Here is a 144,179-nt window from a genome sequence, read left to right on the forward strand (position 1 = left end):
CCACCTTTGGTCTGTTACTGAAGACGGTAATAAACCGAAGAAAGTAAAAGAAAGATGTGAATAGAAGGAAAATATAGTTAAAAAGTTAAAGAGCAAAGTAATGAAAGAGAAATAATTAGCAAAACAAAAACAGAACCAAAAAGAAAAGGGGGGGAAATGGAGTTGAAGTAACACAAAGGCAAGAGCGATGATTGATTGAGAGAGCGAAAGAGAGGGAGACAGGTGTTCGATTCAATGCTTGTATGGATTTCCCCACACTACCAGACTACCTCATCATGCATTGCCTGTCTGAGGGCTAAAATCTAGTAGGTCTTTCATTTATCATCAGGTGTAGAATGGCAATCAATATTTCCTAATTAAAAAAGTTTGTGCTTAAGTGCAAAAAGAGCACTTAACAGGAATTTAGTTTTTCAAATGTACAGTTTTAAAATGAGTCACCTCCACTTAAATACACACAGCTCAAAAATTATGTAGCGAGTGATTTTTTATTTATTAATTCAATAAGTTTATTTATTTGCGTTCAGTTCACAACACAAGCCATCTCAATGCACTTTACAAATAAATAATGTGATTTAAAAAAAAAGAATTTCTAATTGTTCAATGTGTGTATTAACATATTTTTATGTATGAATGGATTGAATTTGTTATGATTTGTGGTTTTAGGTGGCGAGGTAGACACAGTTGGACCCAGGCAAAGATGTAAATAATGGCTTCATGAAGAAATAACAGAAATCCAGGCAGCACAGGTGAACTAAGAGGCAAGGAAGTCAACTCTGGTAGAACTGGCAAAGAGGCAAAGAAAATGACATAACTATGACACGATTAGGACCTGACAAGGTGCAGGGAACACAGGTGGGATTAAATACACAAAGAAGGTAATCAGGGGAAATGAGAGACAGCTGGGGACAATCAAGGGTTAGACGGGACAACAGAGACTCAACTGAACACAGAAACCTAAATTAATACACAGAAAAACAAATCCTCACAGAATCAAGCTTCAATTTGTATGATATTTACAAAATACAGTGCATCTCATTTTGTTGTTTATTTTGGGGCATTCTTGTATTTTTGTTTATTCTGGTTGCTTTGGTGCTTTTTTGTTTCCCTTATGTTTTGTACACTTATTAAAATATTTTTTGCTCGGTTTTAACTATGGTTTTCTGTTATTGTGTTATCTATCATAGTCATTCTGTCATTTCTAGGCATTCTCCCTCAGTACCTCAGTCCTTGCTCAACCCCAGCTGCTTCATAATCAGTCAATTAGTCTCACTTGCTCCTTGTACCAGTAATCACTCTCTCCATGTGTACAGATTTTTTTGTAATTGTTGAATCTTCTTGTTGCCTTGTCAAGTTGTATTCCTATCATGGCTGGTTTTCTGTTTTAATCTAGTTCAGTCACTGATTTATAAATTGTTCTTATTGAAATTCCTCTAGGTGTAATCTTACTTGCCTTGTGTAAGAGGTTTGGTCCTACAGAATGGGTTTATTTATAACAAAAATGTTGTTTTAAACATAATGTTGGCTCAAAAGCAACAATGTTTCTATACTCAATGTAAAGTAGCAAAGGTGGTTCTTGAAACAGCCAATTAGAGCTAAAATAAATGTCAACTGGGATGTTAACCAAGGCTAGACCCCATCTGAACTGAATCCCTCTGACTATTGTAATAAGCATTCAGAATAAGATAATGAAAGAAATTGCCTCTCTTCATATGTCCCTAAGATGTAGTTTTATTCCCTTCACACACAACAGTAATTTTTTATTTTGGTAATGGACTGTTTACATGCACCAACACGATGGACTGAGCTTTGTTCGAAGGTCAAAATAAGTGGGCAAGGCATAGGATTTCTATCAAGCTTATGAGCAAAAAAAAACTGCTACTGTAGCAATACAATGTGTAAAAAATGTCAGATTCAAGATGTGGCTCTTTCAGAATCCTAAATTAAACTACTGAGACTTGGAGTAATCCTGTGCACACAGGAAATATGTAATATCTCTTCTGTCATTTGAATAACCTGGTTTTACAGTGAACAGTGCAAATATTTGAGGAAAAAATATCACCTATTATCAGAAAATTACAGCGACAGTCTGTAAATGCTTTTCAACCTAAGAGGCGTAAAATAAATCTCGCTGGCCATTTGACTGGCAGCTGGAATGAATAAGCACCTAAAATTACTGGCACAGAGTCCAAGTGGCTGTGACAAATGTACAATCTGTAAAACAAGAGGAAAGGAAGTTTTTACAGTAGGTGTTTGAAGAGGCAGGGAGGAAACAGGATTGTGTTGTTGCCAGCAGGGACTTGATGTTCCACAAAGCCAGATGGCTTCTGCTGGTGTTGTCTTGATTTGTCTATCTGAGGCAGCTGAGACAGATAATTACATACCTTTGTGCCAGAGGCTTGTACCTCATATTTTTTTCAAGTGGGTGGTGACTGCTACATGCCAGTAAATAAATGAGTGAATGAATGAATGAAAACAGTAAACACGTATGCTGAGTTGTGGATATTTTAAATGTAAACATTTTCCAAAAAGTAATGCCTCTTATTCAAAAACAGTTTGTGTGACCTACAACATCAATTTGGCCATTCACACAAAACATTTAACTAAAGACGTAGTAATCAGAATTTCCAGTTTTTGTAAAGCTTTTAATATGTTGGTACTAATTTTACTGCTAATTAGTAAAATTAATTAATAGTATTAATTAAACTGTTAGATTAAATATTACAGTAGATGTTCATCTAATATTTTCCTCTCTCAACTAAATTAACATTCTTTTGTCAAAACGTTTTCTCTTTAAATATCTTCTCATATCCAGACATCTCCCTAATAACAGAACTGACTGCATCTGTTCAAGACTGCTGTCAGTAAAATGTAATGTTTCTTTTCAATCAGTCAACTGTCAAGGCTGGACAAGCACCAATAATTCAGTGCAGCTCTAACTAACTTTTTTTCCTTAAGTCTCACTTATAATATTCAATTAAAAATAGAAAAGTATAGTCAGTAAAGTCAATAGAAATTAATTGATACTAAGTAGCATGCATAAAACCAATCTATTATGATTACAAGTCAGATGTAAACATAGCATGCTGTAACCTTCACAACTATTGTCACCCATGATGGTACTGCTAGAAGTTTCTGGAAAATAAACACGGGTGAAGGCTTTATGTAATTTGATCTTATTTTTTTCAGGAAGAAAATGTCTTTGGTTTCTGTTTAATATATCAAAGATCAGACAACAAGACAATTAAGTGAGGCAGAAATTCACAGGTCAGGAAATGACCTGCTCTTGTCCAAACATGTCCTCATCCATAGTCAGAAGAAGGAACAACTGAACTCAAGAAAAACAAGCCTAGATGAGGCTAAAACATCTCCAGCACTTTATGTGACATCGGGAGGACACAAAGTGTCATTTTGGGACCACCAAGGTTTTACAATAACATTTTCCTTTGAGCATTTCCAACACACCCTTTCTTAGAGTGCTAATAATAATGGAAGGTGCTGGATACGGCCCCCTGCTGAAAGCCAGCTGTGAACACAAATGAATGTTCCAAGACAGACAATATTTCAAGTGAATGATTAAAGGTTCAAATTAAAAATGGCTCATTGCTTTTGGGAGAAAAAAAGCACACACTATGCAACTGTGGCAACTCTTCTAAAAAAACTGAAGGGTCTTTGGAGAATAGATTTCTACAACTGAAGTCTTAGGCCACTTTCACAATATAAATAACCATGCAAGAGCAAAAGCTGAACTTTTCCAAAATATTTTGTATAATAGAATATGCAATGCTGCACCAGGCTACAGTTTATAGAGATTTTTGCCTAAACCTTCAATACACTGTCTAATAAATGCCCACTGACCTTTGGCCTAAAACTCTGCTTGGCTGTATGGGGTGATGGCCTTTCTTAAGGAAATGCTTGATGCATCTTTTGTCCTGTGAGAGATTGCTCAGACTTTATTAAATTGCATTTTTACTAAACATTAGAGGATTTGAGTAAACAAACAGAACATGGATTTAAAAAAAAAATCACCCCAGGGAATTTATCACAATAAAATTGCAAAGGTCAGGCGTTTTTCAAATTAATTAAAAACAATTAGCATAAAAAGTAAAGGAAAAAATGAAAGGCATCAATTTTACTGATTTCCTGATGCTGGATTAAAAACATGCTGATTAGTAAAAAAATAAATAAATCAATGCATGTCAAGGGCCAAAAGATAAAAAATATTAACAGTTTGCAGAAATTAGTTTCAGCCAATTAATTTTAAGCAATGCAGAGAAAACTTTACTAAAATAAGCTTCAGGCAGACCACAGCAGCGCTCGGCTCAACAGTACAGGAAGTTCAGGGTTATTTTTCTCTCTTAGTGAAAACAGCTTCTGACAAATCACTAGTGGACCCACCGCTCTGTGTCAGCTATCAATTTGTCACAGAGTTGAAGTCACCAGAGGGGCATCAAAGGCTGCCAGAAACTCCTCATCCGCACATCTGTCTAACCAGGTGCGACTCCTAATGCTTTTTAATTTGGAGCCTGAAGCAAAATTACACAGTTAATTGATGTTATTGAGCTTACGCACCTCCCTAAATCTCACTGAGAATTTTATGTGACTTTAAGTGCATCTTAGGCATCAGAAGAAGAATAAAAAGCACACTTAACCACAGAACAAGGCAACAAACTAACGTTTCAAAAATTCCTTCAAACCATCTATCTATTGTAATCTGCCTGCCAAGATAGAATCTCAAAAGTATTACCTCTAGAAAGGAAACCCAGATATACCTGTCTTCAGCTATAACCTCAAGCACATTTTTGAAAGACCCAAGGCATTCTCAGGCCAAAACGGCCATATAGTTCCTACTCCTGGTCATATTGTCTCTCTGATTAAGAAGAGGCTTCTTGATCAGATGTCCAGACCACCTCAACCGGTTTCTTATGATGTGAAAAAGCAGTGGTCCTTTGCTTAATAATCAGATTATTGAATTTTAACATTGAGTAAATGTTACTAGGAAAACCGAGATGTCATATCGCTCAATACGTAGAATACATACAGTGGTCCCATTTCTTGAAAGCTGGAGCCACCATGTTCTCCAAGCATCCTTGAAGAAATATGTTTGTTAACCACAATGACCCACAAATTTATTTTGATTTTAGCATCTGAGGACAAATATTGTCCTGTCTTTGTGGCCTGCACCCAGGAACATGTTTAACTGCTGAAACAACCTCTAGAGGGATTACCTTCTCCTGAGTCGTATCTCTCTCTGGGATATGGTAAATGCTTAGAGGAGATCCTCAAGGTGCCTTTCCTCCTGTGAATACCCTTTTTCTGGGACAAAACAGAATGTCATTAAGCAAAGTAATTGCACCATAGAAGTCATTTATTTTTTGCTTTAATTCTGTCCAACAAGTATTCTTTTCTCCTGTGTTTTAAAAAAATATAAAAAATAAATAAATAAACATCAAATAGTTAACAGAACGTAGGACACTGTTATTTTATGATTTTTTTTCTTTTTTTGAAAAAATACAAAAGCATTGTTTTGCTTTTTCCATCACTGGCATTGCTTTAATAATATATTAATCATTTTATTTTCTGCTGCTGATAGATCGTTATACAATTGCTCCCATTACAGCTGACAGCCACCGAGCGTCAATATTGACTCCCTCATGACAGAATATATTTTTTACCAAAATGAAGTGAGAGGAATGCTGCAACCTGCTTCTCTTTTCCAAAACTTATCGTTGACATTTCTAATTCATGTACTCCGCTGCAGTTGTCCCTGTGGACATCTCTCTTCCTCTCTTTTATTGATATTTATTGTGTGGCGTTGACTGGATATGAGCGTTGTGACAGCTTTCTCTCTAAAGCAGCACTCGGATTGTTTGCTGCTGCATGGAAAATAATAATGTATTTGTCACCTGCTGCCAACAGCTATACACTCCGCCGTTCATCTTTTCGTGTTGCATTTTTAAACAATAAAACCAAAATATGCAATGCTTCCCAACAGCAGGTACAAAAAGTATTGGGATCTAAAATCATAAATGTGTGTAAAAAGTGCAGCTCATTAGCTCAGGGCAAGCTGGATTGTTGTTTTCTATCATGTGCCTCAACGTATACCACAGCAAAAGAATACTTTTGTTGTTTGTGCCCACAAGTGCACCTCAATAATTAAAAAACAGATATTTTGTACTAATTAATTTTGAGAAGAGTTTGACTTCATGCAATGTAATGCCATAAAAGAATAAACAAACTTATGAACAAAGAAAATGCATTTAAAATAAAAGCAAATATTAAAATAAGTGTTCCTAGCTGTAGCACTATAACAGAAAACATGAAATATAATACTGGAACCAAATCTTTTGTGCTTCTTCCTCAAGCTAACCTGTATTAGTTAGATCATTCAAATATGAAACAAACATTTAAAGAAATACATCAACCTACAGCTGCACAGTGGCTGAGCTGGTGGCTCTGCTGCCTTACAGAAAAAGGTTTCCTGGATTTGAATCCTGCCAAATGTGTTTTTGCATAGAGTTTGCATGTTCTCCCGTTGAATGCTTGTCAAAAAAAAAACACACACAAAAAAACAGGACTGCGAGGTTAACTGGTCTCTCTAAGTTGTCCCTATGTATGATTGTACACCCTTACGTGAACATTGGAGAAATGCACCAACTGCCCCTAAAACCCTGCAAGTAAAAGCGGTTATAGAACTAATACAGACAATGGATGGATAGATTTAAGATTTAACTTAGAATTTACAAAGCTGTTGTTCTTTGGTAATACATAAAAATGCCTTTAATTTTGTCCCAAAAACATTGTATTGTATGTTTTGCCCAGAGACCATTTACATAATTTTGAAAAAGAAATACTGCTTTTACACTCTACAGCAGTGTTACAGCTACTAACATCCTCAAACCTCTGAATAAGTACAATATTTCTTATATTAGTTCATCACATATGGCTTTGATTTGAATTCAGGTCTTCTAATCCTTTCATTTGCTATTTTTCTTAATTATCAAGCAGCTGTTGTCAAAACGTTCCACACCTCCAATTCTGCACCTTTCATAGCTGTTCCCACAACTGATGTGATGAAAGGAACTTTTTTAAGTGGAGTTTTTTTATAGATTAGGCCAGGACTACAGAATTCTGCATTAGTGGGAGCTATTCTGTTCGACATGGTGCTGTGCTCTTTCACAGTAGAAGAAAATTATTTGTTGGGGAATAAAGATTGTGAGTTTTTCTATGATGACTCCAAATGGGAACTGCAACCACGGTATCAAAGCAAAAGTAACTCATGCATTCAGAGACCATGGGGTCCATCCTTGTTAGAGTTTGTGCGCTTTAAAAATGAGGTCAAGTTAACAAATGCTTTTCCTGTTTGTTATTGTCTCTTTATGGTACAGACCTAATAACTGAACATTAAACATGATTGCCTAATTTTATTTTTTTATTATTTGTGGGTGAGTCCAACCTCTCGCTCCAGACTGAGCCAATTTAATTGGAGGGATGAAAGTAAAAGCTCTGCTGCAGTATCCTAACAGTTGAGGGCTTTTTGTCGGATTTGTCACCCACTGAATGCAATAAAGCTTCACATGTTGAACACGCCTGAGGTTTTACTGTAATTTTTTTTTTTTCTTCTACCATCACACTGAGAGCAGGATAACGACACACTAGAATAAGTCTAATTGGTGCATCTGAAGGTTTACTTGAGGGAACTGTAGCAGACTGTTCCTATCAACATTCACATCTAAACACATTTACTTCCCAAAGAAAAAACACATCTCACCAAAATCACAATTTGGAATAATAATAACAATTAATTTAAATAATGTCTTTTGCTGTTCTGTTTCCTCAAGAGACACTGAAATTTTACAGAGGGAGAATATTGTAGAAAATATATCTTTTTCTATTATCTCTTTCCATTTGTTGCATGTTTTCCTGAATAAAAGGAGTAACATTTTCTAGATATAGAGACAATTCCTTATTTTTGTTGCAAAATCATAAAAATTAGACCACTGAATAATAAAAGAAAAATGTTTTATTTGTCATTTTCTTTTATCTTTCCAAGCACATAAAAGAGTGGCCATAAAATGAGAGGTGGAAGTTGACCCAGATTTCCACATTCAGTGTTTGGTTCTCAATGTTTTCTGAGGCTTGCAAAACAGAAGAAAAAAGTAGATGCCTGGCTGAAATATTTAGTGAGGCTGAATGTTATTGGAATAAAACATAGTAGTTAACTGGCTGCAAGGCAGCAATATGAGGAAACAAATTTGTGTTTATTTGAGTCAAAAAGGAGCTGTATCCACTTTGTTTAACAGTGCAGGAACTAAAAATAAGAAATACGACATAAGTCTTTCTAGTGATAAATATTAAAAAGACGATACCTCACTACTAAACAATTCAATGAAAGATTTTAAAGGTAGGGTGCCTTCAAAAAGTGTTCATGTGTCTTCTGTTCTTTGATTTTTACATTATGACATGCTACAACCTCAAACGTTAATAGATTCTACCAAGAGTTCATGCCTCAGACCAAGACCTAGTACATATCTGTAACATAGATGCAAAAGAAAATGTTATTGTCCCTAATTAGAGCAAAACCAAGAAGTAGAAAAGTAAAGGACACCTTCTTTAGAAAATATATCATTTATATATCATGTTCCTGTTTGGCAAAACATACATATTTTTATTTGTCATTATTTAGTAAAAATCCATTTTATCTTTGATATTAAAGGATTTATTTTTATTGTCAAAAAAGCTCAGCTTTGTTGATCATGATTGATTAATAAAACAGTAAAATATCTAAAGGGGTGAATGCTATATATAGGCACCACAAATTGCTAATGAAGCCCAAGCTGGAAGAGAGAAAATGTAGAAAACTTTAAGGGGTGTGAATACTTTTGCGATGCATTGTAAAATTTCCAACATCATTTTCTTTTCTGCCTTGAAATACTTTCATTAAAATCAATATGAACAATAAAGTGCTGTGCAAAAAATGTGTAAAGATCTGAGCTGACATTATTTTAGATTTTATTTCACTGTAGTACAGGGAAGGGAACTGACTTGACTAATGAGCTCCATGCATGAAAAAGTATCTAATTTGTCTCCTTGCACCTGTCTGCCCTCAGCTGCTGACTCTGGTTTGATGCATATGGAGTCGAGTGCCTCGTATTCTCCACAGCATTCACCTTGCCAGCCTAACATAGGCCCCTTCAGACTGTCCTCTGAGCCAAACTCAGCCTTCATGTTCCATAAACTATAATAACTCAGCTGCCATATTGGCTAGCACCATTGTTCTCCACAATTAAAATCACTGGTGGCCTTTTTGGCAGCGGTTATCAGGCATCCACATAAAGACTAGCCCCTTTCCAGACTCTCTTCAATGCTTTTTTGGTTGCCTGCTGGCTTTTACGTTTCACACTTCATAATTGTAGCTCAAACCTAAATATAATGTTGTTGTCATTCTGCCCAGAAGAGAGAAAAATTGGCTATTTTAGAGGCTTTTGACACATTTTGCATCCTCCTATGGGAGCTACACAGTGTGAATGCAAAATTACTTCAGGTGGTAAATCACGTTTTATGATGGTATCTATTTTTATATAATTGACATCTTACAATCAAAACTGAAAAGATGCAGACATACTTTAGACATTTGTCAATGCACCTACAATATATTAATCATAACTGCAGTATGACTTGTTCATTCAAGTTATGGTGGCAGCTTCAAGGATCTAATAAGTCTTTTTAAGAGCTGATGTGGGTCCGTATTTTTGGCGGAATGTAGAAGCGGTTTTGTGATACAATTTTCATTTCCAGATGATGAGTTAAACATAAGATGATCAAAGTTTTGGATAAAATTGTTATACCTGAACCTGTTTTGAACTTTCTTATTTTACATTATATTATATTATATTATGTTGTAGTGATGAAGTATTCATTCCAAGCTTATGAAATATGTCTGATTATTCTCCCATGGGGCTTTATAATTAACACATTATATATTACAAGATGCTGCAATAATAATGATGTTTCATACACAGACTAAGAGACTTACCAATTAACCCCAAGGACTCATTCCATTCTATGCTTGATTTTCAGTAAGCATTGCATCTGTTTGGATTTACATACTTCTTTTTTAGATATTAGAAACATATTAGAAGCTTGAATTGTACTTGCAGAAAATTGCTAAAAGTGCTGCATAAGTAGTGGCAGTTTCTTTTTTTACATGTCTTTTTTTAACTCAGCCTTGGCACCTATGAAATTTGGCATTTTGTCTTGGGACTGAACAACAGAGCTTTCCGGAACAAATTTTGTGGAATATAATTTCAGTCCACTATCCAACACCTTCAAACATCACTGATGACATGTTTTCCTGATTGAGCTGCCATGAGCTGATTGGCTTCCTTGTTCTGGGATCAGCTGCAAAGATACACAAGCTGTCGACAGCACAGGCGTCCACATAATGTGAGTCAACATATCTAAAAATATTATCAGGGCAACAGAGAGATGAAAATAGGAGTCAGTTCAGATTGAGGGAATTTGGAGTATATATAATCCAGCAAGCATTTCTTTCTTTCATTTTTATGTAAGAACTGATTGATGTTTGCACTTTCAGAAGAAAGCACTATTTGATTAAATTAAAATTTACTGCATTGTTACTTGATAAAAAAAACTACAAAATTTATTTTTAAATCAAAGAATTAGAGGCACGCAGTGTTTTAGAAAAACATTTTTTAGATGTGCCACAGGTACAAATCACTGGAATGAAATGGTTTAATGACCTCCTCCTTGTGTCGATCAGTTCTCCAGAACCTTAATGACCTAATTATTCTATTCAGGTGTGGTGCAGCAGAGGCACATCTAAAAGTTGCAGGACTGCAGCCCTCGAGGACTGGAGTTTGAGAACCCTGTTTTAGAGACACCAATTAACCAGCTGTCATTGTTTTTGGACTGTGGGTGAAATCCAGAGTACCCAAAGAGAACCCACGCATGCACAGGGACAACATGCAAACTCCATGTAGAATAATTGCTGGGGCAGGAATCAAACCCTGGACTTCCTTGCTGCAAGGCAACAGCTCTACCAACTGCGCCACCGTGCAGCCCTGATGTTGTAAGCCATTCTACGTTATGTGGGGAATATTTAAGAAAGGATCAGTTTCAAAGCATTGAGCATATATGTGTTCTCTGTGCTTGCTTTATGTTTTAAGACTTTGTTATAATTTTAATTATCATTTACAATTGCAGACACATAGTTGTGCAAACCAACTGCCTGGAGAAGCTGCCACTGTGGTGGTATTTAGAGAATGCTCTGTAGCTCTGTGATTTAAGCTTACAGATCAAGCAAAACATGATTCTTGCTTAATTATTGTCCATAACTTCTCATTAGATGAATAATAAAATGGAATAATATAACATGAAAAGAAAAACTTCCAGAAAACTGTCCTTTCTATTTGTTTGTTCAAAGGGTAAGAGGTAGATAACAATGATAACAATGTTTATGCCTGCAGGTCTGCTCACATCATATTTATCTTTGTAATATAGATTTGTGGTGCATCTCTGACCTAAACCATAATTAACACTGGAAGCAGAGGGTGCTGTCTTAGCATAAGAACAGTGGATGTGATACATGTTGTTAAGTTCATAAGTACTTAAATCCTCCTTTATTTTTTGTACAAAACTCAGCAATTTAAAAACATCTGGTTATGACTGGAATACTGTGTTTTTATTTAGTTAAGGTATTATTTAACACTTTAATTAAAACGGGTATTTGATGAACATGAAACTCAAATTTTATTGCCTTATTTATTGTTTTAAAAATCTGCTTTTGTGAGTCATTCAGTTCCCTAATTTTTATGCTTTTTGAAGAAAGGGTAGCTTTCCAGCTGGAAAATGTCTAGATAGTGACGCAATCACCGATCAGTAGGGTAGCTCTGCAGGGCTCGATTTGGCATCCTGTCATATACTGTGTTGCTTATATGCTCCATCAAAGAATTATTGCCTTAAGAGACTAATTTTTCATCTCCATGGTCTATATGCATTAAAATTGTACAAATCTAAATTGTTTGGAGCATGTATCACTGGAGCTGTGTGTGTGCGTGTGTGTGTGTGTGTGTGTGTGTAACACATACTACATTGTGGGGACTAACTGCTCTTTATGGGGCTCAAAGCCCCGGCCTTTTAAAAAGAGGTTTTCGGGTCATGGTATAAGTGTAAAAGGAGTTTAGGTTAGGTTTAGGGTTAGGTGTGTTCCAGATAATAGTTAGGTGTAGGTTAAGGGTGAGGTAGACTCTAGAAATAAATGACAATGAATGGAAGTCAATTCAAAGTCTTTCTGAAGTCAGAAATTCAGAACGACTGAATGCGTGTTTGCAAAATTTGCATCAATTCCAAAGCTGAAAGAGGACATAATATTACCTCCCTCTGGATTTGTAAACAAATTTGAATTAACTTCTTACATTTACCTAATAAAGAAACTTATCAAAATTCTGTAAGAAATATTTGAAACATTGCCCAATAACAGTTTTTTTTCTGCCTTAAATATCAAGTTACCGACCCTTCACAAGGATAAATAAAATGCACACAATAGTTTCAAACCAAAACAATTTTGAAAATCCAAAACAGATGGAACATTAGGATCCAAGGAAATCTGGCCTTGCATGGGGAGGTCATGCTTCCCCTCACAAAAGGTCACTGCCAAGATTTGTTACTAGCAACATCTCCATGCAGTTCTCAAAAGCAATTTTTACAGCCGAACATAAAGATGTAGGTCAACATGAGGTATTTTTATATTTTTTCAGGAAAGTCTGTTTTACTGACTCGACACGACTACAATGCATAGACAAAAATTGTGAATATATAAATTACTGCTGTTATTGTGGAATGCCACAATGGCAGAATTCTATAAATAAATGAAATGTTACATGATTATTAATATGTATTAAAAACACTGAAAATGCACTGAGATATTTAATGGTGCTCTTTAGGAGTGCAACATAAATGAAATGTCTCTTGTCCTTTTCAAAGAGACCCTAATATCTGAATGATTAACCTGCACTACTAGTTTAGTTTGGATCATTCATGTTAGCTTGAATAATATTTGTTCCAACTACAAACCTAGATTAGTAAGGTCAATAGAATAATTAATAATTTACCTCTGCATGGGAATATGAACTAATTGAATGGAAAAGTAACATTATATTTAACAAGTCATGTATCTATGTATTTCAAATTTTAGATAAGAATATTTATGTACTATCCTTAGCACGTTTAGCTCTCGATAGATTTTAGCCCATTATTAATATCCCTGTTCAACTAAGTTCACAAGCAGTTGTGAGTTTTAATGCAAAGCAAGACCTCAAGTAATCTTTGGCTCATTTCAATTCACTGAGAAAAGGAGATAAGGGATTTAATGTGCTTTTACTAATCTTGTCACTGTGATTATGACTCCAGGACGCAGCTGAAGCTGGATCAGCCATTTATGCACAAAGCTTTGTACCATTGTTTGCTCCACAATGCCTGGCAGTGCGTCTATCTTTCAGCAGTGTTGCTGAGAAAAATCTGCCTGAGTTGTGGTAACAACGGCAATACTCAGCTGATCTGATTGTAGTGCAGGAGCGCACACTTTCATCTGTAATGTGGGAAAAAAATTATGTAACTGGAGTTGTTATCCTGGAGATGGTTCCTGACAGCCAACATAAGCTCTGCATGCTTTCGAACACACCTTGCTCTCGCTGCTGTTGTTGTTCCTTTGGCTCTTTGTTTTTCCTTTTTCCTCCTACAACTGTCTTGATACCCCACACTTCATTCCTGCAGTCTTTTTTGTTTTATATTTTCCTTCTCTTTTCCGTAAATCCTTCCACCAGCCTTCTTGTCATCCTTTCAAACCACTTATCTCCCACTCCTTCCTCACTTCACTTTGGCTTCATTTTCTCTCCTTCCTCACCTTTCATCCTAATTCAATACCTTTCACTCTTTTCACACCCTTTATCGCCATCTTCCTTACACTTTTATCCCCTCGTCCATCTTTTTCTTACATTATCAGTTTCTTCATCCAGCCAGCTTTGAGAGCCACATGCACTCCCTCATTCCCTGATCTTGAGAAGATAGCTGATCCCACTGATGCTATTTTAAGCCTGTCATGCATACTCATCCTCCTCTTCCCTAGCATGGAAAGCTGGCAGCCACAAAGAGAGACATGAAACGCACATTCTTCCGTCACAACCAGCTCCTCTCCTCCCGATTGAGACTTTGAAATCTGTATAATTAACCATATTGTCTAGGGATAAGCTAGCCTGGCAGCAGATTGCTCTCCATATGCTGATACTAAATAGATAATTTAATGGCCTTGAAGATTTGGTCTGAGGGCTTGGAAAAGGTAAAAGGCCTGCAATTATTAAGATTCTATCTCATGTCATTCATTGTTTGGAAAAGGTCAACCTAATTCCTGATCTATTCTCATTTTCAGATTATTGTTTCAAATCCCAGTAGGCAATGTTTGAAAAAAATTAAAATAAGTGCAGATGTAAGGCATCATCTGCATTAACAATGGGTAATTTGTTGTTGATTTTATATGACAATTTTGGCAGGGTGACATTTTGAAATACCTGAAGTTGTTCAAGGCCAGTTTTCAAGATAGTTTGGAGAAAATCTGATTATTGATGATAGGAGCAGCAAGTTAGAAATTTTATCTGTGGTCTTCCAGTTATCTGAGTTTGGGTCAAGGCTTAGTTAGCTTTTCTAGGGGGGGACCCAGACTCATTCTGGAGAACTCCAAGGTACTCTCAAGACAGAAGGTGTATATAATCATAAGCAAGTTCTGAGTGTGTCCTGAGATCTCTTTCCATTGTCACAAACCCAGGAAACCCCCCAAGGGAGATGCTTCTTGATCAGGTGGTGCAACTCCTTCAGCTTATTTCTTTTAATAAGGAGGGGCAACATATCTATTCCAAGTTTTCACCATTTGTCGAAGCAGCTCACTCTATTTCTAGGACTCAGTCCACTTGTAGATAAGGTCCCAGTCTGCCTATCCAGCTGCCCCTTCATCCAACCATCACTCACAAAGAAGACACCAACTTACCTAAATTCCTCTGCTTCAAGCAGAATTTGACCTCTGATCTTGAAAAAGCAGTTAATCTCTTGTAAAATTGAAAATCATGAAATGTTCAATCCTGTAAAAAAATGAAACATTTCCTCTTTTCACAGCACTGAAATTTAATCTACAAAGTGAAACTGGGCCTTCTGCTGATTAGTTGCTACGTTTACTTAACGCTAAGTGACAGACAGTACAATAAAACATGAGACGCAGCTTTGTGGGTTGGAAAGAAAAATACAGTAAATACCATTGAGAAACTTCTGCTGTTATTATAAATACTATTAAAGTATATTGATTACCATAGTTTAACAGTAAACATATTTAAGCATAATAGAAGTGCACATGTTTTCACTCTATGTTGTACATATAGACATAATTACATGTATTCTCTAGGAGAGGGGATTTATACATAGTCTAACCTTCAGTGATGATGTAATAACATAGTCTTTTTAGTGTCTTGTGGCTTTCTGTCTTAGCAAAAACATCATTGTGTTTTTTGTTTTGCATGATAAATCATAATATTTCCTCTCTTGACTGTTGTGGGCATGCCTAATCTTTTTTGGCAAAATCATGGTGCTTCATTATAGTGATGATGGCACATCTGTGAATTGAGCAGCACATAAAGGGCAATTTCTGTTAGCAGCAGTTGTAGGTTATCCATGACATCAGATCATATGAACCTCTGCAGCTTTATCAGAAGCATCTAGTTTGTTATGAAGACATTGTGACTTTCAGGATACCCCTCCTTACTGCACCTTTCTATAGCTGGCGTCACACTGTATAAATATCGGTCATCAAAACACAAATTTTGTCATGAAAGAAAATTTCTGGCCGTAAAATTTAATTGGTGCATGTTCATTCAGTTTGATAGAAAAATTTATCTCAACCAAGGATGGCATGACAAATATCACATTCTGTCCAAAACTTTCTCAGAAAATTGTGCAGTGTAATATTAGTCTCATTTTTGACTTATTTCACCCGACAATGAGGACATCTATCTCTGTATTTTGTTTCGCCTCTCCATTTTTTCAACATGTGATCTTAAAAATAAACACATTAGTTCTGGTAAATTGTTATCTGTTTGTTGTTGGACTAATGAGTCTGTTGTACCTTTCTGACTTGACAGTGTAGCAGCAGTTAATCATGCAGTCTGACAGGAGTTATTGTCATATTGAACTTGCTCATTGTGATTTGTTCAAGCTATGTAATTTTTTTTTCTTACATGGCAGAGTATGTTTCAGGCTTATTTGTGGGTTTTCTTACATCCTGTACCATCCTGTATTGTCTGCATGTTGGTAAGATGTTTTTTTTGTTTTGTTTTTTTTTCAAAATACTTTTTTGTGGCTTTTAATTAACAGTAATCTGACAGGAAGCATGCAGAGAGAGAAGGGGAAAAAGACGTATGGAGCATGGGAGTTGAACTGGGGATGACGGGGTTCGCTGCACGCTGGGCATCGGCTCTGATCTCTGCACCACCTGACGCTCCAGCAAGATGGTTTTCATCCAGCTTTTTTGTCCCAGTTATAGTTATAGTAGGTTTTTTTTATTGTTCTGATTACAGATATAAGGAGGTTGGACAAGTCCTTGTTTTCTTGTTGCCAATTTCTGAGGATCAGAGTACATGTGACACTTTTGAATGAAATATCCCTCCCTTTCCTCCCCACTTTTAAGACTGGCCAAGAGAAATGAGAAACTGTGTTACTCTGTTAATATTGTAAGGAGACAGGATGTCCTGGTTTATTATAATTGTTACCTAAAAGTATTTAAATGTAAAACAATCCTTGAATTGAACATCTTAACTTGAAATGTTAGTGTTAATAAACATTACAGCATTAGTAACTTTGCTAAAAAAAACTGTTTCCAAATAAACTCTGATTAATTTTCCTAAAATGTTCTTTACATGATTGCTCCACTACAATAAACAGGGTTTTAATCAGTACATATATATTCATGATAAAAAAACAAGCTTTACTTATTAGTAGCTGTATAGTTCATCTTGTTTATTGGTTGTACTCATACATTTTCAAAATGACAGCTTTTTATCTAAAGACTTTCAAATGAATTGCACTGTCTATAAAGGCAGACATAGAAACAGAACATAACACCTTAAATACAGAGCAACTCTCAGCACAGATGTCAGACTCTTTGAAATTCAGTTTTACTGTGGTGAATTACTTTTATCCACAGTTTAAAGGAAAAAATAAAGATTTTTAAAGACAGGGTAATGGAATGCTACAGTTAGCAAATAATGTTTAAAAGTTCTATGATGATTTGTAGTGTAACAAGTTTCTATTAACATCAAGCTTGCCATGAGAGTTGCTTTGTTTTGCAGGAGTTTAGTCATGTTGCAGAGTTGTTTTATTAACTTTATACACCAGTGGAGGAACAGCAACAATCAACACATTTGTGCTTATCTTTTCTAAAATGTTCTCTTTTCTGTCAAATATTCGTTTGTCACATACTCATTTCACAAGAACAGACTAATTTAAATCTGTCATAAGTTTATACCAACATGCTCACAATGTTTTGTTGCTTTTTTTCTTTTTGTAATGTGTGTCACATCAACATACATCAAAACACGCCCTTTTGCTTCAAACACACGACTCCAGGTCTGCCATTGTGATGTTGGAATATTATGACCTCCCTTTGTGCCTGGCAGGGTCGTCAAAGGCAGCATAAACAAAGCAAGGGCTTCAGTCATGTGCTTGGGTTTCATTTAAAGGCCATGGCCATAACTTTAGGGGAGGAAATCAGTTTGAGACATAAAAAAGTACTGCAAAATAACATAAACTGGCAAACTTTACATTGGTTCAGGCTCTCCTCATTTTTCAAACATCACATTTGTCCTAAAACATAAATTGCACAAGTGATTTACTAATTTACATTAATCAGTATAATTTCAAGCAGAAAGAACCTCAAATCAACTCATGCACTCAAAATGTTTGAAGATAGATATGAGTTGGGTCTGTGCTGATGTGCTGGACATAGATGCAACTCTTTACTTTCAAATACTTCCCTGTTTGTGTGTTGTAGATTATTCTTTACATTGTGCAAAAACAGCTGTAGACAACTCTAGAAGGCCACCAGGTGTCAAACGTTCATTTAAATTTTCAATCATTCGTATGTTTACAAGTGACTTTTACTTTCAGCTGCATGAATGACCTTCTTTCTAGAATGTATCAAAGCAAAACAAAAAAAGAAGAAGCAGCAGGCAGAGTAAACCAAACACAGATCCTGGTAGCAGCTTGTTTCTTCTGTTAAACATGGACTGAAAATGAACTGTGCAAGAAAGCTAAATGCAACATTGCAGTTTTATAGAGCCTTGCAAAGCTATAAATACACCTTGATGTTTTTCCACATTCCATCAGGAGACAACTGCAAAAGTTAATACATTTTTATGTAGACAAGTAGTGTTTAACTTTGAATGGGAAGTAAAATAGTACATGGCTTTCAAAAAAAAAAAAATAAAATAAAATAAAAACTCTGAATAGTGTGATGTGCACCTGATTTCTGCCAACTCCTTCCTTATTAAACACTTGTCATAATCAGCTTTAAACATTTAGAAACTGAAATAATTATCTGTTTTCTTGACAGTATAACTAAAGCTTAGTCACATTGGATGGAGAGTGTTTGTGAGCATTACTTTTAAAGTTTTAATTTATCCCCAAATTACACCACCAATTATGTTAAGCATGGTGTGTTCAGAGAATTTTTTTCCACCACACATAGTGTTTCTGCATCATCTGGGTTGTGAGTGCCTGCTCCTTACTATGAGCCTCTGAGTTTAAATGGATGGCTATGCCTTGATGGGTTGGCAGATTTGTTATGCTCTCCATTTGGTGACGTTAGTTTCAACTTGACTCCAGGTTGAAAGACTGGATTATAATTTTATAACCTGGCTAACTTTACATTTAAAATTTTCTATAGCTTATCCCTGACCTATCTGATGTGTCAATTGTTTGTGCACTAAGGTTCTGCAAAAAAACCTTTGAGGCCTTCAAAAAAGAAAACCAGCTCCATTTATACTGAGATGAAATAACATATCAGACTGTAATCTCTCATTAAATAACTTATGAAGGAGTTTTATCCAGGCATATCAGAGCAGGGTACTGAATACATATTCACATCACACTTTTCAGATTTTTATTTGTCATAGTGTATTATTTTACAATGATACACTATTCTTTACAAGCAAACATAAATAAATAAGTACATATAAGTTTGTGTTTGTTATGTGAAATCTAAAAAAAATTAATAAGGTGTATTAATATTTTCTAAAACTCCATATGAGCTAAAAGCTAAGAAACCTTTATGCTTGTCAGAGATGTGAATTCAAGCATTAAACAAAATTGATTGAAGTTCAGGTAACAGAAGATTGAACTAAAATTAAGTGTTTTTTTAATCCAGTGATCAAATAATTGATCCTGAATAATGTTTCAGTTGTGCTTCAGAACAAACTAACTAATATGTATTTTCACCCTTTGACTTACTGAAAACCCATGTTTAATGTCAGCTGGCATGTGACATAAAATGACTCATATTGATCACATGTTTTATCTCTCTGTAACTCTCTGAGCTTACAAAGAGTTTCAAAGGTATTGACAGGAACTATGTCAAAAAAACTGTTTCTTGACACTGTATTCAATATTGCTGACCATTCTGGGACTTAGGAGAAGAAATTTGATCCTTTTTCCTTCCCTTCTGTCTTGTATATTGATAAAAAAAAGTTAAGATGTTTTTCAAAAGGCCCTAGATAATATGTACTCTACTGTGGAAAAACATGTGGATGCTAACAACATGAAAAAGGCTCAATCTATTGAGTTTTAGCTTTATGTTACCGTTTCATTTCATGCAGAAAGTAGAAAAGCAAACATGACTATTGAATGTATTGAGTAGTCACAAGAACTCAACAAAATTACTCATTTTATTCTGGTTGGTTTTGAGTACACTTGGTTGTTGTTGTTATTCTTTTGTGCAGATGGTTTTTCACTGTTATGTTTTCCTGACAATGCACTTTTATTGCATTCCAACTTTACTGAAAATGTTTTTTCCATGCAGTTATGGCTGCGTAATCCATGGCTGATGCTTTGGACTAAAATATAGACCTACTGATAAATCACTGTAAAACACCATCAGCACCATACAGCTTCTTGATCCATTCCTGTGCATTTACTTTCACGTTTCAAATTTAAACTTACTTAAGTACTACCTTTGAGCCAATTATCCTTTTTGAACAACTCAGCTTACAGAAAATATGATTGTTGAAATATCTTAGTGATATTTCACTTTTCTGCAGCATTCGGAGACAAAAATGCTGACTGTTCCCTTTAATACTGTTGTCCTAAATGAAATCACAGAAAATTTGTTGTAATATACAGACATGTAATTCATTTTCTTTCACCTGTGATGGCCAAGCATTACATGCCAAAACAAAGAGCGTCATACACATTTTAAGCGGACTACTGGATCACTGAGGTAACAGAGCAGCAGCGCCTTGAGTCGCGGATCTAGATGTTTTATATACAAAGTATATTACATTGTTCTACTTGAATATGATTTTTTGTGCTTATTTACATTTCATATGTAGCCCAGATTAACAGAATTGGTCTTTAAACAAAAATGATAAAATACATTAAAGTACAACTGAAATATTCTGGAAACAGACAAATAAGCCTTATTAAACCTCACATTTAACATGAGGAGAGTGGCTGTTTCTCATTTGGAACCTACTGCAACACGTTTCCTGAGCCCTACTATAAATTACTATAAATCTGAGCTGATAAATGGCCATCTGTGAATAATAGCTCCCTGTAAACTCTCACATTAAATTCATTTTGTGGCCAGCATGAGAACATTTCAGTAATTATATTGAAATAAAAGTCCTTTGAATATAAAAATAACTATACTAATAAAGCATTTGTAGGGCCATTTTTAAATAAACCTATATCTAGATAAGTATTTAGTAAGTTTGTTATATTTGTTCTAATATTGTTCTTTGAAATAATAAAAGAATAACAAACATTTTTAATCATTTCAAAACCCAAATAGTTTCAACTTTCTGAATATTAAAGTTCAAAAGCAATAAAATAATTTATGTCAGATTTCTATTAGTTCTTTTCCAAATATATTGCTGTTCTTTGAAGATTTGTTTTTTACTTACACACAAGACAGATCCCTTAAGGACACCCAAAATATCTTCCAACAGACACTACATTTATTCCATTTATATGTCATTATATTCTCTAAGTACACAGTTAGCTGGGGACCAACAGTATTTTCTTTCATTGTTGTTCTCACTGTTTAATATTAAGTGTATTGCTTTTGTCTAGGGATTTCTTGATTGACTTTTTTTGGTCACAGATTTTGAATCTATTTATTTAACGTTACGTATTTGTGGATTTCTGCATTTTCCATAAAGCATAAATTTCCACACTTACTCTCAGTGTAGGAATGCTTAATGTTAATGTCTTCTCATTGACCAATTCCTCTGGAGTCCTAGAGCTGTCTGAGTCTTTTAAAGGACCAACTATCCTCCTCTCAGTAGCTTCTGTTACTATGTTATGCTGTGCAAGATGTTTCTAAATATCATTAAGAGTGGAATGTAACTTAAGTTCATGTGTGTGAAAGGGGACGAGAAAATACTTTTGAGAATATCAAGAGTTAACTGCAGCCATTAATGTGACCATTCAAAAATCTCAACATTGGGGCATACTATTTATTTATTTATTTTTTTGGATGAAATGTCTCTTCAGATGACCCAGCAAGTGAAATGTGCTCTGGCAAAAAGAAAATAATTAGTTTGACAAAGACCTTTTTTAATAAATACAAAAACTTTTACCAACTGATTGTCATCAATTTTAAACCATATAATTTAAAGTGGACTTTAGTGTTTTCCCTTATAATTGCAATAAAAAGGTTAAATAGCTTCATTTATCTAGTATGGTAGCAGGTTTTTTTATTTTTTTATTAAAGATCACTGCTATCCTAATTTATGTAGCTGCTCTGCAATACATTCCCTTGCTTCTACTAACTTAAATATAAGAGTAATGGCTAATCTTTAATGAATCACGAGTTGCATCTTTTTGTTAGAAACCCAAAGACTTCATTAGTAACTGTGAACAAGAACTACATATATCAGCTCTTTCATCAGACCGATCATCAATAACTATTGATTAGCTTGTCAACAGTAAATGTGGAAAGCCTCGAACCGTGTTGGCAGAGTCAGAAAACACCACTAGTCCAGCCTTTACTGTCTGTATGGCGCTGTCAAACAAAGTGAGGCTTTAATTATACCATGATTTATTGTTCAGTATGAGTAAGGTGGAATTTATTTATTTTATTTTTATTTGTTTATGTGAATATGATGACTGTGATCTAAGTGTTGGAGTTTTACTCAGTTCTACCAAACCTTTGCTTTTTCTCTTTCCCTTATCCCTCACTGTTGGGCTACATCCAGGCAGCTTTGTTAAAATTAGAGCAATGTGCTGCTGCTTGGCGCTCTTGGGGCACATTTGCAACATAACCTGCCTCTGAGAAGGGGAATTAATTTATATGCTGATGAAATTGTGCCTCCTTCTGGCTCAAGAGTCTCAAAATGTTACCTAAAAGTAAAGTAATCAGCCCAGCTGTTTGTGCCACTGTGGCAGCAGAGATCTCAGGGAGTATTTATGGTGAGAGCTCTTTTGAAACTGCATGAATTATTGATGAGTCCCGATGCAGATTTATCTTTGACCTCCAGGCCACCTGGGCACAAACACACACGTACACACCACCGCACTCATACAATCACGCAGTAAATCAGTGTTTGTCTTTGTTGGATCAGAAATGTTGCTTTGTAATTTTTTCAGTCAAAAGGACGACTGATTACAGTCCTGCAATCCATTAGCCATCAGTAACACCAGGTGCAACCAGTAATGATTTCAGTTGTTTGATCAGTTAGCTCTGTTGTTTTGGTCCAATGCTGATGCAGTCTGCAAGTTACTGCACATACATAGAGTATTTACCTGGTCTAAACTACATATAAACACATACTGTACATACTACATTTACCAAGAGCCTTTTTGCAACTGCCTTTTTTTATGATTATTTCATTCTTTTGACTTTCAACATCCTTTAATGAAGTGTCCTCCTCAAAGTTGATTTCGTTCGAAAAAATCCATGATGGAAAAACACATGAACTGATCCTTGGCCGTGTGCTTGTTTGCTCCCTCCATGCTTCCCTCCACAATTCAGGCTCAAAGGCGGTACTTTCTCAGCAGGTCGGTCTGCCACACGTACTGCCTTCCAGGAAACCTCTCAGGGATCTTGATCTTGTGGAAGTCTTGAATGCATTTTTGCAGCTCCTCCTGAACCGTTGGCTTTTCTTTTACAGGCCGCTTCTTGCAGCCACTGGTGTCTCGCGAGCTGGCTGTAAGAGTGCGCAGCAAGTCACTCTTTCGTCGCTGGTCAGACTGCTGAATCATGCTAACGGGGCCTTTCTTAGGTGGCCTGTCGAGGGTCTGGACCTTGGCATGAGGGTGCGACTGACGGCTGACTGGACCTCTGATGACTGTTCCCTGGGGAGAGCTGGTCTCCGACTGGCTCTCCGAGCTGGAGGTTGAAAGCTCGTTGAACGAAGTGCCACTCTCGCCTTCGCCATCACCCTTGTGGTTCTTGCAGCAGCAGTCACATGGAGGAGAAGACCAGCGTGATGGACCACCTGTGGAGACAAGACAAGCACAACAGGAGCTAATATTAGATTCCATGGGGAGCTTCTTTTTTCTCCCCACTTTTTCCTTTCTTTGTAGATCAATCTGCTTGAAGCAAAAACAACAAAGGAAGACACAAATTATTCAGAATGGAAAAGAAAGACAAAGTAAGAAGCCATTGGGAAGACAAAGATGAGCAGTCAGCCAGTGCCAAATAGTTATCACCTAGAACAAAGTGACATGGCATCAGGAATAACTGGCTTTCCACCGCTCTAATCCTAAAAGTGAAGAGGGCAAATGTGTGACATTCCTGCATTGTTAATCCTGCTTTGCACGACCCACTTATATCAACAAAGAAACCTTTTTTAAAATTGAAAGCAGAAGTTCAAAATTGATATATGTACATGCAGAGTACTGTGAAAAATGTTCTGCTCCCTTAAATATTTCTTCTGTTTTTGCTTGCTTGTTTCACATAGATGTTTAAGATAATCTCATCAATTTACTGTGAGACACATATAACCAGAATAAATGCAAAAATTTGTTTTCAAATAGATAATGTTACTTTGACCAGCCGTGGATCAGCAAAGTGCAGTCAAGGTGGATTTATTCAGAGATGCATTTTGCATTTGGACCGACACCCAAAACACAGTGAGACAAAGAATCTGGCTTTTATACCTTGGGCAATTTCACCACTCATACCAAGTAAAAGGGTTGTCAAAAACAAAACAAGAAAACACTATTTACACAAACCTAACACAAAACAATAAATTATACCATAAATATTTACATGCATGCAAATCATTCAAACTAAACTAATCTAAGGTCAAACAAAGAATAAATTGAACTTAATATAACTCCTCAGAGTATTACTCCTCTTCATTGACATGGTCATGATCCAGGAGCTCTTCAGCAGCACCTGAAGCATTTGTCTCCCTTTGCCCCTCCACTCTGCTGAGGAGACACACCAGGAAAGGTAAACACTCAATTACCAAACTCAAATTAAGCCCATAGATATGATCAGAAACAAACTGACATTTTCCCCCACATTCTCCCTGAACAGGAAAGATGGCAAGTCTCCCTGCCTGAAAGAACGTTCAACCAAATGTCACAATGCAACTGAAATAAAGAACTGAAACAGGAAACATTTAGTCTGTAAATAAACTAAACACAACATAATATCAATAATCATTTAATAGTGATGTCATTTCATAGGATTTGTACACAGATTACCATCTTGTGACCAACACAGGTCTTTAGTAAAGGTATAAGATCACATGAGGGATCTTATACCCTCATACCCTCAGTTAGAGGAATTTACACTGGAATAATGTGAAGTTAATAAGATGGGGTCCTCATAGCCCTTGCTGGGTCATCCACATATTTCTGATCTTTTTAGAGACTTAAAGCACCCAATGACCCCAGAAAACATCCTAACAGCAAGAAATGTTTTCTTGCCAAGCAAGAAAACATTTGAGTTCCTCTGTCTTGATGAGATCAGTGCATCTGTCCAGCAGCTGTGATCTCAGTCAGTAATGAAATAAAAGCCCACATCCACATTTCACCAAGAGGAAACCATCGCCTTTACCAAAAACAGTTGTAAACACACTGGTCTGCCTGAAACATTCAGGCATCAGTGCAGCACCACACCTCTCACTACAGGAAGCAGCCATTCATTTTTCATGCTAACCTCCTGAATAATTGAGAGTGTATCTGTTGCTGATGGACTCTTCGTTGTTTAGTGAGGGTAGATCAAAACCCTGGAGGCAGACACCCTCCATGCCCCACCCAATGATTGTAGGAGCTGCTTTACTTCATATTTATTTCCACACATTTATGGTCTGACAGATTCTGGCTGCCATGCATCTTCTACTCATTGGGTTCAAAATTGGCTCATTTTTGTTTTTCCTGTATTTGCTAAGCATTTAAATAACTTTATGTAAAATAAAACTCTGCCTGCTTTTAATTTTCTTTATTCTCTGAAGCATATTTGGATTGTTAATAGCTGTGGCGCCTGCATAATAGACAAATATTTGCTCCTCAGAGTCTTACTCATAAACAGCCACTATAACAACAATTATGAGTATGAATAGGTGGATTTTGTGGACAGCTTAACACTGGGTCTAGAGCACATATGCACACACACCCATTCACACTGTGCCTTCTGTGTTCAAAGTAAACCTCACCCATCAAAGCTCCTGACAGAAATAGAACACAACCCCCTTTTTCAACCATACCAGCTCTGGATCTCCTTAATTACCGTTGGCATTTACACTTCTCAGCTCCTGCAGACACAAACACACATTAGTGCTCACCCATTCATACAGACAGAGTGGTGCTCACCCATTCATACAGAGTGCTGCTTCCCAGTCTGGGGTCCATGCCCTCCCCTTAGGGGGGCATGGATGATCACAGGGGGTGCATGAAGCTTTGATAGTCCTGAGGTTAAAACGTCACAGTGAAATTTATATATTATAATTAAAACCTCTTATAAAATATTTGGTGATTTGATAGAAGTTTTTATGATAAAAAGCCTTCAAAGGCTAATTTTAGCAAAGCAGAGACTGATAATGACTACCCAATAAACTTACAAGTATTACAATTTTAAAGCTAAAATTCTAAATATATTTTGAAACCACACCAATAAGAACACAAGTTACAAACGCTTTGTCACAGACTCTTCCCTGCAAATACAAGTGGGACTGAGAGAAAATTAAGTTAGAAAAAAACCACATACTGTTAAATGTAGTCTGGAAAGACTTTAGAAATTTGTATAATTGCTAAATTCAAGTCATGATTAACAACTTTCACTCTTGCTGTGTGATTTACAAGCTTCTTTCTCACCACCTCAATTTTCTAAGATAAATCTTGTTCCAAATAAAAAAATCTTTTCCAGAGATATTTAGCTTAAGTTTGACCCATTTAAATTTTGATATAAGCAAAAGCAGAAGTTATCCAATTCAAGCGTTTCTGTAATTATTCATAAAATGCCTAAAAATTTTAAAGACAACAGAACCAGCCATCACCTTCTGATCACACTCTTTAAACAGTCTAAACAGAAGTTGATACATAAAACCAACTTCACAAATAGACTGTGCAAAACATAACTCAAAACTACTTCTCAGTTTTGAGCAGCTACTTAATCTCAGCAAATAATGATTTTGTAAATATATTTGATCAATGTGAATCTCTTATCATTTGGTATCTTGTCTTTTGTGTGGTTACTTTTTGCACCAAAGCCATTCAAACTTTATTCATTTAAAGCCTGAAGGAACATTTTAAGTCTTCTGTACTTCAATGGCAAACTATGAAGCAAATAAAAACCTCAGGTTCTACTGGTAAAACACAACAGTGTGAATAGTTGCCTGCAACTATGTGTTAGAACTGTAGAATGTAAGGAGAGTTATAATGACTGTTAGAAACTCAAAAACAACTTAAACCCTCATAATGAGGGATTTTTGACAAACAGCAATTACACAGTGACACATATAAAAGTATTTGTACAGCAGTTGTCAAATTGACAATACTTTAACCAGTAAAAATCGTTGCACAAACTGGCTTTTGTAGTGGTCCTACTCTCATTTTCCTGGGATTACTTTTCCATATGTTTGCATATGTTCAGTATTATTTAAATATATGTTTAATTATGTATTACACTTACCACTGTTAAAGACAATCTCACTTCTGCAATACTTTATTTATCAAGACCAAACATTTCTTAACAACATAGAGTTTGATGCAAAAGGTCTTTGGTGTGAATATGTTAGAAGTATTATGTGAGTGACTGAAATGAATGCAAGTATTAACACTAATACTACAACTATGATGACTGCTACTGCTACTGCTAAGTTCCTGTTTCTGCGCAATTATCTTGGTTCCTCTGTGCAACCTTGGTGCAATAATTTAATCTCCCAATCATATTTTTTAACTATTTTCAAGACATTTTTACAAAAGTGCAGTAATACTGTTTTGTGCACAACAATTTCAATACCTTAATATTGGTCAAAGAAAAAACAAATATCACAAGTATTTTATGGAACTGCAAGTAAATAACTATCATAACTAATCAAAGTAGCGCGGTATAGAACAGCTAAATAGCAGCTCAAGACAAAAACTGCCTTCCCAGCAAACATTCACCCTTTATCATGAGACCAACAAGTGGATACAAGGGGATTTAGAGCGCTGGAAGCCACTGAGATCAATAATGCAATCGGTTGGTGTAAAATTTGCAGCCCGCGCTATTCTAAAAATGCATGACCTGTATGAAACAACGCAATCATCCAGGTCCAAGAAACAGAATTATGGCAATGGGAATCTCCTTCAGGGCCGCGTTTAGGAACACAAGTTAATTCATGTTGCTCTGAGGGGACAGTGAGTCCGCTGATCGATGAGATGCAGGCACATAACCAGTGGTTTGAAAAATGGGCCCGGTCTCCGGAGAGTCAGTTTCAAGACAATCAGCTTGTCCACATAAAATGAACCTTGTGGCAAACACTGTTATAACAAATGTCTCAAAGAGTCTTGTTCGGAGCATGAGCCTGTGGAGCCTTATGTCTGTACAGTTGATCTATGATTTTGTGATTACACTCTGGCATTTGGTAATTATATCTACCTCCTTCTAGTTTTTCATTTGCAAATCCACTTTAATTCACAGGTTTCCAGTGTTAAAGACTGCTAGCAAGGAGTTAGAGTTGTAATTTTGACCACTTTTTTTCCCTATGAAATTCTAAACTCCTTGACTAACTTACATGTAAAAAAAAAGAGAGAGAGAGAGAGGAGGGGGAAAAAAAATATTTTACAGCAAATAGAGAAGCTAATCACTGATAATTGAGATCTGTGAAATAAGTGAGAGGTGTCTGTGTAATTTCACAGTAATACCCTAATTACGTTCACAAAAAAGGAGCGTTACATATGCGGTGTTGATGACTGAGTCAAAGCAAAGCACACCAAGTAATGGCAGTGGTGATTGCCTTTTTTTTTTGCTAAATGAAGTGAAGAATAAAACTGTAAATGTGCAGATGAACATTTTCTCATTGGGATTAAGACTGAATGGATTTGTGGTCATGCTAATGGAAAGGGAGGATGAATCTATAAAGTTTGTTCCTGTTGCTTTCTTTATTGTTTCTGTTATTAAAGACAATATCATTATCTTACATAACTTAGTTAAATGACTATCTATGTAAATTAGGTACAAACAAAACAGACTCATGCGAAATGATACTGGAATCATATGTGAAGCAAAAAAAAATAACAGATAGTACTAATATGACTTTAAAGTAAACATTTTCAGTAGGTATTATCTTCACCATCACCTTAAGATTTGAAAACTCACACATCCTCAGTCTAGAATTTTGAAATACAAACACCTTTTGAAAGTGTCAACATTTACCTTGTTAGAGGTTCCTTCTTCAAAGGTCAATGTTTCATATTTTAAAGTGCAACATAAACTGTTCAAATTTAATTATCCCAGATAAAACTAGTGCATTTCTCATCCAAGTTGGAGGTAATTGTATAAATTGTCACTTGTTTTGCTAAACTTAGTCATTTAAATTGCAGCAAGTCCATACCTTGTAATTCACACTATTTATACAGTTTGCAATAATCATATGCGGTGCCTCCCTATTATTTATTTTGTCATACTGAAGAATTAAAAAAAAGGTTGTTCAGGTCAGAAAGCTGAGGAAATATAATGTGCTTTATAGGATATAAAGTCCTTGAAGTGTGCTTGTGACTTTTGATGTGCTCCTGTTTTGAATAGTGTGAGGATTTGGTTTCGCACATAGGTGCTGTTGTTATTCTAACAATTGCATCTATGTGCAGCCTAAAACTAGATATTTCTAGTTTTTTCTGTCAATAAGGGCAAAAACAGGATGTTAATGGAGAATCTTCAGTTTTTATTTATTTTAAAGTACAACCCTCTGGATAAAAGTTAGAATGGAAATGAATCAAAAAACATTTGTTATGAGCCTTTAACAGAATGTTTAATCATCCAATGTGCAAAAGGGACCAATAAAGATAATAGGAAATTAAACCTTTAACTGTACAAAAGGGGCTTCCTTTGGTTTTGAGCAATACTGAGAGTGGAGAAAATGTCCCTTTTGCCTCTCAAACTGAATGGTGGCTTGGATAAAAATGGGTAATTTCTAAACAATTGTTGTTACACATTTGGTAATAGAATATTTTTCTAAAACAAGAAAGTGAATTATGCAGCTTACATCATTAGAGCCTTTGGGTTTGTGGATTTCTACTTATAGATCTGCCACAGGTCATGTCAATGTGTTGTTGGCATGCACTAATGTGAGAACATGATCAAGCTTGACTTCAGGGTTGAATACATGCATGTGTGAGTGTTTGTTTAATCATGGATGATAATATTTGTACGTGCATGCAGAAACATGCCAAATGATAGAGAGTGTTATTATGGGTCAGTTTTTGCTTCTCTGGAAGTCTGCCTTTTTCCACGTTTTGTGCATTATCAGTGTGTCTGTGTGCAGATGTGTTTGAAAGCAGATTTTGCACGCCTTTTGTTCTGCATCCCAGAGCAAGTGACAACGAGGTTTGGAACTATTATCTGTTATGTTGTGCAAAAGAGGAATTCTGGTGTCAGGTGGCGTCTCCATTCGTGTCATCAGAGGTGCCAGACTGTCAGCCATGCCTCTGGTATGCATCATTCAGCGTGCACATTCTTCCTCTGTGCATGTCTATGTGAGACGTGTGATGTGCAGAAGTGGAGTTGTGTGGTCACTGACTTGTCTTTTTCAGGCAGGTGGGCAGAAGGTTTGATTGAAGTCTAATGAGTGTCACATGCTATTAGACACACATAAACCCACCCAAACGCCCGACAGCAGCTACAGGCACTGATGTATTGATCTCAGCAGGAACCTCTACAACTCTTGTCAGCTCTGGACAGCAAAGCTAATTCACACCACACTCTCAAGATAATAAAATAAAGAAACTCAACAACACAAAGTCAAAGCTAATTGTATGTACTGTAATGAATTTATCATGCTCTCTCATTAGGAATTAGTTGGTTTGCTTGTTTTCTAAAAGGAGCAGCAGCATGGCATAAAATAGATCCTTTGAACAGCTTATTTATTTTGGGGATCAAGCTGAATGAAAGCAGTGCAGCAATTATGCAAACACTGCATAATCTTGCAGTACAATAAAAAAGTATCCACATCTTTCTTGCATTTTGTCACTTTAAAACCCACAAACTCCAATATGTAACATCAACACAAAGTCTTGTATGATGGGAAAGTGGCAGAAAAAGAAGGCATAATATTTCTTACACATAAAAATCTGAAACAAACTGATATGCATTTGTTATTGACACTTCAGGGAGCAATGAGATAAAGAAGCACCTTTAGCTGCAATAACAGTTAGAAGTCCTTTTTCAGTCCTTTGCACACCTAGAGGCTAAATTTGTTTGCTCATTGTTTTTTTGCAAAATCGCTCAAGCAAAGTCAGACTAGATAGAAAATATTCATGAAAAATTGTCAGTTCCATCACTTTCACAAAATGTTATAAAACTATGCTTTTATCTAAAGGGTATTTTAGTTCAGGTTGCATGTTTAAAGGTGAAACTGTGCCACAGCCTGAAGTTCTTTTTTGTCCCTAAAAGATTTAATGTTTTGTCAAGAAGTTAAATTTTGCCTAAATTGATCAGAGCATTTTGTCCATGCTAGCTGTGTCTCCTCCTATATGACTTGGGACAAACATTAAACAGGTTGTACAACTTTTTTTTCTGACCTGTCTAATGTATCCTTAGGTCTGTCAGGCTGGTTTTTCAATAAAGTTCACTGAAAAACCTCTGAAACCTTGACAGAACAATTGTATTTATACTGAGTTCAAATAGATGGACTTTATCTACTAAATATGTGATTTGGAAGGAAGTTATAGCACAAAGCTTTTGGTTTTAACATGACAAAATGCGGACAAGTTCAATGAGTATTTATGTATATGTACATAATTTACCAAAAACAATCCTTTCTTTGTCCTTTTCTCTTCTTACTTTGTGTTTGGTAGAATTGTTTATGTCAGAATAACTGTTTGTTTATTCTACACTACATTGTCCATTAGCTGGATTTTCTAAACCTGTTAAATTGTTAGCTATAAAATGAAATCATGATAAATATTTTTAAAGTATTGAGCAACATCATTCCACCTTGTTTCATCATTTTGTAAGACACAGTAAACATCTGGAGAAGGTTTTCTCATTTCCATTCGTAAATGGCAGACGGTTTGACAAATTAATGCAATAGATACAGAAGCTGACAGTAACTAAAGGATTTGACATGCTTCTCCCTGACTGTGTACCGTCTCTGTTTAGATGTCAAGAACAAGAACTACAAGAATTCATGCTATTTTTGAATCAACTACTTTTCTTCCACAAATTTGTGGCTTGACTCACAAACCTGTTTATCTGATTTGTGCTTGGCACTGCTTTTATTGTCAGCCCTGCATTGTTTGGCCTATAGACACCAAGGCAAAATCAAATAATAAATCTAGGCTGCTTATATTCTACAAGAGGTTCTGAAGGACCCTCAAGCGCAGTTGAATAGAGCGCTGACCAGACTGGAAACTATGAAGTTACTCATTGAAGCTGTGCGAAACATGAAAATTTAAATGTCAGATATCAACAATGTATGAACTGATGGAGCACATAATTGAGGATAAAGGCTACTTTAAAATGCCTTCGCTAACTCAAGTGGAATCATTCAACTTTGCTTGACCCAGAATATTGAATGGTAAATCAAAACAAACTCAAATATTAACTTTATTATGTTGGTTTGTTCTGGGAAAAACATTTTGGTTTCCTTCTTACACTGAGCTGCAGGGGAAGTAAGGGCTCCACTGGAAATGTTTTCTTACTTAAGGAAAAGCCCAGAAAACCTCATCTGCTTTTTTTCACCTTTCTCTTCCTCCTGCAGTGCTTCTCCTCTCTGCTCTGCCTGTATTGATAGGTTGGAACATTAGTGCCTCTGTATGGACGATTGCCCTCTGATTGATTTCTGTCATACAGCCTTTCTGCACTCGGAGGCTGTTCAGTGGAGATAAATGATCTTGGCACAACAAAATCTCAACTCTGCCGTCTGGGTCTGTGTCCCTTCTCTGTTTCCTACACCTGTTTTTCTGTTTTATCTTTTCTTCCAAAAGATTTCTATTTTAAATATTTCTGTAGCCTTAGAGGACCTTTTCTGGCTCCAATGGTTATCCAAAGTTATAATGTGATGTCTACTGAGGATTTTAAAAGCAGGTTGGTTATTAAAAATAAAACCACAGGCAAATTTCCAGCAATCACTATGAATGAATAAACATCATGACTGTCAGATGCCTAAGAATGCCTCCTACACCAACACCCCATACAGGATATTTTTTGATCATTAAAAGTATAAAATATAAAAGAACTACAATCCCATGAATATACATATACAAGTTTCAGTGAGTTCTCTTTGAATACCTTTAGTTTGTGAGAACAGCATAAGCTGGAAATTTATGTTTTTTTATTCTTTCACCTAAAAAATTCAAAGGAAGAGAACATTAAATGTGTTATTTCAAATTTTAAGATCGCCACAAGCCACTGCTGTTGAATTGTTTTTGAATGTTATTCATCTAAATCGCCTGGAGTTATTCCACCACAGCACAAAGCATTTACAAAGCACTCCACAATTTAAATTCATCTACACTTTTGACATCAGATGTAGGATTCAGTTAACTGCTAATCAGTCTTTTCAGTCTGTTCTGTTCTTATGCAAATATGTTTGACCCTACATGTATTCTACAATACTTAATCAGACTGTGTGGATTTTTAATTTGACTATAAATCTATTTAACAATTATATGACAAGGTCGAATCAATTAAAAATAAATCTAATTGGACTACAACTAAGCATAACCATAAATAAATAAATAAATTATTCCAGTTTTATATAAACACCAGAACAGAATAGTCAAATATTGATCATTTATAAACAGCCTTTCTGTTTTATGCATCAGTGTCTAACATGGGGTTAAACAAACGACCCTTTAAGATCTACACATTTTCTACAAACATGACTCGACAATCAGCTACAAGGTGACAACATTCCTGTTTCACAACAAATTTACTTGTACTGAATAAGTTTCAGCAAGATAATATTGGGAAATTTTTCAACACAGATTTTATGAATGTGCTCATGCCAATTCAGCTCAACTGTATGTCATGCACCTTTGCTTTTGTAATTTTGAAAGCACACATACGCCTGTGAGCTTGCTGAAGTAAAATCTATGATATTTAAGAAAAAACTGGGTCCGTAAAACTTGGTTTATGGTTTATGGTAGCTAAAATCTGAGAGGGGATAAACATTTTGGGTTTTTCTGTCAATTTTTTACAATGAGGTGATCAGCATGCTCAATCTGTAGTTACTTTGCACAGCTGTACAGTGTTAAAGCAACTATTTATTTTTTTTAATTCAAAATATATATGTTATAATCTTTGAGATGACATTGACAGCATGGTCCACCCTGTGTCAGATCATTCTGTTGCAAAGTCATTGGTAAAATAGGGAAAAAAAAATCTACTTTCTGGGTCAGGATCTGTATGAGCAAAACAAAATGGATTCTATTTTAGCTCAGAAACTCAAATACAGACTGAGGGCACACAGAAGATCTAAGGTACGTGTCAGCTCTAGTTTTTCATGGAAAACCAAAAAGAGGAATCTCACCTACGTTTGATTTCCTCTCACATTTTCCTGAAACTAAGTCACATATAAATATTTATATCCTATGTAGCACTTCTGGAGAGATGCAAACTACATTTCGTTGCTTGTACTCATGACAGTGCAATGACAATAAAATTGAATTCTATTCTATTCTATAACTTGTACAAAGTTTTTGACAAAATTTTACTCTCAAATTACATGTCTATGCTTGAAAACTGGTTGAATCACATCAATAAAGTGATTTTTGTCTACATTTATTTGCTTCCAGAAGAGGTCAGGAGAATATTAATTAAATCTGGCAGTGATTCAGTATCTTATCCAAGGACACTTCAACATGACAGAGGCTGGTCAAATCATGTGTCTGCTTTACATCTCTCCTGTCTACTATTTAGCTTTGAGAAGATTAGCTTGGTTGGTCAGCTATTGATTAAACTGTCTGTGGTCCTGAAATGGAGTTCTGGGCAAAGATGTCAGTTTTCAAATAAAAATGCTCCTTTTTCAGAATGCAACGGGGTGTTTCTTACTATAAGCATCTTTTTGGTTGGAACAATATTTGCAAGCTTGGCATAATAGATAACAAGAATGAAGAATTACTCTGCCTCCTTCCCACTCATTTTTCTTCTCGCCTGTCTTTCTTGCATTGCTAAATTATTAGTCTCTTGCACAGCAGTATAAAATGATGCATTTGTGTGTTGAGCTTCATAAAACAATTAGTTTTTATCTGTCAGCATTTTCTCTCTTCTGTCTGTTTTTGTAGTGTTTTCATGGCTGTATCGCATTGTTTTGTATTGTTTATCTGGTTGAATTATATTTTTTTTCATCCTCAAATACAAGTGTTGTACATTGTTTCAGAGCAACACCACATGAGAAAAGTACCTTACAGAGATTTTTTTTCTTTTTTCATTTCTTTCCTTCCCTATGAATATCACTTCCTCCTGTCAGCAAACTCCTTCATCAATTAAAGCTTTATGTTTCTGCATATGTACAATCATTGGCTGCACATTTACTATGCAAATTCACCAACTGTCACAGAAGCATAAACACTTGGTACAATTTTTTCTTTAAGATCAAACAACAATTTTATATTAATTCTGACAACATGCCACTCAGATTGTCAAGCCATGCTCTTCAATCTATTATAGTTATGTTATAGTTATTATATAATAGTTAAAACAGCAGAAATCAATATGTACATGTCTGTTATAGTATATTCAGGATTCAAAAATGTATGTTTTAAATCTTGTCATAATCTAAATAAAATTTCTAAACATATTCCAGAATTTATCAACACAAGCTCTGTTAGACATCCAATCCAGTGATGAGGTTCTTTTAACAAAAGAATATAAAATAAACAGAATTATTCAAATTTAAACCCCGAAAACACAGGGAAGATTTCAGAGGAGAAAATATCTTTTTAAAGGTTTATTTTTATTTGAGAATAGTTAGACAGGGAAGTGGGTAATGAAAGAGGGGGAAGACATGCAGAAAAGGTGATCAGGCTGGTAATCGAACCTGCAACAGCCGCGCAGGTTCCTTAGGTGAGTTGACTGTCACAGGAAATCCTTGCTCTCATTGAGAACAAAGAATTTTCACGACAGAAACCCAATTACAGTTTATCAACTTCAGCTGTGCCACCTACGCATGAAAAGGTTTTTAAGCATCAAATAGCGATTGCATTTTCAGGTAGCAACAGGAGCCATGAGGTGTGTTGGTATCCTGTTTACTTGTGTGGTGGCTGTGTGCCTTCACAAAGGTTTGTCTGCTCTTTGTTTCTCTTTTCAAGTTTTATATGTAATTGTTGGTGCAATGTGGCTTACTGGTGCATAAAAAAAAATCCAAACCACTTTTTGAAGAACATGTATCATGCTAAATTCACTGTCTTTTAGCCTTTTTTTTTTATATAGTTTTGTTTAACTATGTTATTTTGGGTTAAGATTTTTCAGTCAATATCTCTGTTCACTGTAATTTGTCTATGATGCCGCTGCATTTGCTGTGCGACTTCTAAAAAGTTGAACAGTAACTGGCAAAATCCAACTTCAGTTGTGGTGAAGTTGCTCATTCTGGTTTACTTCCTGGTCCAACATCTTATTCTATAGAGAAGTGTAGCCACATAGGTTGAGTTTGTTTATGGCACACTTGCCAACCACTGCTTCAATTTCTGTATCGAGGGATTTTCAGAAATTTCTATGAAGAGGTCAGTTATTCTTTGCTTCCGAGACGGGAAGGACGCAGCAAAGCCGTTGGCTATAAATGAAGCTAAACTGACAGAAATGCTGTGTTGAGACATGAATAATATACACCATGGCCTTTGGTTTCTGCTCAGAACTGGTAAATTAGGAGTTAAGAAAAACAGGGGATTTGAGACCAAAGTATTTGAGTTCCACAATTTATAGCAAAGTGAATGATGTACAAAAGGATTTAAAAGCATGATATATCTACCTTTAGAGATTTGAACAACCACTTCAAATGCAAGCTGTAATTGTAAGTCTTGTCCATAGGATCAAGCTGGTCGCTCGCTCAAAATGGTGTGCAAAAGATTCATGACGGTGAGTTGACAAGTGAAGCCATATTTTAAAGTATCAAGAAAATAACAATGTGGTCTGATTTGCAGAATTATCAGAAAATATTTCTCTGAGGAAGAGCACTGCCATTCAACCAACAATGGCATTTATGTTGAAGAAACAAGGTAAGGTCTGAAATATTTTTATAAACGAACCTAAAGGCAATGATGGGGGAGTGGCAACCTAGGCTAGTAAAGAGAGAGTACTGCAAGCGCAGTTTTTTACAATTGTATGTAAATTGAATCAATCAGTGCAAATGGAAACTGATCAGGTGGATTTGTTCAGGCAACGTGTCAAGCCACTCCGCCGACGCCGCCCACAACGTGTCAAGCCACTCCGCCGACGCCGCCCACAACGTGTCAAGCCACTCCGCCGACGCCGCCCACAACGTGTCAAGCCACTCCGCCGACGCCGCCCACAACGTGTCAAGCCACTCCGCCGACGCCGCCCACAACGTGTCAAGGCAGGCCGCCGACGCCGCCCACAACGTGTCAAGTTACACTCCGACGCCGCCGCCAACGTGTCAAGCCACTCCGCCGACGCCGCCCACACGTGTCAAGCCACTCCGCCCGGCCGCCCACAACGTGTCAAGGCAGGCTCCGCCGCGCCGCCCTGGCGTGTCAAGGCAGGCCGCCGACGCCGCCCACAACGTGTCAAGGCAGGCCGCCGACGCCGCCCACAACGTGTCAAGGCAGGCCGCCGACGCCGCCCACAACGTGTCAAGGCAGGCCGCCGACGCCGCCCACAACGTGTCAAGGCAGGCGCGACGCGCCGCCCTGGCGTGTCAAGGCAGGCCGCCGACGCCGCCCTGGCGTGTCAAGGCAGGCCGCCGGCCGCCGCCCTGGCGTGTCAAGGCAGGCCGCAAGGCAGGCCAAACTGATATGATTTTCTACAGGTTTCTCCACCCCCCCAAGTTTGCGTTCCAAACTGCAGGAAAAATTGGGCATGAAATTTATGATCAGTATCTCTAAATTATTGTATTTTTTTCCTATACTTTCAACACCATGAAAAACGGGGGCAGTCCAGTCCTCGAGAGCTACCATCCTGCAACTTTAAGATGCTTCCTTGCTCCATCACACCTGACTCAAATGAATGGCTCATTAGCAGGTCTGTTCAGAGCTGATCCCAGTCCGTCGGGATAAGGATGCTTATAAAAGTTGCAGGATGGTACCTCTTGAGGACTGGTCTTCAGCACCATTGATGTAAAATAACCATGCCACCTACGTTGCTCCTGTTTAACACTCAATCTGGTGCTGCATTATTGTCACATGGCCAATTTTGATTAAACAGTTTCAGAGCTGGGCCAAGTGACCTTGGAAATCAAAATGTGGTCACTAATTGAATTTGCATGCAAGTATAGTAAGCTGCAATTAATTCTGGACAGAAGTGATGAGGTCCAAAATTTGATGGTACTATTTTGCTTCCAAAACATGAAGGTCTATATTTAAAACTGCATCTTCAGAGAAACAGCCTAGTCAATCCAGAAATACAAAAGTACAAATGAAGTGGTTTGGTTTCACACACAAAATATAGGACTAAATGTTTACATGCAATACATATTGTGAAAAATAAAGTTTCATTGGGTTCAAAGACCTATTGCAAAAGTATGTGGATATTTGCATAACATTGCTTCCTAACATTCACAGACTGAAAAACAGTATTGTAATTGTTGAATGGATTTTAAGTTTTTGTGTACAATTTTTTGGCATATTTCACTGGGGCCTGACCCTAAAAAATGTAAATAAATGAGCACCATAAGATTAAAAATGTGGCTATTCAGGACTGAGCACGCTTGCAAACATAGGAAAACATGCTGATGGTACCAGACTGTGCAGGCGTGCCACTGATTGCAGCTGTCTCTGTTTACTATGAATCCCAGGAGGTTAGGCACTCTGCTAGAGGAACATCCCAGAACACTGGCAGTTTTTTTTATCAGCAATGACACCACAGTGTTGAGTCAATTAAATCGCACAACTTGTGTGCCAAGATGCTACCGAAAATCTTATTGAACAAATGTATTTAACCTTGTGGAAATATCTAAAATGAAAGATTTAAAGTTGTACAAGATTCTTTCATCTTATTTGCCTAAAATGTTTTCAATATGATTTTTTTTTACATACTGGAGTAAGAAAATGGTCAATCTCTTTCATGCAAGAACAATTGTATTTAAATAATTCACTGTCCACGGACTCTGCAAAGTGCTTGTGCACCAGTTGTGTTCATCTTGTGGTTGGTGTATATGTGGATGAAGTGACTGTTTGGAGAGTTAAACTATCATAAACAATCAATATTGACATATTCCAGATACAATACATAATCGATTCATTTGGCAGATTTTGATGTCAGTTGCAACACATCCATAAATGACCAACATACAATGACGAAGCAAGCATAACAAATATGAACTCGTCTGCATTACAGATTTTTAGAGGACTTAAATGTTTGATAGTTCTGCTATGAGAGAACTGCTTAGTGTCAAGAAGAATAATTGTGAGCAGGAGCACATGCTTCAAGTTTTGAAATGATTGTGATTTTGCAGTCCTGCAAGCAAAACGTCTCAGAAGAATGAAGAAGTGAGAAAAGATGTTGCTTTGATCAATGTTCTGTTACAGATTTTTTGCCAGCCAAAGGGAAACACCAGAATCACATATCAGTTTGCTGTGATGTGTATTTTATTCTTTGTTTAGATTTTTTTTGTTCAATAAAGTTCATGTGTGGCTAACGGTTTATATCATTTCACTGATTTACCTAAATCCAAAGGTTGAACATGTTTAAAAAATAAAGTGCTACAATATAAATGGATTTTACTTATAGCAAACAAATCAGCTAATCTAAATTGTTCTCATATTTGGGCCAGCAATGACTTTTCATAAGACAAAATTAAAAAATTGGGTTTAATTGAGTAAGCCATGACAACAGCTAAATGGAGGATGAGATGTAACATCATTTTAGCTTTTAATCTGAACTATGTGACATTTCTGGCTGTTTGTCATTAAGGCAAAAACACGTTTCTGAGTTTATATGAGTCCATCAATACCACAACCTGGAGGTTGTCGCTACTGAGTATCACTGCTAACAGCATCATTGGATTGTCAACCACAGCTCATATTCACCTCATAATAATAAAGAACATACTGCAATTTAGATGTTCTCTACTGGAATGGTACCAAAACCAGACATCATTGGTTAGAGCAAGACTAGACAATGGAAAATGGGCTTTAAGGCTGTAATAATTTACGAGAGAAGCATTCTCATGGTACTATAAAGACGAAAGGAAAAAACCCTGAATGACAAAGGTAACAAATTTCATTGATGTTATTCTGCAAATAAAATCACAATTTACCATCTTTCTATGGAAACAAAAGAAGCTGAGAGTTATTTTTCCTATTTACAGTTCACTTTAAGTATCTTCTCTATGTTAAGACATGAGTCTGAATATTAGCAGTGAAGAATGTTTCATTGCTGTTGTCCCATTTCACCTGAAGTATTCTCAGTAGAGAGGATTTCAGGAAAACAGCTCAAAGTGGAAAATGGAAGAAAAGCATGGTCGGTGAACTGGAAGGAATCCGACTTTTCCTTTAGGGAAGGTGGCATTCTTCATTGCTGTAAATCTCTGCATGTTTGTGCTCTCTCCATCAAGGCGCTCATTGTATTGCTGAATTGCATGTATTTGTTGAGTGTGAAGCAATATCTTCACTCTTTATGGGACCTTTTTGTTTTAAGTAATCACTGAATCTACCCAAGAGCACTCATGATGAGACAGAGAAACTGGTGAGAGGAGAGACTAAATTAAATCAGCTCACAAAGAGCAAAGGCTTGTAACCAGATGGGTGTGTGTCGGCTTGTTTGTCAGTGAAGTTTGTCAGTCTGTGCAAACACGTGTGAACAAATGGATCTACAGCGTTATTTCAAATATCCTGGCAGCCATGCCAAATCTGCTGTTGTTAGCATTTGTAAGAATGGTGACAAAATCGGACGGCTGGTTACCAAACCTGGCAGTTCATAGGCTGTGCAGCCTTAAAGGCAAAAGCTTTGAAATCGACTTGGAAGCAGAGCTGTTTGGGAGAAGCACAAGCTCTTGACAGCTTCCCAGGGGCCTCATTAGGGACTCTGTATGACGGGTAGGTGGAGGAAGTAGGACACAGCAACCAAACACAGAGAGACAGGAATATCGCATGTTTATCTCTCTCCATGCACATTCATACATAAAGACAGGAGTAGCAAGAGAACCCTATCACAGAGTACAAATGTCTAAGTGGCAGTAAAGTGATGTGTCATTGCTAATGTGTCCACTAAGGACCATCCGTTTGGCAAAAGAAACCTTGGGCAGATTATAAGTAAAAAAATAAGAGAATGTCACTTTAAATTTCTGTGCCGTAAAAGCTAGAGGAGTGAACCACAGCCAAAGTGTTCAGAGAGTTTTGCTTATGTTTTTGAAGTTAGTTGATTCATGGGCTTGCATCATGTGAATGAATTTCAAGGTTTGCTGGGTCATTAACTTTTAACAGCTTTTGGCATAGTCAGACTTTCACTTGGTCTGAAGAGTCGGTGTAAGGCTCAGTGTCCTTAAGACACTTGTCTTTTTTTTTCAAGAGTAGGGGTTGGGTTATCTAGCCCTACCCTAACCCTTTTCTAGAGTGTATGTAGGTCTCTATTTGAGTGTGCTTTTAATGATTCATGCATGAACACACTTATGTATTTCCTTGAAAATACTCGAGGCAGGTTGTCTTCTGACACCCTACATTTTACTCTTCCACAGCCTTCTGACATAGCCCCAGGTGAATATGCATATCCAAATGCCTTTTATTTTATTTTCCGTACAAAACAACCATGACAATGTGCAGTTTATTCTTTTGGGCTTGTAGACACATGTACCCACTAACAGGAAACCTACATCCTGCTGTAAAATTAAAAGAAATGTCTTCCTGGGAACAATTTGAAACAGTTTTAAAAAGATTTAGAAATGACTCACTGCAAGTTCTCATCCATTCTAATAAAGCAATCCAATGAATGTAATAGATGTATTAATGATAAGTCACACACAATTTTCTGAATTCATACATCAAATGTCTAAGAAGGGTGCCCTGTATCTGTATTAAGCACCTTTACTTTTACAACCTTGAAATTTACTGGCACACTAATAATAACTGTAAAGGCCTCAGCAATTTGGGAATAATAATAAAAATGGCAAGGAGAGCATAAACCTGGGATGCAGCCAAAATGCCTACTGCAACTCGGGAGGAACTGCAAAGATGAACAGCTCAGATGGGAGGATCTGACGATAGGACAGCTAACATTCATAGGATCTGACTTTCATAGAAGAGTGGTAAGAGAAAAGCCATTGTTGAAAGACAGTCATAAAGTTTACCACAACCCATGTAGGGACAGTCATGTAGGAGAAGGTGCCCTGGTCAAATGAGAGTGTATGGAAAAGTTAAAAAAACAACCAAAACATACATAATCTTAAAACTAAAATATACAGATCTAAATTTAGATTGGAAATGCACACATATTCATCCTCTATTTTTTTCTTGATTATGTTTCTGTAACATTTCTTGTAAATCTACCACTTTATCTCAGTGTTGCTGCCACCTCCAGTCATCACACACCAGATACTCATTGTCTCATTTCCTTATGACTTCCATCCATCCATCCATCCATTTTCTTAACACCCTTCTTCCCTAAATGGGGTCGGGAGGGTTGCTGGTGCCTATCTCCAGCCGCGTCCCGGGCGAGAGGCGGGGTTCACCCTGGACAGGTCGCCAGTCTGTCGCAGGGCCCTTATGACTTCAGCCATCATATTAAGCCTTTTAAACAACATTAAAAATGACTGTTAGATAAATGTCAGTTTCTTCTTCAGTTGTTTCCTTTTTCACAGTGTGTACCATTCATTCTGGTGTATCACATAGCAAAAAGTTTAAGGTTGTAATGTGACAATAGATGAAACAAGTAATAGCGTATGAACACTTTTGCAAGGCTTGGCAAGTATATAGACAGAAAGATCTTAAATAAGGAAACAGGATTCCCACTGAAATAAAAAACACCTTTTCCACATTTTTTTTTTTCCATTTTTACAAACATTTTGTGAGAAAAAGAAAATATAGCATGAATATTGAAGTTAACATGGGGGAAGTTGACATGCAAATAAGTAAACTTATTTGCATGTTCTTAAAGAGTTATGTTGTGTGAGATTTACATCACTGTAGCAAGAAAACATGTCTCTGTTTTGCTGCTCTTTTTGTTGTATGAATTTGTAATATATCGCTACCTTTTGAAGGCTCTCCATGAACTACTTCATCATCATCAGGTTGGCTGTCCTTGTGAGATATAGGCCTACTACAAGTCTAATCTTCTAATGGCTAAGTGGTCTCCTCAGTGATGACAGGGTGGAATCGATAAGAGGCACAAAGCTAAACGATACGTCCTGCTGTTTCTGTCTATCTCTCTTTGACTCCTTCTCATTCTCAGCCCATTTTGCTTCTCCCCCCTCCTCTGTGTTTAAATTCACAGTATCCTAGGCAACAGTTTTTCAATCTCTAGCAGTAGTGAAATGAACGCTGCTTTAATTTGTCTTTATTACTGCTTCGTTGGTCTTTTTTTCTCTCTCTCTCTTTCACAATATTTTGCACATGCTCAATATGAAATAGCAGGCAAGGTTTACAAAATGTCTTTCCACGCTCCAACGGCTTAGAGGTAATCAGTGTAAACTAGGGTTCTCAATCAGTGCCACTAATTTACCCCCACCAGCTCCCATCAGGCCGAAATGATGCATTATTCGCCTAATGTCATAGAGTGGCCTCTCAGATGAACGGCTCTTTAATGGACCTTGATGACTGACGGAAATGCTGGGAACATTATGCTTGAGAAAGGCATAGATGAGAAAATGTATGAGAGGCGCATCAGACACATCTTGCCTATTTGGCAAAATGAGGCCAGTTGGATTAATTGTTTTCCTCACTAGAAATAAAAAAAATGGAAGATAATTTAAATGTCTCTAGTAGTGCCTACTTCTACTTCCTTTCCTTTGCTCTTGTTTTAGCATAAACAAATGAGCATTGTCATGAGCACCAGTTGTCATCATCACACGCTTTAGTGGCATGCATTTAGAAATCCTCATACAGTAGACCTTCACTGTTGGTGAGCAGTTCTCTGACAACCCACACAGCATTTTGGTAAATGCATGTTCATTCGAAGTCTTTAAATGAAATGTACCTTTTACTTCTGAGCTCCAAGAATATATGCATACACTCATGCAAAACAGCAAATGAGTACATTCCCCTGGGAGAATTATCTAGAGTTGAAAACCTAATTTGAAGCTTGCAGCTAGTGGTTGCACCAGATTATCCCCCAAAGCAGGGCTAGAAAATTGTAGCAATCACAGTGCAGAGTTTTATAATGCTCTGTCACAACTGACCAATGCCAGTAAAAAAAACAAAAAAAAACAGAAAACAGGAGAGTGGGGAGAGGAGATGATGGATGTTCTTTCCCATGACACAAAAAGTAAACAGTCAAAGAAGTTCAAGAAAAGAAAAAAGAAAATAATTCAGAATAGGAATTTGAGTTCTCGAGAAGCTTTTATCACATGAGCTATATCAGTCGATGCCATCTGTCCACAAGAAAAGACTGAGGGATCTAAAGCTTCTGATGCGTTATACATAAAATCTTTTGATTTGCTTTTTGATGGACGATGCTTCAAATTGAATCTGGAAAATAAGCCAATAACATGTCAGGAGTAGCATTACAATAAAGGTGGACAAACCTCTGAGCACATATAACAGAAAAGTTATATGTGTAAAGTTCAATGAAGTACGGTAGTATATTTGTGATCATGTATGAAAATAAAGCATTTTTACCTATTTTTAATTTTTATTTTGCATATTTAACTTTTTTCCTGCACATTGCCAGTTGATGCTTATAATGTTATTTTCTTGATTTGCTGTAAATTTATTAATTATTTATAGTATTAGTCAGTCAGTTAACCAAAACCAGTACATTAGTGTCACTTTTAAACATAATGCACTGTTTCCTGTCATTCAGCCACCGCACATTGTCCACACTGACACTATAAGAGCAGAGGGTTGCTTGACTGATGACAACCCTCATTTGAACACAGATGGGTTTTTGCTAAGTGGTTCTTTTTAGTCTCAAGTATATGCTCAGCAGTGAAGGAGAAAGGAATGCACTGATTAAACATAATTCAGTGAAGCGTTTTCCTCTACTGCAGACAAAAATGATAATATTAGTGCCCAAAGCTTTTAAGGATCATATATTTCATTAGGAATACAATTGTTTTTACAAAGTAATGACTAGATGTAAGTTTTCAATATTGAGTTTTTACAAAAACTAAACTTTAAAACAGTAGGAAGAAAGTTAATGATGAAATGATAGTAAATAGGGCTGCACAGTGGCGCAGTTGGTAGAGCTGTTGCCTTGTAGCAAGAAGGTCCTGGGTTCGATTCCCGGCCGGGATCTTTCTGCATGGAGTTTGCATGTTCTCCCTGTCCATGTGTGGGTTCTCTCCGGGTTCTCCGGCTTCCTCCCACAGTCCAAAAACATGACTGTCAGGCTAATTGGGCTCTCTAAATTCTTCCTTGGTGTGAGTGTGTATGTGAATGGTTGTTTGTCCTGTCTGTTTTCTGTGTTGCCCTGCGACAGACTGGCGACCTGTCCAGGGTGAACCCCGCCTCTCGCCCGGAACGTTAGCTGGGGATAGGCACCAGCAACCCTCCTGACCCCATTAGGGATAAAGGGTGTATAGAAAATGGATGGATGATAATAAATAACTAAAATTTGAATATTACAGAGTAAATGTACTACAGTTTTCTGTAAACCAGTGTGTTTTGAAGTGATATTACATCCATTTGTTGCTGATGTTTTACGCTGTGGTCCAGGCTGTAAAATTGTGTACCGGGATTTTTACATCAATATTCAGAGTTGATTCAACAGAGGTCTATTCTGAAACCAGATATAACACACACGGGTTTTGCTGCTATGATGTAGAATAAGTAAATAGGCCATTCAGACACAATCTGAGTCTCCAGGCTGATGAATGAAATGACTTACAGAGGACACAAGCTCTGTGACACTGATGGACAGTCTGATATCGCTTCCCTAATCTTGCCCCCACTCTTTTCTCTCTCACATACACACACACACAAACCCCCACACACGCCTACCCACACCCACGCACACTGATTTCTCTTTCACTTTCATTCTTCACTCTTTCCTTACAGTTTTTTACTCTCGCTATGTGACTCACACTTTTTGTCTGAGCTTTTTTTCATTTCTCTTTTCTTCCCTTCGTACTCTTTCTCTCAATTGTTTATCTCTTATTTTCTCCTGTCCCTTTGGCCTTTACTGTCATCTCACTGGAGTTTTGTTCTGATTGCATCTCCATCACCCTCTCCTGCTCTGCCTGTCCCTGTCACACTGTTGTTCCACTCCCTGTCCTTTCTGTCGACACGAATGCACAAAAACTGCAACCACTACTACTTCGTGTGGAGAGCACAAGGTAAAAACAGGCATTCAGCAACAGTAAGATGAACATGAATAAAACATAGTTGTCTGAATCTCCTTCATTGTCTCCAGCAACACACAATCTGAAGAGAGGTTCTTTCATTTTCTGCAGAATCTTATGTCTCATTTCACTGTATTTCATTTAAGCCTTTCCTTTGTCAAGTAAATTTAGCCACATTTAATGAAACTTAAGAGCTTCCCTAAAGCTATGAGGACAGCCCATCATATTCTTGCTTAATAATTCTGGCAGAACGTTTCACCTGTCTTCTTGGCATAATTAGTAGAGTTAATTTAAATGGTCTGGTTTTAGGCATAGTCCTCATAATTTGCATGCCTGGATCATTTCAATGTTAGCCTGCTTTATCCATTTTTTTTTAAAAAAAAGGTATGATTTGGGGACCATAGTCCTGGAAGTCATCAAATCACATGTTCAAGTTGATCATAATCTGGGGAACTGCTGAAACATCACTATTTCTGTCAAGCAAAGTCAACGTCAACTTGAACTGTGATTGTGCCAACCTAGAAGGAAAAACTTGTAATCTGGAGCTACCCACATAGATAAGCGATTTGGACACATGTTTGCTAAATATGCCAAAGACTGAGCAAATAAAATCTTTGGAGGCATCAAAATGCAAAACCTGAGAACACTTTAGAAACAACCAAATATCAAACAGCATCATTGTGAAGTCAAATCAGAAGAAGAGGAAAAGAAGGAAAAAGAGAATAAAAGAGAAAAGAAATAAAGTGAAAAGAAAAAAGGAACAAGAAGAAAACATGGCGGAACAGTGGTTGTTATACTCGGAATATAAAAAGGGACGGACAATGATGGAAAATTTAGAAGCGGCAGGCAAGGCAACACAAAAAAAAAACAAAAAAAAACAAAAAAAAACGGAAGTTTGGTGTCACCTTTGAAAATTGATTTGCTCGTGTGATACATCTACAAACAAGCAGAGAGAGAGAGTCGGTGAGGCAGAAACTATTATTATTGTGAAATCACTAAGCATGACTGCTTGCATTCTGGATTAGCTTTAGCCTAGCCACCGGCTCGTTATCACCCGTGTAGTCATATCAGTTCTTAATTATGTTGCAGTTGTGAAATCTAGAATATTAATGGTTGATTAAGGTGGTTGGAAAGATTGTTGGGTTTTATTATTTAACTGCTGGATTTCGATTTGACTTCTAATTTATTAAGCATAGGCGTAATTTAACTGGGTAAAATACTTGACAATATTTATAGATAAACATTCATGATTAATATGAAAAAGTAAACATTTGTAAATAATTTGAAATGTCTAAAGTTAAAGAACTTAAGTTGGCTAATTTGCTCACTTTGTGGGTTGATGTGCAGTGGTTTATTTTTGTAGTTTGCTCAGTATTTTCTTTGCAGGCTGTGTAAAATTAATTTATGCATACCCAAAAAATACAGGTTTGTAATGTTTATTTTTTCTTCTTTTCAAATTGCTTAAAGGTTTTTACCTGCTTCTGGGCCATCTGTAAGAGCAGCGTCCTGACATTGATAAATTAATGGAGGATAAACGAAGACAAATACTTGGTCCTTTGAGTGGAATCCAGTTGATAAAAAATCTATATGGAATCCATGCCTTTTCAAGTGGGAAAACTGCACAAAGTAAAGGAGAACTTGACCATTATTTGGTAAGATTCCTTCATTGTCACTAGTATGTGCAGATTGCACAATATGAACTGAATGATTAAGAATGAGTACTTCCAAATTTTTGTCTTCACCTCAACACTTAGGTCTGATGTTTATTTACAGTTCCGTGTTCCAGTGAAAAATCATCCCAAAAACACATTGTCACTGGTTTTGGGAATAATTGGAAAGCTTAATATTAAGCTATCTGAACTCCATTAAAATGTATGGATATTGCTTAAAAGCAGGGTTCATGCCAGGAAACAAAACAATGTTAAATAAGCTTTACCGTTTTTGCTAAACAGAATGATCAAATATGTTTGGTGATAGCTACAAAAACAGTGAGGGTAAAATGTTGTTTTTGATAGGAAAAAAAAGTACGCTAGTAAAATTGTCTGCCTCATGATTTTTATACTTAGTGATTGTAGACCTCTGCAAGGAACTGTTGGACACAATTTTCACATTGTATGCACATTTTCTAGTTTTTTTATTTCCGCTGCTGGCACACCAGTAAGATCACATTTTGAGTCTTGACTGTGTTCCAACATCATCAGGCGTAAGCCTAAATTTGAATGATCTTGAAGGTTCCTGGTTTACATGGAGCATTTGTGTAAAGCAGCTTGTTCACCCTGACTTCTTACCTGCCAGCTTTTCTCTCTGCCAGCAGATTAACCTGTTTGCTCTTCAGCAGAACTCCTGTTAGGCAAGAAAATAAAATGATTTTCATTCTTTCTGAAAATATGTAACACTCAATTGAATCTACTGAGATGAAATAATTGTCAATTTTGTCTGCCACCCACATAAACTCAAAGTATGCATCTCACTGTTTCTGTAAAGAAAAGTCATTTTTTCCATGAAGATGCTGCCTTTTTTCTCTTTCTTTTTTTTTTTTTTTACCTGTGACTTGTTTTCCATCTGACCTGGTTGAGCTGAAATTGGGAGTATTCCTACCCTTCATGGGTTAGTAAAGTGGAAAATAGCATGGCACTTTCATAGAGCTTGACTGCATCCCACTGATTAGAGCAATCGATCGAGAGATAAAGAGAGGAGGAGGGAGTGCGTGCGCCCATGTGTTGACAGGAGGCTTTTGTGACTAAGCAAAATAGACAACCTCAGAAGACTCTTCAACACACTCCACCTTTATTTTGTACTCATATGAAGTAAAGAAAACAACAGTGCATCCGATTTCAGCAAAAGGCCCTTATCTCTTCCCCAGACCTTTTGCAGTGTTTGCTTTCCACAGGTCAGTCAGTCAGTAGGAAGATTTGATTTGACATTCATAGCTCTCTGTTGATATATGTGTGATTACCTGTAATGTATTACTGTCCAACTCCGATAAGATGTGGCACACGGGTCAGGACTATAGACCAGTATGACACATTACTTAAGGGATGAAGCAATGAAATGTTTTTTTGTCTTTTTTTAACAGTCATGCTTTGTATGGTCTCAGAATAAAATTTCAGACAATATTATAACATTATGTAAACACCCGGAGTTGCAAAGTCCAGGTCACATTTCATCTTCAATATTACACAAAAATATTTAGAAACTCATCCTCTGATCTCTGTTGAATCATATGGAAGTAAGACTACTGATCCTGTTTTAAATGCTCTCATTCAACCGAATGACTTTGAGGAGTGTAATGATGCAATACGAGTTTTTAAAGAGAGATGCATTGCAAGTCAATTTTAAAACAGCCATAGAAACCCCAAGACTCGGAGACAGATGGATGTCTCCACACTTTCATTACTGTAGCTTGAGTTTATCAGACAGACTCAATTTTCTGACTGGTCTCCCTAAAGCACTGGGAGGCAACACAGAAACATTCAGAGTTTTGAAGCTCTGGTGGATCTTGTGACTTGACAGTCAAGCGCTGGCATGAATTCTGTACGTCTTCTGAGAGCGATATAGTTGCTGGCAAGGGAAAGATTAGGTTTTGAAGTCAAACACTTGGACTGACAACAACATATTCAGTCTGTAATAAATCACTAAGGTGACCTTTAAAAGACAACTCAACAACTCCTAATACTACAAGCTCAGACTTAATTGCAAATACTAAAATGATAATAAGCAGATAATTTAAAAAAGAAGCATTCAGTTTCCACGCTCATGTCTAGTGCTTTTAAGAAAATTGCAATAGAGTCAAAAGTTTGCTTGTAACAAAACATTTTCTACCATAAAGAAGTTTCAAACACCAAGCCCAGAAGTTTATAACTTAGCAGTTATATTACAGTCTTATTTGTTTGAGTAAGTCATTCTACAGAACCAGTGTTCTGATAGATGTTGAATGATTTCTTCTTGGTAGTAGTGTGTAGTAGCTGTGTCAGCTACTGTTTTAACTTGTCTTATTGCTGCTGACTCTGAGCAAAGTTTTTGACACAGAAGACCAGACTTCTGACCTCTGAATAGTTTAGCTACACAGGTCAGGTTTAAGGCTTTTTGTTCTTTAAATGGGGAGGGACACCTGAATCAAATGGATGAATTGCCTAATCAACATGACAAAGTGACCTTTGAGGACTGGAGTTGACCAACCCTTTGCAAATATTAAATATGCCACTGTATTTTTCAAAGCTGGTGATGCCCCATACATGCGTGTATGGGGCATCACCAGCCCCATACATGTGCACTGAGTTCCCAGGGCTGTGACTTTGTCAAAAGAACTGTTGGCAAGGTTTCATTTTTTCTTTCTTTTCCATTGACCCTCAATCCACCCTATACAGTACAGTTAAGCCCAAAATGTTTAATAACCTCGTCAGATGTTTAAAACTAAAGTAATTTTTAAATATTTCGAACATATTTCCAAGATGTTTTTTTAACTGGAGCTAATACTAACAATTTGAAGTGTCCCAACTGTTGAGTCCTGACTTAAGTCCAAGAGAAATCTTGTGAAGAGAACTAAGACAGACATTTGTTTTAAATAAAATGTTGATACACTGATAAGTTATTCATTTTTAAAAATTACGGTAATGCTCCTTTTCAATGCTAAATTATCTTTTGGAGGAAACTTACCCCCTATCTGAAATAAGCTTCTTATTGAATAATTTTATTTTACATTTAACATTATAAGGGGTATGAATACTTTTGGAGATGCCATAACATAAGAGATGGGCACATTTTTTTGTAGTATTTCATAATAATGTTTTATTTCAAAACAGTGTTTTTAGCCTTATTTTAACAAGTTTTGTTAGAATTGTTTGTTTTTTTAATTAATATTGCATTTTGAACAAAGTGATTATTATTGTTTAATTTGCACAACCACTTGACATCACACTGTAATATACTGTTCAATCTTGGACTCATGACAATGTAAAATGCTTTCTTCTTTTTTTCATAATGTTTCATTTATTTGCAATGCAGATTACTTCAAAGTTCAAGAGCTAAATCTGACATCAAAGGCAAATCCAAAGTGTTCACTTCAGAGCAAGATGAATGAGCACTACGCAACTCTGTAATATCTGTTAACTGAACAGTTAGCATGAGAAATAACAAATATCCTTATCTTCTTGTAGCTTATATTCCTATCTGGGTTAGGTTTTGCATCGTTTTATGATGATAATCCAAGCACTAACAGTAAAAATAATCAGCATTTTCCCATTAATGTGAAAGATTATTGTAATATATGCTTTATTTTATTGTGATTATTTTTTCGATTTTTGGCCCAGAACAGGCACACAATGTTTTGTACCACTATTATTAAACCAGTGTTTTTATTTTTCCCTGTTTTTGGTCAGTCATTAGCTTTGAAAAATGAGGAAAAAAATAGCAAATAAAAATGTTATTATTCAGATAAGTTTCTGTGCTTTGAATTTTCTAATTAATAGTGCCTCATCTCTTCAACAATTCTAAACACAAAGTTAAAGCTTAAGAATCTGAAACTTGGAAATTCTTTTTCTGTATGATATATAGTTGTTCACAGACTATAGATCTTTAGTCTACTTTAGCTATGATTAGTGCCCTCAGAATTTAAATTGAGCATAAAAACATGAACTAATTGTGTGCATATTTAAAGAGACACTTTAAAGCTCTCTCACAATTCTTTAATTCGTTACTCTATCCATCTAATGATTTTGTTCATTGATCTCTGTTGGAAATGCTGAATTTTCCCTTCTTTACTCTTGATCTCTTCTCTGAGTTAAAAATGGATCACTCTGGAGGCATCCTGAAGCCTTTTCAGGCATAACCCTAAACCATCTGAGCTTAAGGATTAAGAGCATTAGTTCTACTAATTTTAACTGTGTAGGACAGTATATCTTACATGTGAATGAAAAAAAAAACATTCATAGTATGATAGTACCTTTCTTTAAGAATGCTGCTTGCTGCTGCCAATCTAAATACCACTGCTTTTCTCTAGAACCTTATTTTATAGTCTACTGCAGTGGTCCCCAACCACCAATTGGTACCGGGCCGCGCAAGAAATAATTAAATATGTCCATGCTGTGTATTGAGTCTGGAGGAGCTTTTATTTTGAAAATCCTAAACCGGATGCTGTCGGTTACGTGCTAACATGCAGCAGAATGACTAAGAAACAACTGCATCGGTGTCGATCCTCACAACATCCCCCCCCGTTGGTCCGCTGTACTAAAAAGGTTGGGGACCCCTGGTCAACTGGACATTAATGGCAAAGTTTCAAAAATACATTTTAAATTGCATTATGACGTTTTTGGTACATTGTTTTTTCTTGGGGCGTTCTTTAGTTTTTCACAACCATTTCTGTATTTGTTTATGTGGACGAAGATATTACAGAATCGTTGGTGTGTCGATTGAAGAACCAGAAGATTAAGACCGTGAAACCTGATTATTGTTAGAAAATATGTTTTCATGATGACCGTTTTCTGTTTCTAAATTATTTTTATCTTGCCCATCGCTCTAAGAATCAACTTATTAGTTACTCAGTTGAAAAATTGTAAATAACTTCAAGCAAGCAAGTCTGTGCCACCAACTGAAATACATAATATAGGGGTACAAGGTATGTAAAAATCCACCTCCCTAGACACTCTGACACGTCAGATATTAGCTTAGTTTTAAGGTGTTGAAATGCTGAATAAAATGAGAAGACCAACATTAAAGATCTATTTTCTGCAGAGTACATGCAAATGAAATTAGTCTGAAAAGTGGCACATTAATACTGTTATGAACAGGAATGAATGGAGATGATTAATATATGTGTAAAGATGTGATATCTCTGCTGTAATAAATAGAACAATTGAAAAGGGAAAAGGAGAAGATAAGAAAAATTTACATTTTTACTCCTGTTGAGTTAGGGAGAAATGTTTTAGTATAAATTGGAGTTCACTGATGCAAGCATCTTATAATTAAAGTATTTCAGTAAAAGCAGAGCAACAACAGCTCACAGGACAAAATGTTCTCTAACACTCGAATCTAAATAAAAAATCTAATCAATTTATTCGATGAACACAAGATTTCAACTTAGATTGTTTTTACAGTCTATTTTTAATATATTTTGTACTGTAGTCTTTAAAATGATTAGACTTTTCTAGAGTTCTTATTTCAAAACATGAATATCTTGAACATTTTCACAATGCATCTTTTATGTTTGGAACAATAGATAAAATCTATCAGTCAGTGAGGAGGTGAGCTGTGTCAAAGTAACTCCAGCTGTCACGAGGTGATCATAACTGAGATGTCAGAGTCCAAAGTGGATATACATCATTTAGCAGAGATGATATAACAAAGAACCTGTTAGGACAGATGTGCTAAAGGTTAGGCAGACTTATCAGAGGAATATAGAAAAAGAAAACAAATGGAAAAAGGGAGTTCAAGTGGCGATAATAAGACATCAACAGGCTCTTTTTTATATTATTTTTGTGAAAGATGTGTAATTTTGATTAAAATATGTGGGAGGATTATTACAACAATTAAAATAATGACAACTGTGATAGGGCTGCACAGTGGCGCAGTTGGTAGAGCTGTTGCCTTGCAGCAAGAAGGTCCTGGGTTCGATTCCCGGCCGGGGATCTTTCTGCATGGAGTTTGCATGTTCTCCCTGTGCATGCATGGGTTCTCTCCGGGTTCTCCGGCTTCCTCCCACAGTCCAAAAATATGACTGTCGGGTTAATTGGTTTCTCTAAATTCTCCCTAGGTGTGAGTGTGTGTGTGAATGATTGTTTGTCTTGTATGTCTTTGTGTTGCCCTGCGACAGACTGGCGACCTGTCCAGGGTGACCCCGCCTCTCGCCCGGGACGCAGCTGGAGATAGGCACCAGCAACCCTCCCGACCCCATTTAGGGAAGAAGGGTGTAAAGAAAATGGATGGACAACTGTGATATTTACATTTATCTTGGATTTTTTTAATATGTAGTTGTAAATACACAATAAATTTCTTAGTAGCTTTCGACAAATGTTTACAAGTATAATTCCTTTTTTCTTTTAGTGCTTTATGTAAACTGATATTAGCTGATTATTTAATTGGTGAGTGGCAACAGGTGGGCGAGAGTCAGAGCTGCATTATTACTGTGCAAAGCATCGCCCAGCCCATACTTTCCAGGGCATCTCAAATGATCAAAAGTAATTTCCCATAGCTAAGTGACTGCTTGTGTTGTGAAATATATGCGCTAGTTGCTTTAGTTCAGCAAACAAGGCAGCTTTTTGAGTTATTACTCTGGTTTATGCAGTGGATTCTCAGACAGCAGAGAGGCCTTGGGTGATCCCCTCCTTTTGCACCTCAAAGGGCCAGAATGGGGTGAAAAACGGGACGCAACTTTTAATTAGAAGTAGCTAATCAAATACCACTTTCATCTATTACACTAACGTTTTCTTCCCACATTTGCTTAGAAACTTCAAAACACAGTGGGGCACCCAATCATCATTGACTGGAAATGCAAACAAATACACTCAGTTGGATCTTGTCCTTCCAACTGTAAAACAGCTTTTGATGTGCTACTTCTGTGTGTGCCGCCCTTATGGTCATAACTGAGATGACCCATCTGGAAATCAAAAACTGATTTCCAGATGTATTACTGGACCTCAAAAGCCTTTGTAGTTTTTTCTAATCAAAAATGTCCATTCTTAACATTAATCTACACAAAACCTCTATGATTCACATTAAAATCTCATATAGGCTCTGTTCATCAACCTTGCTGTTGGCAAGTTCAAGTATAGGTGACTATTAAAGCTGTCTATTTCCGATAGTACAAGTAGATACTCAAATTTTCATTTATATCAGATTGAATTTGCATGAAATGACCTGGGAAGTGTTTCTGCTTGCGCATTTTGCTGCTGTACATAAAGTATTCATTCCATATTTCTAGTTGGCTTCAGCAAATTGGAGAGCTGTAAGAGACTGGATCAATGGTCTATTTTAATAAAAATCACATCACAAGTGCAGCTGCTAAGCTTCTATTTTCCATGCAACTACTGAAGTGATCAGATAATGACATGATAATACATCCATAAACTATATCTACTGTACATATGCTGATGCATTAAATACATTGACCTGGGCTTAAAGGAGATGCCAAGGGGTGTTTATTTATTTTGGATCCATTAGCCTCAGCAGATCCATTATAGTTGGCCATTAAATAAATGTAATGATGTTATGACCATTTTGTTTTCTAATATTTCTATATATAATAAACATAAAAATGTACATTAAAGACTTTATTCACATTCATTGATATTTTTAAGATGAGCTAAACTGACCTTTCAGAATGTTGTTTACCACTCAGTGGTTGCGTATGACTCACACAGATGTCTTTGCGGGGGGTTTCCTCAGGGCAGTGAATATTTTTCAAATTGTATTTTATAACTTCTTTTTTCATAGCTCTAAAAGAAAGATTTTATTTTTATGTTGGACATTTGCTGCAATTCTGACAGGTTGTGCAAAAAAACAAGAAAAAAAAAACTAAACTAAATTGTCTTAAATTAAATGGAAATATTCAAAAAGGATTTGAATTATTAATTGAAAATAAGCAACTTAAAGGCACTCTTCTATCCAACAGCTCCCTACGCCATTCCAGATTAATTCTTTTAAAGGAATAGATCAAGAATGTTTTTGTTTAGATTTTATTTTTCTGAACTGAAACTGCACGAGCAACAGAGTGCCTTTTAAAGAGCACTTATAAGGAATGAAAATGCTGTTAGATTCATTTTAGCAGAATTCAAGTCCTAAAAACAGTGAGTACTATTATTGACACCAACAGAACATATTGTGCTTCAAGAAATTGAACCACAGAGTTGAAGTGAAAATGTTCAGATTTAAATATTGTAAATAGACTTTATTGTTTAATTAAAGACAATTAACCTGAAGGTAAAGGTACAGTTGTTTTGTCTGTCATAATTTCTGCAGTAATTTTGAATAATTTAGAATACTTGTTCAGCTGATGCTTGTTGTTCAGATTAAAGGGTTTTTTAGAATGTCAATCCATGAGTAAGTATTAAATATATATTTCAGCCTACATTTCTGCATGAAAATTATTTTAATGGTCTACTCTCATCTTGTTATCTTAGATGCCAAGTTTTTGAGTCTTGAAAACAAGCTAATCTACACAATACTTTGCCTAGTTACTAAAATAAGTCAACTTTTCAATAATATTTGAACTTATAGACTGACTGTATATAAATTGTATTTTCATTACTTTTTAATACAGTTGCCCACTCTGAAATTTTTATGTAAGATTCATTTCTGTAGGTATACTGATAATTTATTCTCTTCAAATGTGTTACTTAATGCTGGTCATTCTATTTTATAATGCGATGAATAAACAGTTGCATGACTCAAAAGCACAGTAATTCACAAAGACAGCAGAATAATTTCAGTTGTTCATACTAGGTCAATCAGAACAATGCATGCACTCACTGATACATTAATTTTGGGGGGTTTAGGATGAATTTGAATGAGATTTATTGAGATTTTTTTAGGGTGGTATTTGTTAAAAAAAATCTAATATGTGTTGAATGCACCATTTCCAAAGGCAGTGAAACACAGTCTGAGCATGATGCTGCTTACTTCATGCTTGAAACATTTTAATATTAGTTTAAAAAAAAATTTCAAATTTCAAATTTGTGCTACAAAAGGCCCCTGTTCTGCATTTTTATTGGCTTTTCCGCAAACAAATATTTTTTCTTTTTGTGGTTTCTTTTTATCTCTTCACTTCAAGTATTCAAAGTGTTCACAGTACAACATTTACCTGTTTCTATTGAAAGTGTACACTGGGACTGCGATGTAGCTCAACACAACCCTAAATATCTATCCATGTGTTACAGCAAAGCTTTCTACCCCTTCCATTCTAACATATTGATTATGTCTCATCTTTCACTCATTTATCACTACTAGAAACCTAAATGCTGACAAACAGATTGTTTAAAAGTAGTTCAAATGATTTAAGAGTAATTATCTGGGCATCATCAGAAAGTGCACTAGCCAGTTGTTGTCAGCAACTGGCTAGTGCTCACTAGATCAGTTGTTGCATCTACTTTAATTCATGGTGTGTACACACGAGTCTGAGAGCATGATTACCAGATTTACCACATGCATTCTAAAAGACGTCATTTTATTGGCAATAAGGAATTATTATTTCTTTCTTTTTTTGTCTTGTCTGGACTTCTAACTGAGTGCTGCATTCAACTTTATAGTTATATTGTTGCTTTTTTGCTTTAAATAAGGTCTATCAATCTCTGAGATGCATTTGATGGATTTACATGTAGATATATCTGAACTGCTGACTCAAGAGTGGAAAGAAAAGATGAAAGCTATTTTTCAAACAGATTCTTGGATAAGTAGGTATGGCATTTTTGCTGACCTTGCAGTTCATCTGCTGTTTAGTAAATCATCTGAATTGGTTGCTCGTGATGTTTAACTGTGCATGGTAGTTTCATTCATCAAGGTGGCATACAAATTTTAAATATTATTCATAATCGACCAATGAGGGAATTGTATTTTAATCTTTGTTACGGTTGGAGGTAAAGATCTCAATTCAACTTAATAATTTCAACTGCTTTAAGTTCCAATTCAACGGTGAACACATTGCTGTGCTCTTGGTGCCCTACAGTATTTTCTTATGTGATTGTACACTTCACATTTCTCAGTCCTTGTAATTTATTTCCAAAGTAGAATGGGCGAGACTGGTCTGCAGCCTAGCTATCATGGAATAGTGTGGTAGTTAATGGAGATGCATTGTAGGCCAAGATTTTATGCTGAGTGCACTTTATGACAACAGAGAGATGTAGTGCTGGACGATAGTCAGTAAGCTTTAACTCAGTCCTTTCTATGCTCAGGGGGTGATTGACGTGACAGGGGAATATTAAAGATCTTTGATGACACATGGCAAGTATAGAGGAAAGTATAGGATTCTTAAAAGGTCCATGAATTTGCCTTGTGTTTACGTTTTAAAAATGACCTACTTATTTTATATTTAAGTGCATGAAAGAGATGCTGTCTTTTGTTAAGGAACTCTGATTTAGTGTACATGAGGCATTTTTGTCTCTTGGATAAGTAGCATTTGTCTTTTTAGTTTTTTTTTTTATTATTATTTTTGAGTGGGTTCTACAATTATTAGAAATCCCTTTTTAGTAGTAGATTACAGTTTGAATAATCTATTCAGAGAAATTTGGAAAAGTTTACATGAACAACGTATGATCTTTTTAGAAATCGTAACCTTGTTCTGACTGTTATTTGAAATAGTAAAATCATTAATGCTTAAAATGATGGACGACTTATTGGGTTTGAAATATAATGCATCTATTGCACTTGAAAAACAAATACCATAAAACATACATACGGCCAGCTTGGTTTGATTTTTAAGCCTATGTAAAGTTAAACTAAACCATTCTTTAAAATGTTTATGTATTATCTACATTTTTGTTTATAATTTACATCAACAATCAGAATATGAAGACAAAAACATTTCTGTATTTCCCACCCTGACCATGGGAGGATCAGTAAGTGGTGGCTTTGTGCTTGTGCCATTTATTTGGAGATGGGATGAGTGGAGAATTGATCTGGTTCCAGCTGGGATGGGCAAAGGGCCCATGGCAAAGGGGCCCATGGCAACAGCTGCTGCTCACAGAATATGAGTAAGAACAATACTTGCTTCCATGTATCTCCAGTAACACCAGAAAACGCTGCTGGAATTGTCTCTAGTTAGTTTTTTAAATTTTTTTTTTTTTTAAATCAACTTGCTAAAGGGATCTTAAGAGTCACTTAATAATTTAGAATATGCCGAAATGCTGCTGTTGAAAGAAATAATCTGTTGTTGTTTTATGATTATGTTGTGTTCATTAGCTTTTGGGGCCAAAATACAAATTAAATATTTAGTAACAAGTAAGTTGTAGACTTAAACATTTAAAAAAACATATACAATTGGTTTCTCACACCACAGAATCGGTAATAAAAGCAAACATTTTTTGAAGTAAGAAAATCTTATTTTCTTAGTTCCCAAGCAAAAATACAAATGAATCCAACATAGCTGTCACATGCATTACAATAGATATTCTTATTTATTAGCACTAATAACGTCTTGTTTCTGATTAATCTAGTGGCACACTTAGTGATGTTTATTCTACATTAATGAACAAATTCCATTATCATTTAGTTATTTTGCAAATAATAGTTTGAGATCAGTAGAAAGGTCTGCTGTTTTTTTCAGTTTAGAATTAGAATAACTTGAATGTGACATCATTCTCAGATCTAAGCTCCAAATCAATTTAAAAAAATGCAGTGTAACTGCCATGGATTTGCTTCAGGCCTTTTATAGCTTAGTGCCAGCCCTGGTCAGTGTCTCTGTAATCACACCACTCGGCTTATTTAGGAAACACTGTCTGGACATTGAATGCAGTGTACAGTGTTCCAATGTTTCATTCGTTCTCTTTCTGGAAACTCCATGGAGTACTCTAAGATGTCTGTATCTAGTTAAGGTGTCTAGATATAGACACCTTAACTGTATCTAGACACAGTGTTTAGATCAGGGGTCTCAAACTCCAGTCCTTGAGGGCCGCAGTCCTGCAACCTTTAGATGTGCCTCTGCTGCAGCACACCTGAATAGAATAATTAAGGCTCTGGAGAACTGATCTACACAAGGTGGAGGTAATTAAGCCATTTCATTCCAGTGTTTTGTACCTGTGGCACATCTAAAAACTGCAGGACTGCTGCCCTCGAGGACTGGAGTCTGAGACCCCTGGTCTAGATGGTCATTAAGACACCTCTTAGACACCTCTTAAGTTTACCTATGATGTTGTTTCAGTGGTTGGTTGGTGAACTTAGCAAGTCATTAAACTTTCTATTTAGATGCTAGTATCAGCAGAATAGTTCTGATCCAATTTGCTGAAAGTTGGTTGAGGATGAACTTTCTCGTTAGGATTCAGGATAAAAGCATGACTTAAGATTTTATGGCATTGTACGCAGCATTGCTATTTTTTGATTATCCATCCATCCATTTTCTAACACCCTTGTCCCTTGGGTTGGGGAGGGGTCTTGGTGCCTATCTCCAGCTAACGTTCTGGGCGAGAGGCGGGACACACCCTGGACAGGGAGAACATGCAAACTCCATGCAGAAAAACCCCGGGCCGGGAATCGAACCCAGGACCTTCTTGCTGCAAGGCAACAGCTCTACCAAGTTTTATGATTATATTTCTTCTTAATATATTGCGCTGCAAAATAATTCAAACATTGGCAGCTCATCTCTGGGTCATTTATCGAAAAGTAAAGAATACATTATTCAAATGTTTAGAATACTGAGAAATATTTATTCTAACTCCTCATTATAAAATCCATTCTCTTGAGGCAGCTCTCTTGTTTAAAGCGCTTTACCCAAAGAAACTCAGCACCTCTCTCTTTGTCTGCATTTAGGTGTATGTGTGTGTGAGATAGAGCAAGGCCACTGTTTAAGACTGCCACTGTTTGTCTTTCTCCCTTACCTCTCCTCTCGCCATGCCAGGCGTTGGGCCCTGAGCTCATCTGTAGCTCAGAGGATCTGGAGTATGGCCAGAAATGCAACCTCCACTGCCAGCACAACACTTGTCTTGACCTCAATAAGCTAGCCACAAGAAGATACCAACGGGGCTTAGGGAAGCAAAGTTGCAGCGATAATAGCGAGTCTTAAGACGTCTCACCTGCAAGTGTGCTTCTGGCTGTTCAATGAGGCAGACAGCCTCATTGAACAGCTTCATTGTGATTCCCTCGGTTTTTCCTTTATTGTTCTCCATTTGTCCATTCCATGGCTTTTACTGTTGTTTTCTTCATTCCTTATGTTTATGTCAGTTATTTCTTTAATTGGTATCATTGACTTTTTTTTTTATTTTTCTTTTCCTCTTAGTCTTGAATGAACATAGTTCCCTGCTAATAAATTGCCAGTGTGGAAGACTGAACCGTAAGATTAATTTTAGGAGACACTTGACACCCTTAACTTTAAGCTTTCTTTAGATGCAATTAGTGGGAAAACAAATTAGGCCATGTCTAAGCACAGCAAGGGTCCTATTCAGCTAGTTGACAGTGCCAAGCTAGACACCAGGGTTTATGTAATTGGAGTTGCACTTCTTTGTAATTGGCTTACTTTTTCTAAATTTTTCATGTGTAACGGGAAAAATGTTACATAAAATAATTAGAAAGTGATTAGATTATTTCTATAATTTTTTCCAGTTTTATGCTCTAAGAAACAAATTGATTTTTCTCTGTGTGTCATATTACTAGAAAATATGGAGAGTTTAGGGATTGAAAAAAGAGATCTACCAATTTTTTTGTCTTGGTTTGGTATCTGAACGTATTCAGCTAGTTCATTGTCTTCATGACAGTAATTCTGTTATGTACCACTTTCACACATTGTGGTACACAAGTGAAAAACATTTCCTGTGTAGGTGTGAGTGTTAATAGTATAACTTGAATATGAGGTTTTCCATATGACTTTAAAGTGTCAGTCCATACACTGTTTACTGGGGAGCAAGTCTGAGTTTACAAGACTGTTACAAATTTAATGACTCAATGAAACTGAATGGTCGCTCTGACAACATGCTTGTTCAGGAGGAGGGATTGCTGCAAAGTCTGTGACTTCATGCAGTCAGTTGTGATTCTAGATTCTGTACATCGCTAATTAAATGGTTAAAAACATTTGATATATAAACTGATTTTCCATAATTTAGCTTATGTATATAATGTACTGTGTTTTTTGTCACCAACTGTGTGCGTAATGTGTTTCCTGTGCTGAGGAGCGATCATAAACGGCAGAGAACAGATTCGAGGTGAGGCAGGCAGTTCTCTTGCCTCATGGCAGGGGGCGCTCATGATCCCAGACATTGTGACTCCACAACTGCAGAGTAAGAGACAGTAACAGCGAGCTAGCCATACAGTAAAGTGCAACGACATATTTATAGTTTTCTCCTCTTACCACAGCCGTCACTTATTAATAATTGCAAAATAAACATTAAGCTTGAAACCATTCTACTGCAACAGTTGAATGTTCTGCTCTTTGTGTGCGAAACATTTTAGTATTTTTTGCCGTTGTTGTCAGTTGCTATGGTCTGCGTGTAGCTGCGCTGATACAGAGAGCGAGAAAGAAGTGGTTTTAAGTTGTACTTTAACAGGTTTTCTCTTTGCTTAGGAGCACAGCACAAAATTAATAATGTCTACATTTCCAAGTTTGATTGAGTTAACAGAATTATTCTACATCGGCAACGCGGCTGTGGATGGCATGTGAAAGAATAGTCTCTTTGCCCTCCAGCGTTGTTCGCATGCACAAAATTTTCTTATGTAAACAACAACATGCAGGGTGTATATTTATTTAAATATATATATATATATATATATATATATATATATATATATATATATATATATATATATATATATATATATATATATATATATATATATATATATATATATATATATATATATACATATATATATATATATATATAGTTCTCCACAGTGTGTTCTGTTATGGTCATTCCCTCATATCTCACAGAAAAAGACTTTGCCCTATGGGAAGTAAAAAATGTTGGAAGCAATATGCACTTCTTCATAGATGGTACCTTCAAGCACATTGAAGTCACTCATTTCATGAATACTGATGCACCCGTTACTACGAATGCTGTACTTTTACAGCCTTCATAAATATTAAGCAATGCTTTATCGTTGTCTTTTCTAGGTTGAATTGTATTCTTGCTTTTCTTAAATACATGCTCATTTATCCATCAAACAAATCCAACTGTTTTCTTGTCTGGTTAGGATGAGATTATGAAAAGTTTGCTCAGATATTGGTCCTTGTCATGTAGCACAGCCTAAGGTTACCTTTCCATATGAAGTGACAATGTTTTTGAGGCACTATTGCCTCAAAAACATTGTTGCCTGCTGCCAGTCCACTTCATCAGCAGCTGACTCCTTACACTGTCCCCCACATTCTGGAGTGTTTCCACTGTATTTTTAACTATGTAACTATGCCTAAGAATTCACAATCAAAGAACTGTTGTTAGTGGAAATTTTGCGTATAACACAAAGCAGAACAATGCAAACAAAGTTAAAATTATTCAGATTTGAGGTTTGAACAACTGAAAAAGTTAGAAAAGCTAACATCTGACAAACACTAACACTGAAACCCGAAGCCTTACCTGACACATTTGGTGATGCATTTTTGCCTCATCAGCCAAAAATTTAGACGATGATGATCTTCATATTCCTTTTACATCATCAGGAAGTGCATTTCAAGTGGCCAAGTATATCATTGACAAGCAATTTAAAATATTGCATAAAAGCATCTCTGTGTAACTGTAATATGGCACAAACTGACACTGCGGTGGCATGTATAGTTTGATATACTGTGAAGCTGTAGTTGTTACAGTGTACACTATTGACCTAAGCTGCAAAAAGGGCCATCAGCACAAAATCCCCTAACTTATTTTCTTCCAGTCTTTAAAAGTCCACCTAGAATAAAACAATAAGAAAAAGCTCAGTCATATATGTCTCCATTTTGTATCATGATCACACATGAGTGACAATCTTTCCTGTCAAACAAGGTGGGTTAAAAAAGGAGAATTGGATATTTGCCTCCTCAGAGAACGTGATAAACACAGAGGGGGAGAGCTGCGAGTGTGTCTGACATTTCCAGTGCTGGTATTTTGCTGTGTGAGACCTAGAGGGAGTGGAATTGAAGAAGCATACCATCGCTCTTTAACATTTGTTTGGGTAATGTTTGCACTGACTGTCTGCACCAATATAGCTTGTAGGGGTTGAAAACTTGTCATAAAGTTGTTTGAAAGACCACAGAAAATGTAAAACACAGAAGAAGTGATGGGAGAACAATTTCAAAGGTCCAAGGACTTGATAGAAAACGTGACATTTTTGTGTCATTGTGAAGCTGCTAAAAGATATGCATCTAACATCGGTAGACAGTATCACAGTACATTATGCTACTACAAGCCCTTAGAGCTTTTACACAAGAGCCAGAGATGTGCCTCTATGCTTTTATAATGCAGATTTCCTGTTTCTTCACAAACATTGTACTTGTACTGCAAGTTTTACACCCAAGCACACCAAATATGTGATCCTCCTGCAACTGGAAAACAAAACAGCTTGCTTAATGTGATGGTACACTTGCTTTTTGTTGTCTTGCGGTTTGGCACTGAGTTAAATAGTGCTTTGGAGAAGCATCAATCCCTCTTTAATAACCCACTTAATACAGATTTTTTTTTCTTAAAGTTCATGACTTTTTGACAAGTGAGCGTCTCTTAAAAAGCTTGATTTGCACTTTATTTTGTATTATTTGCAGTGTGAATCATAATTACTAGCAAACACGTCTTAGTGATACTGAAACTCCTGCAGTGCTGCAGATGCTGTTGTGGTGATCATAGCGCTCAGTCAGGAAGAAGGTAACATTTTGCTAGTTGATTTAAACTCCAGCTTTTACCTCTGTTCAGAAAGATATAGGAAATAATAAAAGAATCAAATTTTGAATGCAAGTAGCTGATAGGAGCTTTATTTGTGAGAGGGAGGGTTGAAGCACTTGGATGTTTTAATATACGTCTCTGTAAAAGCTCAAAGTAATGCCACTGTGTCCCTATATCAAAATGAACTATGAAGTGGTTTGTGCATTTTTTACGTTGATTTGTGGACATTTTCATTGGAAGATGTTTTGGACCATTCTCAATTAAATTTTTGAGATATTAAGGATTTATCAATCAAGTTTATATGATAGTTTTTTTATTCACAGTGTTTTTTATCCAACTAGTAATAACATTAAAGATAATATGTAAAGTTGTCTACATATAAGGTAGAAAAATAATAACAATTCTGTAATTTCACATAGGTAGGTAACAGCTGTTTTATTAAATTGTTCCCAGATTTAGACACATTGCTTGTAAATGATAAAATACAAATCAAATTGTAAATTGAAATGTTTTCATCTGGGTGAGGTATTGATTTGTAAGTATGCAGTGCAGGATTTGTTGAAATATGACACAGCTGCAAAGGCCTAATTGAAATGTCATCAATACTGTTCTGAATCCTGTTTTGCTCCTTGCTGTGTATTCTCTCCACGTAAACTTTCATTTCTAAGTGGCGTGGCTTTCCAGCTGCTTCACTAGTTTAGTGGGTCAACTATTGGACAATGGACCTTACCAAGCTCCGCCCAAGTCTCACAAACAGAGCCTTGCGGGGCGTTGTTTTTATGTAAACATGACTCGATTAGTGCATCATTTCTACCAGATTTTCACAATATATCAGCTACTACAATATATCAGCTACTACAATATATCAGCTACTACAATATATCAGCTACTACAATGGACAGAGTAACTAACAAGTTCATGTCATCATCTGGGAGGAGGTTACTGGTTTTTCAGTCACAAGTTGGTTGCAAACTGGAGGCCAGCAGGTGTCAGTCAGTTATGGTAGATCTGAACTTTGACCTCAATATGAGAAGCTAGACTGATAGGAGGAACCAAAGAGCTCTGTAAAGGTAAAGGCAAACCTTCTGAAGTTGAGATATAATTAATTTAATTTCACATAATTATCGCGGTAGAAGCCATGTGTTTGTTAAAATTTTATGAAATATATTTGTTCTGTTTGATGTTTGTTGTGAATGACATATCCTCACAAACAAACGAGGTAATTAGTCCAACGTTTAGAAACTACAGCGGCTGTAATGAGCCACAGCAAAGGTAAACAAAGGTAAAATAACCCGAACAAGTGATCAACTCAAAACCACTCCTACCTTTTTACTCTCTCTCTTTGTAGTTTAAGCATACCTGTTACCATGGCAACCACCTGCGCCCCGCAAGACGAGCAAAGATTACGTTAAAGACATAACATTCAGTCCGTTATGATATCAAGTTTCCAGGCTTGATATTTATTTCTCGATTACTAATCAACGTTTCCCTGAACACAGCGATGGTTGATTGACCAGCTGTACTTGGTGCTAGAGTGGCTAACACGAGAAACAGTTTAGTCCAAAGCCTTTTCTGCTAAAATAAAATCTTTAGTGTGTGTCAGATACAGTACACATTGCATATTGATCTGTTTAGCTAACGTAAGACTGTGTAGCAGACAGGCTTCAAGGTGTAAAAGTTGTATCAGTACTGCTATTATGCTGTACTTAGCTAACGGGAAGCATGTTTTTGTGAGACCGCCACGCACATTGTAGCCGCGCTACTTCGTAGAATTGGCATCAGTCAAAGAAAAGCGGACCCTTTGGAAAAGTAGTAGCCCATAAAAGCTACTACTTTTCAATTAAAAAGAGAATAAAGGCTGAGCTTTCAAATACACTCATAAATGGAAATCATTTCTAAATAACCATATCTTAATATCACAAATAAGCTTTTCAATGTATAACTTAAATATAATAATTTGTTGTAGATATATTGTTACAAGAACATAAATGTAAAAAAGTATAGTTCAGGTATATAAATGACTTTATTTTGGTAGTATGTCACATTCCTGTCTGAAAAGCATAACAGTAATGTATACTGATGTCTGCTGTATGACTGATAACTATTTACATGAAACATACAAGCATATTAAATCATCTATTTTCATGTAGAATGAGTCAGTGGGACGTGTATCTGCTTCTTAAAGGAGCGCTTCACTTCAAACACAAGTATTTTAACCACTATTATAGGGTGGAGATAAGGTACTGGGGGATAGTTGGGAGCATGGATAACCATAAGAGGTGAGATTCGGATTACATGCACACATCTTACTATAACATCAATGAATAAAGTTATCAAGAAATATTTTTATGCAGGTTGGGTTTATTCTTCTTCATGCATAGAAGACTGTTTCTCTGTCATATTGCAATCTAGTATCAGTAATAGGTTCACACAGTGTTTTATTCCACTCAGTTACAAACCATTGCCAGATCATGTTCTGTTCATTTCTGCTCTCCCCTTTGTCTTTGTCTCTCTATATGTTGTATCAGCAGAGTAAATATGCCAGTTGGACTCAGAGTTTAAAGGTCCGGCATGGACCTCACAGAGACAGGGTGGGGAGCTGTGGGCTAAATGTCATTTTCAGTCTGGCCAACGCAGTTCAAGGCTAGAGGGGAGGTCACAAGGTCTGATGAAAACAAATCCATCATTTTGCTGCTCAGGTAACAGACCAGAGAGTTGAGGAGGAGACAGGGTAACAGCAGAGCCATAGAGGTAGATGGAAAGATGGATGGGAATCATCAGGAGTTATGCTTCTCTTGTGGAGGGATTATTCTTAGTGATGCTTAGCTGGTCACAGATGGGAGTGGGCTCATGGTGATTAATGCTGGGGGTCAAAAAAGAGGGAGATTCAGTCTCAAGTCCATATGATCATAATTCCATCTGATCCCCAATCTGCCAAACACTTCAAGATCACATCTTACACTGATCTTTCTGTAAAAATACATTGTCTTCCATAGGCCACAGTTAAACAACTTTACCTTAGTAAATAATGATAATGTGTCATGTTTCATGTTTTAATTTTTCCAAGATACCACTACATAAAATGCATATTCTTCTGGCTGAACCTAATTATTAAAACAAATTAATAGACTAATGTCTACATGTGATTTTCATTACTTTTTGTTACGAGCAGATTGCTCTTCCCTAATTTAAAATCTTACTCAGAAACTCAAAGTTTTCATAAACAGCAAACTGCAAAATCTAATCTTGTGCATAACATTTAAATTGTATAACACAATGACATCAAATATTTATTTATTGTGAGAGGAAAACATCTTTATTCTTCTGTCTGATTGGAAGAGAGTGCTGACTCCATCAAGTCCTCCTAAAGTTTAGCCAGACAGGGTAATTGCTAATCGTTCAACCCTGAGACATACCTAACAAAGCGTGCTGGAGCACTCGCCTTCAGTACACGCCTTCTTCTGTGGCTCTCCGACTGTGTGAAAGTGATAGGATGTCCCCTGGGAGCAGAATAATGTACATCTAGCTGCAGCTTCTAATGGGCTAATGGGGTGAGCGTGGAAAAGAACAGGAGAACAGCTTTCACTCTGGCTGTTGTGGATAAAGAAAATAACTAGACACAAGTGGCGATGACAAAAAGTAAAGGAAATGGATGGGGAAAATGTGAAAGAAAGAGACAGTGAGAATCAAATGAAGTGACACTGAATTGGAAGCACAAAATAAAGAGAGACGTAGAGCAGTTTTAAAGAAATTACGGCTGTAGTTAGGAGTAAGATGGATAAGCGGAGGAAGTGAAGAAGATAGAAAGGCATGCAGTAATTATAAAGATAGAAAAAGAATGAGGCAGACAGAGGAAAAAAGATGGTGAAAGGAACAAAACTATGGTGCTAGGAGAGAGAAACTGCTAAAGCACTAAGAGGTTCAGCGGAAAGGCAATTTCGTGCTCTAATCAGATTGCTATTGAATGTGAAGGAATTATACTATGGCCCTAAAGCAGGCTGGGCAACAACAAGACACTCAGCATCCAGAGCAGTTGGACCTTTGTCAGTTATACAAGCCACTGACACAGAACAGAAGTGTATTTTTAAGCTTTTTTTTTCTGTGTATCCTCTTAATGTGTTGTGCTCTGTCTTATGAGATTACTGAGATGTTATGGAGACTAGTGAATTAGAATATACAGCTGAGTTTGGGAAAAAATACAAGATGCTGTGTGTTGGTTATAATATTCATGAATATACAGTGAAAAATTATAATATCATGGGACCAAATATATTACAGTTTTAATTCATGCTATAAATATTGCATTCCTTCTGAGAAAGGCATTCAGGGAAAGCAGCTGAACTGCTGCAAAAGGTAGATCTATGGAGTTTAATTTTTAATTTTTATTTTCATTTAAAAAAAACAATGTTTTTTTCTGTTCAGCTCATAATTAAGCAATATGTTCTCTAAGTTTATCATAAGAGAATAAAATATGTTGACGTTTGTGGTCACAACGTTACAAAAAGTGAAAAATTCAAGGATGATAAATACTTATGAAAGGCATCATAAAGCAACAGTTCAACAATGGATGCTTTGACTCTGTTGCATTTAGCTTTTTCACATTTAGCTTTTTATTCACTTCAATAAGTGAACTTCAGTAAGCAGGCCAAGAATAACTGTTATTTAAAAATAAAAATAAAACACCATTTAGCATTAAGTATTTACAAGAAAGACTGGTTCACTGAAACTCCTTGAAGGTTCAACAAAATGAAAGCTTTGTAAAAAGTGTCAAATATTGCTAAATTTGATAACATTTATTTTACGGTAAATTTGTTAGGCAAAAAAAACTTCCTTTTTACTTACATTTTCCAGATCTTTATTAAAAATGACTGCTACCTGAAAGACATAACAAACATCAAATGATGAGTGTCCGTCTTTGAAGCTGTTGTTTTCTGTCTTTGCTGGTCCATCTTCTTTTTCTTTCAAATGGTCCTTGATCGGTTCGAAATAAGCTGATTAACTTGTTACAGACTAATCTCATTCCTGTTTCCTGAGCAAAAGCTTGAGCTCCTTTTATTATGTGTTCTGAGTCATTGTCCATTTTACTGTATTCTAATTAGTGCTGCTGTTTCTGGCTGGATGTGAGCCTCACAATTCTTCCCGCTGATTCACATTATAACCAAACACTGAGAGCTGTGGAGCATTTTTGTTTTGCAAAACAAACAAAAAAGCATTTGGCTTGCAACTAAACTTGATTACCCACCTGTTGGGTGTTCTTACCTTCAAAATGCAAATCCCTGTTTCAAGAAAATTCATTAAACTGTTTACAGGTGCTAAAAGTGTGCACACCTGAGGTTGTGTATCCTTCAAATTCTGTAACTGAGACCAAAAGGAAGAAATCCTAATATACCATCACAAAATACTTTTTACAGTATTAAACATCTGTGGGGAACGTCCACACATTATGATGTACATTCGTGTAAACTACAAGACAATTGGAGCATGTCAGACTGGAGTTACTCTACAGTCAGACGTTATTCTTAAAGTTTTGAAGAATAATCAAATAAATTAGGTCAGGAATCTGAGTTTTCTTTTAAAGTAATCAACAGATACAACATTTTCCCACTCTGTTACTTTACTTTATTCTTAATTAAAATAATCAAGGTGTTTTTGCCTTCCAACTCAACACTGTCAGCTCCCTATTTGTAATTGTTTTGCTGGATCTTCTTCTACCTCCTCTATGATTTCCAATGACTGCAAAATTTCTGGGCATAAAACCCTTCTCATCATGTCCTATCAGCCTGAACGTCTAGAATAGGTTGCTTGGTAAAGGGAAAACTTTTTGACACAATTTTCTGTCCGAGCAAATTGGTGCAGTTGGAAGAACTCAAGTATGATAGGTGATGGAGCATGGGAAAGTTTAATAAGAAAGGGGATGCAGAGGGATGGACAGAAGTAGATGGATGGATGAAACATATAAGAAGGTAGACAAAAGATAAGAAAAGTGAGTTGAATCAGACACAGGAGGATAGAGAGCAAAAAGAGAGAGAAGACAGTGAAAATAAACATATCCACAAGCGATCATATAGCTCGACTGAGTCTTGTCTGCAGGATCAACTTGTTAGCCCAATTTCCTTTAAGCCATTGAATTCATCTCCACTCAGAGACTCTGCAATCTGTACGCAGCCCTGCTGTTTACTGGCATTCTGCTATGCAATTGTTGGACATGTGCACGGAGGAGTGAATGGTGTGGAATGACGAGGCGGTGTGTCGTGCCTCAGAATATGAGAGAAATTCAAAGCAGAAATCGATGTGCCTGCAAACTTGCGAGCCCTCACTTTCCTTCCATCACTGCAGTCCCTTTCTCTTAGTCTGGTTCTATCTCTGTGTAAGCAGACTACTTTGATGTGGATAAGACTTTGAGGAAGAAAGACTAATGTTCCCTCCCAAGGCCTCAAACAGAGGAGGAAATGTTTGAAGATATAATGCAATCCAGCCTAATTGTGTGTGGGTGGGCAGAAAGCACAGTTTTATTCTATAAAATAAACACCTCAAAGTCTGTGATGAAATCACACAGCTCATTTCAAAACATTTTTATATGTTATATAGTACATCTGTGTATGTTTAAAACGCATGCATATTTTGAATTTCCAAAACATGGAAAATAACTCACCACTTTGTAATCTGCATATGTGAAAAAGAGGCAGCATTTAAATGTTTCAGTGGCTCTGAGACGAGGTGCTTAAATATTTCAGCACCGCAGAGAAACACATAAGCAGAGATGAAGGAGCTGTGTCCCAATTCCAGAGTAATTTCAAAGGAAGTTTTAGGATCTGTGTTCACTCAGGAAAACAATGTAGTCATGGATGTTACGTCATCGGATCGTAACCCACTTTCTAGCCGAGACAATTTTAGAATCACAGAAACTGAACAAGGGAAAATAGAGAATGGATTTTGCGAAATCAATTCATTGAAGTTTTACAAATTTAGCTCCGGTTAGCGTGAAAATAGGGCTGAGAACTACCTGGTTAGTTATTGGATAATGAGGGCTAACACCAAAGCATCAAGGAAAATCTATTCCTTCATGTATTCAATGAGCTTTCAAGCAACATCCACACTGTGTGAGGATAGGATCAGAACAGGGAGGTGAAAGGTGAAATGTATAAATTTTTAAGTCACAGTAATAAGAAGCCAACCCCGTGGTTTCTGTAAGAAAATAAATAGCTCGCTTAATTTATCGGAAAATCACACTCATACAATTTGGATCAGTGTTCCCCAATGCTAGTCCTCAGGGCTAAATGTCCTAGATGTTTTGGCTGTGTCCCTGCTCCAACTACACCACGTTAAAAAGATTGCAGCACCTCTGCAGCATTCCATGAAGTGCTGCAAAAACTTATTAATCACCTAATCATTTAAGTGAGGTATGTGGCAGCAGGGAATTACCTAAGATGTTCAGTGGGCCCCAATGACCAGATTTAAAGAACATTGATTCAGATCATCAAAATAATGGATGAATGGATGGGTAGAGGTATGGAGGAATGGAACCAACATATTTCTATGTTATGAAAAGGCACACCTGCTAGTGGAATCCTTATTTTTGTAGTCATATTAGTATTAGCTTATTTTTTTGTCTTTGTCATACCAGTTTTGACTTTTTAATCTGGTAAATGGTGATGCCACCAAATAAAACAAAATGCCGGTACAAAAATAAATTTTTTGAAGCTTGCAGATATTTTACAAGCACATACATTGATACGTTGAGTATACATTGATATTTTACATCAATGTATACTCCACTAAAACAGAGCATGACATGAACTTTTATAGAAGATTATAATTATAACTTCAAAACCTTCAAGAAACAATGACTGAATACTATCAGTCAAGTAAACTGAAAGTCAACAAAACATGAGTGCATAATTGATGTTCTTAGAACCGTTAGAACACAGACATTTGTTCTACTTCAGCAAAATGAATCATAACATTATTAGTCATTCAATGAGTTACTGAGGCTCTATATAGTTTTTGCACTGCTGTGCGTATACGTGCTTAAAAACAGAAATAAATATACAGAATGTGTCATGGTAAAGCCACTCACTCTGAGTGCATTCCTGTGAAAGGAGTGACTCCACATCCGCTTTTCAATTTGTTAGTGCTGAGCAGTCTTCTCTATTTACTTAGGATGATACATGTGTTTAATTATCCTTCACTCTGTGCATGTGCTTATTTTGTCCCTTTGGGGAATTAATGTACTGTCTTCTTGTTTGGGTCAGCTCTGTACTTTATGTGTCATCGTCTAGTCCTCTATTCATTTTCAGAGTTCTGCTTAGAGGCAGAAGAATGCACTGAACTATCACAGTGGAATGCTTTGCATAATTTGCATCCGTGTCGATCAACATGAGGCTCTAAACCTCTGAAACTCGTAGCCACTAAAATCCCTCCCAGCAACTCTCCATGACAACTTACTCCGGAAACTAAATTGGGGCTAAAACAGACTGAAATCTATCCACATCAGAGTAACATAAGATCCATAGGCATAACACACTGAGCATTACAAAGAATCTTCAAAGGAATGTTTAGTTGTTCAGTGAAGGAAACCACTCAAAAAGGAAGAGCAAAAATGTTGTGGAGCAAATTAAAACATCAAATTACATAAAGTGGGTTGTTATTAGTGCTGTCAATCGATTAAAATGTTACTTCATATTAATCACACACTAGAGTTTAGGATTAATTGTTGTGCGTACCTTTGTAAGCTTAAAATACAAAAATGCACATTTTCAGAAAATACTTCAGGAATATTTTACTGTTTTAAATGAAACATCTCAATTTTCCAGATTTTTATGTTCAGGACGACTTAAAAGAAGTGATTGTTTTGATTAGTAGCCCTAATCAGGCGCCCTGGTATCTGTATCTGTATCTTCCAGTAGTAGAATGTTTACTGGAAGTCCTCATGGTGAGGTGTTCCAGGCATGTTCCTCTCTGTCATGTGACTATGTAGAAAGCCTCAACCAAAAATCACTCTTCCATTTTTTGCTTTTATTCCACTTATATGAGCTTGAGTCAAAGGGGCAACAGGTCGAGAAGGGCATCCCAGACATTGCTCTCTCCCCAGCAATATCCTCCAGCTCAATTTTGGGAATCTCAAGGCATTCCAAGGTCATACGAGATATAAAGTATATTTCCTCCAGCAAGTTCTGGATCTTCCCTGATCTTCCCTTGTTCCTCCCAATGGAACAAGGCAGGACATGCTTGTCCTCCAAAGAGAGGCAAATAGTTGGCAACCTGACCAAATGCCCAAAACACCTCAACTGACTTCTTTTGTTGATGTGAAAAAAGAGTGACTCTGCTGTTAATTACCCTAAAAAAACAGGGGTAATTAATATAGCAAACACCACTGTGGTACAAGCTATCTGTCAGTTTGAGTTTTTGTCAAGGAATGAGAAGGAACCCTTGTATGATGAACCTTGTGTGTAGTACACTTTTAAGATCTGGAAAACATATTTTCACAAGTACATCTCTTGCCACTTATTGAAGCATGTTTTGTAGGTGTAGAATCTCAAAGCATCATTGAAATGTTGTACAACTTCATTCATTTATAGTCTAGTATAAAAATCAGACTGTAAGTCAAGAGCAAACAGCTTAAAGTTTTAGTATATATCAAATTAAAGTTCAAAGCATCAGACCGTCTTTTATGTCTGTGTCTCTGATGATTTATAGTTCGGAGTTTGGGATATTGTAAAGTTGAACTAAAAACATTTTTGAGTCATCCTTGTAAAATATGTGTTACTGCTCATAGACTGCAGGATGCAAACTCGTTGATTAAAATATCTATTCTGTGAAATTCATCCTTACCTTCTTAACATATTGTAATTTTGTTTAACCTTCTCCATGACCACACTGACACTCATTCAAGTGGCATTTATAAAACAATTTCCTTGACCTGTAGGTTTATCTCAAAGGTTAGATGGATAGCTATAAGTGCTGTGCTCTTGAGTGCAGCCCAGAGCTTGTGATTGTTCCGGCTGAAGCTGCTCAGGAGTGATTTGTTGTTCAGAAAACCTCCCCCAGGTGGTGACATGAATATAAATTGTGTTTCTTTAAAGAGCATGTTTGAGCAGGAAAATTTAGATAAATTTACTGGACAAATGCTGGTTACTGATTACAGAAGGGTTCCAACCTCACTTCTGGAGAGAGAATTTATCCCCAGGCACCAAATCGATTAGTAAAATTTTAAAAAAGCAAGATTCACAGACTCTTTATCTCTATGTGCTTATCTTCTACTCTAATTAATTAACAGTATGCAGCTGTAAAATTGCCTGAATTTAGATAACCATAATACCTACAAAGTTATGGGAATATTCTAGTGTTTGCAAAGACATAAGTAAGTCTCTTTCAGATGTCTCTTTACAGTAGGCAGGTTTAAAAAAATAATGTCACTTTGGCTCTTTTTAGATGCTTTGTTGTACAAGATTTGCTATTTATTTAAATATCTGTGTTTTCCAAAGCTTGATAAAGTTAACAGGCCAAATATTTTCACCATTTACATAACCAGTTTCTTATAAAGTGCAGATATCATAATTTTAAAGTCTTTTCCTTTGCAGTTATGTTCAGGCAAGTGGCTCTCAAAGGTTATTCATTCCAAGGTTCAAAGTTAGAAAATATATAAAACAGATGAGAGAAGTTGAGCAAAAGAATGGCCTTGCACAAAAAACACCAACCTCAGGCATCAGTTTATAACTCAATGGTCAGCAAAAATAAAGTATTGGAATGTCCCACCAGCAACTGTAGTTCTTAAGATAGAAAAAGTAATCTAATTTATTCAGGGAATAGTATGTCAAGAAATCTTGTTTTAAAATATCAACTTGGAAGAAGTTATGTGTTTCAAGCACTATAGAAAGTTCTTTTAGTTATCGCTTTCTATAATACAAATTCCAACTGTTTTTAAAAATGTGTTTACAATATGGAGATTGTTGTTGGTGTCTGAAATCAACCTGCCTGTAGTTAAGCTTCATATCAAGATTTCATCTTGATTAAAAAATGCCTAAATTAATTGATCAACTATTGTTAAGAAATAAACTAAAACATCTCTCTTGCAGTTTCACCTTGTCACATGCTCAGGACTTAAATAATGTATGGGACTTCTAAGGTCACTTTGCAGAAAGCTGCACCAAAATAGTTAGTCTGTAAGCAGGAAAGCATTATGTCAAGCTGACAGATACAATCACAGTACAAATGAGTACATCCTCTTTCGATTAGTCTGTTTTACCAATCAGAGACAATAAATCACTTAATTCTTAGCAGTACTTAAACTTTAGGTTTAAAAAACAACAACAACATAGAGCATAATACACCATATTATTTTAAATGAACAAAGACAGAATAGTTGCCAGTTTGTTCAGGTTGGTAGGGTACAAAGTAATGACACTGCTGATTAAAATGTTAATTTAAAACCTTTTGAAGTTAAATGAATGCACTATTAACTTTATTCTTGGGAAAAGGTCCTACTCTAACACAATTTGTGTTTATTAACATTGTGCTCTGAACATCTCATAGTTGTGTGGAGCTGAGGTATAAAGTAGTACTGAAGCCTTCAATTCTTAATAATCTAAAATACCAGATTGTTCAGTTTGCTGTTGGGGAACAAAAAAAAAACACAAGCTTTTTCCTGCAAAGGTTCATACAGTACGAGTTTGCTGTTGTGGAGCACAAGAGCCAGGCTTCTCTGATTGGCAGACTTAGCACATTTATTTGAAGCACTGTGTCTGTAATAATATGTCTCTGTTCATGTCACTGTACAGAAACTATTTTTGAAGTGAAATCTCTTTATCGTCCAAAATGCAAGACAGTCTGGAAAATGAACATTTGCTCTCTGTATCAAAACGTCCATTTGATCACTGTGGCAAAACTCCGTCCGCCCCGCCCCCATGACCCTGCACAGATAAGCAGGTGTAGATAATAGATGGATGGATCTTCTCTTATGCAGTACTTTTATGTATTAGGTATCTACATAAGCTCCTGGGTATGAGTGTGTGTGTAAGATTGTTTGTCCTGTGTGCCTCTCTGTTGCCCTTGGATGGACTGGCGACCTGCCCAGTGTGTAACCTGCCTTTCTCCCCATGGCCGCTGAAGAGAGACACCAGGCCCTCTGCAAGGATGAGCTGAAATAGACAGTGATGGATGGATGGTTGGTCTCTAAATAAGGAGACAGCTATTGATTAAATGTCTTATAGATGACTTCAGGACATTGTTACAATGAATTGCCCATAAATTATGACTGATGGTTGTACGGTAATCTTATGATAACATAACTAGGTGACGTTTGGCTCTCAGCCACTAGATATTTCCAAAACAGATTGCTTAATCAAAGGATTTTGCACATCTGTCAACATTGTGGGTAAACAAAAAGTGGCCATAGCAATCTAAGATTGATACCAGAAGTTATTATTTTTATTAATGCCATTTTATGCTGTCTTATCTTTACTCCACAAATATATTACTAAACTCTGCAAATAATTTATTATGTCTTTATGTGAGAAAAACACACAAAGCAGATCCCATTGTATAACTATTTGTTTCTTCAAGTTTGTGGCAGACTCTTCATGTGCACAAGTACAAAAGAAATAAAACCCTAAAGTCATAATGGGGTCGACTGTCATTTTACTACAAGTAGCATAAAAAAAAGAACTATGGCAGGGTAGGTTTTTTTATTTATTAGGTCTTGATTATTCTTTTTTATAGGAAGGATGAAAAATATATATATACCGGTAATATTACAAAGATATGACATAAAAAGTATGTGTAGTTGTTCAAATACTGACTGCACAGCTGTGCTCAGGTGTGTTTTTATTTATTTTTTTTCCATGTCTGTCCTCTTTCTATTAGTGGGGCATCTGTTCCCAGAGGAGCTCTTTGAAATCAGCTCATTCACTGATCCAGCTGCAGATTTTTAGGAAACAAATATTTAGTACTTTAGAGAGGAAGATTTGGGCCTGAAAAGGTTCCTCGGGTAGTGGTAGTCTTTTTGGTTTTTATTAAAGACAGTTAAAATTTATGTTAATTGTTAAGAAAAGGAAAATAAATGAAAGGAAAGGAAGAGAGAAAAGTGGGCAAAATAACATAAAGCACAAACCCAAAATCTAACTGACAGAGTGTATGTTTGTCAGAGTTTGAGAGGCTGCTGTCACTCTCTTTCCAGAATCACAGTGACACTTAGACAGGCAGCAATTTGAGAGATGCCCTCAGCTTAAATCCTCCTTCTCCAGGTGTTGCTAAAACATCTTGATTCACTTCAATAAAGATGGCTTTATAGTTGCAATGAAAACGTTGGTCATTCTTTATAATCCTGGTATACATTGTTGCAAAACCTGCATGTGATCCCATGGATTTTTTGTGATGAACCAACGGTAAAGTAATCATGAATTGTCAAAGTTTTATTAATAAAAATCTAAAAAATATGGAGCTGCATTTTTCTGTAGTTGCAGTTGTGATTTGTTGTTGTTTTGCCACAGTGATCAAGTTCATTTGCATTTGAATGGCAGTGGTTTTTGGATTTATGTATACAAACCCATTTGCATAGATGTCCCAGAGTGAAGTTAAATCTTTTATGCTACATGGTTTTATTATGTGATTGTTTATTTTTATTATTGCTTACAACAGATGGTGATATACATTGTTTTGATTTAGTTTTTAATACAGTTATGAACGGTTTTTAAATTCGTGAAAATCTTCTACAATAATGGTTTACTTATTCTCTTTTAAAGAAATATAGAAAATACATAGTCAGTCATAAAATATATCTATTTAGACTTACTGCTTTAGCCTTCCTGGATAAAGTTGCACTTCTTCTATTGGAAGCTTCAATTCAATATCCTCTCCTTGTTCAATATCTTCCTTTTCTTCTAACTTCCCTTACAGGGCAACCTTCCCTGCAGAGATTTGATCAAACAAAACTGCAGGTCAAAACACTTTAATTTATTTATGGAAACAGTGCAGTCTTTCCTGAACTAATAAATGATGAGCATCCTGGAATGACAAAAACGGTGCATTTAGACAGTTTGCTGAAATGTTCTGTGGAACTGAAAAATACCAACCGTTATGCCAATCTTAACACTGATATTTTCTGTTTCTTTAAAAAATTATTATTATTTAGCCAACAGTAAGTGCAGTTTGTGAGAGGACCACTTATTATCTCTGCTGTTGTTTAAATGCTTTAAAATCATTGTCTAAAAAAACAGCACCTCTACAGACACATGATTTATCAACTCCCAGCTGGAAACCCAGCTGTTAAACTCCTGCAGTAGATTTTTTTAACACATTAACATCAGTCTAAGCCTAGGAATTGGACAGCTAGGAACCTGCACCCACTTTGATTTTGCAGCACTTTGATGTCTGTAGCAGATGTTGCCTATTCTTATCTCATCTGTCAAGAAGCCGTTTTTATTGGTGTTTGTCAGCTTCAAAAGCCTCTTTTGTGAAATGTACCATCAAAAAAGATTTACAGAACAGCTGGGGAAGTGGTGGACCACAGACTAACATCTGTACTGTGTTCACCCGACCAACCAGCAAGTTAAAGTTTCATTTGTGCATGAATTTTATGATTTAGTAATATTGTTTATGAACTGGACCATTTTTTAAATTAGGTCCATCAAAGTAAAGTGGGATGTTACATAAAATAAAGTTTAAATGCATTACGTTTGTGGCTGAAATGAGACAAAATGTGTATACATCTGCAGTGTATTTTCAGTGTACGTCTAAAACATTTTAATACAGTTTCACAGTTTTTATTGGACAATTTGTAAGTTTGAGACTTTTGGTTATATGTTGTTTTATTTTAAACAAGGCAGTATTTCTGACAATGTGAATAAAACACACTCTCAGCAAACAGAAGTATTGCATTAAGCTGTCATGACGCAAAGATAAAACACTAAGCAGTTGCTGAAACTGCCACTGTTCATCATCAAAGATAAATACATGGTATTTAGAAAAACTAATCTGTGAATTCCTTTTCTTACAGTGTGATAACTAACTGTCTAAACCACCTTGAACCTCATTTCCTGAGCTCCAAGATGAACATTTATGAAATAAGGGTGGCATCTCAGTGAATATTTAAATTTTCACTGCATGCTATGAAGCTAGACGTCCCCAGAGCACACTGAGACACAGAAATGAAATTCAATAGTGAATTCAATTTGGGATCAGACATTTCCTGAAGCCATCAGCACCAGAATTGTAATATACAAAAAGGCACCAAGTACGTTTCAGCCCAAACAATCAAAACCTCAAAGACCTGAGCCCTGGAAATTACTGTGAAAAATTGTTTCCAGGCAGACCTCAAAGCAGCGTCTCTCTGAAAGGTTCAGAACCAAACCGTTTTCTTTTTAGTTTTCTTGCACAGCCATAAATTGAAAACTTGTTGCAGTAAGATTAAACAATTTCTCTTTCATCTTGTCTTTCCACGATGTCCCGCCAGATTTTGAATCATGTGGTGCATCATCACAAAATAAACTTTAGATTTCAAAGATGCCTTCATGGGCAGTGGATGGTGTGTTAGATAAAGCTGTCGGTTTAAACATTAAAGTGCTTCCCTTCCTTATATAAACCTGATGCTTTCAAAAAAGACTGGAGAAAAAGTTCAGAAAGGTTATGCCACTCTTCTTACCATTTACCAAAAATTGCTCATGTTTCCCTTCACTGCTGCAAACCAGACAATTTTTCACAATAACTACATATAATTTCATCCAATGTGTCAATTTACAATCTACATATTTCAAAATTAAATGTCAAAATCATTAAGTTGCAAATGCATTTAAAAATAAAAATCTAATTAATTAATAATTTAACTACTTTTATATTTACTGAAGTTAAAGTCAATCAGGAACAAACTTGCTCTTTGAATCTGCCTTATCAAAAAAAATTTAAACATCGACTTTATCAATGTTTAACTCTTAAACATTACAGTGAATCTCATTAAACGATGACTATCCATATTTTTTATGTTTAGAGGGAAATAATCCTTAGTTCCCCTTTTAGGTTTACCTGAGCAAATCCAATTACATCTGTTGTCAGATAAAGATCTTGACACTATTCCATAAAACAGAGAAACTTATATGTCTCATACTGGAGATGTAGGTGACCAGTTTTGGATAAAAATATAAAGTGAAGAGTATGAAAAACCTTCCCAGTGGTGTGCTACATTGATTTAAAGGTTGTGCTGTGTGTCAAAAACTGTGCATTTCATGTCTGTTTCATATGAATTTCATTCCATTTGTGTTTTAGCATTTTTAAGTGTGGCGTTCCGCTGTTTGATGGAATTTTAAAAACATGCACACCATTACTGCTACCATCACAAGCTGAAGTCTCTGAAGGCTCTGCCAACCAATATCTTCCCTGTCAGACCGCTACTTTATCTGATGATCCAGGAGCAAGTGAAGCAGCGCTGAAAGTCAGCCCACTGAGTAGAAATATCACTTGATAATAACGGATCAGACCCCCTATTTTATCAGACATGACCTTACAATTTATGGTGCAGAAAATGCATGGGATGCACCTGAGAAACGTCCTAGTCAGACAAAGATTATAGCCTTGCTTTGCAGTCAGCTATAAAAGCAAATGAAGGGGTAGGAGTGAATGTGTAATTCTTCCTGCCACAGTTGAGGTGCCTTTGAGAAATACTGAAACTATATAGTAATTGTCCTAATGGAGTTGTTTAGATGCAAACGGCAGAAGATTGTTTACTCCCAAGAGGCCATATGAAAAGCAATCCAGAAAAAAATATTATCTCAGCAGAAACAGGATAAGATACCATGGAGAAAACACATGAATTTATATTACCTAAACAAATGCCATTCTGAGCAACTTTAGGTAAACATGTTAGTCACATCATCTATTCTATCACATAGTTGCAACAGCTTGGGGGGCAATGTAATTAGGTAACTGAATGATACCAACATACATAAAACAATACATTAGATGACTGTGACTAAAATGTGGGAAAAGCTCTCATTAAATGTATGTGTCACAGCATACGTGAATAAACATGTTATTGTGTAAAAAATAAAGTGAACTACTTCCTCACAAATATGAAGTCTGGAATCATGTGCTGTACTTTTAAAATAAACAAATTAAAAAGAGAGAAATGATTGCAAAATTTTGGTTCCACTCTCCCTCCACCTCGCTTCCTGTGCCACAGTCTGATTTGGACACAAAAGTTGCCTCTCTTCAGCCTGATCTTTCAGTCAGACAGTTCTGCTTTACCAGCACAGAAAACTGCAACTGTGTGCTGCATTGCACTCTTATTGTGAAGGATGTTTGGACTTTCCTGTCTGAAGAAGACTGAAAACTGAAACAGCATAAACTGGAGAAAAATAAATTCTGATGAAAGTTTGTCACATGAGACAACACGAATTAAAGAGCGAAGATGACCCTAGCATCTTAGACAGAGTAGCATTGAATAGTTGTATATAGGAAGTTTATTTTTTCATAGTTTTGCCATTTTATGAAGACTAACACTATATGGACTAATGGAGGAACTTCTTTCCATGCTAAATGCTATGCAACATTAAAGCAGTGGCCTCAGCAGCCCCAATGTAGAAAAGCAAAATATTCACTATAATCATTACCTACAAAATAAATTAACGGATTTGAACAATTCTACAATTTTATTACCAATGGCTAACACCGTCCTGCAATCTAAATAACAAACTGAACACATATGCATTATACTGTATGTGACACTTTTTATGCCACGTTTTGATTTTCAATATTTAAATGTTAATATTGAGAAAATTTTTCCACTATTTCCCATGTTCAAAGTCAGACTAATCATAAACCTAAAAGAAAAAAAAACCTTTCCCTTCCTAAAATGCTGTTCAGTATGAATTATCATATTTACAGACAGGTACAGCAGCATAATTCAATTCCGACCTGATAGTTTTTCTTTATTTCACTCAGATTTACTTTAGTATTTGGATCATTAAAGTCATAAAAACTCCAAGACATCTGAGAAGAAATGTTCACCAACATTATGAAACTGTCTGCAATACAGAGAGCTGAAACCAATCCTTTACCTACATGAGAACCTGCAGCCACTCCATCAGTCAGAGAGCTGCTCTCAACTAAATTCAGAAACCAACTCATCATATCTAGGCGCACCTAGTCTCCCCAAAATGAAGTCGTTGTGGCTCACATTCATCACACCCTAACAAAGTTGATCACAAGAAGTTCTCCGTTCAATGTGAATGCACAAAGTCATCACTTCAGCTGACTGGTGGCTGCATGAAATATATGAGAGGCATCCATTCATATTAGCATCCCACCCAGTGATATGACATCCCTAATTTTTTTTACTACACCAACGGATTCCTGACTTTCCTTAGAGTGCATGTATAGTAGGGAAGTGTATTTAAATGTATTACTTTAAAATTTAGAATTAGTCATCCTTTAATTGATACTTATGACATTTTCATCAAATACAAATTAACTCTCACATGATTGCAATGATCAACAGATGTGATCAGAATATTACATAAGGAACAAATATGAAAAAGCGAAACATAACCGAAGCAGTCTGCTTCCAATTAATCTGACATAAAATGAAGAGATACAATAAAGGCATTTGAATAGCATTTGAAAAAGCGCAAATGGAACAGACACACAAGAGGAGCAATTCAGATGCTCAAAATCCAAATGAACAAAAAATGCATTTCATAATAACTCGCAAAAAATAAAGTAAAACAAGCCGGGATGTATTATATAAGAATTTAATGGATAGACTAACAGAAGGTTTTGCATAACTGTGAAATAGAAGGAAAAGATGCACAGATAGATATGTGGTTTTAACATATTTACAAATATAAGTAAGAAAAGTTTGGCATGCATTTGCATTCATCCCAAGTTATTCTACTGATTCTAAATAAATTTGAGCTCCCTTTAAAGGCCACCTGATTATCATACAGAGACCATCTACGTGTGAAAGCCTCATAAGTTTGTTGGAGAATATTAGAGTAGAAATAGCATTATGAAAGTCAAGAAACACACCAGACAGATTTAGAATAAAGTTGTGGGGAATCTTAAACCAGGAAAGAAGCTGTTCTTGTCAGATGAGAGCAAAACTGAACCTTTGTTACTTAAAGGGAGTGCAAATTCGTGTTGTGGAAAGATAACCTTGCACATCACTGTGAACATGCTGTCTATGCTGAGAAACATGGGTTTGGTTGAATCATGCTGCAGAAATATATATCTATATATATATATATGTATATATATATATATATATATATATATATATATATGTATATATATATATATATATATATACATATATATATATATATTTTAGGCAACTAGTAGAAAACTTATCAGAGTAGGAAGATGGAAATGCAAATTGAAAAGGAGAATTGATAAGTTGTGTCTACCTTGCTTCTTACGCACAAATTGTAACTTTGGTTTATAATAATTTTTTTTACCAAGATGGTTTTCTGTTTTCAGCTGTTAAAGTATTTCACTCTGTCACATATTTATTCTTTTATCGATTTACATTCAAGGATGCATAAAAATGTAAATACTTGAAAACAACTGACATTTTAAACTAAAAGAAAGAAGAATAAAAATGAAATGTAGAGTTAGATATTCTTGTATAAATCATGTCCTTGCTCTTGTTATGCCAATACAAGCATGTCCAGAGGAGGACAAAGCAAAGTCATACTGTACCTTTTTATGTGTGTTTTGTTCACGATTTCTGAAATCAGAAATTCATTATTGTCAATGCACACGAGTAAGTTAAAAGGTCAATTCAGCCAATAATAAACATAAGATGAGAAATTTTATTTTAAACATTTAAAATAAGTTTCTAAATTATTTTAAACTTGGTACTGACTTTGTCTGAAAGTGTGTTCTTTCAGACAAACTTTTCATCATTCCTACAAAGCAAATTCAACCCATTGTCAAAAAGCATATAGTCTTTTTGCACATAGTCAGTTATTAGACTACATGCCAGTGCAAGAAAATTGGACACCATATCCTAGCTTCACCCTGGAGTCAAAAACCCACCTACTGTCGATTTCAGTTTATTTTTTACATTAGATTCTCAACAAAAACTCAAGTGAAAACATCACCTTAATAGACACTGGTCTGTAAATTTGTTAAACCTTCTTGTTAGCACTAACATCGTGGTTTTGATGAAGACTATATAAAGTTAATTCTAAATTATATCTTGTGAGAGTGTTGCATTGTAATTTGATAGTTTGTACATTATTGTAGGTTTTATATTGGGTTTGAACATTGTGAACTTCAATCTGCCTGTAAAACATTGAAAATAACCTGCCTAAAGATATTGATGTAATTCATCGTTCTGCGTTGCATGATTTTGTGAAGGGACTCAGTCATGAAGGGTATCTGTTATGATTGTAATAACAAGCCTGTATTTTTTACTGGGTGTCTAGTTTTTCATTTCTAAGACAGACTGAGTAGATTTCTGACCAAGATAAGAAGCCCAAAGAAGATTTACTGGTATTTTGCATTACAAGGATGCCATAGCTATCAAGGTATTCTGAGCACGTAAACCTAATAGAAGACCCTGAGGCGGACTCAAAACATGATGAAAGGATTAAATGTTTCATCTGGCCTGGAAACACCACAGAATCTGCCAGAAAATCGCTAGAGGATTTGAGTTTGACAAAAGGGCATCAAGCCTAGAGGTTTATTCTAGCTGGACTGCATATATAAATCAGTCTTTTTAAAATTTAATTTCTTGGATTATCTTGTTCAAGCCTACAAGAACATCTAAACTATTTGATACTTGGTACTGATCAGGAAGTTGTTGGAGATGCTGTGCGAGAAACTGTAGGCAGTTAACTGAAGGTCAGGCAGGCTCTAAAGAAATTACCATTAAGGGAGCAATATTAATTAGAATAGCATTATCAGATCTGAAATTATGTTTTTGTCCCTAATTATAAGTTTAAAATGCTGACAACCAACTAAAACTTATAGGTTTTAGTTATTTATGCTGTAATTCAGTATTTTTTGACTTCGACATCAGTATTAGTTTGTATTATTTGACATGTTTTGTCCAGAATGTTCTTAGATGATCGCATGTTGTTGATTAGATCCAATAGCTTTAATTTAGGTGTGGCAGATGGCCAAAAAATGCCTCCTTTGTGCCAGAGTGTACCTCGACAGTGAGCGAGGAGGTAACTGGAAAACAAAAGAAAAGAATGAATATACTTCGGCTGTGACTGATTTAGTCCTGGGGCATTTGGAAAGAAAAGAAAAGAGAAACTTAAATGAATACAAAGCCTCGAAATCAAACGCCCTCACAAAAAACTATAGCCAAATTACAGCTAAACCAGACTTTTGCAGGACAAAAAACGGTCAAGTGAGACAAAAATTGAGAGAGAAGGAAAGTCAGGAAGAGATAAAAGAGTGAGCAGTAAAGACACAAACTAATTTCAGCTGACAGTCAAGGACACAGTAACAGGAAACGGGAAGGTAGAAAAGGATTATTAAGAGATCTAATTATATTACCAGAAAATTTCAGCACTGTAAACCCAGTAAGAGAAACGACAATAAAAAATCTAGCACGCTATAAGCTTTGCTCCTTAAAATATGTCTGACTCAGTAAACCACCAGCCAGGTATTTTTCATGGAAACAAAGGCTTGGGCTCTTATTATAATGCTTTTGTGCTTCAAACGCTCCAGAGGAAACTATCTGATCTGCTCATCTGGCTGAGAATCAAGCAAATACAGAACAGAAAGGCGTGACCCTGAAAGAAAAAAACAAACAAATGGAAACAAAAAATGGCTTTTGGCAATTTTTTTATTCAACTCCCACTTCTACATGTCAGCCCAAAAAGACTATCGGTGGTGTGCTATGACTCAATCTGTGTATATGGTGGGGTTTTTTTGAGCTGTTAAGGATGGTACAAGCAAACTGCACATGGTTCATTCAGTGTTCAGACTCAGAAACCATTCTCTGAATATGGTCAGGTATCAAATGGAATTTTTTTTAAAAAGCAGGAAAGGTACAAATAAAAACTTAATTTAAAGTAATGTCAGAATATTTGACTGCAAAAAAATAAAATAAAGAATTTTGTACAGGAATATTCACGCATTACATTTTAGGGAAACAAATAGTTTATCTTGTTCACTCTTACCATTATTCCTTTATTTCTGCTCTAATGTCCTTTGACCTCTTCTGCTACATAAATAGGCAAGCTTTTATTTTGAAAATCCTAAACCGGATGATGTTGGTTACGTCTTGCAACATGCAGCAGAATGAGTAAGAAACAACATCCGCAGAAAATTTACGAAGGGTTGACTGGTCCGCTGTACTAAAAAGGTTGGGGACCACTGATCTAGAGGACCAAAGGATTTGTATTCTAAATTGATTTTATTTATGAAGTAATCTGCATCTGAGAAACATCTTGAATATTTATTGAGTCTTTGGTTGACTAACCACCATTTGCTTTTGCTTTGTGTATTTTAAACCAATTTTTTTCACATTGTTTGTTTGTGCAATCTGGCACATCTCTCCAATTGTAAAATTGTCTGCTGAAGAAAAAAAAAACAAAGCTGGACCATTAGTGTAACCAAGCGTGGCAGAGAGGCGAGGCTGGGTGAAGTAGTGAGGAGGAACTGGGGGAAGAGCGATCTCTGAGAGGGCTGTTTTTTCTTTGGTGTTGCATGAAAACATCAGAATTAAATCTGAAAAGGCCACCGATCCAGTGCTCACATGAGCACACAAAAAGCACAAAGAGTGAACCAGGTTGAATAAGATTTGCTCTTCATTGAGGAGGAGTCATTATTCTCTGTCACAGTTACATTACGGTTCTAATCCAACCATTTTACCAGTGATGAGAGATTTTTAGTGATTACAGGGGATCACTGCATCTAAATGTCAGCCAGTAATGATTTTAATTCGCTAAACAAGTTTCTGATCCGATGGATGCGCGTAATTGCTTTGCTCCATTTGCCTGTTTCCCACCCCTGCACACCCGAGTATGTTCATGGCCAAATGAGCATTACCACGCTCCAGAGATCAGATCTAGACTTTCAATCTATAGTATGGCTGGAGTTTACAGAATCGACTGTTGGTCTGTGTTGATTTAGGAGGACACGTGCTGTTTACTAATCCCTCTAAAGCTTCAGCCAGGTTAATCTTGCAGTAAACAATGTGTCTCTAAGCTGGACTGCAGTCTGATCTTATCTGGATAATGTGTGCGAGTGTGTACCTGTGTGCATTTGTGTTATCAGATGTTTACACCCTGATAAACTCGCTGTTGTCCTGCAAAACAAATTTACAAACAGGAGACCATAATCACACATGGTCACAGCTGGCGAATCATTATCCACACTCTGCAAATAATATTGTGGATGCTTTGGGGATCATCACAGAAGTGGTATGGATGCATAGGGTCAAACTTTGCAACCCATTATTTTGGCCAACAGCAATGGCATCTTTTGGCCTGCCACAGATAATGCAGTCCTCTGTGAGTATCACTCGATAATTTATTTCCATGCGAATAATAAACAGCGGCGCAGGCTTGGTGTGATATCGAAATCTTTTGTTTGATTGTTTTGGTATTGTTCGTTTTTGCTGTTGAGACAAAAAAATAAAGAAGATCTTAAACTCTTAAAATACACCAAATGTTAACCAAGCAAAGCCACAACTAAAATGAATGAGTCTTTTATAAGTTATCTTTGGAGTAGCCCATTTGTTAAAAGAAACCAAAAAACACAGTTAAATAATAGCTTTCTTTGATCGAACCAGTAGTGTAATGTAGCGCTATTCATGGCAACATTGCAGTGATTCTACCAGAATGATTTCATCTCATCCTACTCTACATCCAGGCTTTCTGACAGAGATCTACTTGATGTTTTCCAAGTTAAATGTTTTAAACTACAAACTGCATGGAAAGTGTTCAAATTTATTTGAAAGTGTTCTGTCTCATTTATCTTTGGATTTTTGTGAAATTTTTGGTTGTTCTTGACTTATTTAATAATCAAATTCCACTAAAACGCCACTTTGCACTCCTAAGTTGGGTATTAGACTATGGAACATATATACTTCAGCCAGGTGCATTCAAAGCTTTCTAGAGACCAGAAAACTGAACTCACTGGTTCAGGTGAGAGCTTTGATTTGTAAATCCAGCTTTGTCTTTGAAGCCGCTTGAGATGAAAGCCAAGGAAACATACTGAAGCTGAAATTTTAGGGCATCAGGGGCGCTTCTGGCCCAGCTCAATATGGGTCATTGCGTGGGTAACATTTTGTGTCTTTTGTAATGGATCCTGGGACATTAATCAAAATCAACCCTGCTTCGCATAAATCAACAGAGGGGACACAACCGAACAGTGAATGTGTTCAAGTGAGCAGTGTGAATTATAATCATCCCTCTAATGAGAACCATTTTTCATCTGTGAGTTGTTTGTGTAAGGCAACCTCTATGTGTACATTTGGATAAGAGAGGGGTTATGCATGCATGGTGTGAACATAAGCCCATCATATATGAGAGTATTTTTAATGAACAGTGTGCTTCACAGTTACTTAGAGTTGAAGAAGCAATAATAGAATGCTCTTGCAAGCAGCTGAGTAGACTAAAATAACTCTGAGGGATTACTAATGAGACACAGAATTAAAATTTAGAGTTATGACTTCTCCTGTCTCATAACTTTAAAGTATTGTCACCCTATAAGTGAACTGCTGTTTTAATACTTCAGAGCTCTTAATATTAATCCTTAATTTATGCAATTTACAGGCAGTAAACTTTTAAGTGGTAATAATTGACAGTTAACTTTTTTTTTTTTTAAACTGCAATTTTTTTTTGTACATTTCATAAACCAACCAGTGTTTTTGAACAAACTGTGATCAATGCAGAATCGTTCAGCATATGTTTATAATGTGGTTTTCCTGCTTCTCTCGGTCAAAAGTTATCCTGAACCCTAAACAGCACCAAAATATTTCCCCTTTTGTTTTTAGCAAAAAGAAAATAGAGATATAAATACATCTAAAATGGTGTTATGACTAGTTACTTTCCAGTGATACGGTTCTAATTATACATTCATTTTCAAATTCAGTCCAGAGGCTTTTAAAAACAATTAAGCAATTTAACAATTTAACAATTAATAATTGATGTAGAAACTTGACTTCACTTCACTTCCTGTTTGGATGTAGACACACTGGAGGTGCCATCGCTCTCTCTTAATTAATTTCTCATGTGCATTAAGGTGTCAATTGCTTGCCTTCCTTCAGTCGAGAAAACCTCCAAAATTTGTGCATGGGAAGTTTTTAAGCTCATACACCCACACCTCCACATGTGGGCTTATAATGTTACACAATAAAGTTGAAAAATATTTCAAATTTACCACCATTGCAACCATGGCTATTGCATCCTGTGTGTTGGGTTTCAGTCCGGGTAGCTGAGACATTCACCTTCTGTTTTCTGTCACTCCTCATGTTTTGAGCCAATTACAATCAGCTCTGCTACGTGCAACACCAGAGAGTACCTGTATCCCAACTTTTTATGCTCTTTTTTTTTTTTTTGCTATCAAGCCATAGAAAGTTTCTTCAAATTATATTTTAGTTTTATTTAGCACAGGTGATAGCATGCCACACTGGACAAAGAGTTATAGAACTCATGTTGGAAACTATTAGGTTTTAAAAGTCTATGTAAGAAGCAGATGCCTTAGCATTTTCCTCTCTTTGTATGAACATGTCACATGTTTTCTCACAGTAATGATAAAAACAGATTTGAAACAAATGTTATTTCCTTCATCAGGCTCAATATTCTGCTTTCAGAACCAAAAAGGACACAGTGGGCATGTATCACAGGCTAGTATTGTAATTTCTCTCTGAGTTAATTTCCCTGGAGTTTCTGCATTAGTGCCACTGGCTTTCTTAATGGACATTAAGACTTCACTGCCGCTTCCAAATGAAATGCCACTGACATTCTGCCCTAGGAAGCTACAAGACACTGTGGAATGGAATTAAAGCAGTATGACCATATGCTCCATCAAGCTGTGGACCTCTACTGGGAAAGTGACAACGTGTGACGTTAATGAGGCACAAAGAAGCAAGAAATGATCCGAAAACAATCAAACTGAGAAGTTTTGCTCTGAAGTTTTAAGGACCTGTCTCTGAGGAATTAGTATCTGTTTAATCAGACACTTATCTTTGGAAAATAAGAGGAAAACTGCAAGTATATGAGAAGATATGTTGGATCTGCAGGGCTTTGCAAGTATCAGAAAAACCTGTTGAACCTTTGTCACATTAGAATGCAGAGCAGATACTCACATGGAAGGAAAAGGATATGGTTTCAAAGGGTTTTGCAAAAAAATAAATAAATATAATCCAAAGCCTGCCATTACCATTTATTTTCAAATTCAATTGGCTCAACCTGAAAAGTGACTTTAAATAAGAGGTCATTGATGAGATAGTTTCACAACAGCACCCACGAAGTCATGGTGAGGAAAATGTTCGTTAGAAAATATAAACAGAGCATCATGTGAAATTAGTCTTTGATCCCAATGTGAAGGGGACAAGATCAAAAACTTAATTTATTCAAAAAATAAAACCAGCTTAGTAGCAAAAAACAGCTTTTGCTCACCCCAAGCTGTTTAACACGATGCCCTGAAATAATTTGCACGAGGGGAGAGAAGTTTGTCAGCAGATTGTGAAGCAGCATGAGACCTGCATGAAAAGGGTAAAACAAGAAGCTGATGATGGCTCCTTCAGACAAATCATCAAATATAATGTTAACAAAATCACTGTAGTCCACATTAAAATTGAATAATTAAATGTTATTCATTTTGTAGATAAAATTTGATGCAGAGAAATTTTGACGTACTGTTGGCATTTTTCCAACATCAAAAAGCAAAGATAAGCAGAATCATGGTAGAAATATCTCAGGATTCAGTATATCCAGCCAATAAAATGGTACCACTGTACAGGGAATACGTCTATATATTAATATGCCAGGGGCAGAGTGTATCAGAAATAATAAAAAAAAGGCTGAGCTGCCCCAGATTTTCCATCCAGCAGGTGATCAGATCAGCAGGTTTGGGTGTTAATTTAAAAGCACTAGTGGGTCCACTTATGATCTTTGTTACTCCCCTTTAGTATGTATTATTGCACTCAATTTAAAAAAAAGGTCAATAACTAAACATTCAGCTTGTCACCGACTGCCACAGTTAATTTGAGCTTCATATGTTCATTTGACATCACATTTTATTCATTAAGTGGAGATTCATCATGGAAACTAAAACCTTTAATAAACTTTCTTTTCTTTTTTTATTGAACTATAACATTTTTAGTTTGAAAAGAATTTTGTGAAACAAAAGATTTGGTTTAAAAAGAAAACCTCAAACTGCAGCATTTTCTACATTTTTATTTATTTAAAAGGTAGAATAAATGCCCTCTTACATGGACTTTTTTACACCATTCTTGGTGAGACTCTTCCTAAGTTGAAGTGAGTACATAATCATGCTTGGTCAATAGATAATTTATAAGAAAAAGATCCTTGAATGTCTTTGCCAGGACTTTTTGTGAAGTTGGAAACTATTTTTTAAATAAACTTGAATAAATTTGAAGTACAACAGGTTTTGTTTCTATAAAAGAGATCAATGCACCTGAACCGTTTTGTTTGAAAATGTGCATGTTACATGAACTGTAACCTGGTCACTGTGAATTTGTCTTGGTTCCTCCAAATGACGCCCAACCGTCTCCTCCTGTCCCTTTACATTTCTTTCAGAAAGTGCTTAAAATTATTCACTGATATAATATGTTCCTTCCAGGCCATATAATTTATTCCCAATTTTTTACTTCTACATAATAATGTGTAACCTAATTATACATAAAACATATCTAATACGACCATATTCATCTACAAAAAGTTAAATATACCCCTCCTTCTTTTCTGCTTCTTCCTCCATTTTTTTTTTACCTTATCTCATTCTGATAATCATTCACCCTTCCTGCTTTATTTTTCCTAAATCTGGAGCGTTTTTAAATTGGCCAGGTCAGTTACCCACTGAGTCAGAAGTCCCACCCTCATTCTCTTCTTATCCTGTATCTCTTTGCTGTTAGAAGCCAGTGAACTCAGCATGCTTGGGGAAAAAGCCTGGGTGAAATTTTCCATGCAGGACAGTGAAACTCCACTGTCTAAGTTTCACTGGGGATTTAGGCTTGGGAGTTAAATGTGTCTGAGGAGAGCAATGTAATTATAAGGAGCCATGGTTGCTATGAATTAGGTTTACAGAAACAGTTTAGAAGAAAAAGAAAAGAGCTCAAATATGCAATAATATCTTTCTCCATTTACAAGCTGGAAGCCCAGAAAGCCTTAAAGTAAAACTGTTGCGAGAGATGCAACGGTCAATCAGCCAGAGATTAGAACCAGACAAGTTTTACTGATTTCCATTACAAATAGATGTTTTTTTTTCCACATTTTTGGTCTACATTTGATCAACAACAACGAGGATCTGACAAGAGCATTTCTATTCATGTAAGAAAACTTTTAATTTGTCTCTCATTTCCCAGTTTTAAACAATAACAGATTCCAAGTGACCTTCTCAGTAATACATTCTAAACTTAAACCCACTCTCACAGAGCCATGATACATAATAACAAATTGAAGAGAATTTATTGAACCTTGTTTGTTATCTATATCTGCTCACCATGGACGCAGATCCAAATGGCAGAAAAACTGCAATCCCAGAAAGAAAACAGATGCTGCTGTAATTAAGCAAGGCAACTTCAAATCCAGCAGAACTTCTGTGAGCCATTCAAATTGTGTCTATGGCATCTCCAGCCAATCAGGACGTGCGAAAATACAGGGCCATTAAAGCATTGATGCGTTGCAGCAGCCAGCCGCTGAGCTGGGCCTGTGAAGAGTCTCTCCAGCTGCAGCTTCTGTCATTATAGCAACGCTCCACACTTCATCGCACCATGGAACACTTAGTCCAACACAACAGGGGAAGAGCATCAGCATTGTATCAGCTGTGAGCACCAACTGGGAGACAACAGAAAGTCAAGAGTCACAGAGGAGGAGAAAATGGACTGATAGATGGCAGAAAGGGGAGGCTGTCCTACAGGACTGTGGGAAACTTGTTTTTTTGTGTTTTGCTCACTTTGTTTTCCTTTTCATTTCTTCCTGGCTCGGTCTCTTTCTGTCAGAGCTCTGTAGTCCTGCAGAGCCTCCAGGGGATGGGATTATAGGAGTCTGCGTTACGCAGCTACGGTAAGCCTGCATAGGAGAAGGTCAAGGGGAGGCGAGACAAACAAGAAAGTCTGTAATTTCTCCATGTCTGACCCACTTTTTCTGTTCTTTTGTCTCAGTTGTTGTCTCTTTATTGCAACCTGGGTCCCACGTCTCTCTGTGGTGTCAAACAAAGAAATAAGTATAAAACATTGTTCCAATCAGGTGACATTCGTCATTCTAAACTCTTGGGTACTCTTTATAACATTAAGCTTCAAGTAAACTCGATTTGGAAAGTAAATATTGAATTCACTTTTCTTTTAATCCGCAATATTTCTTTGCTTCCTTTGCTATTACTACAGCTCATTTGTCTTTTCTCCTTCTTCTCTTACCCATTATTGCTGCACCACAGTTATTATAATAAATTGCTGAAATTTTATGTTTCTGTAAACTAATGATAAGAATATAATATCAGATTTGACTGTGTAGAGTATGAAAGGCTGTTTTTCAACTTACATTTCTAAGCCTGTTTGAGATGCCTCAAGCCAACAAAATAAAACAAAAGAGTCTAATGGGAAACTTGAAAGAATCTCAAGCCGTTTTTAAGAGATATAAAGTAAAATTTAACAGTCTGACATTAACAGCCAGGCTGCTACCAACTGCTTCACACATGCAGCTTTACTACACTAGACAAAATAAGTCATCACACAGGTGTAGCAATGATGGTGTTGGCAGAGCCAAATCACTGCTTAGTGTCTTTAATGTCAGCAGATGTGATGTTACCACTTCTCACACAGATTACAACAGATTCAGATTATGACAACCTATTTCTAAATATTTAAAAAACAAAATACAATAAAAATTCTGTTCAATTGAAAATCTAGATGAGCTATGTAATTTAATTCTGCTACGTTACTCATTTCTGCTGCTTGACTCGCATCTTGTCCAACTTGTAGGCAATTTCTTTATAAGCAAATGCAAATAAACGTTGCACCTCCTTCCAATCTCTGCTGAATTTGGATTGAAAAGCTCCAAACATGACTGCCAGACTAAATGAGGAAGTTAGAGAAATAAGCATATTTCCACATTTTATTTATGGCTATTCATTTCATGAAGGACATAATATTGCTTATCTTGAAGCCAAGAAAGACTTTGGAACATGGTCAATTTAATTGCTGACTTTCGGGTGTTGGTGCCAGGAGAGGGATGAGCTCAACTGGAAGTGGGCCCCCAAATTAAATTCTGCATTGGGCCTGACATGATCTTGAGCCAGGTCAGTGCATTAGACAAAGCTCCAGGGCAGTCAAACCACATAACAACGGCTGCCTTTGCTAAAGATCAAACCGTGTTTTTCTCCCGTCTTCATTCTTCCCCAGTCCAACCATTGCAGATTTGAGGTATAGGCTGATGCTCTCTCTTGCTGAGGCTGTTTCAGCAGCTGTTCCCATCAAGTCTCTCCATTGTGCTGTGAAGGCCTGTCTTGGCCTCGACTAATCGCTTTCCACACGCTTGCAGAATGGAGCTCTTGCACCTAATGTCATCACTGACAGGCCTGGGAGAATCTCGCAGGGATGAACACCATGCAGCTCAAGTTGCTGATGAGTGAGGTTTGCCGGCTGTGTGCAAGTATAAATGCAAGTTTGCAGCTGGTGGAGTCCAGGTGTGTTTAGCTGATGGCTCAACGGGTGAGCAAATGCCTCAAGTAGCGCAGTGCGGGTCATGCATTAAAGTAAGCACTCGCCCATAACCGCTTCCACCTGCCAAAGCGCATTTGCCCCACGAGGAGTTACTCATCTGTGTGTAACAAGCTAATGGTGCAGAGTGGCACACAGTGGCGTACATGAAAGCCCCTTTTGTGATGACACTCATTTCATCTGATGGCGTTTTGTTGTGTTAAAGCTCAAGCTGGGGAAAATACATCCTAAGCCAGAAAAATAGATTTTTCTATTTACATACCAAATTTTAAGAATGTTTCCATGATACCATAACCACTATTTCATGTTCATCTTTAAATGATTCTGTTGAGAACTTCGCTGTTAGACCCTCAAGTGGATTCAATAAAGTGTTGTCAGCAGACATGATTAATTATCATTCACTGCAGACATGCAGTGAATTGGTAAATACATTTAGCCTTTTATGACCAAGAATTTGAATAGTCATAAGAAAAAACAAAACAACCAAAAATACATAGAAAGAAAGAAAGAGGCTGATATCTGCAGTCAGTGGAGTGAATCTGGGTATTGAATAACAAGTTGAAACTGACCTAAGAGGCTGAGGCTTTTGTCATGAAAAAATTTAATCTTTCAAGTGAGCAATTTCAGAGTTCTTTTGGTGAACCTGGAAATTACATGTCAGCTACTGAACACAAACAACCAGGATAAAAAATACAATATACAGAGTCAAATAAAGGTGTTTGTAACTTTTGAATCTGTCTGCATGTTATTACGCTCCAACCACAAACTTTAAGGTCTTTTATTAAGATTTTATAAACATAATTGTGAAATGAAAGGCAGATGATACACAGTTTAAAACTCCAAAAATGTCTTTTTACTATTGCTCGATTACCTTTGAGCAGCAGTAGACTGAACACTGAGTTCAAGGACACAGATTTCACTTGATAGTTTTTTGCAGACAAAGTTAGGAAAAAACACCCCATTTTCAGTGTAAAAAGAGCGAACTCTGCATTTATCTTCCTTACAGATCTGTCATATTAAGTAAGAAATCTCATCAAAGTGTTTTGGATGTTTTTAGAGAGTAATTAAAAAATATCGCCTGTATTTCAAATTAATCACCATTAGTGAGGAATGATAAGCTGCATAGTTTTTAAGTAATTAGTCCAGGGTGCCACAGTAAATCAAGTTTAAGATCTGATCTGATGTAATTTAAAAAAGTTATATAAAAAGGTTTAGAGAAGAAAAATTTGCTTTTACTATCCATGCTGTAGAAATGAGAAAAACAGTTTTTGTCTTTGTGTTGCATAATTATTATCAGGGCAGAACTATATTATAAACTGCCGATGACCATATTGACTGAGATCAGCGTCCATGTCTGCTAACAGCTTTTACTTGGGCAGCTTGCCCCTATTCATTCAACAATAATTTCAGCATCAAAACAAAAAGTGTTATTGCTAGCATCTCCACTATTTATCCAGCAAAAGACAAATGAGTTTGTGTTTAGTGCTAAAGAATATATTGTATATCAAACCATTTGCTATTAGCAGTGAACTGACATTACAGCAAACAATCTAAACAAATTTCAAACAAAAACTGCAAAATTTTGAATGAATTATCTGTCTGCTTCACATGGGATCAGAATTATACATGCTGGTTAAACAATAACATTCGGATGATTGTCCCTTGCAAAGCTGGAAAGTAATCAAACATTTTTTATAGTCATCAACACTGTGCTGTATGAGTATTTGTCCAATGATTTCAGAATTGGGGAAGCTCAGTTAAATTGGTTTCTTGCAGTGAAGTGGGTGTGTGTAATTCCAGTGGTGATGAAGTGTTCTTGTGATCATTGTGACCAATTTATTTTCATCTCGTATTTGGAGTCAGATGAGGGAAACCTGGACACAACTGTGTATTCAGTGAAACCCACATCAAAACTAGTCTAGTCAAAAGTAGAATGGATATTGGAGGCTGACATTAGGCTTCGGGAATGACTCTGACCTCAGCCCTAATGAAAATGTATGAACGGGGCTTAAAAGCCGAGTCAGTGCCAGGAAACCATCTAATTAAAATGAGCTCTTCTATTTCTATTTCTGGTCAGAAGAGTGGTCCAGTCAGAATTATCCCAGAAGCCTGTTGATAGCTATGGTTCATGTCCAACATACTGAGTGATGTTTCACCAATTACTGGTCAAATCAAAATTGTGTTTCATCAAAAGGGGTTCACAATACAGTTAAAAAAGCCCAGAATTAAAAATTAATGAACATTATGCATGTATGTAAACTTTTGACTTAATTGTCTAATCTTAATTGCTAGAAGCTACTCAACTGTCAAGTGGGTATCAGTACTAATCAATTACTGTTTAAAATAACAGTAGATGGCATTCAACTATCACCTCCAGTGTTGAGGCATCATAGATGATAATCTAAGCATATCTATGTGAACATGGATCATAGAAACCATTTTTGTTTTTTACAGATATAATAAAAACACAGCGATTATAATATGAACTAGATTTCTCTGTTCTGAAAAGAGTCCAGCTGTGAGGTTTTGCAGCCATTCAGCAGCATCAGCATGTCTGAGGTGAAATTAGGAAGATCTTGATCGGAGCTGATGCTGCAATTTATCCCGTAGCTGATCGATAAGGTTAAGGGCAGAACTGTACCGGGTAGTCAGATTCTTCTACTCTGAGCTGAGAAATTTGTTTCATTGTGTAGAAGTCAATTGGAAGACCTCTCAACAATTGTATTTTAATTTTAAAAGCACACAGTTGAGTAAAGCCTTGTCAAAATGTAAAAATCAAACTTGATATCACACAAATCTGAAAAGAGGCAGCCGAATTTGACGGTTGATGCAAAATTGGTGGCGGTGGTCAGACAGACAGAGATATGAATAAGAAGTGAGACAGGAGGCGTGACGGTGCAGTCAGGCATGTAAAGGCAACTGGTGCCGCCACTGTGCTCCCTGTCCCTGCAGCACAGAAAAATGAAGAGTGGGGAGAGGGGAAGGTGGGACCCAAGACGAGAGAGAAAAGACAGCTGTGATTGACTGGAGCAAAATGACAATACAAGAAAGGAGAAGACAAGGGGAAAAGAGAAGGAAGAGAACAAAAACAGAGAATGGGGTGGGGTAGAGATGATGCCTTTAATTCACTGTGTGACAACAGCGTTAAACAAGCTCCCTGCATGCTTCTCAGGGAGCACGTATGCTTTCACATAACTACTTGGTTGCTTTTGTGTGTCCTACATTCTTGATGAGTGTGCCTCTTATTGTGTGTACAGTTTGCATTGAAGTAAAGACCCTCACCTCCAAGTGAGTTGCTCCTAATGAGCAACTGTTGGCAAAATCCAGAAGCTGTTACTTTTGTCAGTAAGCAAGAAGATGCAGCAGCAGCCAACAGATATGCTGCCATGTATTGCATTAACAAGCTGTTAGCAGCTTTCACCACTACTCTATTTGCCTTGTTAGAGCTACTTTTGGGGGTTATGAGAGCCAAGAGTCATTGTCATTGTGTTTCATGGAGGCCATTAATGCAGAGCTCAGTAATCTTGAATCCAGCCCATTAAATTATTCTCATGCGCTTCCTTAGCAGCTGATAGCTGTGTGATATCAAAACTGTGACTTATGAATGACAGTCAGCGTTCTCTTTACTAGATAAATAAAGAAATACACATTAGAATTAACTGAAAGAAATCAATCAAAATAGGCAGATATTAAACCTACAACTAGGAGAATTAAAAATGAGCAAATTGTATTTTTATGAGGTACTTTGCAACATGGTTTGAAATGTTTCATAAACTACCATATTTTCTTGGTTTTGTCTCATGACATGCAAGAAAATTGCCTATTCACTTGTTTTTACTGTCAGCCACCTGAAGGATTTGATAATGCTTTGTGGCTGTGGATATTCAAACTTGATTGCAAAACATTCTTTCATTTCAGTTTTCACAAGTGCTAAATGCAGTCTGTTTTTTATTAGAAAAAGGAAAAAAATGCTTCCTTACCACATCTGTGGTTTACCACACTGGTCTCTGGGTTTGTATGTTTTTTTTTTTTTGTTTGTTTTGTTTAGAATATTGTAAGTCTAAAGTTTTTACAAAGCGTCATCCATCCAACCGTTGTCCATACTTTCTGGATACTTGCAGGGTTGTGAGAGAAGGCTGGTATACACCTAGCACCTAAGGGCACCTAAAGGCAGTTTACCATGCCAGAATAACGCATGTCTTCTTTTACTGTGGGAGAAAGCCTGAGTATTCACAGAGAACCTGATGCATGAGGAGAATTTAAAAACCAGTGGTAACTACTAAATAAACTTATTGGCTAATGTGTTAGGCACACCAATTAAATTGCTTGTTTACACATAGACGCGTATTATAGAAACTGCGGATCTTTGGGGATTTTCAACATCAACTGTTTTTCAGAATTTCGTAGAATGGGCAGATTAGTTTGAGTTTGGGAGGAAGCTGGAGGACCCGGTGAGAACCTACGCCAGGCCGGCATTTAAAACCAGGAATCTCATGCTGCAAGACAACAGTACTACCAGGACATCACATATCAAACCTTTGACAGATCTATTATAGCAGTAGAAGATGGTGCCGCTCTGTTAGCTAAAAATTGCAAACTGAGTATATTATTCTCACAGGCTCACCAAAAGCTGTTAAATATATACTGACTAAGCATTTGAGGGTCAATTCAGTTTGAAATCTCGATGGTAGGGTCAGAATTTTGGAGTGACTATTGTGAAAGCATAAATTCATACTGTCTTGTATCACCTGTTTGTGGAGGTGATGGTGAAGGTGCAGTGGTGTGAGGGACATTTTGATGGAACACTTTGAGTCTGTCAATACTATTTGAGTGATGCGTAAACATCACATCACTGTCTATGTTCATTATGTCAGTTTTGAAAGCTGATATAATGAACTTTCACCACTATAGCTGACTTTCCTGTCAGCCACAATAATGTCTGACAAGAAAGAGGTCCAACCCATTAGTAACCAGTTAAATGTCCTTTACTTGTGTAGCACTTTATGAAGTCCAAACGACCACAAAGCACTTTACACTACATTCAGGCATTAGCCCATTTTAAAAATGAAGCTTAGCAATGGCAGTTGAAGAAGTAAACAAAGCCATTCAATATGTGTTGGCCACACTTCCAAGTATTGAGCAATTAAAGTCAGAGGACAAGGAGACATTTTACTGCTGGCAAAGATATCGCAACTCTCCCTGGAGTTGTTTACTGTCCACGCAATTTCCGGTAAGCTTCATTAAGCAGGTGCATTACATATGTTGCAACCAAACATTAATGATTGGGTAAAATTTAAAACTTCAACAGAGTCCACCATTTCAGGAAGCAATTGTTTTTCATTAGCTGAGTGTCCAGATCCTCTGCATGAAGCAAAGCTTAGAACAAGGGGTTGGTTTTTACTAGGCTAAAGTCAACCCAAAAAATACATTAAAAATATTTTTGATATTTTTAATGTAAGCCATTAGATAAACACAACTAAAATAGCTTCTGTACACTTGAAAAACTCCAGGATTTATGTTTCCCACTTCCAACAGATTCTTACTCTGTGTACTGATGATGGCAACTTATCAAGCTGTCTAATACTGTTTAACTGAAACTGCGAATGACCTCCTGTGACTCAAAAAATCTAAAATTTCTTCCTTGAGTACGCACTCAAATCAGGAGAAAAATATTTGCTCTGACTCTTTCCCAAAGGAAGCAAATTTACTGAGACAGAAACAGCAAAATTGTCTCCCTCAATATAATTGAGACTCTGAGATCATCAGTTCAGTTAAGACTGAGTTTCATGAATTTTCTTTGAATTATTTAACCATTGCAGGAAATAATTTATTACCAGATTGTAACCAACATGGTGGGTGTGATAAGATCATCAAGTGAGGTTTTTCCCACAGGAAGGAGAGACTTTAAGCTCAGGAGAATCACTAATATAAGGTCTTACAGTAGAACTACACAGCACAACAAAAAGGCTTTTCAGCACTCACTTAGTATGGGACTGTTGTTCCAACTTGTCCTTGATACAGAATGCCTGGATCAATTTCATAGAAGAAAATGACCAAAATCTGTTACAAGAAGATGAGGGATAACAATATGCCTGAAAAGATGTGTTACTTGATATTCCTAATGCTATTATGTAAATATGAAGACATTTTCAAAAGCTTTTTTCTTAATTAATACTGTCTGCAGTAAATTCTATTTATTAATTTTGACACCAGACAAATTCGCCACGCACTGAGGACTGAGATGTGAAAGATTGCTTTTGTTACATTAAGAAAATAAACTTTAACATATTTTATTAGGATTTTATGCCACCAACCAATGCAAAGTTGTGCATAATTGAGAAATAGAATGAAAATGACACATGGCATGTAATGTAAACTCTGTTTAAATACGGTGCTCCTGTGAAGACCTCAAAGCTTAATTTGAGAACATCAGTGCACAAACAGCATTATGAAGACCCAGGAACACTGCAGGTTATTGAGGGCATTAACACGTTTGATAAGAAAATGTCAATGCTCTTATTCATTTCCTCCTACTTTACTAATTTACTACTATGTGTTGCGTTGTTACATACAATACCGATAAAAATAAAAGTATGTGATTGAATGTGTCAAGACATGAGTACTTCTGCAAGGCTATGCCAAAAAAAATTGTTTTGTGTATCTTTGTGTATGTGTGTTCAGTGCAAGGTGTTTTTAAGTGATTTGAAAAAAAGAGAGATGTTCAGCCTTTAATTATCTTCAGGATAAAATAATCACCCACTTGCCCATTGTATGACACCATCCAATTCTTTTTGATGTCATTTTCAGCACTGCAGCATTTTTTTTTTCTCTTTTTATTTTGTGTCCTCTCAAGCCTGCTCAGTGCTAAAAGCTCTTTGCAGAATTACCAAAAACAAAGACAAAGTTTTCTCTTTAATCCAAAGAATTCAGGCACAGGTTTGAGATAACTCATGCACTGTTAATGAAAGAATATGGATCATTTTGTGGCTTCATAAAATCTTACAACAGCCACTATAAAACACATAATGAGCTCTTTCCTACACCCTCCCCCTCAGGAATCCTAAATAGCAGCTAGCAAGCCTCACAGATGGAGAATTGGAAGGATAGCAATAGCAATGCCAGAAGGAAGTGCAAGAAGTTGAAAGAAAGTGGATGAAAGAGAGAGGAGATGGAGAAGCAAATTGTACCGTGATGAGAAATGGCAGACCCCCTGACAGATCGTTGCTCTGACAGCTTCCACAGTGCTGAGGGGAAATGATTAAAATCTGGTTAAATCTTCTGAAATATAAACTCTTGCAGGAGATCCAGCCAAATGCTGCAACATGTTGTAATAGGTTTGAGCACAGTGAGATTAAAACACAAATTAGCTTGTCAGTTAAGTGTTTGTTGCTTCCACTGAGCGATAACAACGCCTTGACTTAACCCCAATTATGGGAGGTGATCTCTAATTGGTTTTGTTCCACACGGTTAAAAAAAACCTTCAGACTCCAACCAAGCGTGGAAATATTTTGTGCATGCCTGCAACCTAGAAGACGTACCGTGCGGTTCCAGAGAGATAAACGTGAGGCATTTATTTACCCAAATCTCTCATAAAATCAGCAAGCTCTTGATTAAAAATGTTTTGCATTGTATCAAAGGAAATTATACCGAATGTATGAGTTTTAGTAGTCTGATACAAAAAAACTACTCTCTACTAATCAGATTTTTTTGATGTTTTTTTAAAGTCACCAGGCAAATCAGGTGTGCCTCCTAGTGGTCATTTGTCGAGCTGGCCAAAGGTTGCATGAAGTCCATACTTCCAAATGAGTCCCATCAGCTAACATTAAATATGTTATATTACAGTAAGCAAATACTGCTACTGGATGAACTGTGGTACAGTTTGCACTCTCGCTTTGTAGCAAGAGGGTTATGGTTCATACCCTTCTCAAGATCTTCCTGTATGGGGTTTTCATGGTCTTTCTGTCGAGTCATGGTTTCTCTTTGAGTTCTTTGGCATCCTCCCACAGCACAAAGACGTGCATCTTGGTTAACTGGTCAATTTAAATGTTACTCTGTATAGGCATAGAAAGCAAATTGACATTTATTTTTCTGACTCTCTTGGTTAAAGCAGTCGTGACATAAGGCAGTATGGTAAGTATGGTAGGGAAGAAGCATCCAGTTTAATTGGTTTAAGAAATGACTACACACAGAACTTTGTCATTTTGGGAGTGAATAATTCCCAATCACTGTGAACATGAAGTTGGACCCAAAACAGTACATGGAAAAGAAATTATTAATCAGATACATTTAACATAACTATCAAACTGTGAATGTTTCCTGAATGATGAATCCACTATTCATCTTAAACCCTAAAAAAAGTTTCATAAAATGCTATAAAGGTATACTATAAACTATAAAATAACTATGTTTCATTAAACAGTGAATTTCACAAGTTTCTGGGTGACTGCTTGATTAAGTAGCAGTTTAGTTAAGACTTTAGAGGTCTGATTCTGGACTTAACTGGGAGTACGGCCCCCACAGTCAAAGTCCCAGGACACCATCCAACCGTGCACCGCCACTGCCCTCTGCAGAACACGATAACAAAGACTTTCACACTTACGGTAGAAGACGTATTCAGTGTAGCTGGACCAGATCTTGTCCTCTGTGTGCTGGTTGACAAACGAGGCTGTGACTGAGGAGTTGCAGGCCACCATCTGGAAACCGCACTCCGACAACATATCAAACGCTCTCTCCAGATGCTTGAACTTGAGATAAAACCGGGAGGTGTATCGCTCCGGGGTCCTGTCCGGATCCCGGCTTTCGTTTAGAGTCTCCCCGAACACCTCTTTAGCCAGAGCCACCCTGCCGCAGATCAGTATCCGAGGTACTCTCCTGAACTTGGCGTCGCTCTGGCTCTCCCGGCCCATGGTGCACGACCCCCGGTATCCCACCGTGATGAAACCGCTCTTCCTGTCCGCGGGGACCAGAGAGGGCGGTGGGCACTGTCGGTGGTCGCTACCCTGAGAGCCATCTTCATGGTCGCTGTGAAAGAAGTCGTCCGGACTGTGCTTGTTGTCCTCTGGGGTCAGAAGCTTCACCAGGTCGGGAAGCTGGAAGTACTCTGCCTCTTTCCGGAGCCTCCCTTTCTCGGGGAAGTGGTCCGGGAGGACGACTTGCTTGTCCCGGAGGTAGTCCAGAACATATCGGAATAAAAACCCGTCCCTGTCGATGAAGTACCGGCCCTTGGGGTCTCTCGCCAAATCGTTAGATGCGTCTTTTTTGGAGGAGAACAGCTTACCAAGCAACGAATTCGGGGTCCCCACCAAAGTTGAGTGGCGGGTGTAATAAACCTGCCCCCCTACGTTTAACTCAACAACATCTGGGAAACTGTTCTGAACTGAAGCCTGCAGGTCTTTGGGAATAGTTCTGCAGTTCCCACTCACCGCCATTCTTTTCCTCTCCCGGCAGGAGCTCTCAAAATAATGAAAAAATTAGAAATAAAGGCTGTCAAAAGGTGCGTCCTCCTGTGTTTGGTGACAGAGTCTCAAACTTCATCTCAAAACCATCCCCTTTTACGTTTTCCCTCCATTGACACTAATTCAGTGACATTAAAACCCACTAGTGTAGGTTTATTTATCCGTTGCTGGACATGCAGCGCGCCTCGTGGGTGACTTTGGTGGAGGAAGAAAAGAATCAGTGCTGCGCGAGAGTGGAAAACTGAATTAGAGGCTCACATTAGTGGCTGTAGGCAGCAGACTGCCTCTGGGGAAAACAGTATTATATGTAGGCTGAAAGAAACCTTAATGCATTGAGTGAAGAAAACTTGCCTTGCATGCGTATTTTTTGTTCCTGGTAGTATTTCCCAACAAAGAAAAAAGCTTTCCATACGAAGAAAGTAGATCAACTTATTTTTAGGATATAGTCCAAACAGGGGGAAGAGAAAACGCCTTGGAGTGATGATAAACTTCACTGCTGATTCTGTGTTCTGTCTTTACAGTCATAAAAATAAATATTTTTGCTCTTCTTAAATTATATAAAAATCAAAATCCATGTGCTCTTTTCTTTTTTCTTTCAGAACAGAAAAGTCCGCACCGCCGCTGCTGCTGCTACAGGGAGCTGTCCGTGGTGCTGCTCTCCTCCTCAGCCTCCTCTGCGCGCACCACCTCCCCTTCCCGACAGAGTTGGGTGGTGTCTTCTTTTCTCTCCTCTGCTGTGCTGTCCCCCTTCCTATTCCTCTAGTTCACACACTCATAGTAACACACATCCATGTTCTGTGAAAAACAAAAAACAAAACAAACAAAAAAAAAAAACAATTTTGCATTTTCTCCGATATTTACCACACTTGTATTCCTATATATAATGCATGAAGGCCGTGCCGTTGCAATAAAATGAGCAAACTTGTTTATGTGTGAAATTTAAAGTTTTCGGATTTCACAGCCAGTACCGCATCCATCTTTGTGCCTTTATTTCTACATAAATATGGTCTGCAGCTTGATTCGATTTGCTATAAGCTTCTTTCAATAAATCAAATATGGATTTCCCAATTTAAATATTACCAGAATTGACTTTTCCAGAAATGTATTTGGATATTTAGTTTCCTAGAGATGAAATATTTACAGCCCAGATGAGCGATTCTCAGTGTAACTGAGCGGGAACAACGTGTGAGGTTTCTCTCCTCGGTTCAAAAAACGCCCAACAGCGCCCTCTTCTGTTTTCTCCTTCCAAGAATATGGAGGGACCCCACACCATTACAGCTGTTTAGTTTACAAAAAGTGAGCCTGAAAGATAAACCTCATCAAATTATAAACAATACTTTGATTGATAATTTTGCTTGATTAAACTGTTGTCATATGTAATTGGACTAATTCCAGTCTTGTTTGTATTTGTGAACATGTTTTCGGTGACCTTCAATGTTTATTATAGTTTGTTCTATTTTAGCGCTAATTGACAGAGTTCCTTTTCCGGTTGGATAAAATTCAAATAAAATAAACACTTAAATTGTTCAGATATTCAAACTGTTGATTTTCAAAAAAGTTTCTGTTTTGTTTTTTTTATTATTTATCTGCACATATAACCCTCACACCAAAAGACATATTGGTAAACAAGGCATTGAAGTGAAAACAAAGCACTTTATTGCAGAATCAATATGTAAATATAAGTACTTTAGAGATTTAAAAAAATAATAAATCCAAATATATTTTGAATTTATCAGTGTGTAGAAAAAAAATAAAAACAACCGTTAAACTTCAAAATATTTTTAAAGGTATCTTGTGAGACAGATCAATGACCAGTGGTGTATAATTATGAACTGGAAGGAAAAGTATATATATGGTTTTCAAAATGGGTTTTAACTGACTATTCTAAACAATATTAACACGTCATTTAATGAAAACATGTTCATGTAGATTCGACAAAAATAGATTAAATGCTATGGTAATAAATGCTGAATTTAAATGATGTGCAATAGAATTATCAGATTAAATTTCATTGGACTCTAAGATCAGTCCTATTAATATTATTGCACTTTAATGTTGCAATAAGCAACATTAAAGTGGTTTATTTTGCTGCATTTTATAAAGTCTAATTTGAGTGTTTTTTTACAGTAGCATTAACATAAGTTCAATCTGTAATCATTTGTTCAGGAAGTACAATTATATACCAAGAAAAACAAAATGTCAGCTTACATCCATCAACTCAGCATGGTAAATTAATTATATTTTAAATCTATTTTCAGCATAGTTGTCAGGTAAGAAAACCCAAAAGAATGTACACTCGGTCATCATTAAATATCATATAATTTACTATTTAACTCCCCAAATCAATTAATAAGATGGAGAAAAAATGGAAAAGAGAAAAGACAATACAACAAGTGATCAAGATCAAACATTAGAAAACACATTAAAATGAAAATGACAGACAGAGGTAGGAGAGGTGTGCTGAGTTGGGACCTGAGCAGTCACCCAGAATTAGGCCACATTGACAGTTTCATCTTAAATATATATGCACATTACAGGCTCCCTGCTGTGCAACTATTTAAAGAGCAGCTGATTGACCATCTGCTAGGAGTTAAACCTGTTTCCTCCGTCACTCTTCCAAAATATCTGATAATATAGAACGAATCACAAAGATAACCAGAGCATTACTGTTTGATGCATGATAAATTATACAAACATGCAGTGAAATATTGAAAATACTGCCTTACAAAAGTATTTCTATCTCTTTAACTTTTTCTCATTTTTCAATGACAAAAAAATTCACTTCATGTGATAGACCCACACAAAGTAGCACATCATTGAGAAATGAAATTATATATTGTTTACATATATATAGTATTGGATATTTGAAGCTAGCCTCCTTGAGTGTTTACTTTGCACACCCACTTAGCTCAAGTGAAGTCTGACCAGACAGGCAGCAGGAGTGAACAGCAGTTTCCAGATCTGGCATCAGATTCTCAGCTGTCAGAACTTTTGCCTGGACCAGATTCTGTAAAAAGACATTTTGAGAACCACTTATGGTTCTTCTTCTTTACAGTTAAGTTCTACGTTGAGCCGGTCTATCTCATGAAGTCCCAAACAAATAATGGAAATTTGTGATTGTGATGTGAAGAAATGTGGAAAAGTTCAGAGGATATGAAAACCTCTTTCAATGCACTGTATCTCAAAGCTTCTTGGTAAAACCTCATTCACAGGCTTTCACACCCACTTTAGTTTCCCTCTGACATTTTTTATACATCTCAAAATTTGTTTAATCAGTTTTGCATTCACTCTTACAAAATGTATGATAAAATATTCAGTCCCCAAGCACAGCAGTGACATTCATAATTTATTATTTTTTCATGAGAGCCACCACCAGATCAAAGATATTTTAAAATTTTCACTTGAAAAAGAAATCGATTTATTGCTCTTACAACTAAATCACGGGTGCTTCTCTTCCTTGACACAGATCTGCTTGCAAGGACAGTCACTTTCTTTCTGTGCATTGCACAAAAAAATCTATTAAAGGGAATTTTCAGTCCAGTCACAGATGGTTGAAATAAACAGCATACTTCTCCCACTTCCATCTCTCATTACCGGCGCTCCCTGAATGATGCCAGGCGATGCGAAATCTACAAGTACAGCAAGCGGACATCCAATGCATAAATTCCCTTTACCCGGAGAGGGGGGGGGGGTATTTACTAAAGTGACTCCCTGTGCTCTCAGAAAGGGATGATTATTTATTTATTCATTCATTTTTCAGGTCCGGTTAATGAACATTTGCAGTGCCTGAAATGGAAATGATGTTAGTTTTAAACAGTCTATGAGTTAAAAGCTTGATGGTAGATAAGTTGTTTGTCCATACCGCTGCTGAAGGTCTGCTCTCATTCTGGAAAAGCTAAAAGTGCAAAACAAACTCAACCAGCCCTCCTGTTTCACCTAACAGGCACTTCATTAACCGTTAGAAAGACATTATGCAAATTTTTCAGGTTGTGTAATTGGGGAACACTAAGAACGTCATTATTAAAGGAACCAAGAGCAGTACATGTTGATTACAAAAAGAACTGTTTATAGTTGGAGTTGTTCAATTCTCCAAACTTTTACAAACATAAAAAGCTGTTATATGCATAAAAGTTTCCAAAAGTTTTAGAATAGCCTTGCTAACGTCCAAATCTGAAGAGAGCAGAGGTCAAGAGGTGTCTTTATAAGTTCAAAGATCCAAACAACCTCTGCAAACTGCAGTGAGCAAAGTCAAGATATGTGGTGCTTTGACTACCAAAAAATTGTGAATGTTGAAACCAAGCTGAAACATATTTCAACAAACGTATACCTAAAAGGTGTACACACTTATGCAACTGGGTTATCACTCCATTTTTATTTAGTTTTACAAAATAAATGTCATATTTGTGGAAAAGTTATTTAGAACTTAATTTCTAATAGAAAGTAGAAAGATATATCACTCTCATAATTTACAGTTATTAGCTCTTCTGCTAAAGGTCTATATGAATGCATTAAACAAAAAATTATTGTTAAATAAAATGTATTTCATTTTCTCAGCGCCAGACTTTACTGTTGCTATCTAGTAGTGATATTTAAACATTTTTCTCTCTCTTATCAGCCATCTTTTTTTGTTCATTGAGAGGTCATGCTTTCCTTTGAATCTATATGCGTGTAACTTGGGATAGATGGTTTTAATATTGATACGGTAACACTATGTTGAAAAAAAATGTAGCTGGATAAATAATTTGAACTGTCTAAAAGAAAAGGAGGAACCTACTTCTGAGGAAACATGTCTTCACTCCCTGCTGCACCTGCAACCATGATCAGAGTGCTGCTAAAAAATTAAACATTGCCATTCCTTCTAAAAAAGGAAAACTATTTTCAGCCACGATTCTATATTTATTTATTTATTTATTTATTACTGCCAAAAAAATAATCTATTTGGATCATAAAGCAGCAGTGAGGGGAGGTGACTGCTGTTCAGATTCACCAGGCTTTTCAGCCTTTTGGTAGCGATACGTGAACAAACCTCATTATGGCATGTTTGCTCCAGGCAGCATTGATCTTCAAACGTAAACTCCATGAAGTCGTCGTGGGAATCAGTAACAAACCCAAGTGCCCCAGATTTCTTTTTCTTCATCAAATAAACTATTTTTAGCTGATCACATCTAAGAGAACTGATAAAACAGTTTTAGATGCACAAAATAATCAACAAATATCCACATGAAGATTTAATAATTAAAAGGACAAACATGTTCTTCCAGAGAGCAGAGCCTAAATTGGCCCAAGATGCTGTCAAATTAAAACACAGTCCTCCATTTTCTTAGCTGTGTAATGTTTACAACGGAGCAATTAAGTGACCTTGTCTCAGTATTTTTATTTGTTCAAGAAGAAATTTCAGTTAGATTTCTTGTGACACTACAACATTGCCCTTTAGACTTGTCTTTATCCAGTTTGTACACAAGCCTGTGCAGTTCTCTCTACCCTGTTCTCCCAGGAGACAACTTTACTTAACCGTAGGTTCACTGAACATTACAGCAGTTTTGGCAGCCGGAGCAGAGCAGGTTGACCAGAGGCACGATAAGTGGAAAGCTTTTCTGCTCAAACAGCTCTTAGAGCAGAAAAGTTGAAAATCTGAACTCTTTTCTTGGCTGCAGCAGCTGTTACCTCACTAACTGACCCACTCTGCAGGCGAGCGTGGGACTAAACAGTGATTTCAAATCTACTTTGGATTCAACAAGGTTAGTTGTAGTTCATATGGATGCAATGCAAAGATGTTTGCATACTTGATTATAATGTTGTGACTTAATTTGTTACACTAACCAATAAAATGTGGTCAAACAACCAATGCAGTCAATATATTTTATCAGGCCTTTTTTAAATGAAAGATTGACACAAATAAAGATCTTAAAAGTCTAGCAAGTATGTATAGCCTTATTACTTAATACCTTACGCTATTACACCTGGCTTCAATAGGTCAGGTTCAGTCAGACTGCATCAAGAATGTAAACATGAATTTGTATTTGTTCCCAAGAAATTCTAATTATATTTACATCTAGGCAATTCCAACTTGAAGTACTCTTATTGTGAAGGCTTTATACTGACTGTTGGTCCATCTACTAGATGCATTTTTTAAATTTTTTTTATTTTTTATCAGCAAATTGTGACCTTCACTTACACATGAAACGCCAAATGTGCTTTATTGTTGATCCACAAAATGCACAAAATTTTACTTCACCTTCATCATAAGGAGAATTTAACCAATTAATGGTTGAGTGATTAATATTAGTCTATTTGACCAATAGACAAGATACCTGTTGCCTAAAAATGTTCTGAGAAGTAATATGTTGACCTTTAGAATTTTTGCACAACAGGTTTTGACCATGTATCAATGTTTCTAATTGAAGGCATCATCTATGACTGCTATATACAAAAGAAAACAAAATCATGATTGTGGATGTCAAACTTAAAGGCAACATCTTGCTTCAGCCTTACAATAGTGGGAGATTGATTCAGTTTGCACCATTTGGCATTCGGAGAGCAGTTGGCCACAATGAAGTTGTGGGTGTTGTGAAAGGATGGCAGGATGTGAAAGCTCCGGAGAGATGGAAGAAATTATTATTCATTTCTTCGTGTAAAAAAAAGGAAGCATCCAATGATTCAGACTGTGTGCCAGTCCTGATTCATTGTTTTATGCAGAGACGCAGATGAGCTGCGATGAGATGTACATAACACCCAGGATGGAACCGGATCCATGTCAAGTTCAACATACTCAGATTCTGAATGATGAACTCTTGCAAATGATATATCCAGTGCCTTTTTGTCATGACAGCAACAGTTTCATGTAACTTACTGGGATTTAATGTGACAAATCAAGAGAACCTACTCAGTAAAAGTGAAGTGGAAAGATAATAAAAATATTTTACATCAAGAAAAGCATACCAGATGAGCAAATATAATCCAACTTTAGGTAATTTTACTTAAATCTGGCCATTAACTCAAACTGAGTAGCCAGGCAAAGAGGGGACTCATCAGAGAAGCAGACTAGAGGTCAGTGTAACTCTGAAGATTAGTTCTGGTCCAGTCAAAGACCTGGACTCATCTAGACAGCAATGTGGCAAGACTTAACAATTCATATTCAGATACAAAACATCTAATTTGACTTAATTTGAGATATCATGTAAAACCAAAGATTTTGCCTCTAAGGTGCAAAACTGGTAGAAACATACTTTAAACCAATTTTTAGCTACAATGCTAAAATTGCATTTTAAAATGTTATTCATTTAAATAGAGATATTTTTGATTTATTAACTTTTTTTTTTTACTTACTCCTCATCCCCCATATCCAACAATAATGGTTGGATGAACCAATAAACTTTCTATGTTGTCAGTGGACTTCTATTTCTCAAATTATTTGAATTTGTAGCACTCTTCCTCTGTGGTGCAGGCCTAGGCAGAGATCATGGAGCCTAAAGAGATGCTCACCCTGTTGACATGGAGAACTATGTAGACTAGATGTTGCTAAGCATCCACTCTCCCTCGGCCCCTCGACCTCGGCTTACGGTTCACAAGGGAACTCTGCAAAGGAGCAGATAGCCGTGCTCGTTTACTTTCACAGTCAGCTTTCCTGCTGTGTGTACTTTCTGTCTGTGTGTAGGAGTGTGTCCTTGTCACAGCACAACATATCTCTTTCTTGCCAGGTTTTCCTGTGGAGTTCTCACAGACTCTTGGGATTAAAGAATAGTTTCGCAGGTCCTCAGTGTGACAAATCACTTGATGGGACCAAATCTCTAGAAGTATTTTAAACTGTAAAGCCATTTTAAAGGCATAACATCCAATTTTACTTTCCATCTAATACCAGTAAAATCTATTTGGCAAATTCTGAAAAGATGTTCAGTGTACTATATTTTTGAGCGTTGTGCGTAACTAAATATATTGCATTAATCTATGTGCTTTAAGACTTTCAGACATATTTACAACACAGAGTAAGAAAAAAATAACTGGTAAAAAACTACAGAGGTTTAAAGGTTTACACACTCCTGTTAAAATGTTAAGTTTTTGTGATCTAAGAAATTAAGCCATTATAAATAGTTTCCAAACTTTATTCTGCCTCAGTTCAACACAAAAATTTGTTTGCACAACCTCAAACTAATGTGTTGTTCAACTTCCTTTTGATTCAATCTCAGCATTCATAGTAGGAGTCTATTGGTGTACACCATTCTGACTTGTTAATATTTGCCTGCTCTCTCTTGCCAAAGATCTCCAGATCCAGTGGATTGTGATGAATTGACGTCATGTTTCCCTGTGGGTATGGTGTTCTCTTGGTAATGTCAAGTGTACTTTTTGTGCCAAATTCACCCTTTGGAATTGATGCCAAAAGCTCTGTTTGGCTGCTTTAGACCATAACACATTTCTCCACAAGGTCAGGGGAGAGTTTAGCCAGGCCTGAATCCATTTTTCCAAATAGAGTGCTATTTAATTCATCTGCCCATGAATTATGAGAGAATTCAGAATATTGTTCTCACATTCAGAACAGAATCTGCAGGCATTACTGTCAGACTCTCTAGACAGTAACAATATGTTATTGCGTATGTATACCATGATTCAATTGCCTTTGAGTTTGGTTTTGTCTGTTCCATATGCCAGATATTTATTTTGAGTTATGCATGTGCTTTTAATATGTACCTCTGTTTTAGGTCTGGTCATTTGTGTTAAGTTGGATTTGTTATTCCACATTTATCAGTTATTCCCTCATGTTTCCTTATATTGCCTCCAAATTTCTGTCATCAGTCAGTTTCACTGAGAGTTTGCTCCCCTTGTAGCTTCATTGCATTCTGCTGATTAGAGAGACCTAGTACTGGTTTCACTAATCACCTCCCCAGCATTTCTGGGCTTGCCAATTTTAGTTACTCCTTGTCAGATCCACCTGCTGCCAAGTCCTCTCTCTGCTGCGTCACTCTTGTTGTTCCATCTTTTTTTCTCTAGAGCTGTTTATAAATGAATCTCTGTTCTTATCAGAATGTCATTCACCAATCTGCTTTTAGGTCCAACTCCACCTCAACACATGAATTGTATATTACACCATAGCTTTTTCTGTAGCTAATAGCAGCTGATAGTTTTGTACAATGAGAGTGTTTCTATCCTTTGTTGCACCCTATATTTGTATCCTATAGCTAAAAGATATAAGTACTAAGAGAGTCCCACAAAGACAGTTGATTTGAATAGAACAAATTGCATCTTAATTGTGGAAACAGTCTTGAAAGTATTTTCTTGGCTTGATGTTTTACAACCCAGAGACCTGACCTTTTATAAAGTGTATAACTTTTCATTTTCACTGTAGTTGTCTCCCTCTGAGTATGCCGCATGTAGTAGTGTGAGAAAGAGAATGTGACAGTTGGTGAGTAGACAATGTAAAACTGAACATGCAGTAGGTCTCTGTTCGCTCCTGCCATCACTGATTTCCTCAGGAAAGCTGAGCATCCATTGGGAAATTACTGCACACCAAGAATGACAGTTGACAGGAAGTACACATTTTCCAGATGTTGGCAGATGCAACTGAATGACAAAAACAAACATGACACTGTGTAGGTTTCAGATGTGTGTGTGTGGGGTGTGTGGGGGGTGCACATGCGTGTCTGTGTGTAAACTCAGAAGTAGAACCCTCCATTAATGTTCTATAAATATGCATCACCCTTCACATTTATTACTATGCATTGTAAAAATATTTGAAAAGAGTATTCAAATTCTAAAGTGTTGGTGCTATGCATTTTCTAGACACAAAGTACCATTTTGTAGCACAATCAAGGAGCTACTTAAGTTGCTACAAAAATGCTGTATACATTATATATTATCAAACATAACTCAAATGAAATTTGACTTCACAATTACAGGCCTTAAAATTGGCCTCTGTCTCTTTAAGAAGCTTTTACTCTTTCCTATAGCACATCACATTAACCTTTTACTCCTGGCTACTCCGGGAAAGGTTCACCACTGTTCCACTTATTTTCCATTTGTGAATAATTTATTTTGCTGAGAATTAACTCTCAAACCATGAGAAATTATTTTGTAACCTTGGCAGATGAATCCATTTATTTCTAATTAGTTCTTTACTTATTTAAGAGTAGAGCATGATGTGTTGCTTTTGAAGTATTTCTCCTTAGTTAGACAGTCAGGATCTGTTTATGTGATTTCTTTATTCTACATTTAGACAGTAATCACACCTGGGTGAGGATAATAAAAAGGAATTGAAAAGATGTGGTTAGTCAAAGATAATTCAAAGGGGCAATTACATTTTTATAGGCCAGGTTGGTTTGGAGAGCTTTTTATCTTTAATAATTGAAATCATAATTTGAAAACTTATTTTTTTATTTACTTCCCTTGTCTTTTTCTGATAAAGTTTGACTGATGATCTGAAACATTCAAATACAAGTAAAGAACAAAACTCGGGGAAAAAAAAAAACCTTCTCAAGGCACTGTGCTCTGTTAGCAGTCAAACAAATTGATGTTGTGAGTCTCATCACTGAGGCCTATTTTTGCCTAAATTGAGTAATATTGGACTTGACAACACTTGACAAACTTTTGCTGAAATTTTAATCCATGTGACACATAACAAAAGATGGGATCTCTTTAGTTACTTTGTGAAGAAATTGAAGAAACAATATAATGAAACCTCCCAGCAGCCCAGGAAGAATGGGAAGCAGGAGAGTGGTGTAACTTTTTGTGATAAGAGACTTATTTTAGAAGTTTCTAAATCTGTTTTGACATGTGGGACACTGGTGGGTTGGCTACAGTTGTTCCTGATGCCAAACAGAAACAAGTCAGAACCAAAGCATTACAAAATCCAGAACAGTCCATCTGCAAGAAGTTGAGTGAGTTTGTTTTTTGTTTTGTTTTTTTGTGACAGTTAAAGATCAACTGACAAATATTGCAATAGAACTGTGTTGTCTGTGTAGCTGAGTTACAAACTGAGAAATTGTGTATCAACATCTCACCAGAAAAATATTTAGTCTCAAGTATTAGTGTGTTATGTTTTGTTTGTGGTATACTTTTTTGTAGTAAGATTTTTTCACTTATAGGAATTCTCCAGATGTCAACTCCCCATTCGCCTTCATTTCTATCACAACTGTCCAACAGCTCTAAAATAATTACTAATGTCAGAGACTAACTGCATGATCCTTGAAAAATAAAAACCTACTAAATACGGCTTCAGAACTGCAGTAGCCATTTCTTTGTGTTATGATTCTTTTTCATAGTTTGTATTTTATTTATAGTAATGGCAAGTGGAAGGCTGGACAGTTTTTATCGTTTGCCTCACCATGAAAGAAAGATTTTACCTTTGATCATCTATTAGATGTCTCACACAATATCAGCATTTGTGCAAAGGCAATCAATTCAACTTAAGAGAATTTTAAGATAAAATAAATGGGATTCTCTTCCAAATGAGAAGACTGTTGGATAATTAATAGGAGAAAACACTTCGCTGAGTTCACACAGCTGAGTGGCTGTTTTAATCCGTGTGTCACATAGTGGGCAACATTGCAATATATTTGCAATTACGGTTCACTGAAATAGCTTATGTGGAACATTTACACAAAAGAAAAAGGCTTTTAAAAAGCTGCTCACCATATCGATCACTATGTGTGGAAAGGAGAAGATTATATATTGGTCATATATAAACTGTATGCAATCAGTTTATAGATATTGGAGTCATATTACCTTGTTGACTACTTCCATGGATGGGTATCTCATGTTGCCATAAAATATTAGCGTTATTTTCAGAGCTTTGTGTAAGCCATTCAAATCGACTTTTGATAAAGCAGACTTCAACAGAATAGAATAGAATAGAATAGAATAGAATAGAATAGAATAGAATAGAATAGAATAGAATAGAATAGAATAGAATAGAATCATATCAGGAGGCACAGCAAAAGTATTCATACCAAGTCACCATTCAGACAGTATAAAAAAGACAAAAACACAACAAAGAGATATTAGAATTTAAAGAGATTCTTCCCATACTTGCAATGTAGAAAAGGGTACACAAAAATGTATTACTAAATCATTTAAAAAGTTTGTCCTCTTATCCATATCAGACATCTTCTAATTTGTGATGTGCTCAGTATGGAGGGTGGAAATTGAATTTGATAACGATTTATCAGATAGGTAAATCTGATAAAGGTTTTAAAAATATGTGCCCAATTAATTCAGCTATAAACAAACCTACAAGTATCACTTACATAAAGTTCGCTCATTTATTTTATTAAGTTACCTGTCACTTTCTGTATTTTGCAACAGAGCAGGAATTTAGATTTTTCTGTCTCCTTAATGCTTGTGGGGGCAGTGTGAGAAATCCTGATGGAGGAGACAGTAGGTGGCTGTCAACGAGGGTTTGCTTCATCAGACGAAATTCACTGCTTTTAATCCTCTCATTCACCCAGACAGTGAAAGCAGGATTACAGCAGAGGCTATATTAAAGAAGGCAATTATGACAGTAGATGGCAATACACTGCCCCAAATTCAATTACCCTTTCTGGCACTTTTTAATTTTCTTTAATTAAGGGGATTAGGTAGAAATACATGTTCTTCATAAACCAGAGTGATTAAGAGTCTAAATATGATGGAAAGCAATAAATGGAAAATGACCCATTTTAACTCCGGATTAGTCACAGACTCTTTCAGTAAAGTATTTTTCTTTCATGTGTCAAAGCAATTTTATTAAAGGATCCATTTGTTGATCCAGCTGAGAGTTTGACAGAAGACTTTGGTTTTTTGGTACTGATGTACCTTCTGCAGGGTATTTAAATGATGGTTCTGATCAATGATCAAACTTTGGAGTCATGAAGACAGTGGTTTTCTCCCTGGCTGTGGAAAAATGGACCACATCTTTATTTTTCAGGAGTTACTGGAGTTTTTCGCTCTCTAGTTGAATCGGGTAGTTCAAGAGTCTTTATGAGTGATAGATAAATGGAGCAGAAGGTCCATAGATAAATTGGTTATGCTTTGTAGAAATGAGAAGAATCATTTAATTAAAGTCACAATTAATCTTGCTATAGAACGTTGGATTAGTTCTAATAAATTTAGCAATTGAATTTTCAGAGGCATTGTTAAAAAACTAATTGATATAATTAAATCAGTTCTTATGTAGAATCTCTAAAATAGATTCATCAAGGTTAAACCAAGCAGTCTGAAATGGAAACTATTGTTAAATCATTCTAAAAATGCTGGTATTACAGTTTTACTTACAGATGTTGAGGTGTTGACCTCACCTTGGCATAAGACAGTGAATGACAGGTCTTTTAATTTGATTGTTTTTCCAAAGCAGCCTTTAATAACATTTGCAATGTGCAAAAAAAATATGTTTTTCTTTAAAGCAATACAGTAGTTAATCATTGCATAAATGTATTTGTTTTTCCCAAGACGATTCAGAAACCAGCCAAATAGTTTTTGATCATCCAACTTTTAAAAAAGCTGAGTGTGGTGTATCATTTCCCCTAAACAGAAAATGAATACTCATTTTGAACAAACTCAATATGTCTCAGGTGGAAAGTGGGTACTTCCTGAATTTGTTATTTTCTCACTTGTCATTTTGAAAGAAATTCTGTGTGTCTTGAGGCCAGCACAGAGCAAATGCTGTATAATTTATTTTCCTTCCACACCGTTGAAATTAATTTATGTCTAATGTATTTTTCTGTCATGATGGCTGAGAGGGTGGCTGTTTCACCCCTGAGACAGGAAATATTTAAATTTAATAAGTTCTAGGTAAGAGATCCAGTCAGTGGGTGTTACAGATATTTTGAAGGTCTGCAGCTAATGTGAACTGTCACCTAAATTAATCTGTTTTTTTTTTCTCGTTTACTTCTCTCTCTTTATTCTCTTGCCCTTTAAATGCAATGAAATGAGTCCTTATTTTTGTGTCTTTCGCTCACGTTTGCCTATTTCCTATCTCACAGTTCAAAATGACATCTGTTATTCTCATTTCCTGCTGTCCCACCTTCCTCTCAGCATAGGTCATGAGCCCCATTATTTTGCATAATGCACATCATCAAAGAGCCAGTATCCGCCTGCATTATGGAAGTGGTGCAGTTCTCCTGTTCATGCCGGGTGATTGATCTTCTCCCCTGCTTCCTGTTGAAAGAGGGTACCTTTGTTCTTTCCAGGAGCCCAGTACATGTCCTCTTGCGTTATCTTTGTTATCATCTAGCCTGTGTATCTATTTACAGTTGTTAGACCTGTGGTTTCTTTAGCTATATATCAATCAGCTGATGTGGTGTCATAGGGGACAAAGCAGAAGCTGTTTATTTATGTATTTATTTATTAAAGCACAGGCATTTTATGGGATGCATTTACATAGTCTTGTTTTATACTGTAAAATATATTACCCTTTTTCAAAGGAAATGTTTTTCTCTGATCTTTTAGTGATTGGTGGTGCTTGAATCTAAAATTTAATGCAATATATTTTTAGTCAGTTGCAGGAAACTTTCATCTTCAGTCAAAATCCTGCAGAATTGGCCACATTTATTGGACCCTGTTAAAGATGTTTTAAAGGACACCTAATGAGTTAATGTTTTTTCAAAGTAGCATAATCCAGCTATAAAAAAAGACTTAAAGTCTAACTTTTAATATGCATGAAGGAAAATCACATTTAAAAAAAATACCTTTTCCCTAATATCACCAGCGTTGTTTTCAATGCTTTGTGTAAAATCTAATTTTGACAATAGGATAGGACTTCTATGACATTTCACAAGGTTACAGAGTGACCACTGCTGTTTGCAAAAATGTTGTGTCTGGAATAATTTATGTATATGTGTTGGCTCATTATCCAGCTAAAGGTAATCCATTTATATATATGTATATATATCATACCAAACCTCCTGCTATTTCAAAAATTACACAATTCACATTAACTATTCTCTCACTGCCTTAGAAGAACAAACAATCTCAAACCCTCATAGATCTTCCATCATCCTTAATAGTGAGCATGGGGTGCTTTCTCATAAATCTATCATTAGTTTCATGATAAAACTGGTTGGATGGTTTGTTGTTGGAAAGCTTGATATTAGCCTATGTATCCATTCGCCGTCTTCCACAATCCTTATTGTATCTGTTTTTATGCATTCACATACTAACAAAAACTAAGGCTGTATACTTTAGTCTCATTCTGACTTTTAACACAGTCGAAATACCAAAATATGCCAGCAGGAGGCAACTCCTTTTCTTCAGCGAATAATATGCTATGTCCCTAACGGCTTTCCGTCTTTCTCCTGACACGTAGCAACCACAGTGGAGTTGGCAGGGATCAACTAAGTGTTGTCCAGCTGACATCACAGGTAGTAATCATCTTTATTGTTGTTAATATCATCATTACCTCTGTGTAATTAATTAGGAAACGTAAGCTGACTTAGGCTTTACGTGTACGGATTCTAACAAATGTTTCAGCATCTGTTAGAGTTAGCAGAAGCTAACAAACTAGCCACAGAGTAAACGGGAAGGTTAGCCTGCTAAAGATGAAAGGCTATGTTTGCAGTTTTTCTAATGTTTTCCTTTCATTTTGAATCGTCTGATATTCTGTGTGCTTAATTGAATGTTGTTGTGTACTGTGTTGTGAAAAAACGTGTTTGAGATGTGTTTTTTCATTCTGTTTAAAGAAGCGTTAGCATTTTGGGAGTGCTAACGGTTTGTTCAATTAAGCTAATCAACGTAGTTGTTACCAAAATACATGTAAACATGCATTTGTCCGCTCTTTGTTAAAAGAAGCTGTCATTATTTCTTTACTTTGAAATCAAATCATCTTTAGTCTTATATGTGTATTTTGTCTTGTGTCTTTATTGATATAAAATTAAATGGTTGCTAAGAATTTCAGTCGTGTACAAGTTCCTAGTTTTAGAACACAATAGCAAAAGTTTATCTCGGTACCTGCTTATAAACCTTTCAGTCTGACAAAAATTTACAGGCGTTTTTAACGCTTAGCTTTGATTGTGGAGTAAAATAAATTAGATTAAACCATTAAGCTTGCATGACCAAAATGGAACTGGATATCTTAGAAATAAAATAATTTTAATAGGGACAATTATAATGAGAGTGACTATGTTACTAATGGCAAAATTAGATTATGTAAAACATTAGGGAGCTCAGAAAAAAACAATATGACCTGTAAAATGAAGAGACAGCCAACGGTGTGGTGGTATAGGTGTGGTGTTTACCGATGAATGGCGTACTTTTTTTTTTTTTGCATGAAATGTGTTTAAAATGACACATTTCATGAGAGTGACCTCACTCTCAAATAATCCCAGGATAATGTATTGTTGACACAATTCTATGAAACAAACAATTACAGGTGTGTACTTAATGTCATTGTAGGTATTATAGTGTCACAACATTAAATGTAAATAAAACCATGTGTATTTCTTTGGTATTAGCAGAGTAAGAATGTCGGGGTTTGATAACTTCAACACTGACTTCTACCAGTCGAGCTACAGCGTAGATGACCAAAACCAGGGCGGATATGGCTACAACAACTCTGAAAACCCTTACAACAAGTAAGAGAAACAATTTTTTTCTTTTTTTCTTCAGTTGTGATATTTCTGGCTTCTGAAGTCTCATGAAAGTTGATACTTACCTGAACAGTCTCGCTCATGTCTATGGCATTCATTTAGTTCTTTATTTGTTCTTAAGCTCTAATTAAAGATCACAAACTTCCTCCTTTTTGATAATTTCCTTCACAAGCTTCTATTTATTGTTATTAAATCGCCCACAGGCCATATGGACAGTATGATTATTCGCAGCCGATGGGCTACCCATCCCCAGGAATGATGCAACCCCAGCAGCCGTATACAGGACAGATCTTCCAGCCCACACAGACCTACACCCCAAATGCATCACAGTCCATGTACAGTAACAGCTTTGATGATGAGCCTCCACTGTTAGAAGGTAAGTGAGCCACAATCTGATCATAGCTGAAAGTAAAAAATAAAATATCTTTTTTTTGGAATTTCCTTTTGATTCATTTTTAAAAACTTGGAACAGAAGCTCCAATTGAATTCTAAGCCCAAGATAATTAATGGTATTGCTAGGATTGGTGTTCTTTGTTATTCATTTCTAAAAACTACAACTGAGGTGCTATTTCCATATATGTTGCATTAAAAAGTCAGAATAATCATTTTACAGGCATTTGATACAATTTAAAGGCTACCAACGTTGAGCCAAAAAGTATTTTCTAAAGTTTTGTTTTCCCTTTCCTTATGTGCTACATGTGACTTTTTGTTGATACATAAAGTTGTTCTCACACCGATATTCTACTATCTTGTTTCTTGCTACTGTTTCTACAGTACCCATGTATTAAAGTGGGAAGGACATTAATCTCATCATGAAAATGATGAGAATATTTGTAATATAATAATAACCTAACATAACCTTAGATTATCTTTTGCAACTATGTGACTACATGTCCATTTTATCTTGACCACACATTTGTTCTAATTTGAGTTTCAAACATATTGATTATTTTTATTCTGAAGCTTTAAAATTATGATGGCTTACATAGACCTTCACCATGATCACTGACATTTCATAATTAGTAATTATTTTGAGTGGACATTAGCTTTATTTTTTACAAAAAATGATTAAAATTAAGGATTTAGCATCCTAAAAGATCTGTCTCTTCTACTTTTTCAGTGACTGTACCACTAAAACTCAGGTTTTAGTTTTACAGTCACAACTTAAATAGATTACTGGGGTACTGTAAATCAAGTTCAGGCAAATATTGATCAACCAACGACATCTATAAATTGAGATGTTGAGAGGAAATGCATTTTAAGAATTCTCTAGAAAACAAGTATATAAGTGCTTCTTAATAAAGTTCAAAATAAAAAATGTGCAGAAACTAAATAATTTCCACAAATTCTGGTTATAATAATCCTTTCATGGTGTCATTCCATGGAGAATTCATATGCAGTAATTTTTGGCATTAGATATGTTTGATCATATTTGACCAAGACATCCTTAATGTAGGAGTTTTTGTTCCTTTTTGTTTACAGAATTAGGGATCAATTTTGACCATATCTGGCAGAAGACTCTCACAGTTCTCCATCCATTGAAAATAGCAGATGGGAGCATCATGAATGAGACAGACCTGGCTGGTCCGATGGTCTTTTGTTTGGCCTTTGGGGCAACTCTTCTCCTGGTAAATAATGGACTTAATTATGTTCTTCAGTCTTCACAGTCGGAGTAGGCATCAGTCAATAAATCCATATTCTCTGTCTGTTTGGCACTTTTTCCCCCATTTCCCTATTACAGTCGGGTAAGATTCAGTTTGGTTACGTGTACGGCATCAGTGCGATCGGTTGCCTCGCCATGTACTGCCTCCTCAACCTCATGAGTATGACGGGCGTGTCCTTTGGCTGCGTGGCCAGTGTGTTGGGATACTGCCTCCTTCCTATGATCATCCTCTCCAGCTTTGGAGTTGTGTTCTCATTACAGTAAGTACACGGTCAAACTGTCTAATATGGACGATCTGGTCAGGTTTATTTATCCTAAATACCAGAATTATTAGCAGTCATGGATTTTAGTTCAAAATAAAACTACTGCGTGTTGTTCAGGTTTGTGAATGTTTATTCAAGCATTGGTGACTAACTTACTGCTGTCCTGCTCTCTCTAGGGGCATGTTGGGGATTATACTAACAGCAACAGTTATCGGCTGGTGCAGTTTCTCTGCCTCAAAGATCTTCATATCAGCATTGGCTATGGATGGGCAGCAGTCGCTGGTTGCTTATCCATGTGCTTTGCTATACGGGGTCTTTGCACTCATCTCTGTCTTCTAAAAAAAAATCTTTGCACAACAGTTTAAAATAACTGCTCCCCACTTTCTGTATTTTCAGTCTAATTAGCGTCAATGTAATTAGTGTAATTATTGGCTAATTACACAGTTGCTACAGAAAAATTGGAGCCTTCTTGTCTAAATGGCATCTAGGATTTTCTTCTTTGTAAAAGCCGCCTCCTCTCACCACATTCCGACCTGAAGCCATGAAGGCTCAAGTGATTCGTATCATCTAGGAATCCACTGCAACTTGTTCCCTTCATGCATCTTAAAGAAGAGGACTGTTAAATAAATCTGATGGAAAAACAACCTGCAGTGGACCATTTTCGACCCTTATATGGCATCATGCAGCCCAATGATTTTTTTTTTCTATTTGAGAAAAAAAAAAGTTTATTTCAGATAAACACCCACAGGATCTAAAACAGCAACTCTAAGGGAAGCAAGCAACTTCCTGTCTGCATTGGTCCACAGCTGTTTATGCTGCTTTTCCTCAGTGAATGTTTTATTGCTCAAACCTCTTTAATCCATGGAGCCAGGGGTCTTCTTCATCAGAAAGACATCAGCTATGCTGCATTTTCTGACCTATTTTATTAGATCTTAAGATATTCGTTTGAGTGTCATTGCCATTCAGAAAAACACAACCACAGTTGCACAGGGGTGTTGTTGTAACAAGTAAAAATAAATGGATTAACTATTGGGAATAAGTAGTTTGGATGAAACTCCCTTTTGTTCCAACATACTTGTTTCTATCTACAGTTTTTTTTCTAATTTTAGAGACTCTTCTCTTTGTATTCTTTGTGTATTCTGTACATGTCTGCTCATCTACATTAAAGTTGGTTTTGAAAGTTTTTGTGATTACCGTATATAATGCTTTATATGATCATCATTCTTGTGGAAGTTGCACATATTACAGAATAATGAGAGGATAAATGGATTGAAGATATGGACCCTTTTGTTTTATGACGGAAGAGATTCTCAACCACCTTTTGTAAAAAGCATCTTATTCGATCAAAATAAATCATTTACAAGCTTTGTCCGCCTTTGTTTTGTTGTCTTATAAATTTAAAGCAGCACTTAGTGAAATGTTTAGCAAAAGTACTTATCAAACTTTATCATATTCCTAACTGAAATTTTTTTGCTTGTAGTAGTGTAATGCAAAATAGTCTAGCATTACATAGAAGCTAAATCATTTGCAAGTTACTGGCTGAGAATTAATCAGAAGCAGCCAGAAAGTCAGCAGAAACGCTGGAGGAGCAGCAGAGAAGTACATGTAGGAGATTATGTTGATGGCACCGGTTTCAATGTTAAATCTGACCTTTAAGGGAGAGTGGAAAGAAGAGAGTCACAATGGAGACTTAACAGTTATCTTTTATGACCTCCATGCAAAATGCAGTGTTTAGTGGAAAACTAAGTTTGCTCTTAAAAATTGACATTTACAGGTTCCTTCTATCTTCTCATTAAGTTTGAGGTGTTTTGCAATCAAAAATAGGGAAATATTTGTGTCCAGGGCCTCACAGATGGTAAAGACATAGGAGTTACTTAAACTGTAACTTGAATTTAAGTGGTTACATCAATACTACAAACTGTATTTTGTTTGTTAGAGCGGGGGAATACTTTTTATTATGGCCACACTATTGAGATAAAAGAAGTGCCATTTGCAGTTAGTATGCGGTTTGAAGTGTGATGCTGCTCGTACTCTGGAACACACAAATACTGCAGTCTCTGTTTACCCAGAGTCATTCTTGTATGGGTAGAGGTAACAGGATGCTGGCAGCGATACCACCATGTTTGCGCATTGTTTGTTCTCAGCAAATTTGCATCATGTTTCAGTTGCAGAATCAAACACGTGGATTCACTCGGGATTTAATGTGTTTTGGGGGATTTTTCTTCATGCATTTTATTTCTGACTTTAATAAGGTCTTATTACGGGCATCTGATTCCACTAACACTGACGTTCCCGATCTGTTTATGTATTAAATGTCCAAGCCAACAGTTAAGGCTTATTTACTTTGTGGATCTGGTTGCTACACATTTTGTGGGCTGTTTACACAGTCTGGAAAAGTTTGGTATGCGTTTTTCCTATTAAGAGATACATGTGGAAAAATTGAGAGTTTTGATTCTCTCTAATGTCTTTTTCCAAAAGAAAAAAGATTGTATTTTTGACATTTATTTATATTTTAATAAATGTTATCGCAATTGCCAAGCCATAAATTTCATCCAAATACTTCTGGGTTTTAATTACTGATGCAAATTTAATTAGATGACATTGTTTAAACCTTAGAGAAGTGGTAAGGACTTTAGAGGTCAGCTGAAGCCACACGTTTTAAATGATGCAAAGTTAACGTTTCACTATCACTTTAGGTATTAAGCGGAACTGAAGAATAGATTAGAACAGTTTTCATCGGAAATTTCATTTACACATATCCACCACTGGGTGTCAGTGTTTGTTTGCTTCTTAGAATATTGCTTTGTATTCTACTGTATCTACCGACTTCAGACTGATATTTTCCCCAGTGCGATGACTAAATCTTGACTTTTTTTTTTTTTTACATTAAGTCACCATAAGAAATTTACAGCCCACTGCAGACCAGTTTAGCATGCATGAGAAAGTGGGTGGGTTGAGTACCAAACCCACCCACTAAACCCACCCACCTTGGTACTCAAACCACACTGAGTTGTTTCTCATATTTATGTCATGTTCTTTTTTGTGTGTCTTTCTGTTTTCAGCTTTTTAAAGTGATTATAAAAAATCTTGTTCTATTTATGAACAAAGAACCACATCAGAAATTTTATTTATTTAAATGAGACAATACGGACAGAGAACATTAAAGACAATTTGTTGCAGAAATAATGCTTTTGAGACAAACAACAGAACCTGACTGTAATAATAATGTTTTGTGGCTTAAAAGCATAATATTGATAGGCATGTTGCTACTCTTTCTTTCTTTTTAAATTTTTTTATTACATTTCATCTGCGGGACCTGCATCCTGATTTAGAACCAACAGGCCGTTTTGTTTGGGTCTGGGAAAAAAAGACCACCATAGCATTATGTCATCTAATGGAGGATAATCTGACTTCCATCTGGCCGGTGTGACTCACAGTCTGTCCCGCCCTCAGCCTGGCTGACCAGTGACTAGCAGCTCAAGATAGATGAGGAACAATTCTAAAACAGTTAGATAAAAATACTGAAAAATAAGAAAACACTTCATTAAAACAGATTATCTGCATTTGCATTATAATTTGTGAACACTAATGTAGGAATTATGAAAATGGCCTGCAGACATAAAAGCTTAAATCCAGATGAATTACAATATTGCACGGGCAACAGTTCATGTAGCATTTATCTACTCTAAAAGACAGCTCTATTAAAGTGACAGATAAATGTATCCTTTTACTCACAAAGAAAAAAAAGAATTTAAAGGGTATTTGGGACTGAATGATATTTTCTTTAGAGGCTTACAAACCCTTTTGGTCCAATCTGTAGTCTGGACTTTACAAATTACTGGTATGTGACTTCTGAAGGCAGTTTCAATTTGTTCTTGAATCCACATAGAACGAAACATTCTGCAGAAAGAAATCATAGACAGTGTGATTAATGTTTGAATTAATCGAAGAGAAAACTCTTTGAAATTACTTTGGAGAATTGTACACAACATTTCTTCTGAGCATCTGTTAAAAATTACAAAATAAAGTTTGAATCCCTTCACAATAAATAACTTTTTAAACCATTCACAGAAAGTTATAGCTCATTGTTCAAAGGGTGAGGTAAAACTTGCCAAATAGGGCATAAAAACCCTGCTGCCTATGTTTTTAAAATAAATTAACAGCTTAGGCAATAACTTTTTTAATTACTAATAAGCCTTTTATAGTTGTAGTTTGCTTTTATACTGCATTTGCTCAAAAAGTCCTGCACAAGACACTTTCAACTGTGTTCTGGATAGACCCAAAAAAATAAATCCTCCCAGCAGTGAGACTGATCAGGATGCTACCTTTGCTGAGACAAGCGACAGACTGAAATATAATGATTGATATTCAGCAGCGCTGCACCGCCTTTTAGTACATCTGCAAAACCGACAACGCATGAATATTCACTGAGCAACTGTTAACACAGCACTGAGTGTGATTTTCTCCTGCACTTCATTAGGCTAATTGTCAGCCCTCATTGCACTGTGGACTGATCTAACAGTGGATTCAGAACTCAATGAACTAATGCAAACATTGTAGAATCTGGCAGAGGGAAGAGGAGTGATATGTTCATGAGTGTGTGCATCAGTGAATTTGCATTCATGGATGCATGTGAAGGTAATGTGTGTTTCAAGGACTTCTGTGTACATACTTGTTTGTGTTAGGGATTTAATCACAGAAAGCCATCTCCAAAAATAAAAGTTAAGAAATTTTATTTTAAAAAACTAACTTAACTTGAATAAAGCAGAAAGAAAACACACACCAACATGTAAAAGCAAAATGGGTAAGTTTTCCAGTTCGATTTTAATGGTATTTTATAGACTGACACAAATTAGTACATAGTTTAAAAATAGGAAAGTATAACGATAATTTGTAGGTGTGAATGTGTAGTTCCACCACACAAATCATTTTGCATCCAGGCCAAAAACATATTTTTTTCTACTTCCAAGCGCTTTTAGCCCACATTTACTGTGTAAACCCATGGAAAGCTACAAGCAGGACCTCTAATGTCTTCATAATAGCAGATTTGTGTTGTGCATCTCTAACAGCTACCCTGTCAGCCTCCTGACAGGATAACAGTCAGGAAGTTTTAAGGTTAACTTTTAAGGTCTAAAAAGTTAACTTTTTTAATTTGATCAAGCACATTCGCTCAAAACATTCAAACCCGGTTAGACATTGCGAAGATTTTACCTTGGCTGATCACAAGACACTTCATCATTGTTTAGTGAGAAGTGAACTACAGTTGGTGAGAAAATATACTTAATCATTTCTTTGTTTTCTTGATTTAAGAGTTTGTTATTTCACAGCCCTACAAAAAGAAACCGAAAGTGAATGAAGTATGAAGCTTTTGTTTGTACTGTTCGTTTCAGTTGCTTCATGTGGATTCAGCTTTGGCATGGAGCATCTGGACAGGACTGGGATCCATCTGCTCCTGCTGGGGCAATTCTCATTCAGAATGCATAACATAAGTGTGATAATTCAAAACAAGACCACTCAGTTACACCTCAGACACAAGCTTCAATGTTGCTGACATCACTGGAGCTTTTATTAGCGGAGCTGTGACTCATCGCTTGTATTTGTCTTTTCCTTAAACTTTTTTTCTCAAAAATTTATTTGCAATAGTTCTGATAGCGCCACGCAGAAATGTGCTACAGATGGAATAAAATGGAATCACTGACTGCACAGGACATGTTTAAAATCATACTGTAAATATTGTAAAACAGCATTTTTAAAATGAGATTTTGACCACTTTTTGTTGTAAACTTGGATTTACTTTGTGGTCAGTGGAAGTCACCCAGAGACATCATGAAGGATGTTGGTTTACAAAATGAAAAAGTACCAAGCAGCTAATACTCAAGGACTGTTAAAGCTCCCTTCAGAATCCTGAAATTAACAGGGCAGCAGGTAAGTGAAATGCAAAGAAAAATCTTTTTTTATAACTCAAACAGAAGAGCTCAAGCAGAAGAAAACTGTCTTGATAGAACCTTGCATAACCTCAAAGCTTAAATTATTCATTAAATGGCCCAGCAGTTTGATATTCTGGACCAAAACACAGACAGAATATGGGCATCTGAGAGGGAAACAGCACTGAAAGACTTAGGACAACAGATGGTAATTCAACCATTTAAACAATCATGAGGAATCAAGTAACCCAGCAGTTGGGTAAACTACCATAGCTCTAACGCCTGACACCAAATTATTCCAAACATTTCCTGTCTGTCACCTTGCTCACATCTGATAGTTATTTTACAAGGAGAAGATAGAGAAAAACCCATGAAAAACCCATGAAGTAATAGGCAATCAAATCTTATCTCAAAGCTTTCATGTTCAGTTTTTCAGGAGCTATTGTTTGTACATAGAACAACAAGCAACATGGCATTAAGCTCCTCACAGGAGTCATTTCTCACTAACATTATCTACTGTTAGAGCTGGCAGCAAATGTCCATGCCAAACACAGTTTGGTTGCAAGACAGATACATATTTGTGAATTCACATCTCAATGTCTAAATCTTTACTGACTTGTTATTCATGCCTTGTTTAAGTTTAATGTCTCTATCCTTAACCAAAAAAAATAATCAAAAGGGGTCTAACCCTAACAAATCCAGGGTATGGCAAATACCCTGGATTTCACTATTCTGTATGTAGATCAAGAGTGCATAGTGAGCAGATTAATAGTGACTATTATGTGCCTTACCTGTATGATCCAGGTTCATGGGGAGCAGAAAATGTAGACTTTACACAGAAAGACCTGTGATTTGAAATCAGTACCACATTTCCTGCTTGTTGGCAAGGATTAAGTTGAAGTGCTTCAGGTTTCTATCCTGGGAAAACCTTATGATGGAGAGTGTGGATAGAGAGTAAATAGTACAGTAGTCTCTCTCAGATTGGTCACCCCTGTGGTCTATATCAGATAAGCAGAAAACCATTTGTAACCATTATATTTGTAACATGGTAAAAAATTGCAAAGTACAAAGAAGGAAACGTGGGTTTGAAGAATGTGCCAATATCTGGAAGATCAATTCAGACACATAAAATGAGTGCAGGATAATTAGAAAAGTCTTTGGGGTGTTAAATGCACCACTGCTGCCTCACTTCTTACATCCTTCTGTACTGTACATCTGGGGCCCTTCTATCTTCATCCATGCATGACACACAGCTTGACAGCAAATTAGATCATTGTGCTCTGATTGTTGGACCACTAATGAACCTTAGTTGCCACACGAGGCTATGGCACATGTCAGGACACCAGCGACTGGACAGTTGGCTGAATGGACTACTGTCAGCATGTCGCCAAATTTAGATGCATGATACACACAACTCAGCAGAAAAACTCCTGCTCTGCACGTGATGAATTCTCTGGGTAAGACTGGCTTTAACATAATGCTCATCACAGTGTATAAAAATAGTTTCCTTTGTAGTATTGTATGAAAGTTCTGTTTCTACTCTAACTCCTTATAATGTGATGAAGGGTTTTGCAGTCTCTTCTTTAGTTTGCACAAGGTTCCCTGTTTTTTTTCCTCCATGTAAATTTTGCACACAAATGTAATCTGTACAAATTGAACAAGCTGTTTATCAGAAGGTTTCTGTAGAAACCCCTCAAGCTTTTGCTGCCTTTTTTGTAAAACTTTCACCTTCAGATGACACTTTTGTCTGGTGCCATTTTTTTCAAGAGGTATAATAATAGAAGGCAAGAACAACATTTAATATATTTTTTTCTAGCCTTTCTTCAGAGAGATGCAATTTCATTATCTCTCAGACAATGTAGGTTCTCACTTTAAACTCTGGGATTTCCAAACAGCGGTAACACTTCCAAATCTCAATTTATCCTCAATTCAGACATATTGATAACTAATAATATATTCTTCAGGCCGATTCTGTGACATGTATCTTTTTAATACCTTGAAATCTTCATTTAACTCTGTATTTAAATACTTTCTTGCAGCTTTTGTGGTTCTTACGTCCTTATGTTTAAGCACCCCATTGATTTTGGAAATATCTAAGACTTTGAGTCTCCTACATATAGTCACAACTTTTACATGGAAAAGAGCTGTTTCCTGTGCAACTTGGTTTTGTCTACATATGGTGCATTGACTGGTCAAGAAACAATCAGAATTATGAGTTTCAAACAGGACCCATCAAAATATGTTGGCCTATCTCTAGTTTATTTTGTTTGTAAAAACTACCCAGTGGAGATTCTGTGGACAATGACAATGCTTATGGCTTGTATTCCCTATCACAGTCTTAGGAATCCCAGTGTATATTACCTCTCCTCTTACCCTTAAGAATAGAAGCACTCATCAGTCTATCCTTCTTGGGGAAATTGTGTAATAAGTCCTTCATAATCGATGTGTCCAAGCTGGAGTAGGCATGGGAACATTATCTCTGTCTGCATCCTAATGTCACATTAAACACCACGGGCCTAATTGATGCTGCATGACACATCTAATTACTCCTGCTAGATAAACAAGCCTCTTATTAGTGCAACAATTAGCAAGTTAATGAAACCTCTGGTTTGGGATGACTTTTCAGATACATAAACGACCGAATAGAAAGGACAGATAAAGCAAACAAAAAGAACATATATTTTCAAGAGGTGTTGTGTGTGCATGTGAAGATCTTTGTAAACAAGATTTGAAAAACCTCCAAATCCTGATATAGGCCACTATAATCAGAAAATCTGTACTTTAATAATGTTTATTGGATGCGTTAGAAGGTGAATATTTAACTAAGTATCAATATTATCACGTTGATACATTCCAGAAATAAATTTTTTAAAATGTCCAATTCAAAATTTAGCTTTTCTATTCATAATAAATTTCTAATTGGTTTTATTTTGGTATGTAACATAAAACTTGCATTGAGAAATTGATCAATAATTTTCCTGTATGCTGACCCATGAAACATACCTAATTTATACTCAGTACACACGTTTGTATTTTTTTATATATATCTAAACATTTGATTATGCTTAGATTATTTGCTGCATTGATGTCAACTTTTTATTATTATTTTTGTCATTATTTAGTTAAATGTAGTTGTAGAAATGAGAACTGCACAGTGCATACTGTTTGTAACACTGTTGGGTTTGAATCCCAGCCTGGGGTTTGCATGTTCTCCCTCTGCATCCGTGGGTTTTCTCCAGCTTTCTTCCACAGTCCAAAAACACTGTTAGGCATAGACAATAGATGGATGGATGGAACCCTTGAGAAATCTTTTTTTTCTTTCTTTCTTTTTTTAGGAGTCATTTTTGACCTTTCAATTACATTGCCACCTGCCACCTGTAATTAGATCTTCCATCAGAGTCAATGCTTTACTGCAGTTGCATAATCCCAAATAAATTTGCTGCCCCTCTCTAACAGTGAGGTTTGGATGTATGTTTTTACCTGCTTACCAATACACTCTGCTTTCATGGTGGCAAAATAACTAAAAGTCCAGGTCTAGCCTTGTTTGTAGCAGATTGAGTTGTCAATATTGCACTGACTGTACATGAGTGTGAATAAGTGAGCAGCTATTTTTCATGGCTAGACACATCTGCTTTATTTTAAGAAAATGTTCTCCCATTTCTCCCATTTGAAAAAGTTAAAAATGGGCCGGTGTCATACTACATTCCTGATCTAGTGTCCCTAAACATTGTGATCAAGTCTAAAAAGTAAAATAAAAGTAAAAATGTCACATTTATTTAAAAGGAATTGTTAGGGGCAGGACTAATTTAGCTAATAGGAATTTGTACATGCATTTTCCCCCTCTGAAATGAGGCATTTAAATTATATGTTGGATTTTGCAACATTTATTATTGAGAGTTTAAGGTATTGCCTAGAAAGACTATGGTATTGCAATAGCTTCTCAATTCATTTTAAAGCTTTTTGTGCATGTTGTAATGTACTGTAATGAATGCAGAATGCTGTATCTGCTTTATGTGCGGCTTTAGATTTATATATAGTTGTTCCAGCTAAGACAGCCCTCAATGTTCCTCTTCTTCTTTCAGGCATTTCTTCAAATTGAATTACCAATGTCCTGAGTGCTTAATTTATCTGTACACCTAGATTGTTTCTGTACTTATTACTAATTATTGATCAGTAATTAGGAAACCGTTCCTTACTGTGTAACAGATGTTGGTTCATGATGCATTTGTGCACTGTTTTTTTTTTTTTAATTAAACTGGTAAGAAATGAAATAATGAAAATATTGCCATAAATAGAGTGTATTTAAAATAAATGGTTTGGAAGGGGTTAAGCTTTGTATAATGTGGCTGTATGTGAAAGCAATAAAACTCTTATGTCCTTACAGATAAAAATGTAAACTGGGAATTTCCTCATCCGGATTGCATCAAGAAAAATGTCAGCACACAAAAACCGCTGTGTGCTGACACTTAGGCTGGTTGTGCTTAGAGGTCTTACTTCTAAAAATCATTTTCACAGAAAGCATTTTGACACTATAAATAAAGCAGTTTCTGATTTGTAATGACAAAAACAGATAAAACACATTACTTCTGGCTCCAGGTTTATTTGGAATGGACTGGGCTGAACTAGAACGATGTGTAATGGTCTGAAAACATTTTTTAAATGGTTACTTTTTACATATGAACATTGTGTCTTCTTAGTTCAACCAGAAAAAATAGCTTCCAACATGTTTCCAGCACAAAACAGCAGTGATAGTGTGGGGGGGCTTATGTCATGGGTGACCTTTACATCTAAAAAGTCGTTATAGTAATTATAGTCACACAGAAACTGAAAGGGGAAATCTTGGCATTTAATTCTGATCAAAAAATAAATAAATGGGGAAAACGGGATTTTAAATTGTAAGCCAAAATGTTTTCTATTTACTCAAGTTCAAGAACTGCATATAAAGCCACATAACAATTCTCTCTTTCAGTCTCGGATTAAATTAGACTAAACTTTTCATATTTGAGGATATTTGGAATTATCAAAAATTTTTTATTTATCAAATATCAGATTATTGAGAAGGATTGTTAAAATTATTATGCCTTTAAAAAGGTGATAATATAATGTCTTTGTAGGCTTATGTTATTACTTCTTAACATTTTAATTAAATGAAATCATACATGCATCGCAAGGCAACCACTGCTTACTTGTGTGACATCACAGAAAAATCTAAATAAATCAAGAAATATTTTAGGAAGAGAATTGTTGAACTCCACAGTTCTGATTTCCAGAAGTCTGAAGGTGCAAAAGACATTTGTTTAAATACTTACATGGAAATATAAAAATCAATTGAATCTCCAGTCATCATACCATCATTCATCATATACAGGCTGAAGTTGACAGGTTAGTGTTTTTCTCCACAGTGAAATATATTTCTGCACTACCACGGGCTGAAAGGCCACACAATAAAACAGTTGTTTCTAAAAAGACAATCAAAAAAAGTGTTATATTTAGAGGGGAAAAGGGCACGGTTTCCAAGTCTTGGGATGCCACTATAAAGTACAGATTAACCATTTTGATGTAAATGATTGTAAAATGAAGTGAATTTTATAAATAGAGGCACTGGTGCACTCATCAACAATAGGCTTCCCTGCAGACTGTTGTGTATGTACTGAAAATGTACGAGAAACTAGAGATGTACATTTCAAGAACAAAATACACAATGAATTGTCTCACAGCTATTATACCTGTTGCATACACTTCACATGTTATTTCAGTCTTTACAAATACAGTGGCAACTATTATAAATGGAAATGCAGCAGTGTAAGAACAAAAACAAAGGGTTTTGTTCTACATTGGAAAGTCATGCTGACTCAAGCTCCTTCACTGGATTTATGTACTTTTAATTTCCCAGTACTATATTGTTTGTCAGTGATTTAATTTCTTCGGAATTTAAAATTACTATGATTTAACCTCAAGTGAAAAACACAGTATACCACAAATTCTACCAGGCCATTATTTAGTAGGTAAAGAGGCATCTGAAATTACTGACATTTTAAAATACCCAGAAACTCCCACAAAATGTATTAAATTTGCTAAATTTGCTAAAAGATATGTCACATGAGTGGAGGCTACAAGCTCAACCTAACCTATCTTGTTGGTTTTATACCATGCTATTACTTTGAAATGGTTAAATTATTCATCGATTTGTGCTTTGATAGTGTGCTACTAACTCAAGACTGAGTGAATTAGGTAAGAGGTCTGCAGGGAAAAGCCTGGTATTTTCTTTCTCAAGTGACATTCTTCAGCTTGTTCTGTGGAATCCTCCTAGTGAGACGTGGTTGGAAAACCTCCAAAGAAGGTAAACAGGAAGAATCCTCAGACCTCAGCCATATTGACAGACTCCTATTGATACACAGGAAGTTCAGCTCTTCTCCAAACTCCCTCCAGAGTTTCTCACCAAACACGAAGACAAAGCTTATAGAGAATACTTATTTCAGTTGCTTGTTTCTGGATGGCAATAGTAGTGTATTATTTTGTTTGCTTAGCCCTTCTTTACCATGAAATATATTCTCCAATTCATTTGTCTTTCCCCTGAGCCATCTGACCCTGAGCAGAAAGGAGAAACCCAGACTTAGAAGAGCTGGCTGTTATCCAGGCTGCTTCAGACTCAGCTGCAAACTTTGAGGATTTAGGCTTAAAGATGCCAGTACGACCACATAATTGTTAAAAAGTAAAATTGTGACCTTCAGGCCACCAATCTTCGTGACAGCTGGACTTTGAGATCCTGGCAGTCCGAAAAAACCACAAGCAAGATCAGAAACTAGAAGCAGCACTGGCAGAGTCCAACCCACAGTGGGGAAAAGACTGACTTTGTATTGAGAGTGTGGACACAGATCTTACTTTGAGTATACGATGACATGAAAACTATTAAAGGAATCTCTGGCACTCCAGACTCCCTGGGTACAGCCTGGAAACTGCTTCAGGGACATAATATTCTCCGGATCCACAAAACACATGTGGGCTGAACAACCAGACTCCAATCAATCCCCTTAGCAACTCCAGGAGGGTAGACATCTGGCCCACAGTTCCATGGACAAGACGAAACCCATGTAGGTCATCCTGAATCAAAGATTCACCAATTCATCAGGATCTGCTTTCCAACAACATAGAGAATCTGGGTTTTACTGGAATACTGGGAAGAGTGATTCGTCCCCTTCCTTAAAAATGGAAAGAGGATTGACCTTTTGTAAAGAGTATGACATCAGCTTTACTGCCTTCTTTAAATTGGACTGAAAATCCAAGAAATCATCTTAGATTAGGGGGTGAAAAGAAAAGGGCTCTGCAGTCCAGTAAGGTAGCCAGCTCCCTCCGAGAGGCAAAGCAGTGCCCTTTATAAAACATTGTTGTGTGTGCCATCCCTTTTAGGGTTGCCTTGAGCAACTGCCCATGTTGGTAATTTAAAAAAAAAAACAGCCAGACTCCACCAGTCTGGAGCAGTATTTGATGCACTGCTTTAAAATGCCCCTGTAATTGCCTTTTCACAAAGCACAAAGTACTCTGGTCATTATTAAATTAATTAAGATATTGTTTGTGCCACTTTGAAAGTACATATTGCAAAAATATTATACAGATGCATATTCCTTTACTAATGACTGCTTCAGTGGACATTTGTGTCTGCTGGTCTTCTTCATATGGTACCAAATTGCATTATAAAGAACAAAAGGGCTAGCTTTGCACTGTTTTTTCTCTGCATCAACAGAGCAATTGAGTCAAAACCCCTCCAGGTAAAAGTATTGACTTCTGTCTTTTTCTGTCTTTCTTAGCATCAAATCCTTCTTGCATGCAGACACTTTTATTTCCCTCTAACACAGTTTCTGCTTTCTTTCTTTTTATTTTATTTTTTTTACATTCATTGCAAATGAAAAACAGCCTGGAGTCCAATATTCAGAGCATCACAGAAAGCACTTCCAGCAGAATATGCTTTAGTTAGCTTGAACAATTACAACAAAAAACACATTTTTTGTGCCATCTCAACAGACTCAGATTTGTGTTTTCTAATGCATCATTTTCTTGCCTTTCATCCTTATTTGTTTTTTGCAAATGATTTAACTTAAAGAATTTAAACTTACAGAATGACAGCAACTTGATGAGGTTGAAGTTTGGCCTGTTTTTAAATGCTGGTGTTTTGCATAGACTGTGTGAGCAGGCAAATATTCTTCTGGATCTGCTCCTTTTGTGCTAGCACAGTCATGCACTAAGCCGTATCCTCAGCTCTCAGTGTACACCGAGCACTTAGCACATCACAGGTTGACCTCAAAAGGTCACAACACAGTATGTAACCATGGTGACAGCTTTACTGGTAGAAAAATGAGCTGGGATGAAAGCTGCAAACTCATCTAAATGAGCACAAAAAAACTATGCTTGGGGCAGAATGACCAAATAGAATGAACCAAAGGGAAGAATGTCTCGGATGAGAGAATGGTTGACATTTAGTGTAAATTAAGAAGCTGTTGATGTCATCTATCGATTATTTATTTTTTCAATCTGTATAATGAGAGTATAATGACCAATTCAATGTTCTTTTTTATGTCTTCAGTGCTGTGAAAAGTTATTTGACTCAAACTGATTTCTTTAGCCTTCTCATTTTTTGGCATATTAAATTGCCTCTGATCATCAAGTAAATTTTAAAATCAGACAAATAGAATCTGACAAAATAATTTCAGAAAACAGTGCCTCAACAGACAACATGACAATGGTAGTGCATAGGTCTTAACTGCTTCAAGAACTTGTCATAATTTGTTAATTCTGCTCTCTACCAAAAAACTAAATGAATGATTTTGAGCAGCCTAGTGCACAGTCTGGATTAAAATCCAACAAAAATGCCATAGCCTTAATTCTGCCTTTAATGATTAAAAACCAACTGAATTTGCACAATTGTTTCTAATTCTCCAAAGAAAAGTTGACAAATAAAACACTAAATGTCAGTTGTCACAAATGGGATTTTAAGGCAAAAGTGACACAACCAGTAATAACATTTAAGGGAAACTAGTTCTCACATAGGGTGAGCTATTATAAATAGCTTTTGTCACTTAATAAATTAATACACTTATAATAAATTTAATGTTTGTCATTTGTCCAGAGGAAAAATATTTTGTCAGATACTGTTTTTAATCTTTGATAATTGAAAAGTCCAGTCAGTTTCCATTGTTTAGTTTTGAAAGGATTTCATTTCTGTTTGTTTTTGATGCCAGACAGATTGCAGCTGAAACACCAGAGAGAAATTACTCTCTTATTTCCTTTGCTATGAACAATCATCATGTTGTCATGGATACAATGTATTTTTTGGCTTTTAAAATCCCCCAGTTAACTTGAAGATGTTTAAAAGCAAGTACAACTACAGTTGAAGCAAAAATGTCTTTGAAAGGCATTTTTCTGTGCAAGATTTCAATGCAAGATCATCATCATGCTTTTGATTCATCATATGATTTAACTTAATTCCCTTTCTTCTAAATAAATTTACTTTCTATTAAGTTCACCCAAATAAAGGTTCTTGTCTTTGGCTCTATAAAACTATGCATTTACTCTTTGTGTTGATACCATATTAAGAGAAAAAAAACACATCTAGAATACTGAAATCCTGCAATTAAGAAAAATACTTCAACTCCTGTTTCAGAAAACATGAAACACAGAGGTTTCTGGGTTTTTTAAGTAATATTTTGATTAAGTTATTTGAAAATGTTCTACCCAAACACTGTCCCTTCTGACAAATCAGTCCTTTTTCATGATCTGCTGGTTTTGAGTGATTGCCTTTTTTGGATGCAGTGGCTGCGAAACCTCTATAATCCATTTACATAAATCTGAGGATTTGCTATCCGATCCCCTTTCACTCTCTTTTACTCTTCCATAAAAGAGCCAGAGAGTGAGTTCTCCCTCTCTCCTTCTTTGTGAGTCAGGCTGTTAAACAGAACATCTGTTTGCCACATATCACCTGTGAAAACAACAGCTGGCTAAACATTGGAAAAACAGAATAGACTAATAGCTACTGAGGGCTGCAGAGGACTATTGAAAAGGAGTGATTTAAAAATACTGAGTTGTATGTGCATGTAACCTTTTCACATTGTTGAGAAATAAGACAAGTTAGTCAATACAAAATCTTTGACATTTGTTTTATTGAGTTCAAGTCGTCACCCAACCAGGGAAAGTACAGAGTTTTAGATGATATTGCTAATTTTGCCTTCAGTTCAGTTACAGTACACGAATGCTGCTGATTGTGTTTTTCTCGGTTCTTTTACAAATGGACTCAAGCTTCTTGGTAAAAACATATAAACCCAAGGACCATCATTTCAACTAACACTGGAAAACTGTGAAACAACGTTAACAGAACTTGAACCGTCTAAATCTGTTTTGTTTGGACATTTTAAGTAGAAAAAGTTAGTGGTTTGCCACCAACCACAACATAAATGATTTAATATATCTGCTTCATGCTGGAGGTCCAATCATCCATGACAATTCATAAGTACCTAGATAGAAGGCACCTGGACTTTTTCTTTTGTATCTTGATGATGTTTCAATTCATCACCAAACATTTCTTGAATTCTGAACATGTCTGGAAGTAAGAGGCGTTGAGTTTTATTTAGGGTCATTATACTATTAGGGTGACAGGTCATAGGTGAGTCAGTGGCACTACACTCTCTACTGGCCTCTGATTTCATCTGTCTAACACATAATCTGTAACCCCGATTTGTTTCCCCATGCAGTTTTTCAGCAATTTATACTTTGGGACATGTGACCAAAACAACTGATATGGCACTATTAGAAACATGTCTGGATCCTACGGCAACAGCAATGTAAACATTGAGCTGAATAAAGGCTATGGCATCAGTGGCTCATCTATCCTAATTTACACCATCAGTGTCTATTAGTGGGATTTTTCTAGTAACTAAAAGTCCATTACTTCCTACCATGTTTGGAATTGAAGAAGCATTTTGGATGAGTGGTGTCAAAACAAACCATTATCTAAGAGACTTGCCTACTTTTCTCTCTTACAATTTTAAACTCACTACGTTATGACAAAGGTTACATCCACCTCCGTTCCATTAACTTCTGTACAGAAAGAAAAAGAAAACTTGCATACCTTAAAATGTAGTAATTCAACATGCAACACAAGTAATTGTGCATCCATCACTATGATGTTTGCTGAATGGGTTTTATCTGACTCATCAAAAATGCATTGCATTGAAATTATGTAGCAAATAACATTGAGATGTGATTCATGAGCACAAGCCTCAGAACATTCATTTGGACAAAGCAAATTAATATCTTTGCAATTCACAGAGCAGAAGTTGCTTTCCTCTAGATTTTCCTTTGCAGCAAGTGGATCTTACATAAATTGTTCATAGAAAACAAATATATATTATTGATAATTGCCTTTCTCTGTATCTAATTCTGTATGTGTAACATGATCTCAGACTAAGTCAGGGTCCCAACAGTTTTTGGGACTTGTTGAAAAATTGTTGGCATTTTTAAAACAGATATCCACCATTATTATGAAATTGTAATTATGCTCTATGCAAATGTTAATGATCTGATAATGTTACTTAATCTCGTGCTATGCTATGCAGACACTCTGTCTGAACAGATCAAGACTGAAAATCCTCAAAGGACAATGGAATTATCTGAATAATTGTATTAATTACCACTAGTTATATAAATGATGTGACCTGTGGGGGGCACTGTTAGATTGTGCATGGAGCAAACGGCTTCCTGTTAAATTCAAAATAGAATGCAAGAATCTCCTTCTCACTTACAAAAGCCCTTAAAACTCAAGCTCCCTCATACATCAGAGATCTAGTTGTTTCATAAGTTCAGAGTACTTTGCTCTCAGACTGCAGTTTTACTGCTGGTTCCCAGAATTTCTAAAAGTAGAGGGAGAAGCAGATCTTAATCAGGCTCCACTCCTGTGGAACAATCTCATAGTTTTAGTCCCTGACTAAATGTCTACTGTTGCTACAACAGGAGTGAATGCTAGAAGTCAGTGACTCAATATAATCTCCTGGGATTCCTCAGATAGAAAACTTATATTTTAATGATGACTAGAATCAACTGGAATGCATACATAATTGAATTTAAATTACTTTTTTTTTTAGTAATTTATCAATTGGTTCTGTATAAATAAACAGAATTTTTACATTCAACTATTGCCCTTGCATTGTTCAAGATGTGAAGAACTGTCTTGCCTGTTGCAGCTGAGTACAGACAAGTCTTTGTTTTACTTTCTTGACACCAAAGCATTGAAGTCAGGACTTGCAGTAAACCTCTCGTGACTGCAGATCTAACACGTGTCAGCTCTTTACAGTGTTTGGTACAGAGCTGTGGTTTCTTTTCTTTCTTTAGCCTTTGAATAAACTACTAGCAGGTATCTCTTTTTTACAGATATAGTAGTTGTTTTTCTTTAAATGTACTTCACTATGGGACTTATATCTGATTAAATTAGCAGAGAAGGCTACCCAAAGAGCTGACTTGTTGCACTGACTTTACCACAAGCACATCCTTTGGGGAAACTCCCATAACAGTCCCTGACCTAACTGTCTCAACTGTCTCTGCATTGGAGCCAGCTGACTGTTTTCCCTCTGTGGATGTTTATTATGGAACAGTAATTATACAAGACTCAATCATATATCTAACAGTTTTGCATAAATAATTGCTTGCATGTACATACTAATTTCTTCCACCTGTGAGTGAAGTACATAAAGTCTTGTGTCAGATCTTGGAAAAAAGGTCATATTCAAAAAGCTGGTTCTTGTCTTCAAAATTTCTGCCAACAGTGATAGATTTATAGTTACCACAATAAACTGCTGCTGGTGTCACTCAGCCATGAGGTGCAGGGCACGCCGAAAGTGAAACCTATTCTTCTTCCTGCCAAAGATACTGCGTCTCTGCTCCTTTGAACTGTCTGCTGCTCTGGCAGTGCAATGTGTCTGGTAAAAGGTTACACCACCTGTGAAACTTGCTGCTTGCTCAAAGAGAATGTAAACAGACCCATTCTCAGTTCTCACTGGATGCAACAGTGAAAAGTAGAGGTACAGTTTAAGTTGTTTGTTTACAAAAAGATCTGAAGAACATAGATATTTTTGTAAACAAACAACTAAAAATGTCATGAGGTTGAGTATCATCTCAGAAATGTTTACATGCCTGATGTATTTAACTGTTGCTCTAGGATTTTTTCTTTGGGCATTTATCTCCTCTTTTACATTGGATTGCAACATAAGTCTTTTTCAGAGTGTTTGTGTTATTGATTGAAAAGAAAATACACAAGAAAATTATTTCTATGTACATTGTAATTCCATTTTGATGGAATTTAGGTGAATTGTACTTTCTAAATTACTCTCAAGTGTGACTGCGTGTGTGCGTGTGTTTGTGTGTGTAGGCGTGTGTATGGTTGTGTGTGTGTATGTATGTGCATGGTTGGTTTATCCTGTTTGTCTTCGTGATAAACGAAGACCAGTCCTCGATCTGCATCTTTTCTATTGACTTTTCAATGTCAGGCCCTGCTTATCTGTCCATCCTTCAATTGCCTGACTTCGTCTGAATACCTCTTAGCCATAGTCATTTGAATTCACTGTGTACTGACTGCATGCTATGTATACGTAAAAAGAATTATTTGGAAAATGTATTAGATCTCTTGCATGAAAGAGTCAAAATGAGAGGAAATAATGTCATAATTTCTTCTCTAAATTTGGAAAAATAAAAACAAAAACCCCTGGGTAGTAAGCCTGTATGTTATGCAGCTACTTTGTAGTCAGCTAATTGCTTTTTGTAAGGCTGATTTATTCTAAAGCCTTGTCTTGCAGCTAATAGATCATATTGCCTTGTCAGCTGTTCAATCCAAAGGTCAGTCTGTTCAGTTCACTTAACTGCTGGCCTCATTCCTTTCTGTATGCAAAACTGATCTAAATTAGAGAACAAAATCTTTTTTGCTTAACTTTTTTAAAATCATAAAGAGAATTTGTGTTCAGTGTGGAGATTTGCACTCTGACATTTTTGCCACAAAAGAAATGGGAGTGTATGAAATTAAGAGAGAGAACACATAAGACCGAAACGTTTGTTACAGTTAAATTAATTTTGTTACAGTTGTCAAAACCTTCTCTATGTGCAACTCATCCTAAAAATCATTTTCATGTGAGGGGGTGGAAGGTGTTAAGATAAAAGATTACACTGTGCCAAATTGAATCTTTTAAACACTTGAGTATTAAAAAAGTTCAACAAACACGCATGACTTCTGGTCAGATGAAATAATTTTTCACATTTATAAACCCAATGAAAAAAAAACAAAGGATCAACATTCTTGAAAACAAAAAGAAACAGATTAAAATAAAACTAAACAAACAGTCTTGCACAAGAGGTTGTGGTTAATGATTCAATGTTGCATCATTTTTAATATTTAGTCTTATCCTTCATCAGGAAGCTTGTTTCTCTGTCTTC

At 36.3% G+C, this 144,179-nt stretch overlaps 2 protein-coding genes and 1 long non-coding RNA gene across 6 annotated transcripts; 2 read left to right on the top strand and 1 right to left on the bottom strand.

Moving 5' to 3' along the window:
* Window positions 1-17,059: 17,059 nt before the first annotated feature.
* kctd16b (potassium channel tetramerization domain containing 16b) lies at window positions 17,060-106,004 on the bottom strand. 3 transcript variants are annotated; one of them, XR_006372887.1, is made up of 3 exons: window positions 104,464-105,924; window positions 78,798-78,912; window positions 23,700-23,768 (listed from the first exon to the last, which is right to left on the bottom strand). XR_006372887.1 is itself a non-coding variant. In XM_044139942.1 (2 exons), the coding sequence occupies exons 1-2, from the start codon at window positions 105,290-105,292 to the stop codon at window positions 23,305-23,307; spliced, it is 1,293 nt and encodes a 430-aa protein (XP_043995877.1). In that variant the 5' UTR covers window positions 105,293-106,004; the 3' UTR covers window positions 17,060-23,304. The 3 variants fall into 3 exon arrangements, 2 of the variants coding, with proteins under 2 accessions (XP_043995877.1, XP_043995878.1); XM_044139942.1 differs by lacking the exon at window positions 78,798-78,912 and having other exon boundaries at window positions 17,060-23,768; window positions 104,464-106,004; XM_044139943.1 differs by lacking the exons at window positions 23,700-23,768; window positions 78,798-78,912 and adding an exon at window positions 93,978-94,218.
* On the top strand, window positions 47,190-106,244 carry LOC122844475. Its single transcript, XR_006372888.1, has 3 exons — window positions 47,190-47,495; window positions 48,000-48,184; window positions 105,919-106,244. It is a non-coding gene; the product is annotated as an uncharacterized LOC122844475 (long non-coding RNA).
* A 14,277-nt stretch (window positions 106,245-120,521) lies between these two features.
* yipf5 (Yip1 domain family, member 5) lies at window positions 120,522-125,159 on the top strand. Of its 2 annotated transcripts, none has more exons than XM_044139946.1 (6): window positions 120,522-120,642; window positions 121,732-121,851; window positions 122,070-122,242; window positions 123,349-123,494; window positions 123,608-123,789; window positions 123,969-125,159. In XM_044139946.1, the coding sequence occupies exons 2-6, from the start codon at window positions 121,742-121,744 to the stop codon at window positions 124,129-124,131; spliced, it is 774 nt and encodes a 257-aa protein (XP_043995881.1). In that variant the 5' UTR covers window positions 120,522-120,642; window positions 121,732-121,741; the 3' UTR covers window positions 124,132-125,159. The 2 variants fall into 2 exon arrangements, with proteins under 2 accessions (XP_043995881.1, XP_043995880.1); XM_044139945.1 differs by having other exon boundaries at window positions 121,735-121,851.
* Window positions 125,160-144,179: the final 19,020 nt, after the last annotated feature.

This window comes from Gambusia affinis, linkage group LG15 (assembly GCF_019740435.1).
Source record: "Gambusia affinis linkage group LG15, SWU_Gaff_1.0, whole genome shotgun sequence".
Lineage (NCBI taxonomy): Eukaryota > Metazoa > Chordata > Actinopteri > Cyprinodontiformes > Poeciliidae > Gambusia > Gambusia affinis.

Excerpts from the sequence above, each read along its gene's own strand:
- kctd16b (XM_044139942.1), bottom strand. The coding sequence starts at position 105,292 with ATGGCGGTGAGTGGGAACTGCAGAACTATTCCCAAAGACCTGCAGGCT. Across the intron at positions 23,769-104,463 it reads CACTGAATACGTCTTCTACC|GTGGTCCATCACGCTGGTCT; the intron begins GTAAGTGTGAAA and ends TTGTCTCCACAG.
- yipf5 (XM_044139946.1), top strand. The coding sequence starts at position 121,742 with ATGTCGGGGTTTGATAACTTCAACACTGACTTCTACCAGTCGAGCTAC. Across the intron at positions 122,243-123,348 it reads TGAGCCTCCACTGTTAGAAG|AATTAGGGATCAATTTTGAC; the intron begins GTAAGTGAGCCA and ends TTTTGTTTACAG. Across the intron at positions 123,790-123,968 it reads GGAGTTGTGTTCTCATTACA|GGGCATGTTGGGGATTATAC; the intron begins GTAAGTACACGG and ends TGCTCTCTCTAG.